We start from the raw sequence: 139,808 nt of genomic DNA, 5'->3' as shown, positions 1-139,808 counted from the left end.
AACATGTGTTTTGGTTGTGAAAAGGCATATATACGAACGTCAGATTCGATTGAGAAGAGAAGAACATTGAATTGAACGGGTGCCCAAGTTCAAATAAAGTTCGCTCATCCTAATCGATGATATCTCCATGCCCAAGCCCATAAATGGATGTTGGATCAAGATTTTACTCTAGGTCCAGCACCTGATCCGAAACAATAGTGGGTCAGAATCAGATTCTTTTAGCTAAAAGCACCAGAAGACTCAAGGTATATATCTCGTGTGTTCTGCATTGGGAATAATGCGGGTCTCAATCGAAACTTGGTTCAGTTCTGGATAGTACCCAATTTCTTAAACCATATCAGGTTTATTTATTAGGTTTTCATATGTTTGTTATGGATTATTTATTGGTTGTCTTTCTTTTAAACAACCTCACGTTCAGTACGGTTCCAAATGAAGTTTAGCAACCTGTTGACACCTTTACTTTGAATTTTGATATGGGTTGGATTAACTTCGATTTATGTTTTCCATATACAAAGTTGGCCTAATTATGGAAGTGATCCAACTCGAAGAAGCATTGGATTCATAGTTCGACCGCGAATTATATTTCTAATTGGATGTGACCATTCCATCCAATGGTGGATTATGGTCGCATAAACCAGAAAGAGCTACGGAAGTATTTAGTATTATAGTTCCAGATCTAATTCGATTTCACCCAAGTGAAAGGTTCATCAAACGGCTCCTCACGTTTCCTACGGATTGCCAGCATTCTGACATCGTCTGCACCAGCATCCAGCAACTTCATGACGTCTTATGCTCAAGCTTCCAGTTTGATTAGCTGCTTTGGCAGAGCTAAAACAAGACCCAACAACTCCATCAAGCACCATCTTGAATTTGCAATAATTCCATGTGATGATGGGCGTGAAGATGTCTGATCCATTGATTGCAGTCTACAGTCGCAGACCAATTCTGTTCACCTTCTTCTATTTGCTCACTGTAGAAGATCCTGAGACACATCGTAAGGAGAGCTTGATAAATGTGTTTAACAAAGTTATGGCACTCGTCTTCTTCTATTAAATGTTGAAATGCACCAAATTCGAATTTCAGGCTCTGGTGTAATGTCAAATTATTGATTTACACTGCTTGCTTTCTGCGTTCTTCAAAGGCTTTCTTGTTTCATTAATTGGAGGTGGTGAAGATGCGTGCAGCGGATGGGGGCGGGCGGTCAGAGTCTTATAAAAACTTGAGAAGTCGGCAATGGGAGAGAGAGTTTGCCATCTCCCCACAAGCAAATCTTGGTAGCTTTGCACGAGAGAGGTTCAGAACTATTTGTCATTATTACTATGTCCATACCTACCCATCTGCTGACAATAGAAGTTGATGGTAGGTCTCATATGCTCTTATCACAAGGATTAAAGAACTAGTTTCTAATTTTCACAATAAAGAGGTCGCAGTTTTGTCCCCAACCATTGTTAATGGAAGCTATAAACTCAGTCAAGTAGAGTGAAATGATATCAACAACCTCAATAGCGATGTCATTCAATCGCTGGCTGTTCTAAATTGTTCTTCAAATTTATGACCATTTTTTTTTTCGATGGAACCATATCATAATAATTTCACACTAGTATAATATCATGCTAGAATATTTGTGCTTAGTTTTTATTTAACCACATGCTTACCGTTTCAGAACAGCTTCACTGTCCGTTGCAATAATCATCCTGGTGCCTGCTTCGAACCAGTTTTTGTTACCAACAAAGGCATTTTATTGGCTTTCGTGATTGAAAACATCAAGAATGATAAGAACTCTATTGGGCTGACTTTTTCTTTGATGATATATTGATTTCCTCAGAGATATCACAGATAAATGAATCCGTCACTTTAATGAGGTCACCAATTAACCTATTTTGCAGGGATACGAGACCATATTAGAAGGATCTTTTAACACTTGGAATGAAGCAAAATGCATCCAAGTTGAGGAAGATCTGGTTGTAAGCAACCATTGCAAGAGCCGTTTTCTCGATCCTCTGTTTGCCATGAATAGCTACGATCTTAAAATCACCTGCTTTCACGTCCAACAACTCGATCACATTCAGCTACATGAGGTTGGATTGCTACGAGGCAATTTGGCAGAGCCGAGGAAGGATTCAATTCACCCTCCTTCCTGCAAGAATCCACCGAAGAGGAAGTTGTAAACATGTGAAAATCAGGATTATGTTTTCTCTTACAATTTTGAAGATTTGAGTGCTATCAAGAACACCCAGATGTGACTGTGAGGTCTAGAAGAACAGCATGATTTGCCCCCCTAGGATTTTGAGTCCCTCCGATCTTCCATGGGGTCAAAGGACCTGAGAAGGCAATAATACCAGGGAAAGACCAAATCGTTCTTTATTACGGGGCCTTAATTGAATTGTTATGTGCCATTTATTCATCCGGAATCACGGTCAAGCGTCTATCATAATGAAACGTGACTCACCTATTATAATGAATTACTGACAAGCGGTTACCATAATAAAAATCATAAAGCTTCATTCCTTTTGATGTCTGCTTCCTGTCCAAGCAAAGAATGATAAATGATGAATCCCTCCCTTGATCGCCAAAAACTGAGAAGATTTCTTGGAAGTACTTAAAACTGATAAGATTTCTTGGAAGTACTTTGGCACAAGACGAGTTTGTGCTTTGACACAGGATGGTGTTCGAACGTGTTAACAATAGGTTAGACCTTCATGACAGAAACCCCACGAACTTGATCTTTCTAAGCTTAAGAAAACAGCGGAGGTTCAATGAGAGGAAGATTAAAAGGAAAAGTTAAACTTTCCCCATCAGAATATTTCAATAGTAAATTAACATGGAGATCTAGGACGCTCATACCCGTCATCATCTAGCAAGAAACCAGAGGCGTTCCCTGCTTCTGTCAGAGCCTCCCTCCGTTCGTCGACTCTTTGGACTCCCAAATTCCAGCTCGAACCCGTGCATTCCCTTGTGAGTCTGCACGTCCCAAGGATGAACGTGGACAAAAGATGGGGATGATCAACCTTTTGGATCCGACGAAGTTGGTAGCTCGATGAAAAACAATCGAAATATACTTAAGAAGCTACCTTTACCATTAACGATAAGACCTGAATTACTTCAAAAAAAAAATCGAAAACTACAGCGTTTAAATTCATGACGCTGTAATTTCACTTGTCTCCTCTCTCTTTCTGTAGTGTCTCTTTAGTCATACTTTAAAAAAGGTAAAAAAAAAAAAAACGAAAAGAAATCAAGGTAGACCTACTTGCAAAAAATGTGAGTTGAGAAAAACGCTTGAACAATTTTTTTTAACTAAGTCAAAGAAAAGGTTTTAAATATATTTTATTGTTTTAATATTTATGAAGCATGCATTGGTGAAATATTTTACGAACCTAAGAAGTTAATGGTTATTTTTTAGATAGTAAGCTGCTTTCCTAAAAGCATTGCAAGTTGAGTATTTCTTATACATTGCTAAAAGAAAAACTTTTGCAACAAAATAAAAACAAGGAAGCTATTTTCAAGGGCGATTGATCGCTCCAAATTTGCAATCCATGGATCAGATAACGTAACATGTTTTTGTTGATGTGATCTAAGTTAAAATCCATAGTCATCAAACGAATGATTGTAGGTCAAACCAAAGTTCCACACTCAAGATTCTTATTTTATTATTTTTTATTGAGAAAATGTTGGATTTAAGATCGGAAGGGTAATAATCTGATTTTAATTTGGCAAACCATAAGGATCTTATATCAGGGGCAAACAAACACATTCCATATTCTTTTAAAAGGTCCAACACCAGGCATTTAAAAGCATTACTTAACGTTGATGGACCTTGACAACTCGAGCTTGAGACAGAGCCAGCAGCTGCCCTGGCCCGGCGAATTTCAATTGGAGAGCTGGGTCCGAGGCACTAAGTTCTCCCGTGGACCTGGACCCTCTTCATTTACTGCCCCTTAAATGGGACTCACATGCACATAAGCCTGTACTTTGTGGTTGAGTTGGTCTGTCGTTAGTCCAGGCTAACAACTAAGAAGTTCGAGTCACTATCAAATGTCAATCAAGCTGTTATTATTATTACGCCAAATCAATTCAGTCAACTAATAGCCAAGTATATCTTTATGCAAGGCACAGTTGAATGTTTAAAAATGTATTGCGGTTTTACAGGTGTGACTCCAAGCTGATTAAAAAATCAAGTGCACAAACTTGGGTTTCGGTTGTCCAAGGTAAAGCTTTTGCATTTTCTATCTAATTTGCTCAATTTTGGTTTCATGATGTTATAATCTACATCAACCTTTTGGATTATCTAGATCTGCAGTGAAGTAGTTAATATAGGGTGAGATGGAATGAACTTAAAAAATAATTTCAAGTTTATCTTGAAAATTATCGCGACGAAAATGCATGTTTCATCAACAAGATTAGAATCACTTTTTTTTCTTTTTTCTTTCCGGATGAGAGGATTGAATCACTTTGTTGGATGCAGAAACGGGGCTTGTCGACATACATTCGGCAAACCGCAAAGCCTCGCACTCCCAAAACTACCGATGTAGCTTAATTGAAAAATGAAGGATTTGTAGTCACATAGCAAATGAATACATATGTTCGAGGTGCCAAACGAAAGTCAGGAGGCCCTCCGTTCTAAATGAACTCATTGATCTGAAAAAAGAAAAAAGAAAGGCATTGACAGAAATTGGATAAAGGGAGAGAAAGAAAGAGAACATCTGCTAAACATTCGGCTCTTCTGCTAAAAATTTAACTTTCCCTTGCGTTTTTCCTCTTCTGGCGAACCAACCAGCCCCAAGTGATGCGTTTTCCCGAGGACCCACTTCTCGTCTTCCTTCCTGTGTTCAAGCCCAACGTTGAAGTCGGAGCTGGACACTGATACCTTCCTGTAGTTGCACCATATCCTAAGGATTGCATACAACAGAGCCAAACAAACAAGCATAGCAGTCAATGCAATGCCCACTGTGATCCCCAGAACAGCCGCCCTTGACATCCATCTCCTTCCGCCACCAACCGGCTCTGAGCATGATGACAGGGGTGGCCCACAGAGGTTCATGTTCCCCAAGAAAGAAGCTGATGGCAGCTTGGAAAGTCCTTGTGGTATCTCTCCATGGAGAAGATTATCTGACAAATTCAGATTGTTCAAGCTTGTGAGGCCCCCAAGTGCTTTGGGTATCTCTCCCTCTAGATGATTTCGAGAAAGATTCAGGCTCTCCAATTTCTTGAGGTTCCCCAAGGATGGTGGAATCACACCAGACAATGAGTTTTCACTCAGGTCTAGTGCTTCCTGAAGTTCTGTCAGTTCTCCTACCTCCTTTGGTATAGACCCGCTAAGAAAATTCTGTGAAATCCTCAGCTCATAGAGTTTCTTGCAGTTCCTGATAGTGGTGGGAATGGAACCAGAAAGATTGTTGTTTTGGAGGTTCAGGACGTTTAGCGAAGCCAGGTTTCCAATGGTTGATGGTATTTCTCCTGAAAAGCGGTTGTTGGAAAGAGAGAGTTTTATGAGATTGGAACAGTTTCCTATCTCTGGTCGTATGGTGCCGGAGAACTCATTGGAAGAAAGGTCAAGTTCCCCAAGAGAGTGTAGGCTTCCCAACCATGAAGGAATTTCACCCAGGAATCGGTTCTCGTTGAGGTCTAGAATGCTCAATTGCTTGCAGGTTGAGAGCTTGAGTCCTAGTTCACCACTCAGATTGTTCGATGAGAGATCTAAAAGGGTGAGCTGTGTCAGCTGAGAGATTTCATTTGGAATTTCACCAACCAACTGATTCATACCCAGCCGCAGGCGGACCAGATTACTGCAATTTCCAATTTGGGGAGAGATTTTACCTGTAAAACTGTTGTTGGTAAGGTCAAGTTTCTTTAGAGATTTGGAACTGCAAATTGGGTCAATGGTCCCTGTGAAATTGTTGTTTGAAAAATTGATGAATTCAAGCTTTTGCAAAGAGGACAGACTTTGAGGAATTGGGCCCTCCAGAGAATTGTTATAGAGCGTAAATATCTGTAATTCAGTCAGAAATCTGAATGTGGGAGGCAATTTTCCTGACAATCTGTTATCCGCCAAAGCTAAAGCTTGAAGCTTCCTGCATTGTCCCAAACTTGGAGGGATTGGACCTGACAGATCATTTTGTCTCAATTGCAGAAAAACAAGATTTTTGAGGTCACCAATTGTTGAGGGAATGGGACCGGAGAAATGATTCCCAAAGAAATCAATCCCCTCCAAGCTGGAACAGTTCGTTAGCTCCAGAGGGATTTCTTTCGACAGCTGGTTTTCGTAGAGAGTGAAGATCTTCAACTTCTGCAATTTCCCAATATCAGCAGGAATCTGCCCAGTGAGCACATTATGATGAAGGGATAAAGTTTCTAGGCTGCTCAAGTTGCCAATTTCTGGAGGTATAGTTCCAACCAAGCTGTTATTGTGGAGAAGCAGATCGGTAAGGTCTCCGACTTTGTCTACCCAGGACGGGATCTCCCCTGTTAAGCTGTTTCCAGAGAGATCAAGCACATGAAGAACAGAACATTCCAATAGGCAATGGGGTATTGAACCAGAAAGCTTGTTTCCACCAAGAAGGAGGTTCTGCAAAGATGTTTTACCGGTGCAAAAATCTTCAGGAAGACTACCAGTGAGGAAGTTATCGGATAAAGCCACAGCTTGCAAGTTTTGTAGCTTGCTAGCTACGACTGAGATTTCTCCTGTGAGATTATTCTTGGACAAGTCAAGGGTTCTTAAATGGCTAAGCTGATTCAGATGGGAGGGAATTTCACCACTGAGCCAATTGCCTTGCAAATTCAAATATTCAAGGCTCGAAAGATTCCCAAACTCCACTGGGACGGGACCAGTGAAATTATTGTTTGCTAAATTAAGAGTCTGCAATAGATGTAAATTACCTATTGCACGTGGAATTGCACCTTTGAGTCTGTTATCTGCTGCGGCAAGTATTTGAAGATGTGTGCAGCCCATGAGCTCTTCAGGGAGAGGTCCACTGAGGGAGTTCTTCTGTAAGTTTAGTAAGGTCAAAAGCTTCAAATTTCCAAGTTCCACTGGTATGCTTCCATCAAGGCTAGAAGAGCCAAGACCCAACGTCTGTAAGTTTGAGCAGTTTCCAAGTTGTGGTGGAATATGTCCAGAGATAAGGTTATCTCCAATCCGAAGAGTGGTTAGTTTTTGCAAGAGACCAAGTTCTGCAGGAATTCCACCAGAGAGACGATTTGTATATAGAAGCAACTCAGTGAGGTTTGAGAGGCTCCCAAGTTCTGCCGGAATTGGACCTGTAAGAGAATTTGATGACAAGTCGAGGCTGCGTAGAGATTTCAGATTCGCAAAAGCAGGTGAAATCATTCCGAGAAGGCCAGAGCCTGATAAGTTTAGGCCCACGATTTGTGATTTGTCAGGAGAGCACGTTATGCCATTCCAGCTGCAGACCTCTGTTTCAGATGACCAACTCACTATACTTCCTCTTGTATCATTCAGTTGATCTTTTATCTGAAGTAGCCAGTGAGAGTCTGCCGACAGATCACCATGCGAAGAAGTGGCCATGGCCGCGACCAGGACTAATAGGAAATGCATCCATAGGTACATGCCTCCGTTTCCCATTACAGAGCGGGGGAGAGCTCTTGCTGAGTAATCATCTTTACCTCTCTTCCTCCATGATGATGTCGATGGGAAGGACTGGCGTTCTCGGAACACCATTGTTTGTTCTCGGAACACCATTGTTTGCATGATGACAATGAGGTCAAACGAGGACTTGAGGATCAATAGACAACATGCTTGCCCTGGAGGAAATTGAAAGGGAAAAGCATAATGATAGAATGGTGAGAGCAGAGATGTTCACCTTGCAGTGCTAGCGCAGAAGGATTTCCAAGGAAAGTCGTAAAACTTGGACATGCCAATTTGCCTATGAGAATGGGAGTAAGATGAAGGCATACAAGATATTGTAACTAAAAGGCATAGTTATATCAATTTGTGGGCCTGCTCTTGTTGGGTTTCATAATTCAGAAAAGAACTGTTGTAATCCGAAAGACCAAAAAGTATGGTTTTATTCAAGAAGAGACAACCTATTTTAAAGGGAGAGCAAGGACAACCAATAGGACATCTCTCTCTCCCTCAAAAGTAAAGAAATAAACATGAAAACTCGTCTGAATAGAATAATCTCTAGACAATTGGATATGTATTAGCCGATCAAACTATTTGCACAAAAATTAAATAATATTTTAGCATGGAGAACATTGAAAAATTTTGACCTTTTGAAAGTCAATCAAGACGGTAGAAGGGTCAACGACTTGTTTTTTTATTATAGTCGAAGATTAGAGGGTTAGGGAGGCACAGTCACCAACATGAAGTTGTTGAAGACTTTGGGTATCCACTAGAGACACTCAACTAATTGGGACTATTATAAACCTAGTTTCTGCATCTCATGTCAAGGGAATCAACCCATTCGTAGCTTGCTATTTAACCCTTTTTCTACTCTCCTCTTCTTTAACATTTTGTAGTAACATTTACATTCACCTCATTTTCCTCTTTATTTTGCCGGTTTTCACAGCAATGGCGAACCCATTTTGCTGATGTCTCTATTCTGAAGGAAGAATCTACCACAACCTAAACCCACCTAACCTCAAAATAAATAACCAAGGCGATCAAAAGGCACCTAGTCCAACCTTGAAGACGTGCAGGTTTGAAGAAAGCTCTGATCACAAGAGAACAAGCTAAAATTGTTTTTTTTTAGAAAAGAAAAGCTCCCTGTCCCCGGGGTCGTTGGAGTGAAAGGAAGAGAAAATGACTCTATAAATGTAGAGTTCCTGTTGTCTATGACATGCCCAGGTGTGAGGATTCTGCTGCAGAAAAGCACAAAGACATACAGACAAATGTTCCAATTTTACTGTGAAGTTGAACTTAGCTGGAGACAAGCAATTGATATAGCCTTGGGTGTTACCCTGTACCTCATATTCTCTATTCCCACAAAAGATTTGGGCATATGCAAGAAACGAAAGTGGATTTCTCGCGTAAAATGAGAGAACCGGTTGTTCATCCACTTGGACGAGCAGTTGGACCATCCTATCAGTTTAATCAGTATTTATATGTTATACTTTATACTGTGGTTGCTGACTGCAGCTACCTTTTTCTAGGTTCCCCATGTGTGAGCCTGCTGTATATGTCTCCTTTGAGTTCATTTTTATGGGCCAGACTTAGTAAATGGCATAAACTTATATGTGATAAACCCACATTTTCCCAGTGGTGACATGACTGCAATATTTTCCAATCTTAGCAATAAACAGGCACAGACAGAAGTTACAGGCAATATTCCCTGGAATCTGCAAAAGTTTGTTACTTTTCTCAGGACGATTATGGGTCGAAACTCAAAGGGGTAGTCATCAACAAAGTCAAAACTGGTTGTACTTACAATGGCAGAGAAGCCGATTTAAGAGTTTTACCAACTGGAGAAATGTGAGGGATTAGTTGTGGAAAATTTTCCTGATTTACTTGGAAATAAAGAAATGCATCTGAAGATTCTGTAGTCTAGATTCATGTGGAATGGTCCTAGCGATGAGGTTTTAGGTTGGGCTTACCAAATGACTTTGACGGAACAAACCTAACACATACCCCAGTTGTGCCCATTAGTTTTGGGAGTAAATGCTAGGCAACATGAAAAGCAGGTTTCCTGTAATTTGGAGATGGAAAGATTAATTAGTTACCAAATAAAAAAGCATTGGTTACCAGGTATTTTCTACAGTATATCTCAATTTCTCTCGAGTTGAACAGAGTTACCGTAAGTTTCATTCAGGTCCGAGGCAGCCCTGGGCCTTGAGAGGCAAAAGCAAAAGGGGAGGGGCTTCGATCGGCCTTTTTGGGGTATCTCCTACCTACTGTACATCCCAATTTACTTTCTACCTGAAAGCAAGCCTTGGGTTGTAAATCAATAGGATACAATTTTTAGATTCTGGTCATTGTATCTGTACCCATTTCGGAAAAATCCGATTTCTGATGTATTTAAATCAGAGTATGAATTATTTGCATCATTAGACACCTCACTCGGTTCTCATCAGATTTGAATGTTAAAAAGAGCAATATACTGATCGACTGTAATTTTCATGGTTGGGCTACATAGCTCTATCTTTTGGGATGATCAGATGCTGCTTATGAAGAGGAAAACTTCAAGCTTTTTGGCCGCGTTGAGATCTGCTCACTTGGGAGTCGCATGTTCACATTTCACACTGTTTTGGTAGGCCAACTGTCGTCTACGTACCAAGATATAAAAAACATATAAAACAGAGTTACACAAGTCAAATCGATCTTTTAAATGGATTCGGTACGTTGACAATTAGTTGCACAACTGAAGGCTGTAAATGTCACGTACTGCAGAAAATTGTTCTCCATACATGAATGAATTCATTATTGTGGAAGTTCAATGAAAATGCAATAGCAGAACTGATTCCCCTTTTTTATATATAAGTTTTCTAATGTGATCTGACATTGTACGATTATATGTTCATTAGCATCTAAGACACCAAAACCTTAGCGGAAACCAGTTACTGCAACTGCTCACAATACCATCATCTATTGTGCATTTCTTAGTTCAACAACTCTCTTGCTAACACAGCTGAAATACAAGAAATATTAGATATATTCTTTGGGTGGTCTCTGAAGAACATCAAGAGTTCAGCAGAGAGTAGAGGAAGCAAGGCTTAGGACAAGTTCGAAAGGTAAAGTCCATGGGCAATAGATGGAGATTGAAATCACTTCACTAGTTAAAGTTTTAATCTTGATTTCAGAAATGGAAATTACCAGATCTCCCTCTAGCAGGACAGTTTCTCGATACCCAAATTGCCTTTCCTTCCAAGGGAGGTTTACCACGTTCTCATGAAATCGATGGGCCAACCAATGAAACACAGCAAAATGCTCAGCTGCCCACGGAAGGAGTTCATCTTTTTCACTTTCTGTCTCTTCCTTCTTAACTTTCTAAGTGGGTGGCGTCGCTGTTCATTGCCGGAACTTTTCTGCCATCGCTTTTTGGTACTTCTACAGAAAGGCAGAAACATTTATGAATCATGCAAAATGGCTACTAACCCCATGCACATGTTCAAGGACAAAAGGCTACCTGCTCAGCTATGACAGAAAGCGATGAGACGTAGGGAATCGTTCTTTCTAGTAGTTTAATGCTACGAAACGAGGGAGAAGGTGAATTATTGATGGCTTTATGAGAAAATAGTAGAATATAAACAGAGGCCTATTGGGGCCTTGAAAATCCAGGAGCATAATCTCGCATTGGAAATACGCGGTGCCTGATTTCTGTTCGGCTTTTATTTGGAGCGTCGGTCATTGATTGATTGGTTAGAAGTGTCTGGTCTAGAAAAAGGATGTCAGGTTTAGTATGCAACTGTTTGATTATTTCAAACTTTGGATGAACAGATTTGATTCATATATTTTTGTTGATGTGGTAAAAGATTTACACTAACTTCATTGTTTATCAGGCATAGTATTTAAAGCAGACCTAAGGTCTGCACTTGAGGTTCTCATTTTACTTCTGGATTGGTGAAAAATGATCTATGATCAGAAAATGGAAGGTGAGATATTAGAATATGGACTTCAAATCTTGAAATCTTAAATGATAGTGGATTAAAGGTAATCTAGAAGTGTGTCTCTTTACTTCAGATTTGAACCGTGACGGTTTGAATTCCCTTTGGCCTGCTTTGAATCCGTGGTTCATTCCACGGATTTGAGTCCTTTGTTGGTTTAGGGGCTTGACTCCAACCCGACACATTACAAAAAGCATAGACTACCTAAATTCAAACACTTTCCAAAAAAATGAAACCTACCTAATGATGTCAATGGATTGGATTATAATCAAAACTTTATTTGATTTATCGAATGTTTGCTTGTTTGGGTTCAAATTCAGATCTGAATACAGATGAAGAAAAGTTTACACCATATCCATATCCAAATTTTCAAATTCACAATCTGTATCCAATCCAAAATCTAACTATTATTTTCATGTCCAAATCCTTCTTTTAATACAATCAAATCCGGATTGTGTTACCATATGTTGAGAACAACTTTCAAGATGCATAGATATTGGATATATATCATTTATTTGAAACTGAATCCAAAACTCTTAGATATTTATTTAAAATAGAATTTGACTCTAAATCCAATTGGTTGTCATTTCTTAAACCCAAATCCAAACTGATTTCTTAACCACATGTTAAATTTTTCTCGATGTCCTATTTTTCTGAAGTAGATCCTGTTGGGTATATGATCTAAATCTGATTCATATGTCCAAAATCATAAGTTTCAGATCTTGAGACCTAAAATTCCTAGATCTAAAGTCACCTCTAAGTCAAAGATCGAAGGCATTTAAATAGGAGCTCTGTGCTGGAATAAGCATGGGGCTTTACTTTGGTCTACGTGCAGGTAAAATCTCCACGGTTGAGTAAGAATAAGACCTCGAATTTCGAATAAAAAATTTATTTAAATAACAAAATTTGACTTGCTCTTTTAAAGTTTTTTGCTGTTGAAAGATTGAAATGCTAGTATAAATGTCAGGTTCTCATATTTTAAATGCTGACTGTTGAAACTCCGAACATGTATATCATATTTAATTATATCTCTTTCCTTATCTTCCCCTTCATTAATAAATAAATATTTCAGTTTTTTATCATTTAAATTCATAAAGCAAACAAACCATAAATTGTTCGTTTTGAGTGCAAAGTTATTCGGATCGACGGAATACAGGCGAAAGGAGATCTGAGGACCTCTTTAAGATCGATCTTCTTCATTTTCCCTTCTTTTTTCAAACATTATTTTTAAGGAAAAATTTCCGGCACATATCAAAGCATTTAACAATAGTAGAAACATACTTCCAATGCAATCAATCCTGGGAAAAGGCCCCCGACCATTTTATTGAGATATTAACAAAAGATACAAAAAAAAACAAAAAAGTGAAAGGAATGTACACAAGAAAGAACCCCAAAAGCATCAAACAAAACTTGAGATGCGACTTCAGCCTACTTATGTTGTAGAAGCTTGGATGAAGCTGAGTTTGACCACGGATCGTCTGCCACATAGCTTTAACCCACTGCATTGTTGCTAGAAAGAACCTGCTGCCCTTCCTTGAAGTAGAAACATACTTAGCTTTCCGATATTATAGAAAGTGTACACCCAAGCTGTTTTAGCGTTGTTAATGGAAACATACATTAGAATATTTCCAAAAAATTAATGGTTAAAATTAGTAAAAAAAAAAATCTGTATTATTCCATTAACGTCATCCTCAAATTTCATTCATAAAGTTTCAATACTTGCGTATTTGCAAATCTTATTGCCCCCCAAATCAAGAAGATTAAATAGTGGCCAATGACATCCACGAGCAGTAAATCCTCTGGGGGGGTGTTTGACATGTTTATTTTGAGGGTGAAAATAATCACTTCATCAGCATAATTTGTCCTAAAAAAAACAAGTGAATCCCTCTATTTCTACCTAAGTGAGTAGGAGGTTGCTACTAAAACCCCTGCCTCCAAGGTCCTGGGATATGTCGGAACCTGGTTGTACGATACACGTTTAAATAGAATTTCGTGATCCTGCTGTTTGCAGTACAGTAAGTTTAAGTTGAACTGCTCGTTAACCTCATCTATCTTAAAGCTCGTTGGCCTTTTAATCTCTATAAGACGCGTCATATAGCTTCTTTGTTTTCGTAAAGCATGTAGGATCCACCTTTCGTGAATTGTGGTGGGCAGACGAAGGATATTGGCATGCCTCCGACTGATTCCTCTTTGTTTCATTCTCGCAATTATAACTTTCTTCCAAGCCCCAATTGATGAAAATTTTATAATTTTTCATTAAGTTTTCTGTCTGTAAGAACTCAACGAATATAAAATGTTCTAATATCTTGTGATCTTTCTGTGCCCAAGTGATAGATGGCAGTGTCATAACTATCTCTACCTATATCGTGGCTAATTAATTCTTTTACCAGTAAAATTTTGAGGGGAGTTGTTCTTATTCGCACCTCAATCTGATCTACACTCAATTCTGTGCTTCATTATATTTACATTTCAAAAGTACAGGGAGAGTATGGACGCTGGCATTCGGATTGGTCAAGAGGTGGTGACGAAAATCTGGAAAACCTTCTGAATGCAGAAACACAATCTCTAATCGAGCGAGATCTAGCAAGAAGATGCAGATAAATGATCTTAAGACTTAAATGGGCGTTTTCAGAAAGAAGTCCAATATTCTAAATATGTATAAATCATCTCTACGTCCTCCAATATATTCTAAAAAAAGTCCTGTAATATATACCTCGAAGAAGAGTCTCACTAATACCATACGTTTAAGGTTGGTTCTAGATGCTGTTCTTTACACAGAGTTAGCTCTCAGTTCACCAAAAAGGGGGAAGGAAATCGTGGCTTTCATGGACTAGATTTTGTAGTTCACAGATCACGTTCTGCTGTGTGCTTTTGTGGACATCCTCCTGCATACAGGTGTCTTTGAAACTGACCTTTGAGTATGAATTCACGAGTTCACATGGCTTGGTGTACCTTCGCATATGCTTGCATCTGCATGTGAGAGAATGACTTCCATTGCCAACTATGTGGAGTCCTGGCTTGGAGAGATTGATGGTGCCAACACACTAGGCTTGGATGAACTGGACAACAGTCTGGAAGCTTCACTTTCATTGAAACAGTCCATGGACAAAAGGTCCAGAAATGGAGGTTCAGATGGAACAACTGCCTCCTCAAACCTGTCCCTCAGCATTTCCACTACCCTCAGCATCGAAGGCCTTAAACTCGGAGTCGCTTGTGTGCAAAGAAGTCCAACCTGCACCACATGCAACATCTCCTCCACATCGTTCTTATCCACACATCCACTGAGTAATTCCTCAACAGTGTTTGCTTTGTAATGACTCCAAATCTACATGTAAGTAAAGGTGATCAGAACCACGAGAGATCCAGAGAATTTTCCATGCAATGCAAGCTAAGTAGAACATTCACATAACAGTGGATGACAAGATATTTGAAGGGCTGACAATTTTATGTAATAGATTGAACAACCAAAAGAAAATATTAAAGTTTTGTTTTTACAATGACGGAAACAAGAAAGAAGACAAAGCAGGACCAGCTGATTAATGATTGTTTCTCCAGTATTATCACACGACAGAATTGTCAAGCAGGCCGGTTAAAATGATTCATGCGTATCCACTCCACTAGGAAAAAGGAACTTAAAATACTATCCAATGTTTTTAACAATGGAAACAAGTAGGTCAAGTTGGAGGTGATTTCAGATGTTCCATAGATTTGTCTTCCTTTCAGGCTAATGTATATATGAGTAACCATGGAAATATATGAAACTTAGTTGCAGCGAAAATCATGTGAATGCATGTGTGTTCCAAACATGAGAGAATAGAATCATCTCTTACTATCAATACTGACAAAAACAAAGAATACAACTAATTAGAAATCAAGATGCATAGCAAAACTTGGAAGATTGTGGCAACTAAGCACACTTTGGTTTCTTTAGGTGACATCAGATAATTCAAAGAGTTTATATGTAAAAAAAGTTTTCAACGAAGCATGACAGTATTATCTTTGACAATATTATGCAACTATAGGATCTTCAAAATGTCTGCAAGGAATTAAAACTGTAGGTTTAAATAGATGAGAGCAGGTAAGCACCTTTGCCAAGAAGAACTGTCCACTTGATGACCCTGTTGAGTTGCCGCATTGCAGGCAAGTAACAATCTCAAGAACCAGCACACCGAAACTATATACATCAGCTTTCTCGGTCAACTGCCCATGCACGAGATATTCTGGAGCCATATAGCCTCTACAAGTAGGAATTCATTATATCAACATGGGAATACGAAAGTCATCTATGTGCAAAAGATATTCAAATCTTACAATGTGCCTGCAATTCCAGTGCTCAGGTGTGTTAGATCTTCTGCAAAAGGTCTTGCCAAACCAAAGTCTGTGATTTTTGGCTTGAACTTCTCATCTAAAAGAACATTGCTTGCTTTGATGTCTCTGTGGATGATTCGCACGTCAGACTCTTCATGTAGATAAGAAAGCCCTTCAGCTATCCCCTGGATAATTTCAAGTCTTTTGCGCCATTCTAATTTTTTCCCTTGGCATGGATCTGTCAACAGGTAGTCATTGTTTGATAATGTCAGAAGGCACAGATCACCTTAAACTCTAGATGGCTTATGATTTTGCAAGTATGATTGTACGGCAGTGCAACATACCAAGAAATATGATGAACATGAGAAGGCCAATATTGAAATGTGTCATCAAATTCAGTGGATAGATGCCCAAGTGCCAACATGATGATTTGAAATACTTCAGTAGTCCATCACATATATAATGAATTCAGGAAGTACAAAATATTAATGTTCCAGATCAAAGGCTATAAAGCTATTTTACCAAGTGAAGTTATTTTTAAGGTGACACTCGTGGCAACACCATGATACAGTTACCTTGCATGATAGACTTTCCCGTTCAGTGGAAAAGTTCAATGTGTCTGAGATCCTAGCTTGAATAGACTATACAGTTTTGAACGCTTTGTGAAATAGAAAGTTCAAGTTGAGAATTCAAATTCTCAACTTTACCATTCGATCCATCCTAAGAACTAGAGTAAAGCATCTTAAGACCAAACGTGGGTGATCAAATGAAGACAATGATCATTGAAACAGTCGAAGCTTCTCAGTCAAAAAGCCAGTGCTGCAAATATTTATTTCATATGCATATATCATTGAACAAAGTTACTTGCAGTGGCATTAGCGAGACCAGATTTTTCATATCTTACGTGTCACCAGAGCTTGTTTATTGTGCTTTCAATTCCATCTAAAAAGTATCCGAAGATCTTTCCATGAAGAGCAGGATGACTATGCATGAGAAAACTGTTTGATTGACAACTTGCTTCCCCCCTACTTTGTACCGTTCTCTTGTTTTTAAAGTCTTAGTTGCATGAAGTTAGCAATTATATCAACTACCCAGGTGATCAAATGAAGACAATGATCAAACAATGTACTTAAAGTTATTACTTCATGTACTGAAGTTGCTTTTATGGAATTGTCCACGACAAGCGTTGGTCAGTTAAAACAGTAAGTTTTAGCTTGAAGACAAAGCAACAAATGTAACACAATCTGAGTGCTTGCTAGGTTAACAAAATTACCGAAGATAAATAGATCCAAACTCTTGTTGCGGCAGTATTCATAAACTAGGAGACTTTCAGGCCCATCAAGACTGCAACCAAGTAACTTCACCAGATTTTTATGCCGAACTCTAGTAATCAGGTCCACTTCATTCAGGAACTGCTCAGCCCATTGTCGTGTGTTAATGAAGAGTCTTTTCACAGCAACTTCTCTTCCATCAGAAAGAACTCCCTGCGGCAGACACGCTTTTATGAAGAAAGAAGTAAACCACAACAAAAAGCTCAGCAAAGCTGGGTTACCCTGCAACCTTGTAAACAGTACCATAGCCACCCTGCCCAAGTTTATTTACTGAATCAAAGCCATTCGTTGCATTCCTCAGTTCATTATAGCTGTAATTCAGGTTAGATTGAGCAATAAGTGAAGACAATCTTGATCCATACAAACCTGCGGAAAAGGAAGCATCAATTAGAAGTTATTTTCTAAAAATTCATGTTAACATCCATGTTCTTACTTTTGAGAGTCTCATCACTGGATCGGCTGAATAAAGCTCTAAACTTCCAAATCAGAAAGCCAGCCATGATAAGTACCCCAGAAACAGCAGACCCAGATATGATCCAAAAAGCCTTACTATGCCCTGTTTAGATTAATAAAAAAGGAGAAAGCTAAATGATTTCTTACGAGTAAAGCTAGAGAATTAGCATGTGCTTAATCCCAAAACTAATTCAAAAGAAACAGAAGGAGAAACTCAGAAAAGAAAAATAATAAAAAGATCCATCTTCCCTTATCTTACCTGATGAATGAGAACTAGTCTGATTCTTATTCCAGAAACTCTGTATAGAGTATCTCATGTAACAACCAGCGTTCATTACTCGCCCTTCTACAGCTGGTGCGCAAGAAACTATAGAGGAAGCGGCATCATCAAGGCAAGATTTACAGAGCGTGCTGTTCAGATTCTGCCAGCATTGAGCCAAGGCATAAACGCTCATAGTAGAGTTGGTCGAAGAACCAATTGCAAATCCTTGGTTCCTCTGAGCTTCCAGACTTACATTTCCTGCGACCTCTCTCACCATCTCAACAAACCTTAATGGATTCGAACTGTTCCTACTCCAAAGACAGATACGTTTGTCCTTCGAATCCTTCTCCACATCAAAAAATGAGTAATTCTCATACCTTCCAAAACACCCATCGAGAAATAACCTTCCTCCTACCCTTGGATAACACGTGGGAAGCTGTGACCTTAACTCCGCGTAGCAGAGCTTGCAATCAACAGAGCTCAGATCCTTCATACACTGAGCTAACCCGTAAACTCTATTAGGACCCGACCCCACGATGGTAGTGCCATATCCCTTTTGATCAATCAACGAACTCAAGTTTGCCATGGCAGGAACAAAGTTACCAGTCAGAACAAAAGCATCGACAGCAAAATCAGGATCACAGGAGAGATATGCAACCTCTGTTCTGGGGTCTGCCATCATGGCAGACAGGAAACTTCCAACTTCGATACATAGAACTAATGTGAGCAAGAAATGTCGCCTACCCATCTTTCAGAACTCATAAAGTATCAACAAGAAGGTGCCAATTTCGCTGAAATCCATTGAAGGGCATGTGGGCTAAGTAAGAGAGATCTCACTTAAGGATTTTTGAGTTGGAAGATCTCGTTCCGCATGCATAGAATTTGCATCACAAAGTCGGAGGCCACCGACAACCACAAGGAGAAAGAAAATGGACGTCTTTGATGGAAAGGCCGAGAAGACCGTCGTTACGGAAGACGCTTCCGCCTTCTACTCAGGCTTTTCACGAGCTCTCTGAGACGGCACACTCGCATCTTGGGGAGACAGTTAAACGGCCCTTCGGCTGCCTACTTTATTGACCTGCCAAAAGTAGTTGACATTTATTTAACAATAATCACAAAATAGTTGAAAGCTGACCACGTACCCTTCAAGCTGATTTTGAAGTCGATGCAGCAGTTAATATTTACAAGCGACCTTCTTAATTATCTAAAACTTTCTCTCACTGTCAAACACATGAAAACTTCAGTCGAAAATATTTCCTCTCATATGTGCACTTCTGTCCTGACATGATGTTTTCGTTTCAATTTTTCAAATCCAAAAAATGTGATGTTGATATTCGAAAACCTAAAAGATGATACAGAATCTAATTCTTTTTTTGGGGTGCAAATGATATCTTATAGGTTGGTAAACCATTGATCCATATGTCATTATAAACTTTTTATTTGTACTTTAAGTTCAATTGTTTTTCTCAAGTTCATTATTAGGTTATTTAATACTGAGACTAAAACTATATGGATAGCTCATCAAAAGCATCTAATATTCAATTTTCCACACAATGTAAAACTGCCAATTTCGTTAAACCGAATAGTTTATGTCATTCAAGATAAAAGAAAGTAGAGAATGAATTTTAAAAACTTGAAGAGAAAGAACGCAAGGATATGAAGTATAAGCAATGGTACAAGGTAGACAAAGCTCAAACTTTAGAAGCAAATTAAGAGCCAATAGTGTATATATTGTCTCACCACTAAAAAAAAAAAAAAAAAAAATCTAGGGGCACCCTATGGCAAGGGCCAAAAAAACTTCTTACTTTTTATTGATAAATGTGAGTAATTTTTCTTATTCACATATTGGTGCCCTTTAAAAATCTAACATTTTATATCTAGGAAAGCATAGTTTTCTTGCTCTGCCCCTGCCCTATGGTTAATGTGTTTATGACACTGTTGTTTTGTTGTTAAGGCCAGTACGAAATCTCTCCTATTTATGCAAATTGCCGATATTGAAAGGCCTTCCATTTCTACACATGTTTGACTTGTTTGGCAAGCATTCAGAATTGTGGGTGGCCAACCACGACTATTTCTAAAGATGAAAGACAAGTTTTGCCTGATTACATGCATTGAAGACTCTATAGTCAATTCCCATGGTTCGCACTCTTTCAACATGAGGCTGATGCCCTTCATGTTTTTCAACACTTTCTTCGTTTTGTTGTATACAAAGTCCTTTTTTTCTGCATTAATTATTTTAGACTTGGAGACCATGACATAATAACCAAAGAAGACCAAGGCTTCCTTTTGTCACTGAGGTCTACGACTTCTTTGAGATAAGTGTCACATTATCATCGTTTGCAGTTCAGAAAAGTAATACCCATTGAAAACAAACTGACATCTTTTCTTTTGCGGGAAGAGGGGGTCTTTTGTAAATTTGTAATGTTGCTTAAGGGTATTTTCATCTTGACTTTTTTGCTCTCTCAACTTTGTCCCTACAAGGGGATTCCTTTCATTTCTTCTTTTTTTTGTTGGAGGTCGTTTTCATCTTTTAGCCATTTATTTACATAAATCATTGTGCCCATGGATTAAATCTGTTTTAGGCATTTAAAAACATGCACATCATGTCCAGATGTCACAATAATCTAAAATAGATTCATTGATGGAACACTCACACAATGTTCCTGGTGTCGAACGGCATTTCAGAGATAAAAATATTATATTTTTATTGCTAACAGGTCTACATCTTTTTTTTTTTTTTCTAATTAAGAGGTTATCATTTCTACTTTCAAGTTTTCAACATGAAAATTGTATTTTGGTCTTTATGAAAAACAACCTGATTACTTTAACTAATAACTAATTAAGGATATTAGGGAGCCGTCTGACCTATCTCCGTCTTTGAATGAATTGCCTCCTCCTATTTAATGTAGGGACCGATTCCAATGTTATAAAAAATCAGTCGATTTATGGCCGAATCGCTTTAATCGAGCGTGAACCGGGCGATTCATAGAAAATCACCCGATTTTGCCCTTTAAAAAATAAAATAAGACTGTGATTCTCTAGCCACCACATTGCGCATTTCCAATTCCTTTTCGGCCTTTAGCCCTTTCAATGGGAAATTGGGAATTCCCTACTCCACCGGCGGCGGAGGCATGTTCATGTAAATTGTCATATTTACATATTAATATATTGGTAGATTTTTATTTATTTATATATTGGTGTCTCTTAAATTTTTAAATTAATTTAAATTATTAAAGACCTCTAATAAAAAAAATTCTATCTCCGCCACTAATTGCTATAACTGTTGTCTATTGGCTCTCCTCCTTCATCGCCAGCATCCAATGCCTCCTCCACTTGTTAGAATGGTCCTCATTTGAGTTCACTGTCTCCTTTATGCCAAAAGGAATTCCACCACTCAACCAAGATTATTAATATGAGCAATGGCTTAGAAACTTGGGGTTCAGGTATTCATACTTGCCTGTTGTCATTTGATAATGTGCACATCAGGTGAGTGATGTTGATAGCATGCTGTTAGCATTATGGGTCGGCATAACTTAAGCAAACACAGACTAATTTTTTTTATGTTTTACATTTTTTGAATTTTTTCTTATTTTTGATTTTCTAATTTTTATGGTTTTTTTTAAATTTGTATTTGTTTTAAAATAAAAAACTCATTAAATTTCTATCTGCCCATTTACATATGATTCTGATACTAATTTGATTAGCCGGTTCTATCCCATGGAAATTTAATGTTTTTATTGATCAGGAAATTCTCTTGCTGCTCCAATCTTTTCTTTTTATTGTGGAACACCTAGTTTTTGTTTTGTCGTGTTTCTATTTCTTACTACACACGTAATTAAATTTTATCCTATTTAAAATTTTCATCAACGAAATTTAGTTGAAATGCTTAGAAATTTTTAAGGGGCTGCTTGAGAACAATAACATTATATTATTATCTTATGTACTTACCCAAAAATCGATTAGATTCATTTGACAGTTTAGAAAATGTTTCTGTCTCATTATTTGAAGCAAGCAAATGTATAAAATAGCAACACACTGTTACTGTTACTGCTTTCAAACAACCTTTAATGAAGGCTACCAGATGAAAATCAGGCTCTTATTACATTAATAAATTTGCTTCCCTTCATGAATTATGCAACAAATCCCTGTCAAATGCACCATTTACTCTTGTGAAGTGAGAGATGTCATAAAGAAAATTCAGAAGTTGTAAACTTAGTGCAGGAATTGAAGAAATGGAAAGAAAATCCATATTTCTAAAACCTCTTTGTGTTTGCTGGATTTGAGTTTATGTTTTAGGAAATAAATTTTAAACAAGCATTTTAAACATTTTTGAAAAAATTTGGCGAAGGTTCATCGCAAAAGCAACCTCGCAGGCGTGGTGTGATGTTTACTCAACTTATATCTTTTTCTTTTTTGTGAGACGATATAGTCCGAGAGAAATTTTTGAGCCTCTAACTACTATCGATGTCAATGTATTTGATTTCTATCTGACCAAATTGTTTCAAAAAAGAAAAATCAGTTATGGAAAAATTTTAATATCCCATAAAAAAGACAGATCGTATTCAGATTTTAAAGAATGTTCAGATATACACAAATATCCGATTGGATTCAGATATAGATTTTATTTTTAAACAAACATCATAGACCTAATGCTTTTACATTTTGAAAATCAGTCAAATTCCGTTCAAAATTTGAATTCAAGTTTGGATATGAACCTAAAATTTAGGTTCAAATGGTTTTTCTGAATTCGTATTCGAATCTAGATATAAATATCATTAAAAAATAAATATCATATGTTCTATTAGAATCCAATCCACTGACATCCGTAACTGTAACAGGAATGGTTTACAGCGGGGAAGTATCCTCTTAATGGTGGAAGGTGCGGATTTCAATCCGATTTCTTTTTCATATGAACAAGAATAAGAAAAATACCCATGCACATGCTCTCGACTAGTGCTTTCGTGAGAGACGAGATTTGGGATGTATTTAGGCGAAAATCCAGATCGACTGGGTCCACCAGACCTTTATACCAATCAAATGTCCTCTTAATTCTCCAGGAATGAAGCAAAGTTCATTTTGAACTGCTGTGATTGCACTTAAACATATAACAATTGCAACATTGTTTGAAAGCTCATATTTCCTTGCAGGCAGGCCAATTTAGTTTACTTGTGCTTGACATGTAACATGGCCACGTCATTACTATTGAACTGCCATATTTCGAAAACATAGTCACAAATAATGTCTCGGAGTTTTAAACGGTGAGGTTTTTTTGGAGTATAATATGGTGAACTTTAAAAAAACAAAAAGAAAACGAGAAAAGTATGGTAATTTTTTAAAAAATTAAAAAAACTAAAAATACAGAAAAAAATAAAATAAGTGAGAAACTAATAACAAAAACATCAAAAAATAAGTAGATTTGCAACAAATAAAAAATGAAAAATGAAAAAAAAAAACAGTGAAAAAAATGAAAAAAGTGAAAAAACACGTTAAAACACATTCTTTTAGTTTTCAATGTTTTTTTTAAAGAGCATTTTTTTAAAGTTTTAAACGGGCCATTTAATTTATCGTGTTTTTTTTTCAAAAACAACGCGTTTTCTGACTATGGTAAAAAATATGACGAGCATTTTGGAAAGTGAAACATATATCATAGGCGAGAGCAGAAATCTTGAAAATTGAGAACCTTTGGTGAGTGGTATCTCTCGACTTGGGTGCAGTTTCCTTGTGTATTAGGTAGAAGAAGACAATTGAACCAGGATGGTGTATTATTGCAATTTGAAGAACTTTATCTAATTACCTAAATGGGCCTAACATTCTTCCCGCAAAGTAGGAGGAAAAGAAGACAACTGCGAGTGAATTTTCCTCCAGGAATTGATTGAAGAAGTTATAAGGATGTCAACAAATCGGATTCTCATTTTGGAGTTTTACTCTCTCTCCTCTCTCGTGCTCTCCTCTCTCTCTCTCGCACTCCTCTACCCGAGGTGTGTTCCCCTTCCTCCCTTCGCACTCCCTTTCCCGCGTGGTGCTCTCTCCCTCTCGTCTCCCTCATGGTGATCGGCGTCGTCCTTGAAAGCGGCATCATCTTCTCCCAAACTTCCCAAGGCTTCATCCTCCTCTCGCCCCGGTTTCTACCTTCTTCCTTCCCCAACTCGGCCTACGGACTATGGCAAGGATTTCCCTCGGCGCTCCGGCGACTAGTGGCTTCTTGACCTCGCATCAACTTTCCCATGGAAAGGCAAAGAAGATACTGGTACCTTCATCTGAACCCCATGGGTGTCGAGAGGCCGGATCCTCACAGGGCAGCTTGGAGATCTTCGTTCCGGCGGATTTCTTCAAGATCGACGGTTACAAAAGGTTAGTCTTAGGATTCTTAAGTTTCTACGAGAGTTGTGTTGGGAAGGCTCTATTGGAGAGTTCATCCACCGCCTAGGTTCTTCCTTCGAAAATGATATATAAATTCACAATCCAGATCTAATCTGAATCTAACCTTTGTTTCTGCATCCAAATCTAAATCTGACTTTTAGATATATAACCGAATCTGAATCTGAACCACTTTATGATATGTTAAAAGCACTTTCAAATTCAGTCCCAATTCAAGTATAAGTCGGACTGGATATTTATTGGAACCCGAATCCAATAGGATGTCATTTGCTAAATTTGAATTTGATTCGGACAAGATACGATGTCATTTCTTAAATTTGATTTCAATCCAATTTCTTTATGAGATATTTTTTTCTTTTGTATCTGATTTTTTTTTAAGGAATTTTAGTTGGTTATGCAATCTCAATTCAATCCAAAGACAGCCCTAGGAAGTAGTCATGAAAAATAAAGGCTTAAACGTATCCGAAGACATCCTTTCTCTCAAACACGAGGGAAAAACTTTGGTGAGTTGAATCCCACCATTTTACCCACGGTGTAAAATTTGTCCCCTTTTAATCGCATTTAAGATTGCATCGGTTTCATGAAAAAAGTAAAAAGATGCCTTTGTCAAATTATTGAAAAATGGGTAGGACCGTAAGTAAAGACATAGCTCTTATGACGTTGTTGTTGCCCTGTGCACCAAATTCGGTGCTGCCTGAAGAAAAATAATAACAAAATGACAATATACACTGAAGACACTTATAAGGGCATGTTTGGTTGCAAATCCATACTTCGTGGTCCAAAAATTCACCTGTTCTACATGTTCAAAAGGATTTTTTTTTCTTAAAAAAAAAAAAGTTTGGCTATGGGAAGTCCAACTATATGCCATGTACAAAAGTATCTTTGGTATGTCAAAATGTTTGCAATCTTCTTGTGCAAAGCAAATTTCATTAGCAGGTGTTTGATGAGACCGGAATTCTAGAATTCCAAACTTAAAATTTTCATTTTCAATTAAATGGAATTATGTTATGAAACAAGAATTTTGATTCCAAAACTACAGGTTTGCTTTTGAATAAAAAAATTCCAGAATGGTTATTCTATCCTGGAGAGTGGAATTACGAATTCACAATTTAAGAATTTTTTCATCTTTTTTAGGTTGCATGTTATGATAGTTTTAATATATCAATTCTTAAATTTTAATTCTTGTTTTATCAAACACGTTGTTTTGAATTCTGAAATCAAAATTTCATATTACCAAACGCAAAGAGAAACTAGATCTGAAGTTTTCATCCCAATCCCAGTTTGAAGTGAAATTTTGTTTCTAGAATTTTAGTTATTGAATTTAAAATTCAAAGTCATCAAACGCTTCCTAAGCCACTGAATCATATTCATCTTGTGCAAAGACTTGTTCTTCAGCTTCATGTATATGTACAAGACCAAATTTGACAAAGGACAAGGCTTGCATATACATCGTTTGGATCTGAACATGTCGTGAACCGGCCACAATTGTTAAAAAATCCATACAAGAAATCGAAAAAAGTTGTATACAAAATAATTACAAATAACAAAATTCTTGAAATATCTTTAAAATGGTTATAAAGGTAGACTTGAATCGGCCACTGAAGCAAATCAATTTGCCATCTGATTCAAGCTCATTCTAATAACATCGGCAAAAACCATCAACATTGCAAAGAAGGTTTCATGGATGTTTCACTTCAAGCCCCAATGGAAAAGGTGTTGCTCGACGTAAGGGGTGGAGATCTTGGAGGACCTCTCAGTTAGCTGAACAACTTTCGCATTTTCTATCACTTACGGGCAAAGAAGGTTTCATGGATGTTTCACTTCAATCCCCAATGAAGGTGGCAGTGAAACCAACATGCAAAAATGAGTTGGTGATTCCAACTGAACTGGCGGAGCTGCATGCGGATTCAGTGAATCTGCAGATTCATTGATTCGGCAGAAACCCTTGGATGTGATTTTATTAACTATTTGTAGCGCTCACCAAAAGGCTGAAGATAACCAAACGTTATTTGTATTCTTCAAAAACCCCATTAAATATTTCTTGACCCGCCATTTGAACACAGGTTTCTACGATCGCTCACCCATGTTCCCTAATCGGAAAAAGAAGCTCCCAAAGATGATGAATGCTTGATTGGAATATTGAGATTTAAATCATTAATCCAGAAAGCTCCTCCAGATCAGGAAATTAAAGCTTTACATATTTTGTTAACATTAAATATTACTAAGTACAAAGTTTCGGGAATTCATATTTCAAGTACAACAAAATTTGAGAAAATGGTACCTTTTGTATGTTTTCGTCAGGAAAAAGAAAATTCAAAGCCTAGAAGAAGCACTTGTAGAACTCCTTGGGGATCACTAGCTTTTTTAATAAATCTGAAAAAACAATTGAACAGTATGATATAAGTAGGGAAAGTTTTTCAAAGAGCTTCTACAAATTCAAGGAAAATAAAAACATTTTTAACGTTTAGAAACACTCCAAAGTTTTGCTTCAAGAATGAAAAACACTCTAATTATAAAGACACAGGTTATCATGAACTTGAATTGATGAAAACGATTGTGCTACCATCAATGGAAACAAAATCTAAGCTCATTAATTCTCATGAAACCTCTTTTTATCTCTACAAATAATGCTAACTCTTTTCTTATTAAGTAAGAAAATTAGGCAAGAGAAACTTGAAAAGGCAAGCATATTTTGCATCACGTTCCTTTGGTGGGACAAAATCATATATATATATATATATTTTACTAATTTAACAAGAAAAAAAATATAAACAATGCTCAATGCTTGAGAGAATAATTACAAGAAGTTTTCAAAGCGCAGCCCACATTAATTTTTTGATAAAAAACAAAAGTACCCCTCATAAGGTGTCACTGTTCCCTCCACCGGCGAAAGAATTTTTTATCTTCAAAAGAAGCGTTTTTGCTATTTTATATCCCAAAGTGATATTTTCTACCAAAAGGTGGCTCTTAGAGAATTTATCTTCCAAGATCACTTATTTGTTATCTTTGAATCGATAATTTGACAATTAACTCGACAGGAATAAATTTATGGAAACCAAAATGAGCCACAGGAGAACGTCACCGCGCTTTTTAGGCATCACGAAGAAAGTTGGGTGTATTTTGATTAACGACAAACTTTTATCTCTGATCTTGAAATTTTTCCTATAAAATTAAGTGCGAACTAAGTGTAACGAACAATTGCATAAACATTGAACAGGTGTCGACTGATCTCGTTCAGGAATGACGTAGGTCCCGATACCTGCATCCTCAGATAATAGCCTTCCCTCGAGTACTCAGCAATCTCTTCTCCTCTGATGGAGGAGTACAAACTCCCTATGGTACAAGTACGAATACCCTGATAGACGGCATGGCCATCTTCTTCCATGATTGATATAGATAAAGAACCTTCCTGTTCTTCACGGAGCCAAGCAAGAAATTGAAACCATACCCACGTTGGCCGTTTCCCTCCTCTTCCCACTTTTGGAAACGTGATCCAAAAACGCTGATGATGATGGTCAGAACGACGACAAGGAATCGCTTCTCCATACAGCCCTGTTGCAGAAAATGTCTCGAGGGATGAAAAGGCTGCCTCCTGTAGGATGGATCAAAGCAGCACAAAAGTAAGCCATTATTACTTTGGCACCGATATACATTTTGGAAAGTGAAAAATAAGAAAGTAATTAAATAAGGAATGCCACGAAATTCTTGGAAAAACCACTGAGACTACTGCGCCTTTGAATTTATGTTTGTAAACCTCGATGAATACTTTTTATTGCTTTTATATTTTTTGTAATTGAATGGTTCATCCCAGAATTGTGACTATTGCTTTGGCACCCATATACAAATTTCATGATTTTGATGATAATGCTGGTTCCCAGCCAAGCGACCGCAATTATGACCCACTTTTTACATAATATTTTCTTATATAAACATAATTTTTTCTTTATTCAATTTATGCTTGCTAAAAGGAATAAAAGGAAGGTTCCACAGGACCTAATTTTCTTAGCCCTTGAGAAAGCATATGCTGTTGTTAATCTACTTTCATCAATATTCTAACAACTCAAACATAACCCCATACTATATACTCCACCGACCTTATTTTTTCCAAAAAACATTCTTTTTGCCTAATACAAGTTCATTATTCAATTTTCACTTAATACAAGCTGATCATTCAATTTTTCATTCTTGACCTGGATACCATTATTTTTTATATTTGTCGCCTAACTAAGTGCAAAAGCTTTTTTGTTTTGTTGTGAATATACTTTCATCATATACATATAACACCTTCAATCAGTCCAACTTTTAGATTCGGATAGGGCTAAACTGAATTTAGATTCAAAAAATACATGGGGTGATTAAAAAATATTTGTTTTTTCAATGTAAAATTTTTTTTCTTCATTGACCAGAGTGGGGCCATGGCCTAGGCGCCTCTCCCCCCATCCAAGTTGGAGCAAGTCTAAAAAAATGTCTGGTCTATGAGTAGAACCTTCTCAGAGTAATTAATTAAGTTAGAGCAACAACACACACAATAAAAAGAAAGCCAGCAAAACTAACATGGCTTGGAGGAGCTAGAAAGCACCTTAAAAACCCTTGTCATGAAGGCAGGACTAAGCTGGCTGAACCCCGATAGACCACCACATGGCCCTGGCAATTCTAACGACTCCAAGTTGTGGGCGATGCTCTCCAGGCCGCAAAAGTCCTGGAGCAATCTGCAGCAACCGAGTTTCAATGTCTTCAAGGACATCAAGTTTGAAAGGTCTGATGTAGTTCTCAAGTTGTTGCAGTATCGAGCATCGAGAACATGTAGAGAAGAGGGGAGCGGAGGAAGAGACTCAAGGTTCTTGCAAGACTTCAAATGAAGCTCTTGAAGTTGAGCGAGGTTTCTTATAGATGACGGCAAGCTGTAAATATTGGTGTAGCTCAAGTTCAAGGTTCTCATTGAACATCCACATGCGCTCCAGTCAGGTACATGCTTGAGTGCCGGACAGTTCAGCTCGAGGGACCTAAGATTTTCGAACATCCTTCCAGCCATGACAGGCATTGCTTCCAAGCTGTCAGATTCCAGTTCAAAGGAATTGAGCTTCAGCAATTGTCCAAGCCACTCGGGTAGAGCTCTGAGCTTGGGGCAACGTATGGACAATGCCTCCAGGTTTGTCAGTCGGCCAAGATAGGGAGGCAGCTCTTGGATCGAATGATCTTGAATTGTCAGTCGGCCACTATAAGAAGGCGGCTCTTTAATTGTCAACTCTTTTACCTTCTCAAAAGATGAGTTCGGTAATCCAGCGAGCCACTCGAAGCGTTCAGCGTATCCAATGTGCAGTTTTGAGTCGAGGTTCATTAGATTGAAAGTGTCGTGGTCAAAATGGTAACACAACCTCTCTGCAAAATGGTTTATGTACAACTCCTCTAGAGAGTCCAGCGTCCTCATAGAATCAGGTAGCTTTTCGAGGTCATAGTTTCCATTGAGAGAAAGGGTACGCAGGTTGCTTAGATCACCTATTGAGTCAGGTATTGCACGTACGCCTGTGTCCTCAGCCCAAAGCTTCCTCAGTGATTTCATGTCCCCCAACTTTTCAGGCACAGAAGAAAGCCTCCTACAACCGATAAGGATAAGGGTCTCAAGAGATATTAGCTTGCATATGCTGTCAGGCAGCCGTTGCAGAGTATGGCAATAACACACCTCCAAGTGTACCAAACTCTTCAGGCTTCCTATAGACCCATCAACTTCCTTTAGCATCTCGCAGTTTTTCAGCGTCAGCTTCCTCAAGCAAATCATTTTCATCTTGGAGAAATCTGGCGTCCTGGTCATCTCCAAAGATTCGAGATGAAGAACTTTCAATGAATCGAAGGCCTGTGGTGGAAAGGAAAAGTTATTAGTGACTTTGTGTTTTTCATCAAAGATGGCATGAACTATCATTGATAGAAAATAATAAGGAAACAACCAACCTTTCTGCTGGATGAGGTGATCTCCATCAGAATTCGATCCACATCATCCACATGGATGAGTTCAAGGATAGAGATGGCATTAAGGTTGGAGGCACCAGACAGCCATTTGGAGATGCGATGAAGGACAGAGATGGAGAATTTGCAATCCTTCAATCTCAACCATTTCAGTCTCTCAGGAAGACATAGAGATTGACCTTTGAATGCAAATCCATACAAATGGAGAAGCCTAAGATGAGAGAAACCAACAAAACCTTGAGTACTTAAAACTGCTGGTGTGTTCAGGATGCCTTTCGTGTAGCCCAGCCGTTTGGTCACAATGCCTTTGGTGTAGCCCAGTGCCACAATGCCTTCCGCCATCCTCGGCTTATCCTGAGGACAAAGCACCACAGAAAATAGAAACGAAGGAAATTGAAAAAAATGAAAAGACTCAAACAAACATTTACTTTGCAATCATTTCAAAAATATCCACTATTTTCTTTTGGCATACGTGTGCTGCGAATGTTCTTAGTCTACTTCACAGGCAGAGAAAGAGAGAGGTGAAGACCTTATACGCCAAGCTCTTCAGTAAGTCACCCAAGGTCCTTAGTCTACTCCGGTGCAAAGGTTCACCTTCTTGAGCTACTATGCCTCTTCCCATGTCACGTAAAAGATCATGCATCTCAAATTCATCACGCTTATTAACGTTAATGAGCGACCTTTCCTGAAGCTCAATGATTGCCGTTTCCGGATACAAGCCACAGTCTTCCCACATGTAACTTGCATATTCTTTCTTCTTGCCAATCAAGAAACATGAAATGTCAAGAAATATTTGTTTGGCATTTTCTTCAAGGCCATCATAACTTACCCTCAACCTCTCATCGATATTAGTGTTTTGAACTAATCTCAACTTCTGCAGAAGCTCTTTCCATTGTTTTATATTTCTTCCCCATAGGAGCGACCCAAAGACTGTCAGAGCTAAAGGCAGATCACCAGTCGCTTTAACAACTTCCTTTGATAACTCAACGTACTCACTTTCTGTGGGTCGGACGCCACGGAACGCGTATGAGTAGAACAGCTTGAATGAATTCTTCTTATTCAAGAGTTCAGGCCTGTAGATGTCTTCTTCTATTACGCCATGCTCAAGTAACACCCTGGAATTTCTTGACGTGATAATTATCCGACTTCCTGAACCAAACCAATATCTTTTTCCAGCCAATGCTTTGAGTTGTTCCTTGTCGTCGGCATCGTCCAAAATTATCAGAACTTTTTTGGAACTCAATCTTTCTTCGAACAAGCTTTTTCCGCGTTCGACGTCAGTTACGTGTGGACATTTCACCTTTAAGATGTCTTTGATTAGTTTCTGTTGTAAGGCTACACCGCCATTATGTTGTTTAAAGTTTTCCCTGACATTGGAAATGAAGCTACAGTCCTCAAAATCTGAGAGTAGCTTGTTATAAACAACAGTGGCAATAGTCGTCTTTCCGACGCCTCCCATCCCCACTATCCCAATCATCTTAACCTCCTTAGCTGTAAGATCTAACAGCCTGTACATTTTGCCAATATGAGAATCCATTCCAACTAGATGCTCGGTGATGGGCCGTGCATTTTTATTTAATGTGCGTGAAATTTGTTCCACAATGTTTTGTATAAGATGTGCCTCGTTCCTGCAATTTCACAATCATAGTTAAGCAACATAGTGTGTTCCTAAATTGGAACTGACAAGTACACACCAAGCCTTGAACGTTCTTTTTCACTTAAAAATAAGGATCTTGATCCGCCATAGTTCATTTTTAATAAGACTGCATAGTCACAAAAAAAGAGTTTTTTTTTTCAAAAAAAAAAAAAAGTAAAAGGAATGTGGTACATAAAATTGCCATTTAAAACATAAAAAAATGTAGTTTTCTGAAAAGAAAACGTTAAAATGAAGAAACGCAAAAAACACTTTTTTTTTGTTAACGTTTTTTTTTTGTTCACATTATTAATTTTTTCAGTTTTTCTATTGCCAAATAGTTTTTTTATTTTCTAATTTTTATTTGTTACAAATCTACTTATTTTTTTATATTCATGCTATTATTTTGTCACTTATTTTATTTTCCTCTCATTTTTAATTTTTAAAATTTTTAAAAGTTTTAACGTAATTTTAGATCTGAGCACCACTATGGCTTAATTGCTTAAAATATCATTTCATTCGTGCCTAAAGTAACTACTAGACCATGTAAAAAGACAGCTCAATAACAGCCTCTGCAATTAATTTGAGATAATGCCTTGAGGGTTTTGGCGTTACTTACTGTTACGCCTAATTCACACAAGAAGCATGAGATAGTGCTTGAGAGCAGACAAAAAATAGAGAGAAATTAACCACATACCCATTCGTATCATTCTGGAGACTGTAAGTGTAACCGCTGATGTATCCAATCTTTTCCAACGCATCCTTCCACTTTCTCAGATCCTCTTCCCCTACTCTCGCGCTACTCTCGTGCTTTTGAAACGCAGCTTCAAAAGGGCCACTGTGTTTTCGAACATCCCAAGGCTCGACATCAAAGAAGATGGGAATGATGAGCCTTCCACACTCCACCATCTTGGTGATCTCCCTCAAGCACCATCTCGAATCGGCGTACCCCTTGGACAGAACAGCCACAAAGATCTTCGATGCCTCTATGTAATTGAACAGCTCTTCGATCCTTTCGCCCTTTTCCAAGTCCTCACTGTCGATGAAAGTGAAGATTCCACGCTGACAAAGGGCGTTGTAGAGATGGCTGGTGAAGCCCTTCCGGGTGTCCTCCCCCCTAAAGCTTAAGAAGACATCGTATCTTGGTTTGTCGATTGTCTTCGGAGGAGATGAAAATGACGATGGCTCTGCCGCTTTTCCCTTCCTGCCGTTTACATCTCTCCTCTTTCCTTCATCGTCGAAGGGAGGTTCCATTCTCTTCTATGCCGGAAATGGTACGACTGATCGTTTGCATGAAGCCCACAGCAATTATGCATTGGTTCATTTTGTGCGCATATCGTTCCGATTTTAAATATTTTTTGGAGCATTTCGGCGAAGGTTCAACCTCGCAGGCTTGATGTGATGCTACAGTCAACTTTATGCTTTTGTATGTTTACCGTCATGGAAATCTCTCTCTCTCTCTCCTCCAATTTTGTCAGGCCGTGAGATGACAGCCCGAAATTGGAAATTAACTTTTGCGAGGAGACTGCAGGGCCACATTCGCCGGGAAATGGATTAAATTTATGGTCGAAACGGCGGGGGGAACCCGTCTATGGTGGCCAATCAAGTGGAGATAAGGCTTCCGTGGAGGGGAAGGGCACGTCGTCCTTTACCTGCAAATATTGAGGCCCATGGATTGAGATTACCTCCGCTCTTGTGACTTGTGAGTTTGATTTTTAACCTTCAACGACTACTGGAAGAGAAGAGGAAGAGGATATGCTTTCGTAAGCCTTGTATGCTGAAGACTCGAAAGCTCACTAGTGGGTCGAGGGGCACCTCTAGAACTTCTTTGAAACAAGCTTTTTAATAAATCTGATATAAATTGGGAATTTTTTTCAAAAAGCTTCTACGGATTCCAGGACAATAAAAACATTTCTGACTTTTAGAAACACACCCAAGTTTCAAGTTTTGCTTCAAGAATGAAAAACACCCTTATCAAAACATAGGTTATCATGAATTTGAGTAAATGAATACGACTATGCTACCGACAATGAAAACAAAAAACGAAGTTGGTAATGTGCATAATCGTATGCAATAAAATTATGCACAGAATTATATAATAAGCAGAATGCCCTACGAAAAGGGAGTCCCTTACCAAAAAAAAAAAATTGAAAGTTAAAGGTTAAAAGAATTATTTAAAAATTCACAAATTACCCCAACTCCCCACTTCTTTTTTTGCATCTGTTGCATGTGCTGCCTTGGTGTATGCAACTCCTTCTTGCCGACTATGGTGAAGACTACTTCATCGCCAATATAATTACGAAAAAAATGAATTCTGACTTCCTGGAATGTAATATATATATATACATATATATATATATATATATATACCATGAAAATGAATTCGACAAGCTGTGGACGATTGCAAATTTACTTGCGAAGAAAAGTAGTTGGTAGGTCGACCGGAGAAACTGACAGATTCCTGCACATATTAGAAGTCAAGATTGATGTGCTTGTGTCATTAGTGTTTAATTGTGAATCCATTTCTTTTCTTCATTTATGATTTCGTTGTGTTTCAACATGAGCATGGTAAGATGGAAGGAAATAGGCTCAAACCTGCTTGGCCCCATAAAAGAAAAGTCAGGCTTTGGCAGGGCGCTGCCCGCGTAAGGCCCAGCCCAAGAGTTTGCCTGACCTAAAAACATATTTTGTAGTATAGTGTAATATATAAATATTATTAATTATAATAAAATATATAACTATATATATGATCTCAAATAATGCATTCTTACTGATAGAATTTAGAAGTCTTGACGCATTCCCTTAAACAATCAGATAGCCTAAAAACTAGTTTTAGTCCAATTTTATTGCTAATGCGAAAGACATGTCGAGGCCACTGCTCAAGACATGTGATTAGTTTCCATTGGCTTTGATAATGAATTATTTCTTTAGCCATGTCTTGGCAAATATCGAACCTACCATACCCACTTTAAGAGTGTTGTTTTATATGTGGAATGCAAGACACTGCAGTGTAAACTGGGCTCGACCCAGGTGAGCATGGGTCCATGTCTGCACCCAGAATGATTAAAGCACTGCTGCATATATAGCCACAGCCATGTTGAGATAATCCAATCCACAAACCTGTTCCATGTGAGCGCCGGCCCTTGCTCAGTTGTATTCTTGTTACTCAAACTCCAGAGTCTTACCAGGACACTCAGACCTGGCAGTAGGTCTGCACATAAGTCAAGCCCAAGCTAAGTGCCATCATTTGCTAGTTTTTTTTTTTTTTAAATTAATACGAAATCAATTAGGTGAACACTTTTCTTATCAGTTTATATTTTACATTTTTTTTTTTAAGTTGGCATATCTAATTTTAAAATTTGTACCAAATATCAATATCAAAATAATTTTTTTTATGGGTTGTTGTTGACAATTGCCCAACCGGTGTAATGTAAAACACGACCACCAAATAAGTAGGGCAATGAAAGGAAATCGAAGTCATGGGACACTCTTTTATAATGCGACAACCTTGGAAGAATTTGCCTAGTCAAAGAACGAGTGCCACAGATTCAAGACAAAGAGAACATATATTCTTCCATAATTGTTCACTAGTTTCATCATTTGGAGAGTCTTTTTCTTTGCCTGATGTTTATTATCCGCGCTTTTGGAAAGCGCAAAAATACGAAAGTAATTAAATAAGGAGTGCCATGAAATTCTTCGAAAAATCACTGAGACTGCATCTTTGAATTTATGTTTGTAAGCCTGGATGTACACTTTTTATTGCTTTTATATTTTTTATACTTAGAATGGTTCTGCGCAGAATTGTGACTTTCGCTTTGTGAATTAACTCAACAGGGGTGCCAATGTAATGAATCTGCCGATTTAGCTAGATCGGTTGTCACTCAATAAAAAAAATATTAAAAATCATTTTTCGAAAATAAAAAAATATATAAAAAATCCTTAAATTATGTTTTGGAACTGTCAAAAGCTGGCACATATCACTCTTGAATCCCCAGAAATGTGAATGAGTTTGCCGTTGATTAAATTCTAATCAACCAAGTTTCGTGATTTTGATGATAATGCTGGTTCCCAGCTGAGCGACCTAAATTATGACATACTTTTTACATAATACTTTCTTATATAAACATAATTTTTTCTTTATTCAATTTATGCTTGCTAAAAGGAATATAATGTTCCACAGGACCTAATTTTCTGAGCCTTTGAGAAAGCATATGCTGTTGGAGGTACTTCTGCATGATCGGAATCGTTATATATACATATTTCTTCTTCTTGTCTATTTACTAAACCATATGCTCAACTTGCCTCATTTGAAAAAAAAAAAAAAATCATTCAATTTCCTCCTAATACGAGCTGATCATTCCAAAGTAGAGATCTGGATACCACTAGTTTTTATACTCTGTCACCAAACTGTAAAAGTTTTTATTTTGTTGTTAATATACTTTCATCAATATCCTAACAACTCAAACATAACCACATACTCTATACTCAACTGGCCTCAATTTTTCCAGAAAACATTCTTTTGCCTAATACAAGCTCATTATTCAATTTTCGCCAAATACAAGCTGATCATTCAATTTTTCTTCTTTTTTTTTTAAGTAGAGATCTGGATACCATTAGTTTTTATATTTGTCGCCTAACTGTAAAAGCTTTTTCAAACAGAACCTTCTCCCATTAATTAAGTCAGAGCAACAACACAAGCAATAAAAAGAAAGCCGGCAAAACTACCATGGCTTGGAGGAACTAGAACGCACCTTAAAGACCCTTGTCATGAAGGCTGAACCCGACACATGGACCTGGCAATTCTGATGTCTCCAAGTTGTGGGCGATGCTCTCCAGGCTGGAACTGAGTATCAATTCCCTCAAGGATTTCAAGTTTGAAATGTCCGATATCGTTCTCAAGTTGTTGCAGTCTCCAGCATCAAGAACATGTAGAGAAGAAGGGAGCGGAGGAAGAGACTGGAGGTTCTCGCAACCCGCCAAACGAAGCTCTTGAAGTTGAGCGAGGTTTCCTATAGACGACGGCAAGCTGTAAATATTGGTGTAGCTCAAGTTCAAGCTTCTCATTGAACATCCACTAGCAAGCATCGAGGATGTCAGAAAAAATAAAGCAGAATCAAACACAGTTTGGGTGAGCGACAGGTCTAAGTGACAACGCTTCCCCCTAAGATGTGTCATTGAGGTGGGCAGGAATGTGATGCTGTTGCAGCCTTTTAACGACAATTTCTAGTGGTGCGATCCAGTCAGGTACATGCTTGACCAAAGAACAAGGAGTACACCCAAAAAAAAAAAAAAAATGGAAGGAAGAAGGCGCACAGAAAACTCCAAAACAGATAAAATAATGGAAGAAAATACCCCACTAGCAGGAAGGTCGGAAGAAATATCCTGACGCACACCGTGCCTTTTAATCTATTAACAGCTCTGGTCTAATGAACTCTACAATGAAAAACCGACGAATTATTCAATGAAAAAAAACCTATATATAACTTTCGACTTGTAACAATAAAATAATTGAAGCGCATCATACATAACTACCTTAACTTCATAAGATGGCAATAAACATAATACAAAGTTGCAAAGTTCAAAGTTAATGAAATTGGACAACCAAAGTTTACAAGCTATATAAGGAAAAAAGAAAAAGAAAACTTACAAGTAAATATCCATGCCCTATAACACAAGTGTAATTTATAAAACTAAAATCCTAAAATAGAACCTAAAAATTTCTAATGTAACTAAAAAATGTAAATCTTCAAAGAAATCACAGTTTACCATTACTTGCCGCAAAACTCGTTTTTATTATAATTTTTAGAAGATTAATATATATAGATATACACATATATATAGTTATATACACGCACAAGTATTTGTGTGTGTAAAATAACATAAAACTATTCAAAGTATAATAATATACGAACTGTAGCTGCAACTGTAAGTGTGTATGCACACAACAAAATGATATGCAACAACAAAAATGTGAAAAAATTATAGGAAAACAAAATAAGATAAAGAAATTGTCTCAAAAGGAAATAAACATGAAAAGTATAGCAAAAGTTTGAGTTGTCAATAAAAAATTAAAGTCTTGGCTCAGAGACGACGACGGCCACCGCGCTACTTTTTTCTAGCAGAATGAAGAAAATAAAGTAAAAAAATGGAAGCCCAATTTAAATGGTGTTGGGTTTCTCCTCAGACTTCGGCGACAGCAGCCGTCTCATTGCTGAAAGGTGCCTATCGCAGGAGAAGGCTGCAGGAATTCAGAAGGAATGAGCAGGGTGATGTTGCAAAGAAGGAAGATAGGAGAGAGAAAAACAAAGGCGAAAATGAAAAATTAGCCCGTCCATGACAAATTTCATATAGGCTTCAAAAATTTTTAGGTCTTGCATGTTTTCACAATTTGATTTTCTTTCCATTCCATCAAACTAAAAAATAAACTTTTCAGGAAACATTTTTCAATCCCAACACACATCAAAATATGAATATACACAAACTTCCCCATTTCATTTTTCTCGGAAAGGGATTTCTTGAAATTTCTTTCCGTTCCCACCTTTCCAAACTATCAAAAGTTATTGAATTGGTTGTGTTTTACTGTAGCTCTGGAATATTAGTTCCATCGTACAGAAAAAAACTCATGGCCGAACGAACACGGAACTCATGATGCTCGGCTTCTGCTGAAGTCCAACCCTTCCCCTGCCTCCTGTGCTCTTGTTGCCACCGGTGATGAGAAGGGCGCCGACGCCATAACGCTAGCGGCGCGGCATGGCCACGTAAAGGTGGTGAAGCTGCTCATCTGATCATTAGCTGCCTCTTGATGAAATTTCGTATCAAACACACCGTGCTTCAGCAACATGAATTTCTAATTGTCTAACATAAATTTTCAACGGTCAACAACATTCATGGCATTTTAATGCCATCTCCTTCAAACAAAGAATTAAAGTTCCTGAAACAAAAGTTCTAGATATTCAAACACTATGGCAATATGGAAGGTGGAACTTTTGTTCCACCCCACAAAAGCCTGGTATTAAATGCATGGTCATTTTAATACAATGCAACCCCCAATAGATTTTGTTAGATTCATTGTGCATCAATAGACAGGTCTTTCATGCTATTAAATATCAATGACATCCTGTAAGTAAAGCACCGTCTTCCAAATCGGTGATTATGATAATTTTGAATGGCATTTGATGACAGTAAACGAAGGTAGCATTGCAATGACTGACGAAAAATATCGAACCACTCTCCCCATGCAAGCAACATTTACCCTTTCCTCGTAATGATAGCTTTTCTCTTTTTGGATTGGCTAGGAGGCGGTAATGAATACTTGGAACCTTCTCAATGCAGAAAAAACAATCTCTAATTCAGCGGTGAGCAGGAACATGTACATAAATCATCTTAATGGGTGTTCTGGCAAGTAGTCCAGTATAAGATACATGCAAATTATCTCTACGTTCCCCAAGATTATAAAAATTCATGTAATATGTATACCATCATGAAGACTGTCCCACGAATGCCATACATTTATTTAGAATATGTGTTACAGAATTTCCCGAGATCACAATCCAGTACGACCCAAAAGAATGTGAAGGCTGGTTTCCGTATGCTGTTCTGTGCAGAGAGTAAGTTTCTCAGTTCACTGCAAAGAGGGAAGGAAATTTTGCCTTCATTGACAAGATATTTTAGCTCACGAAGGTCACTTTCTGCTGTCTGCTTGCGTAGATCCCCCATCAAACAGGTGACTGAAACCGACTTTAGAATGTCTAGTCATGGGTTCACGTGGCTTTGTGTATCTTGGCACATGCTTGCATCTGCCTCAGAGAGTTTGACTTCCATTGTGAACTATGTGGAGTCAGTCTGGCTTCGAGAGATTGATGGTGTCAACACACTAGGCTTAGAAGAAACGGACAGCAGTCTGGAGGCTTCACTTTCATTGTTGCAGTCTGACAGAATATCCAGAAATGGAGGGTCAGATGGAACAACTTCCTCTTCTTCCCTGTCCCTCAGCATTTCCACTACCCTTGACATTGAAGGCCTTAAACTTGGAGTTGCCTGTGTGCACAAAAGTCCAACTTGCACCACATGCAACATCTCCTCCACATCCTTCTCATCCACACATTCGTCAAGAATTTCCTCAACAGTGTTTGCTTTGTAATGGCTCCATATCTACATACAAGTAAAGGCGATGAGAATCATGAGAGATCCAGAGAATTATCCAAGTGAGGCAAACTTGTAAATGACCAAATATAGCTTCTGTTACAGTAGAAAGTTTGCATAATAGTCATTGATGAAATATTTGAAGGGCTGACAATTTTGTGGGTTAGGTTGAATAACCAAAAGAAAATATTAAAGTTATTATTTTTCCAAAGATGGAAATAGGAAAATTTCACTGCAGGACCAGGTGAACATCAATTGCTTCACCAGTATTATCACACAACAGAATTGTCAAGCAGGACCCACTTAAAATAATTCATAGATGTCTTACCCCACTAGGAGAAGTAACCAACATGGAAAACTAATCAATGTTCAACAAGGAAAACAAGTAGGTCTAAGTGAAAGTGATTAGAGTTGCTTCGTAGACTTTTGTTTCTTTCATGCTAAGTATGTAGGAGTAACAATGTAAATATATGAAACCTTGCTGCAGTGAAAATCATGTGAATTCATGTGTGTTCCAAACACGAGAGAAGCATTCCTTACCATCAATGCTGACAAGAACAAAAAACACAACTAACTGGAAATGAAGATGCCTAGCAAAACTTGAAAGATTTTGGCAGTAAGCACCTGTTGGTTTCTTTAGGAGACATGACAGATAAGTCAAGTGCCTGTATGTAAAAATAGCTTTTCAATGGAGCATAACTGGATTATCTTTGACAGTAATATACACTTATAGGTTCTTCTATATGTGTAGCTTAAAATAGATGAGGAGAGAAAGCACCTTTGCCAACAAAAACTGTCCACTCGATGACCCTGTTGAGTTGCTGCATTGTCGACCAGTGACAATCTCAAGAACCAGCACACCGAAACTATATACATCAGCTTTCTCAGTCAACTGCCCATGGACGATATATTCTGGAGCCATGTAGCCTCTGCAAGTAGTATTCATTAAATCAAAATGGGAATATGGGAAAATGGGAGTCATCTATGTCAAAATGACATTCAAAGCTTACAATGTGCCTGCAATTCCAGTGCTGAGATGCGTCTGGTCTTCTGCAAAAGATCTTGCCAGACCAAAATCTGTAATTTTTGGCTTGAACTTCTCATCTAAAAGAACATTGCTTGCCTTGATGTCTCTGTGGATGATTCGCACGCAAGACTCTTTATGAAGATAAGAAAGCCCTTCAGCTATCCCCTGGATAATTTCAAGCCTTTTGCACCATCCTAACTTTTTCCGTAGGAATGGATCTGTAACAGATAGTCAAGAAGGTTAATGTTGTCTGATCATCTCAGAAGGCACATAGCTCGATACATTCCAGATGGATTACAATTTTTCAAGTATGAACGTACCAAGGTGCAGCATTCCAAGATATAATAGACACGGAAAGGCCAATAATGTAATGTGTCATTAAATGGACACCCAAGTGCCAACGTGATGATTTGAAATACTGTTATTAGTCCATCACATATTTAATGAATTCACGAAGTATCAAATACTAAACTTCCAGATGAAAAGCTGTAAAACTATGTTACCGAGTGAAGATGCAAAGGTTATTAATTTTCAAGTGCAAAATCAGGGCAAAACCATGATTGACTTTCCTTAGGTGATAGGCTTTCCTGTTCAATGGAAAATTTCAATGTCTGAGAACCTAGCGTGAGTAGAAGATACAGTTTCAAGGCTTTGTGAAGTAAGACTTTCCAGTTCAATGGAAAAGTTAAACATGTCCACGAACCTAGCCTTAACAGAACATAAAGGTTGAAGGCATGAAGTCACACAAATGTCCAAGCTGAATATTCAAAGTCTCAACTTACCTCACGAGCAATCCCATCAATTTGACCAAATGACTGTATGTCTAAATGTTGGACAGACAAGGTATGTTAATCAGCATATTGGCAGTCTAACAATCAAAGCTTGTTAGTGAAAAGGTTATTACTGAAAATATACATTTCATACGCATAATCTTTGAACCAAGTTACTTGCACTGGCAATTAGCGAGTTGAGGTTTTCTATCTTAGGTTTCACCAAGAACCTGTAAACTGTACTTTCCTTTCTATTAAAAAATTAGCCAATATCAATCCATGAAAAACAGAATGAGTGTGCTTGAATTTTCTTCACTAGAGAGAAATGTTTGATTTACAACTATCTTTGTAAATATCTCCTACTCTGTACCCTTTTCCTTTTCAAAGTTTCAAATGCATGCAGACTGCCAAGCTATCAGATAAAGACAATCACAGATAATTTACTTAAATTTCTTACTTTTCTTACAGGTGCTTATGTCTCGTAGAATGGTCCAGAACAAGCATTGATTAGTTAAACACAAGCTTCAGTTTCAAGAGAAAGCAACAAATGTAATACAATCAGAATGGCTATTAGATTAACAGCATTACCAAAGATGAAGAGATCTAAACTTTTATTCTGGCAGTACTCATAAACTAGCAGACTTTCAGGCCCATCCAGACTGCAACCAAGTAACTTCACCAGATTTTTATGCCGAGCTCTACTAATGAGATCCACTTCATTCAGAAATTGGTCAGCCCATTGTCGTGTGTTAATGAAGAGTCTTTTCACAGCAACTTCCCTTCCGTCAGAAAGAACTCCCTGTGGCAGACACATAACTTTATTAAGAAGAATGAAACCACATCAAAAGTTCCGGGCAAAATTGGGTTCCTCTGCAACCTTGTAAACAGTACCATAGCCACCCTGTCCAAGTCGATTTACTGAATTAAAGTCATTCGTTGCATTCCTCAGTTCGTCATAGCTGTAATTCAGCTTAGATTGAGCAATAACTGTAGACAATCCTGATCCAAACAAATCTGCAGAAAAAGAAGCCCAATGAGAAGTTATTCTTTCAAAATTCATGTTCAGTTAATATCCATGTTCTTACCTTTCAGAGTCCCACCATTAGATCGGCTGAATAAAGCTCTAAACTTCCAAATCAGAAGGCCAGCTACGATAAATACTCCGGAACCAGCAGACACCATTATTGTCCAAAAATTCTTATTAGGCCCTGGTTGTCGGAAATGAAGACACAATCCATGAAATGGTACTAAGTACTTGTAAGGGAAACCGGAATATTAATTGGGCAGACAAGCTGCCGGTGCTAACGGTGAAAGAACAGCTACTCAGGAATTAGTACAGAAAAAAGGAGAAAGCTAATTGTTTTGTTACGAGTAAAGTTGGGCAATAAGAATCTGCTTGATCCCAAAACTTACTCAAAAGAAACAGAAGCAACCGAAAAGGATAAAAACATCCATCTTCCATGATCTTACCTGATGAATGAGAACTAGTCTGATTCATATTCCAAAAACTGTTTATAGAGTATCTCATGTAACAACCAGCCTTCAATGCTCGACCTTCAACAGCTGGTGCGCAAGAAACTATAGAAGAAGCGGCATCATCAAGACAAGATTTACAAAGCGTGCTGTTCAGATTCTGCCAGCATTGAGCCAAGGCATAAACACTTACAGTTGAGTCGCTTGAAGAACCAACTGCAAATCCTTGGTTCCTCTGAGCTTCCAAACTTACATTCCGTGAGACCTCTCTTACTGTCTCAACAAACCTGAAGGCGTTTGAACTGTTCCTACTCCAAAGACAAACACTTTTGTCCTCTGAATCCTTCTCCACATCAAAGAATGAGTAATTATCGTACCTCGCAAAACACCCATCGAGAAATATCCTTCCCCCTATCCTTGGATAACACGTTGGAAGCAGTGACCTCATTTCTGAGAAGCAGAGCCTGCAATCAATAGAGCTCAGATCCTTCATACACTGGGCTAACCCGTAAACTGCATTAGGACCGGACCCCACCACTGTAGTGCCGTAACCCTTTCTATCAATCAACGAACTCAAGTTTGCCATGGCAGGAACAAAGTTGGAAGCCAGAACATCACCACTGACAGCTAAATCAGGATCACAGAAGAGACCTGCAACATCTGTCCTGGGGTCTGCCATCATGGCAGACAAGAAGCTTCCAACTTCGATGCATAGAATTAATTTAAGCAAGAATTGTCGCCTGCCCATCTTCCAGAACTCTTTACAGAATCAACAAGAAGATGCCAATCTCCCAGAAATTCATTGAAGGGCATGTCGAGTACGATATATCCCGCCTGAGGATATTTAAGCGGGAAGATCTCGTTCCGCTGCATAAAATTTGCATCACGAATACGGAGGCCACCAACACCCAAAAGGAGGAAGAACATGGACGCTTTTGGAGGAAAGGCTGCGAAAACCTTTCGGAAGAATGACGTATCCGGCTTCTCTTCCTCAGATATTCCAAGAAATTTCTTAGCCGAAACAGTGGCATCTTTGTCGCATTCCAAATTCCTGTGACATTAGAATGCCCAAATAACCAAGCGATCAAAAATTTTAGCACTGTTAAGACTGTTGTCAAAGGATCCGACATCTATACCAAGAATTATGCGGATCTAGGCCTGGATCTGACACTGAAACCTTGTACTGTTTTAAACCTAATCACAAGTTGCAACCAAATCCACATTTTATAAAGTGTTGCACTTCTTACCTTCATTGAGAGTTTAAGTGATTTTGAATGAGTCGGAAGAGTAGAAGCAAAGTTTCCACACATAACCTCATCCTTTAGTATTTACTTTCGGTTCTTTAGGATTACCGCTTTCCCGTTTGTTAAACTTCAGAGATTATAGGAAAAGGGATGTAACCAAAACACATGAAAAATCCAACTCAGATCTGATTTTTCATTTTTAGTTAAGGGGTTTGATAATCTCATATCAGAAATCCATGAATCTGATGTGGATCTGACATGATGATTCCATGTTTATGCTAAAGATCCACATTTAAGATTCTTATTTTTATTTCTTTACATTGAAAAAATATTGGATTTATAAGATGAAAAGGGGAGGGTGAGATTTTAAATCAGCGTTTTCAAATCCTGATAATTTCAAATCCTTTCCAAAATGCATCATATCAGTTATTATGGTGCATCAGATCCTAATTGTTCAACTCAATTTTGTTAAAATGAATCCATATACCAAAACTTATTGTTAAAAACTAGAAAATATGTAGAAATTATTTTAATATCCAAAAAAATTGAAGCTATTTAAAAAAAAAAACACTAACATTTAATTCTTTTGAATCGGCCGTCGAATCGATTCGACGTCAAGAGAATTAAACATTAGTTTGTGCGATAACGGTTGCATGAATACTAGCATTTTTAGTTCATTTAAAAGCAACCTTCTTGATTATGTAAAATCGACAGGCCATTTTTTCTTTTCTCAAAATGCCAATGATATTAAATTTTAATAGATCTTTCCAAAGTATTTCCTATCCCGTCAGTTTTCTTCCTAATCGATGTTTTTCATTTCGAATGTCTTTCAAGACCATCAAGTAGGAGAGAGCAACATAGGTCAGTTTATATATATATATAGATATATATAGATATACATATATATATATATATATATATATATATATATCCATTCTAACACTAGGGGATGTTAGAGGCGTTTGAGTGCATGAAATTATTTTAACAACAAAAAATTCCTCTTGCGAAGGGAAAGGAGAATTTTTCAAGAGAAGAAGTCAAGAATTTTTCAAATGAATCGGATCCGATCAATTTGGTCCAAGCAGGCACATTAGCAGGAAGAAGGGATGTAAAATGGGTCGGCTTACAATACCTTAGTGCAAATCCAATGAAATTCTGATTGGATTAATCCATTAATAAAGATCCGTCCTATTACATATAAATGTCAGATCTTCTGCTATTTGGATATGAATTTGGTTTGGAAAAAAAGGAGACTGAATCTGATTTCGAAACCTGAATTTGACCTCTTCAAAGTCCAACTAATTTGCAAACCTCGGGTTATCAGCCCAATCGGTCGTTGACCAGCAAAGCCTGCATGACTATTTTACAGTGTCCTTATGTCATCAAATCCAACGTTCCGGCATGTGCAGGTCAGCGATCTCCGGCATGTGCAGGTCAGCGATCTTGAATGGATATCATGTACTAAGTAGTACGGTGGCCCTACGTAGTTAGAAGGCAACATGCTCTGCACCTTCTCTTGCGCGCTGACGAAGGAGGGAAAGAGAGGCCGGCAACGTGAGGCTCACTACAGCAGCCAGCAGCTGATCAGCCGTCCTCGCCTTTAAAATGCTGCAGTCTCTTGTCATGGCGAGGTCACAGAAGCGGCAGATATGTGGCCAAGAAAGCTCACGCTTTGCCTTCTCTTCTCCTTCTTCCTTTTGGGTTCCCTCCTCCTCTATGTTCCCGCAGAGGCTAAGCATGACACCGTCGGAAAGCAGAGAGCCTTTCGCCGTCGGTCACGCTCTGACAATTCTTCCATGCCTTACTCGAGCCGCACCTTCGACGTTCGATCTTTCGGTGCTAGAGGAGATGGAATGACGGATGATTCAGAGGTGTTGAATCACATGCATCTGCCTCTAATTCTCGTCTTTCTTATTGTTTCTCACCTCTAATTAGTCCCCTGTTTCTGATTCTGATACAGTACTCTTTTGGTTTAAGATTGTTTAAATACCATCAATATTTGTTCTTAATTTACCAACCATCCTAGGCTCCTAGCTATATGACTAGAAATGAAAGATTACTTGACGTAACATCATATCATGTAGCCTGAATGACAGTGAAAGTGAAAAAATTTCAGGCGCTTCTGGCAGCATGGAAGGCAGCTTGCTCGGTTGAATCTGCCACCATTCTCATCCCATCAGAGTTCATGTTCCTCATCCGCCCACTGACTTTGCAAGGACCATGCAAGCCCAACCTTGTTCTTCAGGTCAGTAATTCGCCTGCTGCCCAATTGATTGCTTCTGCCACATTTCTTTCTTTCTTTCCTGCTTTCATTTCCCTGGAACGTATTCTGTTCATCAAGCAGATAGATGGTGTCGTATTGGGCCCATCGTCGTCGAGCGGTTGGCCCCGCTTTGCGCTTCAGCAATGGATTAATGTGAAGTGGGTCAAGGGTTTCACGATCAAAGGAGGTGGAATTGTTAATGGCCGAGGGTCAGCTTGGTGGAGAAGATCAGAAGGCGTAAAGCCGACGGTGAGTATTATGTTCACAAAGATGCAAATTGAACTCAGAATCAAGTTTATTTCTTGGTTCTAGTCATTCCAATTTCTGCTAATTATGATACGTGTTATCACAGGCCATCAGATTCTACGATAGCCACGATGTAGTGGTGCAAGACATTACCATTGAGAATAGTCCTCAATGCCACCTGAAATTCGACGGTTCCAGCGGCATCCTCGTGTCGAAGGTCAGGATCTCGTCGCCGGAGAACAGCCCCAACACCGACGGGATTCACCTCCAAAACACTAAGGACGTAGAAATCGAGGACTGCATTATTGCCTGTGGTATGGCCATCACACATCTACGCCTGAAGATTCTTGCTTTCGCCACTTGCCTTCATGAACTTTATTGAGTACGCTTGAACTCGTTAATTGCAGGCGACGATTGTATATCGATACAGACAGGGTGCTCCGATGTTCATATCCATGGCATCCGCTGTGGCCCCGGTCACGGCGTAAGGTATGTTAAACATATCGTGCCGGAGCTGTATGAATGTGGCTTGTGTGGGCAGTTGTCACACTTCCATAAAATCATGCATATAACCAGCTTGTCATCTAGTCTGCACTCAGTTCTAGCGAATGAATGCAGATCTGACCTTCAGCCAATAGTCACATTAATGTTGAAATGCTTGCTTTTACATGTATTCCCATTGATTTTAGGATCCATAACTTTGAGTTCAAATGTTTTTGTGATTGAGCAGTATAGGCTCTCTTGGATTTGGTGGCATCAATGCATGTGTGAGCAATATAACAGTTGAAGACAGCACCATCCATACAGCCACAAATGGAGCCAGGATCAAGACTTGGGCGGTATGGTACTCAAACTTTATGCATTACAAAACCCTGGTAAAGAAAGACTATTATATACTTACGCCTTCAAGCCGGATATATTTATGGCCAGTGTCCGTGATTACATTAATACCTTTGAAAATGATAATACAAATGAAGCCCTCCCTACAAAGAAAAAGAAAAAAAAAAGCAGGAAGCAGGAAGAAAAAACTTAGGCAAAATAGAGAAACAAATATTATATTTGTTAATTGTTAATGTGTAGCAGAGGCTTCGAGCTAGGCATCGACTCAGCCTGAACCTTCAGGAGGTGGAATTATTGGAAGGAGAGGTCATGTATTCTATCTCAAGTGAAAAATGGTCCGAACGGAATTTAATGATTAGAATTTAGTAATGTTGTCAATAGGTCAAATACATCTGACAGTTGATCTAAATGAAACCATCAACCTGGAAATGGTAAAGAACACTGGAATCCTTCACTAATTAGATTCGGACACAGCATGCAATTCAACAAACTAATTCTATATCTTACAATCGATGTCTGACTATATATCCGATAAAGATTTAATAAATAAATTAATGAAATTTGACTCCAAGTCCAGATTCACATTAATTCGGTTGTATAAAACGTGATTGAATTGAATTTGGTGAACGGAAAATTCCACAGGAATCGGAATTCTTTACACGCTCGCTAGCAGTATAGACAAGATGTATATATGGTTTTCCTTTTGTTTATTCGTCGTCTGTTCCAAATCTGCAGCAACTCCATGACCAACGTATCTAAATATTCTAAATCTTGGAAAATTTTATCAGTCTAGAGTTTCCACTCGTAAATTCCTTGCTAATATCAACAAGATTGCGGGGAACTAATTTTTCTCTTCACTTGTGGTTGTGGTCGCATATGGCAGCATGGAAGGGGCTCTTTAATGGGGGTGACGTTCAACCGGATCTCCATGTCCGACGTCGACATACCTATCGTGATCGACCAGTTCTACTGCGACAAGAATTCATGCTCGGAAAGTGGTGAGGGAGTGTCCGTCTCCAGCGTCACCTTCAGCGGCATCACCGGAACTTACGCGGTACAGCCCGTCTACCTAGCCTGCAGTCCCAGGCGGCCCTGCACGGACATCACCTTGTCCGGCATCGAGCTCTCGCCCTCGTCGGCGGGGTCCCGCGGCCAGCCACTAGTCTGCCGCAACGCTTACGGCGACTCCACGGGCAAGCTCTCCCCCGATGGCGTCGACGCCTGCCTCGGAAAGGGCAACCGCCAGTACACGGCCTCCGCCCTCTCCCACCACCGCAGTCAGTGCCCCACAATTTGAAACACCAAGTCTTCCAGTGTTCTAAGATGCGTGTATTTTAGAAGAACGAACAAGAAAAGATTGATGGGGAGGGAGAATCTTAGCCCGAAAGCCGGTTTAAGTTTCTAAGAGACGGTTCTAAAAGATTTCGTGTTCCCGTGCATAGAATTAGCTTAGCTATGCTGTTGGTTCGGTTTTGACATTGCAAATTACATGCTAGTATCTGAGCCATCCAATCTAAAAATCGAACGGCTCAATCAAATGTCATTTTGATAAATAATTACCAGAGACATGGTCCAGATCATATAATATATATATATATATATATATATATATATATATATATATATATATATGTTGAAAGGTGCTATCTTAATGGCATTATGGTATCAAGGAGTGTTGGTATGAGATTTAGGGATGTGGTTGTAGAGTATCTATCTCTCAAAGTGATGTATATGCTTTGTGCACGTATATGGTGCTGAATTTATTGGTCATGTATTCTTTCCATGTCTTGAAAGAATTAGAGCTGCAAGTGGAAATGGCGCACCACAAACACAATTAAAATGGAAGAATAAAATAAAGGTCAGGTTTATACAGGGACGAGAGAGAGAGAGAGATTGGCGACTACCAACAATTTCTTTAGATTATTTTGAAGTCAATTTTGGATAAAATAAAGGAAAATTTCCATCTCCATTAACTCATTAAGGGCTGTGAGTGTCCACCTGCTTGATCTTGTTGACTAGACTAAGAGTCCGCTTGCCGCTTGGGTTGCTTCCCAAGCTGATCCTAAAACTTTAGGATCTCAAGATCTGATTCTTGATTTATAATTGGGGATCAATAAATCAGTACATATAATGAAAATGCTAAAAAAATGGAGAATGAAAGAGAAAAAGAAACTAATGCATGTGTGTGCACCTTTTAGACGTTCAATTCTCTCTAGGAGATTAGATATCATATGATCATGAACCTGGATTTACTTTGTAATTAAGGAGGAAGATCCATTAGGGCCTTGCCTGTACACGAAGGTTTCTCATCGTTAAAAGAAAAATAGCACGAACTTGAGTTCAAACACATGATACCCAGATCAGGTTTCATTTCATGTCTCATATCTATCATTGCTGCATAATCTTCTGAAAATTGAAAATGGAGGTAAACTTAATTGTCATAGATCAGACAAATTTTGTATAGTTGCACTGCATTTACATAAAGAAATTAAAGTAGGTTTGGTTCGGTCTTATTCAGATCGATCTAGGCTAATATCCAGAAGATTTGTTCCAATTCAGCTTACAAACGTAATTAACTAGCCTCCAAAATGCAAAGAATGTTCTGCCCGCCGAGTTTATTTAATGTTGAAGCTTGGTACTTCTTATCTTATTAAAAAAATGAACATAATGTTGACTTGTTAATAATTAAAAACGATTCTTAGTCTAAGTTGGGCCAACCGATTTGCCTACCAAATTCGATTCAGAATCGATTTTTGAAATTATTGCTGCAAACATTTAGCAACTAATGTCAATTAACGTTCTTAGCAGTGCTCTTTGTATCGGATTCCGTCTCGTCTTAAATCCTCAAAGAGACATTGACCGATACACATGCCCGTATGTATCGGAATCTCAAATTTTGGTTAGGAGCTTCAAACTTCTCCAGTGGAAGCTGAAGAGGCCGGTATATGACATGCTTAGCACCTTCTACTGAGACTTGGAGAGGGCGGCGACGTGAGGCTCACTAACTAACTAACTACCATGAAGCAGAAAATGCTGCCTTTTAAGGTCTGTGCTTGGGGAGACCAAGCACAAGCAGATAGCGGATAGATTGATATGTCTCCGAGAAGCCACCGTCGTTGCCTTGGTCTGTCGTCTTTCTTGGCTTTCACAACCGTCCTCATCTGTGATCATGTCACAGAGGCCAGGCATTATTCCGCCGGTGCAGATCGAACTGCTCCTTCTTCCCGTCCCTCCCGTTCTTATGGCCCCCCTCAACCTTATGACTCCGCCCGCACTTTCGACGTTCGATCTTTCGGTGCCGCCGGCGATGGCATGAAGGATGATTCTGAGGTTCGTTTTCAGATGCATGGACTTTTCTTTTGCAAGACGCAGTTTTGCTGCCATATGTGTCTAAGACGCTAGAGGATCACTCCTTTTCATGAAATAATTGTTGTCATTTTCTCTTTTTTTTTTCTAATTGTTCTCGTTCCTTTTGAGGTATATGTATTTTGGTCCTCCCTTTAACCTTCTGAAGGTTTTTTATTCAGTTAAAAGAATTATGATCTACCAAAAGCACTTTGAGTTTTGAAAAAAGTTTGTTGAAATGAATTCAGCATTTCTTGGTTGTTTTTTCCTTTCTTTTTATAGGTCTTTCGTTCAAAAGAATATATGCTTGTTGAAAGTTAAGAGAGTTTAAGACGGCCTTTGTTGATTTTATATACCGTTTCTGAATAGTAGTGAAATGGCAATTTCAGGCACTTCTGACGGCATGGAAGGCTGCTTGCTCAGTTGAATCTGCCACCATTGAAATCCCATCAGATTTTATGTTCCTCATTGGACCAGTTACTCTGCCTGGCCCCTGCAAGCCTAACCTTGTTCTTCAGGTCACCACTATTATTGAATCCTCTCCTCTTTTAATTGATAGAAAACAGATTCCAATTCCAAAGAAAATCCAATTTGAAATTTTCCCCTCCTGAGGCATGCAGATCGATGGGGTTATACTGGGCCCTTCAGATTTAAGCGGCTGGCCTCGTTCTGGGCTTCTGCAATGGATCAACTTCGAAGGGCTCCAAGACTTCACCATCAGAGGAAGTGGAATTGTAAATGGCCGAGGATCGGCTTGGTGGAGACGCTCCACAGGCACAAAACCTACCGTGAGTGATTTTCTGTTTACTTTTGTGCCTTATTTTCTCTTACGGTCGTTTGGTAAGAAAGAGCATTTGTGTTCTTAAAGTTCTTATCTCAATAATTTATTCTAAGGCTGATAAGGTGTGATGTTTACGGCCGGTTTGGTTGGAGGGAATGGGAAGGAAAGGGAGGGATTGAGCAATCCCTCCTTTGTTTGGTTGGCTAATTAAAAAGGAGGGAAAGGGAAGGAAAGAGACAAAGTATGTTTGGCTGCGAGGGGAGGGAAAGGAAAGGGAGGAAAAGGAAAGGATAGATTAGTGTAAATCCAATCCCTCCCAAATCGAACGGATTGGGAGGGAAAGGAAAGGAAATGAAGATGAAAAGTTTTTTTTGCCCATAATACCCATCAGGACCCACGTCTAAAAAGAAAAACGGAAGAAGATTTTAGTCTTTTCTTTCCTTTCCTTTCCTTTCTATCCAAACAAGTTTTTTAATCACCTCTTTCCTTTCCTTTCTATTCCATTCTTTTCCCTTCCTTTCCTCTTCCCTTCCCTTTCCTTTCCCTTCCTTTCCGTCCCTTCCTTTCCCTCCAACCAAACAGGGCGTTAGTGTTTAATTACTAGATCTAAGATACCGTTTATAATTACATCATATTTTCTAAAACAAGGAAGAGAGTTCTAGGCTATACCTTTTATCAACATATTTCAATAGTCCAAGTTGGTTATAGGCACATGTCTGTGCACCCCTATCCTTTGAAAGTAGGTTAAAAAGGCACATGTCATGCTTCGGGGTTGTGCACACAATGCTAAACATCTCTCGAATAACACATTTTTTTCTTATCAAACACCCTCTAAAGCAATTAATCTCCTTTATTTTGCTTACATCTCAGATAAATCAAACGACCCAATTGCCATTGTCAAGAGAACTAAGTTTTTTGAATGTTTACTGGTAATTTTGAAAATCCTAACAATGAAAAAGGACCTTTATGAGTTTTTTTTTTATTCACAAGCAAGCTTAGGTTGGACCATTTCTCGATTTATGCATGTCATTGTTGCATGGGGCCATGCTAATGTTCTTTGTATCGTTTCCAATTTTAATAGATGTTTTCATCAGATTGGTAACTCTAAGTCCTTTAATATCTACCAGTCATGTCTCCCACTAACAAAGCCTGTTCCCCTTAATTAGGCGATTAGATTCTACGGGAGCCATAACATTATCGTGCAAGACATTACCCTTCAAAACAGCCCTCAATGCCACCTGAAATTCGACGGCTCCAGCGGCATCCTCGTGTCGAAGGTCAGGATCTCGTCGCCGGAAAACAGCCCCAACACCGACGGAATCCACCTCGAAAACACCAAGGACGTAGAAATCGAGGACTGCATCATTGCATGTGGTATGTGGTCGTCAAGACAAGCATATATATTGATGTATCTGAAGAACGATGTGTACGTATAATCTGCAACATTTAGATGAACTTACAAGGAAGGATTAATTCGTTGCAGGCGATGACTGCATATCGATACAGACGGGATGCAGTGACGTTCATATTCATGGCATCCGCTGTGGCCCTGGACACGGGATAAGGTATGTACTCGTTCCAGGCTAATTAACCTGGCTTGAACCAGCACAGTCTGCTGTAATTCATTCAACTTAACTTCACGATTGTGGGCGCAGTCAGATCTTGAGTAAAACTAAAAGTCGATCATACATGATGATAAAAAAAAACAAGAGGTTGAGGCTCTTTGCCCGATGGTGGGTGTCCCATGCTCTGACCAACAGCTCCAAATCACATTGTTTAAATGCGTTAATTATTTACATGCATCGACATTTTTGGATCAATAACTTGAATTCAAGTGTTTTCTGTGATTGAGCAGTATAGGGTCGCTCGGAATAGGTGGCACCGAAGCATGTGTGAACAACATAACCGTTGAAGACAGCAGCATCCACAGTGCCACAAACGGAGTCAGGATCAAAACCTGGGCGGTATGGATTTCAAGCTACACAAATCCTGGTTTTTCCCTTTTTCTTTTCCAATCCTTTTCATACACAGTAACATTTTGTAGGGTCGGATGGCCAGTTTCCACCCTGGCTTCATTTAAGCTTGAGAATTGAACAGGTAGCTGGTGATTCGAAAACCCATTCAGCTCGTACTATACTCATCTCAAGTCTATCTAACAAGTTAACGAGAGCCACTATTTGGCTCAAATTAACACACACACACACACATATATATATATATGTTTGTGTGTGTTTATATATCTTATAAACAAGTAGCTACCATACTCTTGTAAGCGATTGTGGATATATATATATATATATATATATATATATATATATATGTGTGTGTGTGTGTGTGTGTGTTTATATATCTTATAAACAAGTAGCTACCATACTCTTGTAAGCGATTGTGGAAGATTAAGTTGAAAATAAGAAAGCCAAGATTGTTTTTTAAGAAACTGAAATACCTTTCAAAAGAGGATAAAAGGAGAAAAAAAAAAGAAGCAAATCGCTGTCATACTGATTTCTAGTCAACAAGGATTGGTGCATGCTACCCTCGGTAGTCGGTTCGAATCAACAAATTTAGGTTCTCTTAAATGAGAATATTTACCTCCTTTGAGAGGTATTTCAGTCTTTTGAAAATAGCTTAACTTTCATAGTTTCAACTTAATTCTTATTGTTTGATTTACTCAGAATCAACATTTCAACTGATTCTCATTAAATCTGGAATATGAGGGTCTGATAATTGCCAATTTGCTGATATATATATATATATATATATATATATATATATATATATATATATATATATATATATATATATATCATCCATTACATGAAATTTAATTGATAGATGAGATCTTATGAATAAAAGATGAAAAAAGTATATATGGGTAAATAAATTTGTAAACGCCGAACTTGCACGCTCGTATCTCTTGCTTTTTCATTTTTTAATATTCATAAGATGGTGACAGTTCGAGCATACTACAAATTTGAAGACCCATACATCTTTCGCTCCTAACGTCGATCGTCCCACTATATATGAGAAATAATCGTATATATGATCCACAAAATTTAACGTTAATCCATACATATATACCGATTCTTAGACGATCGAATCGGGGGGCTGGCCGATTCATGTACCGATTCTTAGAAGACCGATAAAACGGAGGACGAGGCAGTGTTACGCGGTAGGCTCGCTCTCATTCTTTTCCTTTTTTTTACTGAGCTTCTTTGTCACGGCAGGGAGGAAGAGGCATGCTCAGGGGGGTGACCTTCTCCGGCATCTCCGTCTCCAACGTCGACAAACCCATCGTCATCGACCAGTTCTACTGCGACGGCCAGCACTGCCCGAGCTGGGGAGACGCCGTCTCCGTCTCGGCCGTCACCTTCAGCCGCATCACCGGCACCTACGCCGTGCAGCCCGTCTATCTCGCCTGCAGCCCCAAGCAGCCCTGCACCGACCTCACCTTCACCGGCATCCAGCTTTCCAGCGCCTCAGGTGGGTCCGGTCTCCAGCCACTCTGCAGCAATGCCTATGGCGATTCCACGGCCCCCATCTCTCCCCAGGCCATCGACTGCCTGCAGAAGGGCAACCGCCTGTACACGGCCTCCGCCCATTCCCAGCGCCCCTACACTTGCTCCCCTTAACACGACGAGATGGTCGATCGAATTTAACCTGCCTGCCTGGTGGCCGCCCACTGCTGTGAGTACCTGAAGTTGTCGCAGTCAGTACTGAAGCTTTAATGGCGGCTTCGCTGCCTGAAGGCTTAGAAACCTCTTGGTGTGTTTCAGAGAAGTGGTGTACAAAAAGTTTCTCAAGTTGTAGTTGTGGGGAGGTATCTATATACGTTGATAGTTGTGAAAAAGACTTATGGAAACTAGTAAAGTTCATTCTGCCATGGTAGTTGTGTGCCACAGACAAAGTCCCCTAAAAACAACGAGAAAAAGATCGTCTCCACCATATAGTAAAGGAAACATGCGTCATATTTTAACAAAATAAAAATGATGTAGTTAAAATTTTTAGAAAGCTCATATTTAGTTATTTGGGCACTCGAAAAAGTTTAAAAATTTAAGTCATATATATATATATATATATTTTTATCTTAGTTCCACACTTTGGAAAGTGAATCGTAATATATTTCTAAACAACTTCAGTTCTGTTTTGGATTAAAATACCGACAACCAGAGATGGCTCTGATCCCCGACTTATTCCCAGGCCTTCTTTTTCTTTTGCCTGCTTTCAGTAATAATCAAGCAACTTTTAGACAAAGCGGGAACAATTTGAGTATTCTGGCGCCTACATATAGGCGCCAACATGCGCAGCACCTTCTCTTTTAAAACCAGCAGAGAGACGCCACCGTGAGGCACACTAGCCACAAACCGACCAAGGCCATTAAAATTTCTCACTCTCTTTTGGACGGAAGAGTGGTGCAGAGATGTCCCCGAAAAATTCCGTCCTGTTCCTTCTATTCTTACTCTTCCACTCGACTCCCATCTTTCTCTGCGATCTCACAGAAGGTCGGCATGTTGGAAATGGAAGAAAGCACAACAATGATCATCATGGACATTGGGGAAGGAAGGGAAACAATGGCCGGCCGAAGGGTCCGAATCCCCCCGCTCACTCTCCTCCTCCGTCACATTCTGATGATAGACCTTACTCGAGTCGCGTTTTCGACATTTTATCATTTGGCGCCGCCGGTGATGGAGTTACTGACGATTCAAAGGTGTTCATGCACAGAAATCTTGGACCCACATGAATTGTTCTATCTGACGTTGACGTTGAAGATGATTCAGAATGGCCCATCGTAATTCTGTTTGCAATGGTTTTCCAGTTCTTTTTAGTTTTTACATAGCAAGTCCCAGACCGCCAATCTGATCATGAGTGTGTTCACTGGTCCTGTAGTTCAGCTTCTGAGAATCTGAAGCTCAACGAGCTTAATAAGTAGTCTCCTGAAAACGTGCATTGAATTTGGTCGCCATTAATGCTTCTGCTGTGTCTCTCTTTTTAGTCAGGTTCAGTTTTTCAGCTGCTTGAACAACAGATGCTTCGGTCATCATGTTTCAAGTTATAGTCTCATGTTTTTTCTTTGTTTCTTTTCCGTTCCAAGTCCTTTTCTAGTAGTAAAAAATCTGTATGGTAATTTTTGTGATGTTGGCAAAGTAAGGTAGAAGCCATTGCCTATAATAATAGCATCCTGTAGAACAGTGATGTCGCGCGTCGTGCGCTTCTGATTTTGGCATGAGAGATGGCTCAAATCTAGTCTTGGCAGTCTGTTTCGAAAGAGATTGAATCATTCTTTAAATGGAAAAATTTCAGGCACTTCTGCAAGCATGGGAGGCTGCATGTTCGGTGGGGTCTGCCACCATTGAAATCCCATCAGAATTCAAGTTCCTCATTCGCCCGGTTACTTTGAAGGGACCTTGCCGGCCTGACCTTGTTCTTAAGGTTAGCAGTGGCTACATTGATTTGTTACCTTCTCATTCTTTGATGTCGTTTTCTTTTTATCGAAGAATTTTAATGAACAATTTCTTTCCTTGCATCAGATAGATGGAGTCATCATGGGCCCATCAGACTTAAGCGACTGGCCTCACAAAGGGCTTCTCCAATGGATTAACTTGATGTGGGTCCATGATTTTACGATCAGAGGAAACGGAATTGTTGATGGCAGAGGATCCCATTGGTGGGAAGAACCAGAGAGTCTTTTCCAAGAGGTTGATTTCGATCTTTTCCACATTTAGTATTCATGGTTCATGTTCATCTAATATTAAGCTTAAAAAGCACTCTAACCACATTTTCTGTAAAATTTTCAGTCAACTTACAGAAAGTCCAAAATCATCCCAGACACGAAGCCCACGGTGAGTAATATTCCTGCTTTGACATGAGCATTGCCTTCAATGAAAGCGCTTCACAACCTTCATCTTTTGTCTCCTTCATACTCGATGTTCACAGTAACATAATTTCAAGCAAGACCAATGATGATTAACTTGGTTTTCTGAAAGTTCATCTGTAGACAAGAACAAACCTTCTTGGTTGTAGTCATGCCTTCTGTACTACCTACTAGCAAAGACACTTTATTCCAGCTCTGTTGTGGCTTTACACAAAGATAATATCTTAATGCAGGCCATCAGATTCTACGGGAGCCAGAACGTGACCGTGAGGGACATCAGTATTGTCAACAGCCCCCAGTGCCACCTGAAATTCGATGGTTCCGGTGGAATCCGTGTGTCAAACATAACAATCATGTCGCCGGGAAACAGTCCGAACACCGACGGGATACATCTCCAAAATACAAATAAAGTGGAAATCACGGATGCCACTATTGGCTGTGGTAGAAAAGCCTACCAACATCTCCATCTGAAAGCTGATTATCATTTTAACCTGCAAACTGTAAGCTGAACTTACAGAAGCTATAATCTGTGCAGGTGATGATTGTATATCAATACAGACAGGATGTTCAGAAGTTTACATTCATCGAGTCAACTGTGGCCCAGGACATGGCATAAGGTATGGCGAGCTGCACCAATTTTGTTGGTCAGCCATGACCAAGTTTTTAGGAACAGGGCTCTCATGTTGGTGCCTGGTCATATATAAGAAAGGCAAGACTCTGACTGTGCTTGGAATTTGTGTAATGAGCAGCCTAGGTAGCCTTGGAAGAGACAACAGCCTAGCGTGCGTGAACAACATAACAGCCAAAAATATAACCATCCAAGATGCCCTCTCTGGGGTCAGGATCAAGACATGGCAGGTAAGTCTCATAACTCAGGACAATTCTTCCTGTTTTTCTTGCTTAATGAATCTATCACATGTTCTACTTTCCAACTTCATCAAAGTTCTTAAATGCCCATCAAATGAGCGCCAACCCACAAGTTGAATCATCTTGGGAAAATCTCTCTCTCTCTCTCTCTCTCTCTCTCTCTCTCTCTCTCTCTAGCTTATGTCTTCCACTCAAATTTTCAGTGATTTTACTTCCTTCCTGCGTTCATCCCTTTCAGTTTCGGCAATAACTTGTCAAATATGAGCCAAAATTATCTCAAGAACATTCGTTATGCTAGACATGTGCATGACAAAGTATGTACCCTTTATGAGACCTTTTCCTGTTATTTGTCATGTATTCAGTGCCTAGCACCTTACTTTAAGATGAATAATGAACAAAAGTTACTTCCTACTTGGAGGATGTTCAACAAAAGCTGATAAAAAAAGATATTCTCATAAAAAGTAGACAGCAGTTTGGTAGATTACATTTGATATTGAGAGCATTAGTAGATGCAGATGTCACTATTTTAACATTTGAGATAAATGCCAAACAGAACAGATTGTTGCAGAAAGTTGGGATTTCGGACCTGAGCCCTGATATGTCTTTTTCTCATTACTTGGGGCCTGGGGGTTTTGGCAGGGCGGGAAGGGCTGGGTGAGAGGCGTGACGTTTTCCGACGTCTCCGTGTCCAACGTGGAAACGCCGATCGTGATCGACCAGTTTTACTGCGACCGGCGATCCTGCCGGAACTCCAGCGATGCGGTGGCCGTGTCCGACGTGACCTTCAATGGCGTGAGAGGCACCTACGCGCGGCAGCCCGTCTACCTCGCCTGCAGCGACGCTCGGCCGTGCGAAGGGGTGAGGCTGACGGACGTCGAGCTCTCGCCGGCGTCGGAGAGGCATCTCAGAGGACTCCTGCGGCAGCCCCTCTGCTGGAACGCCTACGGGGAGACGCGGGCACCTCTCCTCCCGCAGGGGATCGACTGCCTCCAGAAAGGCGGCGCCGCTGCCCTCCTCCTTTCCGGCGCGTCTGCCCAGGATTCTCATCCCTCCGATCAATGCTTACCCTGACACCGTGTTTCATAGCCATCGATGCCTGAGCATTTTCCGTGCTGTCGGTTTGTATAAAACTCAAAGGACGATTGCAGGTAAATAAGCGAAATGACCGCCTGAATTTGAGGAAAAGCTGCTGTAATTTTTGTACGTGGCAGTGAATTTTTATGTGCTCATCTTTGGTACTCTGTATTGGGTCAGGTCTCCTGGGTTGAGTGTTTTATCTGTCTCAATTTATTTTCCTTTTGTTGTTCACGGGAAAGAGGAAATAGGGCATGCCTCCCTTCTGTAAGCTTTTTATATGATGAAGGTGATGGATTTTCAGTTTTTTTTTTTCTCCTTAATTTGTTTTTCTCTTTCTAAATAGGTGAATTAAATGCAAGATTCCCTGCCGTTTTATTAGGAATTTCTTTTCATTTTTGGGTAGTGCTAAATGGTAACGTTAGAGTGCAAAAAAAATTGGGTGAAAGAATCATCTTTTTCTAAGCAAAGATGTAGCAGTGGTTTCATTTCAGTTCTGCTCCATTTCGCGATCCAAAGCATACCATGTTATATGAATTTAAGCATTAAAATTACTGCTTGATTTCAAGCTTGGGTGTCTGAAATTGAGGGCTCAGTCTATGAAATCCGGCGAAGTGCGAACATAGTGAGGCACGCGTCACAAATTTTATGGAAATCTTGCTTAAAAAACGACCAACGTTTCCTGGTTTTCTTTTTCTAGAAATCAGTACTGTAGCACTGTTGGTTTTAGTTTAACCTGTTTTAGCTGAGCCTAAATAAAACTTGCTTTGGTATTAGCAGCAGAAAGTTTCGAGTTCATGAAATTGGGATCCTGTACTGATTCTTGCTCTTATTTGTTGGAGTTGATGAGAATAGTCTCACTTCAGAATTCGTAGTTTGTAAGTATTCCAATTCATCTCGTGATCATACTTGTCAACAGTTGCTCCAATATGCCTTTCTGGCTCTTCTGTTTAGCCAGAAAAAAAAAACTTGTAATTCCTTACAATATTGCTGCAATTTATTACATTGCATTCCAGTATATGTTTTTTTTTTTTTGGAAATAAATACGTATGTTTGCATATTTAAGATGGAATGTTGATGATGGAGCAGACCTGTTGTGTCTTAAAAATATTTAACCCCTGATAACCTGATCTGCTCTTTCCGACATAATTTGTTGAGAGCATTTCATCACAGCTGCTTTCAATATCAAATGGCAAAAGCTTATATCCCAATTGAAAAAAAACAATGTCTGCATTCTTTCAGGAAATAGAGAGCAAAAAGGAAAAGTCCGCAGATTGGACCCACGTCAGGTGTCCTGGTGATCATGTATGACTTTAGATGAGCCAAAATCAGTATATGCATTTGCCTGCTCTTATAATCAATGAAATACAATTAACTTTACAGTTTCCTGGGGAAAAAATTATATACCGATTCCGAAGACGTCTCCCATCTGTAACGATTTCACTGTCTACACTTCTTCAAACAATCTGTTCATTGACAGCTTTGTTTATTCACCAAATTCCTGAAAAATAGTTTGAGCAAGTTCATTGGACCTGATGATGTTTTACGTTTAAGATAATAGGGCCACAGACGTTCAGAATATTCCTATGCTGCTCTGCTGCCTTGGTCTCAGTCCGATCTTGCAGCTTACTTCCCCCAAGGAAGTCAAAAACACAAGATGAATCTTTTTCGAATATGTAAAGATGCGCTTCCTGTGACAAAATTCGCAGTTCTGAATTTTCTTCTATCAAGAGTATCTTCTTTGGTCCTTCTGTTTGGTTGCCTACAGCTCAAATCTGAGATCCATCTAAAATTCCTCGTCTCATACCACTAAAACAAGACAAGGGCATGTCAATGCATCCACACAGATGCCCTTTTATCAACATCATTAAATATTGAAATTAATGACAATGGCTTTTTTTTTTTCTTTCATTACTATTTTAATGCGTTCCTTTCATAAGTATCCAGGTGTACCTCCTAATAATATATCATATTTGCATCTGTAGAGGCCAAGAAATTTTCATGCTAGCTGAGTTGAGGTAATCACGTTTGTTCAATTTGCTTAAAAAGATTTATGGAGGACGTGATCGTAGATCGCATCAACTTGGTTATTTCTGCAACTTCCTTGTGTCAAATCCATCTGCTCTTGTTCCTAGAAGTTCGTATATGGCAGTCGGGCTGACTGTTCTTTTCTGTCTGGGATTCTCTGTATTTTAAGAATGGAGTCAGAGTTCTTGCTAACATACTTATGTGCAGCTAATCTTGTTCCTGGAAGTTCTTACTGCCCATAACTTTTTTGGTTATCTTAATGGCACTAATGATTAGCTTGATACGGCAAACTTGGTCCAAAATGACACTATCTTGAGGACAGTGGTGACCATTTGATAAATGGCAAATATGACATGTCATGTCTTTAGAATGTTATTAGCAGCCTTGATCTGGTTCAAAACAACAAAATGTTCCTTTTTGTTAAAAAAAGGACTGAAAAAGTTGTTAAGATATTGTTATATTGCATTAGGAAACAAAACTCAAGCAAATAGACGAGATAATGAACCGCTTTTGGAGACTAATATGTGCTGGATCAGTGGCTATGTTCAGTGACAGATGAAAAGCAACAAATCCTACAAGTGTAGTTGTAGTCCACTTTAGGTCATTGCTTTAGCCAGTATTTCTTGATCCAAATGGTGCTGTTTTCCGTAAATTTCAGGAGGTATTTCTTCTCTGGTTTATGATTCTACTGCTTTTCTTGCAGGATCTTCACATTGTCTTTCTTTATCGTGACTGACAGAAGTGCTCATGTGAACTGTTGCTTTTGGCATTGTCATAAATAATGGCATTCGAAGAAGTTCATGCATAGAAAAACCCAAATTCTGGGAATGAATGAACGAGTAATATATTAAGAAGAATCACATGACTGCTACTAACCACATCAGCTGGAACAAGACAAAGAAATGACAACGAACAGCTTACAGATAAAGTTCTTCAGCATTAGTAAAATAATCAAGGAAAGAACTCGATCAGAAAAAAGAAGAAAAAAAAGCCACCAACTTCATGAATCCCTCCACTGGAACATTTAAAGATGTTATCAAAGTGCCAATCTGAATCTTATTTTAAACAAAAGTTCATTCATGATTAGATGTCAATAGTACGTTGAGTTGTAATTACTGTTGTCTAATTATTATTTTGGTACTGCTTATAATGGAAGACAGATTCAAGAATGGTAAAGTTCTCCATGGTGAGGAAAGCGCCGACGTATCTTCTGGTTGTTCCGATCTGTGGGAAAGCTAGAGAAACTTCGAGCCAGACAGGGAGAGGAAATGCTTTAAGACCTGAACCGTTAATGAGATGCCATTGATCCGATCTTTGCCCATGCAAGTGGCACCATCTCCCACAGAAACTGAGGGACCAACTACAAAAGGTGCTCACAGAATCATCATTTGCAGCAATGATGTGGGTAGTGGCCACAACAACAGATAGTGAAAGCGTTAGAGCATCTTCTTGTTATGATTTGGCAGGTTATATGATCCCTTATAATGAGGTCATTGAACAAATGACTGCAGGTGCTTCTATAGTCTTGCACATGTTCAATTGGAGTCGATTGTTTTCTCTTACGTGACACTGATTCAAAGACACGCATGCTTCCTCAAGGCTTACACTAAGGCACATGCCTACATGCACACACACACACACACAGAGGTTTCCCTTTCACAGAACAACAAAAGTTTCCACGTCTAAAATACTAAAATCAAAAAGGGAAAAGCAGAAGGCAGAATAGTTACCATGGTAAAGACTAAAGAGAAAGCAGAAATGCTAGGGAAAGTTACTTGTTGCACGCCTCATGGGTAGGAAACCGAACCGCATGCGAAAAGGAATCACAACTTAAAAACGAAAAGCAAAAGGGGGAAAGGAAAAGGCGATAAATCAATGACGCCCCACTTTCTTCTTCCCTTCATCCCTTATTTCTATGGAATTTTATTCATCCATGGCACTGGCAATAAGCTCATCCCCGGAAAAGCTTAACCTGTCAGCCATACAGGATTGCCAATTCTGAATTAGCCCAGTTTAGCCTTTTCCAATAGTTTATGTACAAAAGAAACAAAGATGTAGAAATGGTCAGTAGCCTTCTTTTTCTTTCTCTTTTCTTCCCACCAGGCCAACAACCAAGCGAAATCATTCTCTCGAAAGCTCACCCTGCAGTTTCCATCCCCACCACCACCACCAACTCAGCCTGTGCGAGATCTGGACCACTATATATATATATATATATATATATATATATATAGGCCGTCGGTGCAACTGTAAAGGTTACCTAAAGGGAAAAAAAATATTGATCATCATTCTAAGACATAAAACTGGTGGTGCAAAGCATACCTAAAATGGTGATGTGATGTCCACCACAGATAACCTTATTCTTGTATTGTAATAGACGTGGGAGCACGCTACTGACACTTTCTCGGAAATATTTCAAGCATCTTACGAAGTCATTAGCTTTTCACAATGTGCTTTTCATTTTCTCGAGAACTTATGTTTTATGTTTCTACCTGGAAGATATGAAGATTGTTGAAAATTGAAATATTATACATCGGAAACACTACATTTCGTCGTGATATTCATGTTAACTGCAGAAGAATCTACGCTGTTGTTCATGTTTTCGTGTGTGTTCATGAATTTCATGGCTTCTTATGTATCCAAGTTCCTAATGCAAATCTAAAATAATATCATTGGACTTCAGTAGTATAGACAAAGGAAGTCCAAAGAAAAAGGCATCCCCAAGTTTAACTTCACATCAAATTAATGACGTCTGGTTATCAAAATTCAAGACCCTTGAGTCATTAGGGCCCTTACCCTCCACGGCCTATATTCAGCTTGGAGACATTGACAAGCCATTGGCACCATTGCTTCAATTTCAAATACAAGTTGCTTAAGATTGATTGCTGAGCAACCAGATCTTCTTTTGTTAATCGACTAAAACAACTGAGATTCACATGAGTCAGAAACGATGAAGTATTCATTATCGAATTGATTAAGTTCCTTCCCTCCACGGTCCTGATGGTTCAGAAAAACAAACCTGGCCTGTGGAGACGCTCTGCATATGTGATCAAGATATGCCCACATTATGAAGTTTTAGACTGCTAAGCCACTTTTTGGACTAATTGGTTTCCAATCTCTAAAAAGATATACTTCCTCAAATGCCTGGAATAATTGGGACTCAATATGCAAATCTCACTCTTTCCCTAGTCTGTAGGGTCGTCGATGGATCATATTAGAGTAAGATATACAACCGAACTACAAAACCTCAAAAAGGTCGGATATGGAAAAATTTTAACATCTAATTTAAAAATCAAATTGAGTTCACAGATTTAGGAAATGACATTTGGTTGGGTTTCAATTCAAGTTTTAAATAAATATTCAATAGGGTTCGGATAGGGAATAATATCCAATATCCGTACATTCTGAAAGTAGGTCTGTAACATATTATAACGTGGTCTCAAATTGGATTGTGTATTTAAAAGTCAAATTCGGGTTCAGATGTGAACATCCAATAAATTGGATTTGGTGAAAGATACATCCGCTTCGAATTCAATCAGTTGAGGTCCCTAGTAGCCTCATATCCCAGCCAAGAATGAATGTAAATAACCTGATCTCTAATTTCAAGGAATTCAATTTTGGAAATTTAATAAGACCCTTTTTCTATAATCAATCTTTCAATTGCTAACCTTCATGGCATGAGCCATCCACAGCATGGTACATAATTGAGAATAACATGTGCCCAGCTGAATTGTCATCCTGTCATTACCAAAGCTGCAGTCTGGCCGTTTCTGCATGCTCAAGGTTCAATAGGGCCGCTCATTAATATGGAATTTCCTTGATGACTCGTTGAGATTGCTAACCATCTTAAGCAGGGAGATCAACTATGAAAAAATTCTAAATCTTAATCCCGTGATATATCAACCTCACTATGCAGAGGTGGAAACAACAGTACATAAATGCCAATTCCAGTAAAGATCTTGGCCTGCGTTCCATCCACCAAGGTCTGGATTGTCCTTGTACTATGAGATCTCATTCTCCCATTGGCATCTATGGAACTCCATCTCGTACATTAAGTTAGCAATCTGTAAGAGACAATTTCCAACAGGCAAGGGTCGTAGCAGCTTTATGTAGCCAAATATAGCACACGTTATTTCATAGTTTGGACATTGAAAAAGACCGACTTCAAGTCTTCAACCAGATCCAGGTCTAGTTCAGCCACATGCATGCTGGAATTTTACTCCAAAAGAACGAAAGAATACGAAAATGATAAAAAGAACAACCATGCTACAAGAGCAGATCAGCAACAAAAAGAAACTAGTCTTCAAAGTGTAACAAAACAGTCGCCAAGAGCCTAATAACATCCAAAGACAAGAGGGTCATAGTTCTACCTAACCTGCGCATAATTCTACTTCATGCACTCAACATAAAAGTGCTTAGATTTTCTTGAAGTAACAAGCTAAATAGCAACAGATGAAACTGATGATTGAACCTGTATATCAGCACCCAGACAGTCAAAACATTACAACCGGGCACAGCCATATGGATCGAGATTAGATGGTCAGGATCAGCCTAGACTTTCCTCATCTACATGAACCGCTACCTGGTGCAAGTGGAGCAAAACATTCCCCACGTAGGCACACAACAAGAATTCATGGAGATTGTAAGGTCACCTTGGGGTGAATACTTTGTAGACAGCAGCATTATGAACATTTTATCCAGAACACAATGAGGACACTGGAATAATCGCTTCTTAACATGGTACCAGGAAGTACCATATTGATAACCAGCATGGTTTTCACAAGACAGCAGGAAGAATGAAAACCATTTGTCTTTGTCATGGGGTACACGGTACCGCTGGAGCAATGCCACCTTACACAATGTAAAAAGATATATACCATGAGGCTACCTTCTGAACAATGACGTGAGATCCTAAATATCACAATGGAAGGAGATGGATGTAGCCAACAGAAAATAGCTTTTTTTGACAACACAACAAAGAGTGACTCGATTGCAAAGAACCTGCCAATAGCAGGAAGACATAGAAAATAGATGAATGAATAGGAGCATGCTTTGCCATGCCTTCATCTCAAGGACAGATTCAAGAACTACATAAGATGGTCGCAAGTTAATCCATGGGAAAAGGGTGCCTCACAGATGAAGTCAGCGGTCACAGTGCCTAAGTTTTGATTTCTAATGAGAGAATAACTTATACTTCTGATCAACCTTAAGCCCAAGTATTTTAACTGGACACACCTTCATATAATATGATAAAAATTGAATCAGATGATTATAACTTCGATGTACAAGGAAACAGTTGGCCCGAACTTTAATTAAGAAAAGCTTTCTTCTCTTTTCATGAACGACCATACCAGGTATCTGGCTTTTATCTTTACCAAAATAAACCATACGCCAAAGAGGTACAACAATGAAAGAAATCCATGACCTCATTGGTCGGAGGGAGGAATCCAAGAAGGAAAGACCCTCATCAGGAAAGTAGCCAGCGACCAAATACAAATGACTCCAAGAAACTGAAGGACGTTCAATAGGGTCCCCAGTGAGTTGTTTATGGCTAGAGTCTGTGGTGTTGCCTCTGCACCTCTAACTGAATAGGACAAAGCTGTCACTAGCTGTGCTGCCCTGTTCAGCTGATGAAGCCTGTAAACCTGCAAAACATCCAAAATCAACTTCCAAATCTCTTTAATAACAAAAAGTTCGGTTAAGGCGTTTGTTTGCCCAATAGCATCCTGATTTCTCTCTCTCTCTATACAAAAAAGCACTTTCAAATTCTTCAATGAATCTCGGTAGCCTTATATAGAAACCTGTTGGTCCTGTTCTGACGCCAAATTTAAGCAAATTAAGGTGAAGCCAGTATTTCAACAGAACTCTTACAAGGAGCAGAACAACCAAGCAAATCAAATTCTCCAATGTTCCTCAAACGACAATGCAATCCTCTTTCTCAAGGAATAGACTAAATCACAATGAATTCATCTTTATTCTTTACCTAATATTTGTAAGAGTCATTCTTACCTGAAAAATTACCGGCACAACAAGGAAAGCAGGAGACCTTCTGTGTTTGGAAAATTGCTCAAATGCAAACTGCACAACAAGTCCAACTAGATATGGAGCAAGAGTAGCTGAAGCAGCTGGTCCAGTCCAAGGCCAAACAAAGCCCATAGTTATTAAAGGTATTGTCAAGCTCAGTACCAGCGTCACAACAGAAGAAACACGAAGTCCATTTCTGGTTGTCAGCTGACTTTTGCCTTTAGCTATTGATAATGGACGTTTCCGTTGCATATACTCTATTAGTAGAATGAAGACAGCAACTCCAGCATAGAACAGAGCTTCTGTAAAGAATAAAATAAGAAAATCTGCAAATAACAAGCATAATTAGTCTCCAGATACATTATCGAGAATCCAAGATAATCATGCAGCTAAACTAAAATAGGGAACTCTAGCAAAAGGGCCAGCACTCAAATGGGTCCTTACAAGTTTTCACAAGACTTTAGTGGCCACATGTTATTGCCAACAATCTTAAACTAAGTCAAGATTTTATAGGCACATGAGAAGGGAAGGAAAGACACTCATAAGGCCACATTTACCCACATGGAGGGGCTTCATAAGTGTGCACAAGGTGCAGAAGTAGTCATGTGGAAAAGCATTACTTCTTAAGGCCATACTTTCATGGCGATGGGCTTCCTCTGTTTGCATGAGATGCAGCAGCCATTGTTTTGGTAAGGTCTTAGGCATTTGTATATGCCAAGATTTCTGGCATGTGGCAAGTTCGGTTCAGTGAACTACCAAGAAAGCAGTTACTGTTAACTGCTAAAGCTTACCAAATGAAATATCTTTATTGCCTGGCAATTCATTGTTACCTTCCCACCACCACTGTTTTTTACAGCTAATTAGCTACTAACTATTGTCTTAATCCAGAGTTGGAGAGTCAATAAAATATCCAAATCTTTAAAATAGATACCATCAGAAAATGAAGCAAAAAACGTGAAAGGACCTTCAGCTATTAGCACTAAAATGAGATTAAAGCCTGCATGGGTGGTCTATAGCAGAATAACATGATGTGACTGACAGGAGAAAGAGACATATATAATACCATGTATTTTCTCGGATCCACACAAAATTAGCTTTGAATTTCATGAATACCTGTCAAAAGAGAGTCCTCAAAAACAGTTGAAATTATTCTTCTCAGGTAAAGAGATGGAAGAACCAATGATGCAACAAGGACAGCTGGTCCGACAAACCAAAAGAAGGGTAAATTTTCCTTTCCAGGAGAAGATACTGTGGCTTCTTCCTTGCTTCCATAAGAAAAACCATGAAAGGAAATGAAGCCTGGCTTCCCTTCATGTCTCTTCTGGTGAGCAAATAACATAGTTTTTGTCTCAATATTTTCTTCAACATTCAGTTGGTCAACATCTAATTCTGCGGATGAGTGGATATCTTCTGGATTAGAAGCAAAACAAATTTGTCTCCTGAAAAGCCAATGTTTTCCATTGTATTTGTCATAGAGGAAAAGATGTGGCTTACCTGTTTGCATGAAATTACAAGGATTAAATTTTACCATACCAATGAAATCAAGGAAGATGCTATGAGACAAAAAACAGTACCATCAACTAAAGGAAGTAAAAGATTTAGTTTGATTATTACATTGGCAGTAAGGCAGTTGTTGGTGCACAAATCTCTGGCTCAAAATGGGAATCCAACCCAAACTTCGCTGCAGCTTATACAAAAGAATAAATAAGATAAAGATGATTGGAACAATGACATGATAACAGGTGTAAACCTTTTAGTAAGCTAGTTCAAATAAGAACAACAAACAAACAAACGAGAAAATTCTCTAGCGATCTTACAAATTCATAACATATACTAAAAACAATAAAACAGCAGAGGAAAAGTTTTTCTTTAAGACAACCATAACACAAAATCGTAGAGAAGAATATGGAGGCATAATCAGCAACAAGACAGTTATTGGCCTAAACATCCAGACTTATCAGGGGAAGATCCAGACATCAAAGTAAAATAGTAAAACCAATTGGACTAATGGAATGAAATATGGAAGAAGTCGAGGCATAGACATCATGCACGTGCAAGAAGATAGAGGAATAGAACATTCCAAGACCCACGCTCGACAGAATGCTCTGTCCAAGGCAAGAGACACTGAAACCAATCAAAACTTAGCACTTAGAGAGCAACGCGATAAACAAAACAGAAAAATCTCAGTAACATGAAAAGAAACTAAAGAAAGTACATTGTTCCTTAAAACAAACCAATGAGAAGCTTTCACAGAAAACTCACAAAACAAACAGGAGAAAATTAAAGAGAATCATACCCTGAAGTCTTTGCGATAGCAACGTGGGGAGCTAGAAGAGGAAGCCCAGGAGAAAGACGCGCCGACTGAAGCAGCCATTCGCATACGAAGGCGCCAAGAAGAAGGAAAATACTCAGTAATGAGTGCCAATTTGAGCTGGGCACCTAATGATGGAAGCCATGTAGAGGTAATTGCTTTACCTTCGTGAAGGAAAAAATGGGCAATTTGAAAATGGACGAGATTGCAAAGAAAAGAGAAAAGAAAGGAGAAGGTGCTGTTCTGGTAGTGGTGGACGTTCAACTGGGGAGGAGGAATCAGGTTCAGAGCTTCGCCTTCGACTAAGGAAAATGACTCGGAGGGAGACTGAAACCCCAAACTTCGCTGCCAACTACAGACAGCCCGACGTAGAGGACTCGGGTCGATACTATCGAGCTTACTTGAATCAGAGAACCGTCCGTAGAAGCCGAATTGTAGAAGTGGTTTTTGGATCGGGTCAGACGACCAACCAAAATACCTCGTTCAAAGCACCGGCCTCGACCAAATTCTATAGGTATTTCAGCTTAGATCTTCAAATGAAAACAAAATTAAGTTTAACGGTTAACAAATAACAAATCGAACTTTATAACAAAATAGAAGCAATTAAAAGATCTTAATAAGTAGAAAAATTCCCATAACCTTTTTTACAAAGTAATCTAGTGGGAGAATTGCGTGATGCTTTTACCAGCCACGAGTTTTAAATATCCAATCATCCGACAACATCATGCAACCTCTGATTTCAATTCATGGTCTTAGTTATATTTATAAAGGCTAAAAATAATTGGAATGAAGGAGGTGCCAATTTGGCAAGCTTTTTGGTCTTTCAAACTGAAGTGTTTAAATATTTGTTAAGTTTGATTGGATTTTCGTCAGGTTGGATTCATCTACGTTTGGAAGGCCTGAGATTTTCTTCCGATGAGTGGAAAAAAACCCCATGGCCAGTCTAAACTCTTTCTTCCTTTCCATCCAAAACCCAACTTCAAAGTAGTTTTTGCCACCGTTATATTTTATAGTTTAGAAAAATAGCACATCAGATCGTAACGGAGTTAAGAGATCACAGATATTTGAAACCAGACTGGGCCACACCACTTGCGCTGCGCCTCTAAGTGCACCTAAAACTCTTTTCAATACAACAATTTTGACAAGAAAAAAAAAAGCTCATTAGATCACAAAGAAACCATGGAAGGCTGAAAACAAGCAGCTTACCGCCCGAGTAGATCATCTTAGCGTGCTTTCCGAAAAAAGCAATTTCGCCAATTTATACACCCACAATAGAGACGGTTTAGTAGCTCTGTTAAAGAATTCACTTCAGCAGTTTATCTGAAAAGTTTGCGCTGGCTAGAAAGTCGTTCGGTAAAATAGGAGATGCAACAAAAGGAAAGCTATTCCATTTGGAGAGAGAGAGAGAGAGATGCCAACCTAGAAATGGTGGCGCTGCCGCTGCAACAGGGGCTGTGGTTAGTACAAAATTTCAGTATCCCCCCATCTTCTCGCCTTCCTTGTTGTGTTCTCCCTTTCTGTCGTACTCTCATCAATCTCTTTTTTTTATTCTTTTTTTCATTGCCATTCTTTGATTTCTTTTTCTGTTTTTTTGCCTCTCACCTTTTGGATGTTTGAAGCGAAGTCTCTCTGCCAAAGAGCATCTCGGAACGGCAAGAGCCTTCTGTCTACAGAAGCTTCCTGGCAGAGTCCGATTGGCATCCAGGAAGCCGGCCATGAATGTCAGATGTGGAGAGTCTTCAGGACATAGAAATGGTATAGGCGATAGTGATGGGATCATCATTGTAGACCATGGTTCCAGAAGCCAAGATTCCAATCTTATGCTCAGTAAGTTGCTTCCATTTTTTAACTCTTTTTTGTCTTCCTTTTTATTCTTCCCTGGTGTTAAGGGTTTGATGGAACTGTATATTCTCATTCTTGTTATGTCGTTTGTTCTAACTGCTGCTCTTAGGCTATTGATGCCGCGTCTTCTTAAGTGAGGAATTGTTGAAGTACTTGAGATTTTGGGCCTATTTCAGTTCTCTTAATAAGTGGCATAGACTGCCTATTGGTTCTGAAGAGTGTTCTCTTCTTTTTCTTTTTAAACTTTTAGATTCATTTGTGGCAATGTTTAAAGAGAAAACTGGATATGCTATCGTGGAGCCTGCTCACATGGTATGTTCATTTAGTTGAAATAGTAACTGAATTGTGTCTCTCGTTTTATTCTATCCTTTGAAAAAAGGTATGGTGTCAGAATTTGGTGCAATCCTCTAAGGTTTAGGAGCATTGAAATAAGAATCTAGTAGGTTCCATTTAGCTGACACTTCTTTTCATGTAGCTGGACTTCTCCAAGTTATCTTGTGTCTGTCTTTCCTGCTGCTTGTGAGAAATGATGCATTATTTGTGGACAGCAGGAACTGGCAAAGCCATCAATAGAGGATGCGTTCTATGTCTGTGTTCAACAAGGGGCAAAGCGGATCATTGTAAGCCCTTTCTTCCTCTCTCCAGGGCGGCACTGGAAGCAGGTAAGAGGCATGTTCTCGATTTTCCTGTGTTCTTTCTTGGCTTTTCCTCTGGTTTTCATGTGTTTTTCGCTTCAACTTGTGGTGTGGTGTTACTGTTCTTAGGACATACCCAACTTGGCTTCTGAAGCTGCAAAGAATCATCCTGGTATCTCTTTCATGGTAACAGCACCTCTTGGTCTACATGAGCTGCTGGTGGTGAGAAGCTGATCTCCTCCCATTTCCTAATCTCTCCTAGGTTGTTATGCTTTTGCTTGTGTTAGCTACATATGCTAAGTCAATTTTGAACGTGTACCACTGGTACTAAAATTTTTGTCTGACAATTTAATTTCAATCGATTTCTTAAACAACATGCCTTATCCATGTCCCTTTCAAACATCTACCACTGGTATCAAAATTTACACCGGATCTTTTGATTTCAATTGATTGTTTCAAATAATTTACCTGTAAATTCTGCGATAGAACAAGCTATTTCATTCTTTCCCTGTTCAGAAATAGTTGGGCACCCTATCTGTGTCCTGTTCGAACATCTACAACTGGTATTAAAATTTCTACCAGACGATTTGATTTCATTGGGTTTTAAAAAATATACGTATAAATTCTAGGCTAGGATGAGCTATTTGGATGTTTTCCTGCTCTTGGAAGCAGTTGGGCATCTTTCATTTGTCATATGCTTCTAGTACTGTGAAACCCGTTAGGCATTGTCCACTGCGGGCAAGATATGCACCATAGACTCATAGATAGGTTTCATTGTGATTTGCTTGAGTTTACTTGAAGGCTTGAAGCCCATTGGAGTTCAGCTTTTGTTCCATTGTGTGCTTTTAGTCATTTGTATAGGGGATACTGTATTCCTTTATGTAAGAATGAAGCAGCAGAGGGAAAAACCCAGTGCATTAATTTCCATTTGTTTGTGATGGTGATTGCGGGACGTGTTACTGCTTGTTCTCAATTCTTTAGTTGTTTGCAATCAGACTGATAAATCTTTAAGTAGAAAACATACATACACAAGTGGCTAACAGTTTAATCTATTTGCAGGACATCATGAATGACAGAATCAGATACTGTTTGAGTCATGTTGCTGGGTATGCAGATGAATGTGCATATTGTCGCGGCACAGGAAAATGCCGTGAAATTTCTATGTAAGCTTATACCTTATGTACTATTCTGTAATATGATCTCTTGGAAGCAACACAATAAGTTTGTGCTATAGGATGGTAGTCCTCTATGAGCTGATCTCTCTGAATATACTGTTTTCATTTATGAAAGAATCAAGTAGCAGAGGCAAAAAACCAGTGCAATAATTTCTATTTGTTTGTGATGGTGATTTTATAATGTGTTACTTCTTGTTCTCACTTCCTTAGTTTTGTAATTAAACAGATAAATCTTTAAGTAGCAAAAGCAACACATCCAGGTGGTTCACTTTTAAAGTTTAAACTACTGGCTGGACGTCATGAATGACATAATTTGCTATTGTTTGAGTCATGTTGCTGGGGATGCAGATTATGTGCAATTTGTTGTGGCATACAAAAAGGCCATGAAGTTCTGTGTAAGCTTATACTTTGCGTACTATTTTGTCTCATGATCTCTTCGAACAATTATAGTTACTGCCATACTTAAAGTGCTTTGATCTGGTAGTCTTCCATGAGTTAATCTCTCTGAATATATGTATATAGCTTGTAACTGTTCTCCAGTCTATACTCAAAAAAGCTAAAAAATAAGCAAAGTAGGAGATTGGGATGAGTGCATCAATTACTAGTGTGGTGATAGTGGGAAATCAAGCTAGTAGGCTAGAATTTACGTAATAAACAAGATGTCAAGTTCTCTAGGCCTTGTAAAGTTGTATTTAATCCTGAACCTAAATGGTCTACTTAGCCTGCCTCAGAGAGAGAGAGCGAAAACTGTTCATTGCAGGTAGAAAGTTTGAATGGAGGTAGTCCCTCATAGGGAGAAGTGCTGTCTAACCAACAGTTAACTGGACAATCAAGCCAACCATTACAACACTAATTGCGGGGAATTCAGTGTCATTGGTAAAGATGGTAGAATATGAAATCCTTGTGTTACACTTGTAAAAGGTTTTGTCCTAGAAATTATGTATGCAAACTGCTGTCTTTACTGTTCATTGCAGGTAGAAAGTTTGAATGGAGGTAGTCCCTCATTGGATCCTTTTGGGAAGGGAGAAGTCCTGTTGACCAACAGTTAAGGAGGGTAATGTTGCTTTATTCCCTGGAAAATCAATCCAACCATTACAACACTAACTGTGGGGAATTCAGTGTCATTGCTAAAGATGGTAGGATATGAAATTATTGTGTCACACTTGTAAAAGGTTTTGTCCTAGAATTTACGTATGGAAACTGCGGTCCTTTGTGAGGAAGCAAATATTTTTGTAAACCCATTACAACACTAATTGCGGGGATCAGCATTTCAGAAAGGACTGATTCAAAGGCATCATTTGCAAGCCTACCAACTTCTGATGCTTCATCTGCAGTTCAAAAACCCACCAGCCTTTCTTGCCGTGATTCATCATGGTGACCTGTTTCACCCACTGTTGATCAGTAGTAGTGAGTGGGATGTAGCATGCAAAACTAGAATATAGTAAACTAGAAGCACATGAGGTGATCAACAACACACATGCACACACATTCTATTGACACCAATAACCGAATATGTTGGCGTAGGTCCAATTTGATATTATAATTCTAGCAATTCTGAGGAGACAAGAAGATGAAGTTGTCACCATGTTTTTGTATATTGATGACTAATTTTTGTTATTTCTAGCGATTATAAATCAAAGGAGCTCCACCATTATGAATTTGCTGGAGAGTGCATCCACAAGATTCCAATTCGAGGAAATGTATTGTCAAAGCAAAGTAGTATTGAAACATATAAAATTGGCACATATTCGTTGACCTTATCTCAAGAGAGTATCTCAGAGCAGGCTTTCCCAACTTGCTGGTTTTTAGGTAATGAAGTTGGAATAATGAGATTGAAATACTTGTCCATCTGTTTAGGTATTTAATGGGTCTGACCCCAAAAAGGAATTCACTGATCTCCCAACTCTGTTCATAAAATTGCATTTTCAGAACGACCTGTGAAATCAAGTCTTTGTTTCTATCGGAGAAAAAAAAATGTCGAGATGTGCTGAGTCGCTGATGGACAAGGTGTGCCTTTGTGAGTTTGTATGAACAATGAAAGCCAGATAACTGCGTGGTGTATTTGTCAACAAAATAACAAAATTTTCTCCATTTTAAGTTCTTTTCAGGAGAAAAATAGGTGCAAGCATCTTCCACTGTCAAAGATTTCTCTGTCTACTTCTACGCCATAAGTTCTGCTGCTACAAATGCTAAATTTTCTACTTCTACCATGCTGAGAGGGTTCGTCATCACCTTCTCTACGACTCTCATCTTTCAAAACAAAAAGAACTGTGTCGTCATTCAAAAGCAAATCTTTCTTGGTAAATTTTATCTGTATGAAGAACCAACACATTAGTGCATTAGCAAAGGCATTGTCATCTTGATTTGAAAGATCATAGATGTTCAGTGCCCTTTCTGTGTTGTTAAAGGCTCGGTTTGGTTTGCACTAGTCTCCTTTAGGGATCGCTGATTGCTGGGCATGGTCGTAGGTGACCCACTATTTAAAAATACTAAGAATATTGTCTATAATACCTGGGCTTGCATAGGCATTCAATAGCCAAAACTTTAATTTTTTATTGACAACCCAGACTTTTGCAATATTTTTCTTCTTTAATTTTCTTTTGAGACAATTGTTTTCCTATAATTTTTTTCACATTTTTGTTGTTGCATATCATTTTGTTGTGTGCATACACAGTTGCAGTTGTAGTTCGTATATTATTATACTTTGAATAGTTTTATGTTATTTGAAGCTTTTCACTCAGACACACACACAAATACATGTGTGTGTATATAACTATATATATGTATATTTATATATTAATCTTCTTAAAATTATAAAAAAAAGGAGTTTTACGGCAAGTAATGCTAAACTATGATTTCTTTGAAGATTTACATTTTGTAATTACATTAGAAATTTTTTGTTCTATTTTGCGATTTTAGTTTTATAAATTACACTTGTGTTATAGGGTATGGATATTTATTTGTAAGTTTTTCTTTTTCCTTATATAGCTTGTAAACTTTGGTTGTCCAATTTCATTAACTTTGAACTTTGCAACATTCTATTATGCTTATTGCCATCTTATGAAATTAAGGTAGTTATGTATGATGCGTTTCAATTATTTTATTGTTATAAGTTGAAAGGTATATATAGGTTTTTTCCCATTGAATAATACTTTGGTTTTTCATTGTAGATTTCATTAGACCAGACCTGTTATAGATTTAAAAGGCACGGTCTGCGTCGGGATATATCCTCCGACCTTCTTGCTAGGGAGATAGTTTCTTCCATTATTTTATCTGTTCTGGAGTTGGCTGTGCGCCTTCTTCCTTCCTTTTTTTGTGTATTCCTTGTTCTTTGCTTTGCCGTTGCATGGATAGAGGTCTAACCTTCAGCAAGTGTGGTTTCTTTCCTTGCTAAGCACACTTAGTGCCTTAATTGTGTGGTTCCTCCACGGAGCTCGATTTGATCGTGCGTCGACCTTTAAATGTAAAAGATGATTTGCAGGGATAATCCTGCAATTAAGTACAAAGATGGTAGAGCAAAAGCAAGGTTGTTCACAAGAGAATCTCAGAGAAGTCTTGGAACTACAAGAAGTTTTCATTAATCTGAAATAAAAACTGAGTTCCATATGATCCATTTTTTCCTTATGTTCAATGTACTAATATATGGCTTAAGAAATAACTGAAGAAACATGCTCATGTTTTGAATGTTTTTCATTCATCCATTTGTATCTTCTGTGTCTCGGAGGGCTTGAGGCCTTTTAAAAATTGGCATGATTTATCAATTTACTGGCAGCTTAGGGCTTGTGGTTCAGTTAGGTATCCTCTTGTAAGTGTTCAGTAACAGAGTTTCATTTTTCTCTTCATCTTTTTGGTATTCTATTCTTGGATGAGCTTTCTCGGTTAGATCGTTGCAGTGGTGATATTGGCGAGCAAACGAAGAACAGAGCTTGAATGGGGCAGAACATCTTGGCCTCTGGAATATGAACTTAGTGCTGCAAGCCAAGTGGTCTACGTCTCTCTCTCTCTCTCTGGATTTGGTCGCATATTTCCGTTTGCTAGTGAACAACCAATAGTAGTGTTTCATAAATATCCATTATCCATTAAGGTGACTTCACTTAAAAATCTATGAAAAGTTGGTCAAGCCTTTAATCCAAAACCAAATGTTCAGAAGTTTCTCCATCTGTAGCTTCAGACCAGCATCCTTCCGTGCTTTGACTTGTGCTGGCGACTCTTCTTCCTCATTATTTTTCTCTGCAGAGTAGAGCTAGAAATAGTGAATAAGATGGACTCAAATAGCAGCACAACTTCAAGGTTGTTTCAACATAAGCAACCATGTGCGAAATCAGACACTTAAACAGAGACTTGGCCAGATTTCATCACTTAGTATATCTTTTTGTTAATATGTCGGTGAACTAAGCAATGGAGAGATTATCTTTCTACTCTTCTATGTTACTGTATTGGATGGTTGGTTTCTTTACCATACTGCTTTTGGTGATTTTGGTTGCAGAGCTTCTTGAAGGCTTCAGCAGCCATAAAAACATCTGCCGGCCTTTCCCACCCTCCGCCAAAGACACCATAGCCTGGCTTTGGCTGGGGTTTGATTAGGAATTCAAGAACAGGAAGGTCTTCTCTTTCAACCCAATGAATGCAATTGACAGGGCAAGACTCCACAGATACCTGCCCAGTATACGAATCAGCACTCAAATTATTACTCAAAGACCCAAAAAAAAAAAAAAGAGGAGGTTGGGTGGGGAGGGCGGGGAAGAAAGAAAAAAAGATGACATGCATGCAAATGCCAGATGCATGAATTCCAAACCTCGATCTTCTTATCGTCATCTCCAAATTGGTTTTTGACGCGTGCACATCCAAGAGCTTCATCCATCATGAATGTCTTACCGGCATGATGAACGCATTCTCTGCAACCTGATACCAGACCAACAGCTTCGTAGCTTCAGTTCAGAAAGTATTTGAGGCTTACACATATTCAATGTACACACGTTTGATTGATGTTATCTGAGAGAACACATCTGAAAAATGATGGTATATTACCTATACACGAATTTTCATCTACAAATAGAGCGTGAGGCCTCAGCGGTCCATTCCACGAGCTACTAGCAAACCCAGAAAAACTGGCGTCTGTTCCTGCTAAACCTTTTCCCGTAGAAGCATCGTATCTCCTCCTCAGATCATCCCTCATCAAAACACGATATGCTTCATTTAGGAGTAGGGTAAACTCGTGACCCTGACATGCCAATTTTTTTTAAGTACCAATAATCCAGTTTTGCATAATTGCAAATGATGAAAGGGCGAAAAAAAAAGGGAGTAGAAGATGGATCAGGTTGCTTCTCTAGCTTCACAACTAGAAAATAGAGTATTTAATCAGGGATTCACGCCTTCCATTGAAGATCACTGGTGCCCATCGGCAGGAGCTAGGGAAATTGAGGAAAGGAAAACAAAAGTTGTGTTACCTTTTGCCCAGCAATGTCTGGATGGTATTGCTTCTGGAGCTTCCTGTACGCCTCTTTGATTTGCGGAGGAGATGCGTCTACTGCTACGCCAAGTAGTCCGTAGTAGTCTTTTCTTGTTGATTCCCTTTCTCGATTTATGTTGCAGCACTTGATGTCTCTGCTTCTTCGCCTCCATCTGAACCATAATCTTTTGATTTATGCTATAGATAAGAAAACTCTGTGCATTAAGACTTTAACATGCAAACTTTTTGAGATCTACCGACCTTGCAGATGACTTTTAGCGTCACTAAACTACCAATGAACTTTCTTTATGACGAAAATCATGATTATGAGGAGGCTTATTTGAATATACCTGACCCTGGAGATCGGCAATTTGATGGAGTTTTTACTTGCTAAAACTTTTGGAAGGTGGAAAGGTTGAATAGGGGCAGTTAGGTTCTTCGCCATCCTCTCCCTTTAGCAGATTGCAGAGCAAAGCGTCTCCCACCTTTAAATATCTTCGCAGGATATTTGTGAATGAAGAAAGCGACCTTTAGAACTACAAGTGGAAAACGTTAGGAATATGCAAATAATTAGGATATGTTCGGATATTTTGGCTTCCTTTGCCGCACCGAATTCTCTCCGAACTTACTGTCAGAACTTAATTTTCCATGGAATGCAGATTGCATAAAACAGAATGACTTCACCGTTGGTGATAAGAATTTTGGACTGCTGTAGAATTTTGTTCTCTCGGTTGCTGACGATTGGTGGTAGCTGAAACTTCAAAATTAGCACCCTTCCACCGTTAAAGGAACAATTCCAATCTCTAAAACCTCCTATTATAGGTAGGGATGTCAATTGATCAGATTTAGATCGAATATATCCTTTAACCATATTCGCTTTTTCGGATATTTATATTTAGATCAAATATATATAAAGAAAAATGATATCTGAATCCAAATTTTACATTCATATCCAAACTCAAATTCAAATTTTGAACCGAATTTGACAGATTTTCAAAATGTAAGAGCATTACATATAGGATATTTGTTTAAAAATAAAATCTGTATCTGCATCTCATCAAATATTTATGTGTATCAGAATGTGATCAAATGTCATTCGTTAAAATCTCAATGTGATCTGTGAACGATATGCCAACAAGGGCTTTAAATGAGCCAATGCATAATTGCTGTGGGTTGCCCGATCAGTCATACATTTTCTAAATTGTCAGCGCGGAATCTCCACTTTCATTGACAATGAGAAATTGGAAAGGGATGAAAGGATTGAAGAGCTGTTCAATTACATAGAGGCATCAAAGATCTTTGTGCCTGTTCTGTCCAAAAGTTATGCAGATTCCAGATGGTGCTTGAGGAAGATCACCAAGATGGTGGAGTGTTGAAGGCTGATCCCTCTTCTTTGACGTCGATGCAACGGATGCTGTCGTGCTAGAACGGTAATAGTTTCAATGGAACTGATTCCTGAAATCATGTTTCCCATTTGGTTCCATAAATAAATAGAAACAACCCTTTGCATTTTTCTGGCTTAATAAAATCCGACATACGCAATAGGCTTACCTTCTCTGGAGGTAAGATTAGTTTGATTAACCGTAGAAAAACTTGTGCTTCTAACAACATGAGGAAGTTGGATGCGCCCTTTTATTAACGCCACGATTCTTTGAAAGGCTAAAAGAAAAATCCCATCGCACCCTTTGACTCTCCTACTTCCTCCTCCCGGTTGCTTACTCTTGCTGGCAGCTGAAAGCTTTAAAATCAGCATCTTCCACCGATAAAATTTAATTATGTCTTGTAAATCCTGCCGTTACAGGTCCAAATTTTTCTACCATCTGTACCTCCTTGAGAACAGGAAGGACTTCTCTGGCTTTGGCTGGGGTTTGATTAGGAAGTCAAGAACAGGAAGGTCTTCTCTGTCAACGCAATGAATGCAATTGACAGTTCAAGACTCCACAGATGCCCGTCCAGTATATGAAACAGCACTCAAACAATCCATTCATGTGAACATAACTAAGACCAAACCTCAGGCAAACGCCAGATGCCAGCATGATGAACGCATTCTCTGCAACTGATAGCAGTCTAGCGGACCAACAGCTTCGTAGCTTCAGTTCAGAAAGTATATGAGGTTTACACAGATACGATTTACACACGCTTGATTGATATTATCTCAGAGTCTACATCTGAAAAATGATGATATGTTACCTATACATGAATCTTCATCCACAAATAGAGACTGAGGACTTACCGCTCCATTCCACGAGCTACTGGCAAAGTTGCACACCCAGAAAAACTGGTGCCTGTTCCTGCTAAACCCTTTTCTGTAGAAGCGTCATATCTCCTCCTCAGATCATCCTTCATCAAAACACGATATGCTTCATTCAGGAGTAAAGTAAACTCGTGACCCTGACATTCTGCGGAATTGAAAATGATGAAAGGACGAACAGAAAGGAAGTAAAAAGATGGACCAGACTGCTGTTCTAGCTTCACAACTAGAAAATAGAATATTTAATAAAGGATTCACGCCTCCCATTGAAGATTATTGGTGCCATCGGCAGCAACTAGGGAAATTGAGGGAGAAAAGAAAAACTGTGTGACCTTTTGGCCAGCAATGTCAGGATGGTATTGTTTCTTGAGTTTCCTGTATTTGATTTGCAGAGGAGATGCGTCTATTGCTACGCCAAGTAGTCCGTAGCAGTCTTTTCTTGTTGATTCCCTTTTCTCGATTTATGTTGCAGCACTTGATCCCTCTGCTTCTTCGCCTCCATCTGAACCATAATCTTTTGATTTATGCTATAGATAAGAAAAACCCGGTGCATAATGACTTCAACATGCAAAATTTTTTAGAAGAAAGCCCTGTGAATCATGACTTCAACATGCAATTTTTTTGAGATCTACCAACTTTGCAGATGACCTTTTAGCATCACTAAACGGCCAACGAACTTCGGTTCTGAAGATAATTATGACTGAAAGGCTTGCTTGATATACCTGGCCCTAATATTCCGCAATTTTACTTACTAAAATTTTTGGAAGTTGAAAGGGTTGAATGGAGGCACTTAGGTTCTTGGCCATCCTCTCTCTTATTTGGGACGAGCGCAACAACAGAGTCTTTGGGACGAGCGCAACAACAGAGTCTTCAGGTGGTTCGTCTTGTGCAAGGGGATATCCAGTTTGTCATTCGGTTGAAGTGCTACTGTCCATCTGTGGCTGGGTGACTGTGCTATTTCGTCTTTCCTCTCACTTTTATTTTTCTGTGCATTATATTATATATTTCTTCTTCATGTTTTTGTTTTTGTGGTTTATTTTTTGCGGATTGTTTTTGTACCTAGGAGACCTCTTGTTCTCAAATTTTGTTATATATTTTCATTTTATCGGTTCTCTCTCTAACAAATTGCCTAGGGAATCATCTCCCACGTCTAAATAGCTTAGGAGGATATTTATGAAAGAAGAAAGCGACCTTTTAGAACAAGACGATGAGATAAGGAATATCCAAACAATTAGGATATTTTTGGATTTTTAGTTTTCTTTGCTGCAAAGAATTCTATCATAACTCAATTTTGCACGTATTTTAGAACGTCCGGAACAGAATTACATGTTGTAAATCCTGCCGTTACGGGTCCGAATTTTTCTACTATCTCCACCTGCTTGAGAATTCGTCATCTCCCTCATGGCTTGTGTGCCTCATGGACTACATGACCTCACAAAAGAAGAAGACATCATACCATGGCCGCAAGGTTGCTGCTATCTCTTGGGCCCTTCGCTGAAGCAGTATTACGTCGACGTCGGTTTGAAATGTTTTTAAACTCTAAAAACTTTTAAAATTCTTATTTTTATCCAACTAATATACTCATACGGGTTGATATCAGCCAATCGGTCATTCCTGTGGTCGTATGGATCCTAAAATGATACATTGCCTATCGTCACACCTCGTCAACAATTCCCGGCACCATCACATATAATCCGATAAAATAAAAACGAACAGGCAAGCACGCAACCTATGATATAGTTCTGGCACCTTGCGGAGAGAGCTGACAGCCAACGTGAAAGAAGAAAGTAAGCCCCTAGGCATCTTCAATAACAGGCAAGCACGCAACCTATGATATAGTTCTGGCACCTTGCGGAGAGAGCTGACAGCCAACGTGAAAGAAGAAAGTAAGCCCCTAGGCATCTTCAATAACAGGCAAGCACGCAACCTATGATATAGTTCTGGCACCTTGCGGAGAGAGCTGACAGCCAACGTGAAAGAAGAAAGTAAGCCCCTAGGCATCTTCAATGCTCTGATACCATAAGGATAGAGAAGAGAGATTTGAATGTGGTTTGGAAATAGTATCTATGCCCATAGTGTCAATCATCAAAATCTGGATGATTGATTTTCATTGTTCTTGCTAATTTTTTATTTATGTACATCTCATTTAGCTTACAGTTGTTTGAATTTGAATTAAGCGTCTTAGTTTGAGTTTTATCCACTCGCGCTGAGCTGTTAGGATCACTTTTTATTTTTCCTTCCTTTATTTTGTGTTTTGACTTGATCATCGTAATGCTAAGATCAAACGTGGCTGCAAGGTTGCTATCATGAAGTAGACCTCCCACCAACCTGTAATCTAATTATGGCACCTTGTTTAAGAGCCCCAAACCCAGAGAGCGGACCACCAACACGTTTTCCGGTAAGGAAGAACATGGAACTACCCTTCCATGCTGGAGAGATGAGAAGAGATGTAAACCATGGAAAAGAAGTGGAAGCGGCAGAGCCATCGTCATCTTCATCGCCTCCGCAGACAGGCAACAGACCAAGTTTTAATGTCTTCTTAAGCTTTAGAGGGGAAGACACCCGGAAGGGTTTCACCGGCCATCTCTACAATGCTCTGCGTCAGCATGGTATCTCCACTTTCATTGACAGTGAGGAATTGGAAAGGGGCGAAAGGATCGAAGATCTGTTCAGTTACATCGAGGGATCGCAGATCTTTGTGCCTGTTTTGTCCAAAGGGTACACCAATTCGAGGTGGTGCTTGAGGGAGATAACCAAGATGGTGGAGTGTGGAAGGCTGATCCTGCCCATCTTCTTCGACGTCGATCCTACCCACGTTCGAAACCAGAGTGGCCCTTTTGAAGCTGCGTTTCAACGGCATGCGGGTAACAACAGAGTAGGGGAAGAGGACCTGAGAAGGTGGAAGGATGCGTTGAGAGCAGTTGGAGAGATCCGTGGTCACTGTCTGCAGAATGACACGAATGGGTACGTGGTTCCTCTCTATTTTTGACTGCGTTGAAGCACTACCTCATGCTTCTTGTGTGAATTAGGCGTAACAGAGAGCGACGAGTAACGCCATAACCCTCAAGCCATTACCTCAAATTAGTTGCTAATACAGTTATTGAGGTGTCTTTTGCATTCAATTGTGTTTGCATCAACACGCCTCCTCTGTTCTCCTCTGTTTCGTAGCTCTAAATTTACACTTTTATTTCTTTAAGCAAATAAAAATACACAGGTGGATGTTGAGTTACTTCAATATGTTGGATTCTCTTTGGGGAGGTGAGAAGCAAAATTAATAGTATTGTATTAATCTGCTTATAGGAGATGATGAAGAAAAAGAAAATCTCTCATTGAGAACATGCGTCTATCTTTCATTGACATTTGAAATGAGAGAGTGGGAGGAAGTTACAACACTGCCTTTTACTAAAAATTAACCATGGCTGATCGAGATCCTCATTTTTAAAGAAGATATTTTTTTGGTTATGGTCGTTTGTGAGTAAAGCATGTATGATTGTCGATATCAAGTTAGGTACTAAACGTCCTAACCAAAATTTTTTCCTTCATGATTGTGTCTGATCACCACACGCATAGGAGCATCACTCTTTTATCTTATTTAGGTCGTTCATTTTAGGTTGCTTAACTATGATCAAGAAATTGCAGGAACGAGGCAAAACTTATATGGAACGTTGTGAAACAAATTTCACGCATATTAAATAAGACTGCACGGCCCATCACCGAGTACCTAGTTGGAATGGATTCTCATATTGACAAAATGTACAGACTGTTGGATCTTACAGATAACGAGGTTAAGATGATTGGGATAGTGGGCATGGGAGGCATCGGAAAGACGACTATTGCTAGTGTTGTTCATAACAGGCTACTTTCAGATTTTGAGGACAGTAGCTTCATTTCGGATGTCAGGGAAGGCTTTAAACAACACAATGGTGGTGTAACCTTACAGCGGAAACTAATCAAGCACATCTTAAAGGACGAACATTCAGACATATATAGCGTCAAACATGGAGCAAGCCTGATCAGAGCAAGATTATGCTTCAAAAGAGTTCTGGTAATTTTGGACGACACCGACCATATAGAACAACTGGAAGCATTGGCTGGAGAAAGAGATTGGTTTGGTCCAGGAAGTCGGATAATTATCACGTCCAGAGATTCAAGGTTGTTACTTAATCATGGCGTAAAAGAGAAACACATCTACAGGCCTGAACTCTTGGATGATGAGAATTCATTCAAGCTGTTCAACTCACACGCTTTCCGTGGCATCCGACCTACAAAAAGTGAGTATCATGAGTTATCAATGGAAGTTGTGAAAGTGACTGGTGGTCTGCCTTTAGCTCTGACAGTCTTTGGGTCGCTCCTACGAGGAAGAAATATAAAACAATGGAAAGAGACTCTGCAGAAGTTGTTACAGGTTCCAAACATGGATATCGATGGGAGGCTGAGGATAAGTTATGAAGGCCTTGAAGAAAATGTCAAACAAATATTTCTAGATATTTCATGCTTTTTCATTGGTGAGCAGAAAGAAGATGCAACTTACATGTGGGAAGATTGTGGCTTGCATCCACAAACAGCAATCACTGAGCTTCAGGAAAGGTCGATTATTAGAATCAATGAGGATGATGAGTTTGAGATGCATGATCTTGTACGTGACATGGGGAGACGCATAGCTCAACAAGGTGAACCTTGGCACCGGAGTAGACTACGAGACTCGGACGACTTATTGGATACCTTGGTTTATAAGGTCTCTCTCTCTCGTAATGAGGGGCAGTGAAATGGTCGCCCTTCATTGCTCTCTCTCTCTCAAGGTTATATCGAAGAATGTAGAAAATAATTACTTGGATTTCATTTACCTATTCAATTTAAACAAAAATGACATGCTAGACAGCGCTAGTTTGCCCTCTGCAGGCTGAGCCGATGGCCGAAGGCATCGTGATAATGGGCGACCAGGAAGGCCTCGTAGTCACACCAAGATGCGAATCAGAAGCACATTTAAGTACTGAAGATTTTGTTGATTTGTCCCGCCTAAGGTTTCTCCATTTGTCCCGGTTTACATTCAAAGGTGAATTTCTGCGTCTTCCTCGGAGACTGAAATGGTTGAGATTGCTCAATTGCGACTTTGTCAACAGACTGTCTGGTTCCTCCAACCTTAACGACATCTCTGTCCTTGAACTCATCCATGCGGACGTCGTGGCTCGAGTTCTGGTAGAGCAAAGCTCATCCGGCAGAAAGGTTGGTTGGTTGTTTGCTTGTTAATTTCCTTCAATAGTTGAAGCCATCTTCGATATTCAGAAACAAAATCACGAAAAAGAAAATTTTCTTTCCTCCTCAGGTCTTCAATTTGAAAGTTCTCCATCTCGAATCTTTCCTGATGACCAGGACGCCTGATTTCTCCAAAATGAAAATGATTTGCTTGAGGAAGCTGACGCTGCGAAACTGCAAGATGCTAACGGAAGTTGACGGGTCTATAAGAAGCCTGAAGAGCTTGGTATACTTGGACCTGCGACATTGCTCTACACTGCAACGGCTGCCTGACAGCATATGCACGCTAAACTCTCTTCAGACCCTTCTTCTTATCGGTTGCTTCAGCCTTTCTTCTTTGCCTGAAAAGTTGGGGAACATGCAATCACTGAGGGAGCTTTGGGCTGAATACACAGGCATACATGCACTACCTGACTCAATAGGCGATCTAAGCAACCTGCGTACCCTTTCTCTGAAGGGAAGCTATCTCCTCGAAAGGCTACCTGATTCCATGAGGACGCTGGAATCTCTAGAGGAGTTGTACATAGACCATTTTGCACAGTGTCTGGTAGACGATTCGACCCACCACACCTTGAATCTAATGAACCTTGGCTCAGTACTGGCCATTGCATCCGCTGCAAGTGCCGAGTGGCTCGCAGCATTACCGAGCTCATCCTGCGAGAAGGTAAAGAAGCTGAAACTTTCAGATGAGACGATCCAAGAGCTGCCTCCTTATCTTGGCCGATTGAAAAACCTCGAGGCATTGTCCATAGATTGCCATAACCTCAGAGCTCTGCCCGAGTGGCTTGGACAATTGCAGAAGCTCAATTCCTTTGAACTGGAATCGGACAGGATCATCTCGACTGGTGAGGGCTTGGCGCTAACGGCAACAATTGAGGAATTGTCCATAAGGTGCCCGAGCCTGGAAGCTCTGCCTGCTACGGCTGAAACCTTCGCAAACCTCAGGTCCCTTGAGCTGCACTGTCCAAAACTCAAACGTGTGTCCGACTGGATCGCATCACTAGGAAGTCTAGAGAAGTTGTCCGTTACCGGCCGCCGCAAGGACATCAAAATCCTGCGCACTTCACCAGCACATTTAGTTGGAAGGTCTCGTTACTTAGATCAGTATATCATCCCACCTACTTCTGTTTCTACTTTAGCTCTGTTGACATCCTCGATGGCAGCCCGTGGATGTTCAGTGAGAACCTTGAACTTGAGCTGCACGAAGATTAGTGGCTTGCCCTCATCCATGGGCAATCTCGCTCAACTTGAAAAGCTTCATTTGGAGGGTTGCGAGAACCTCCAGTCTCTTCCTCCGCTCCCCTCTTCTCTACATGTTCTTAATGCTCGGGACTGCAACAACTTGAGAACAATATCGGACGTTTCAACCTTGAAATCCTTGAGGAAATTGAAACTCAGCGGCTGCAGATTGCTCGGAGACTTTTGCGGCCTGGAGAGCATTGCCCACAACTTGGAGACATTAGAATTGCCAGGGCCATGTGGTGGTTTATCGAGGTTCAGCCAGCTTAGTCCTGTGTTCATGACAAGGGTTTTTAAGGTACGTTGTAGTTCCTCCAAGCCGTGTAAGTTTTGCTGGCTTTCTTTTTATTACTTGTGTTGTTGCTCTGACTTAATTACTCGGAGATTTTTTTTAGAGTAGCTACATCTTAGAAACATGACTGAAGGTGTTGCATGTATCTATCATTGACTATTTAGTAAAAAAAAAAAAAAAAAATTAGAAAATTATTTATACATGAGTATTTGTTTTCCAAAGGAATTAAGCATCGAGTCACCACTACTGACAACATGAACTACATTAACATATGTGGTTCTTTTTTGAGTAGTTAGAATACACTGATGAAAGTATATTAGCAGTAAAATAAAAAGCTTTTACAGTTAGTTAGGCGACAAGTATAAAACCTACTGGTATCCAGATCTGTACTTTTTTAAAAAAATGAAAAATTGAATGATCAGCTTGTATTAGGCAAAAGAATGTCTTTACGGAAAAAAATGAGGCCAGTTGAGTATATAGTATGTGGTTCTGTTTGATTTGTTAGATTAATATTGAGGAAAGTATATTATCAACAAAGCGCAGACGTTTACAGTTAGGTGACTAAGAATAAAAACAAGTGCTATCCAGATCTCAACTTTAAAAAAAAATGAAAAAAATAGAATGATTAGCTTGTTGCATTAGGGAGAATTTGATTCATTAACTTGTATTAGGTAAAAGAATGTCTTCTTTTTCTTAAAAAAAAGTTGAGGCCAGTCGAGTATGTGGACAACAAGGGACATGTATATATATCGATTCAGATTGTGCAGAAGGACCTCCAACAATATCTTCTTTTTCAAAGGCTGCGAAAATTAGGTCCCGTGGAACCTTATATTCCTTTTAGCAAACAGAAATTGAATACAGAAAAAATTATCCATTTAAAACATGTCTTATGGTTGCATAGGAACCAGTATTATCATCAGAATCACGCAACTTGGTTTATTAGAATTTAATCAATGGCAAACTAATTCAATTTTCTGGCGATTCAAGAGTGCTATGTTTCATCTTTTAACAGTTTGCAAACATAATTTAGGATTTTTGAATATTTTTTTAATATATATTTTCATTTTTCTAAAACAATTTTTTAATATTTTTGACTGAGTGACAACAGATGGAGCTAATTAAATCGGCAAATTCATTGCATTGGCAGCTAGCCTTGTCGATTTACTTCACAAACCGATTGTCACAATAGTGGGAAGAACCATTCAATTATAAAAAAGAAAAATAAAAGCAAGAAAAAGTATACGTCCAGATTTACAAACGCAAATTCAAAGACGCAGTCTCATCAGTGACTTTTTCAAGAATTTCATGGCATTCCTCTCCTCCTGCCATTTCTTGTGTAATTACTTTCATATTTTGCGCTCGGTGCCAAAGGTGAATATGGCAATTATGGCTTACTTCTTTCATCCTTCCTTGTCACGAGGGTCTGTGTTGCTTTGATGCTACAGGAGGCTGCCTTTTCATCCCTGAAGACATTCAGCAGTTCCGCAACAAATCTGCCTTTTCCTGTAGAACTCATTCGTGATCGTCCTGACCACTCTTTATTGTTCACATTTCCTGACCACTCTTTATGGTTCACGTTTCCAAAAGTGGGAAAAGGAGGGAAACGTCCAACACGGGTAGTGTGGAGTTCAGAGCTTGATTCAATGCCGGGTGAAGCAAGTTCTATATCTATATCAATCGTGGAAGAAGATGGCCGTGTCATCCATCAGTATACACAAAAATATGCTTGCGAGGGGGCTTGGTACCACGACATCGGAGGAGAAGCGATTGTTGGGTACTCAAAGGAAGGCTATTATCTGAGGATGCAGGTATCATCACCATCGTCAAACCTGAACGAGATCATGCTATCCCTGCACCGAGCTTCGCTGGATGTTCGCTACACTTAGATCGCAACGCATTGTGGAAATGGCACTGGTGGGTGCCGAACAGTGGATGTAAAAATGGCTTTCAAACACTTATTTTTTCAGAAACTAGAATTATTAAACAAACATGGTGTTTTGTTTCCAGAATTAAGAAACCAAAACCTGGAATCTTCATTTCATTCCAGTTTGAGAAGGAATTCTGATTCTGGAGTTTTCTTTCTTGTTTCAAAATTCCAAACCATCAAGCGCCCCCTCAAAGAACCTCTTGAGGACATCAGGAATCTCGAGGAGCTGAAGTACTTGGATAGATGTTATGATTTCAATATCTCTCCATATACTTTTTATCTTGCCTTTCTCAGCAAACCAGGTTGCAAATCATAGTTCGAAGGAGTCTCCTAAAAAGTTACATGCAAACTTAGGGGTAAATGATTAATCTGAGTTTCTGACATCATATGCAGTGCAGTGGAGAATTACCCCTTACATGAGACCCTAGTTTGGACTACTCAGTCAAAAAAGCCACCTCAATTGTGACTACCTGAATAAAATGCTTGATCAAAACAGAATTTATAAGCCTTGTGCATGAAAAACTTTAGACAGTTACAGATAGAATTTCCTTTTGATGCCATAAAGTACTTTATGCTTTGTTTGCAACATGATGTATCACTACATTTCAAATAGTCTCACCTTTGGAGAATTCAGGTCATTCTTCTTACAAATAAGACTTAAGGCTTGACTGGATATGCTCCCACAAGCGTTTCCTCAGCCCCCTGACAACATGCATAAATGGGAGCAAAACTTTTCAGTGTCAAGAAAGCAATGAACTTATTCATGTAGCAAACCCAGCACGAACATAAGTGAACATTAGAATTTGGACAGAGAAAATATCCATTACAAGGTCCATGCCTTGTATGGTTCGGTTTGTTATAGTACCAGTAAAAATAAACCATGAACCAATATATTAGTTTCACTACGAAAACTTGCTTTACTTGAACTCCATAAAATGATCATAAAAATTGACATTTCATCAATGTTGTAAAAAGCACATCACAAGTCATATCGGTCCAGCCAATAGATAAGTTATATAGTAAAGTATCGTAACGTATATATGTTGTTATCGCCCTAATTTTTTCTCAAAAGATTGTATTTTATTTTTATTTTTAGACCCTAAGCCAAATCCTAGACTCAAAACATAATCCTAGACTCAAAACAAGTTCCTAACTATTCGATAAAAGTAAATCTCTAAACCCATGTCCAAACCCAAACACAAAATTTCAGTCCAAAATCCAACTCTCGGAACCAAATAGATCCAAAATCCAAGCTTGAATCCAAATCGAGGATTTCAAACTCAAAATCCAAAGCCAAGATCAAAACGACTAAATTTAAATTTATGAGTGCCACGTGCGCGCGTGCACAAACCTTCTCATTGTTTTATATTTTGTTCTCATGCCAAAATGTGTTTTTAAGCCTAAATCGCACGTTAGAATGCATCGGCGACCAATTGAACCCAATCCAGATTTAAAACGAGTTTGGAGTCACTCGAAATGGAGTCGACCACCCATTTGTAGCAAAAACTAATTTTATACACCTTTTAAATAAATTTTAAAAAGGGGTTTTATGAAGTATAACTGCGGATCGCGCAATGTGTAGTCATAAGGAATATCATATGGTAACAGAGCATGATCTAAGACATCAAGAAACAAAATTTATAAGATGTTCCACATAATAACTCAGAAGTAAGTCATAAGATCTAACACTAACACATCAAAAAGACATGTTTTACATTCATTATACATCACATCACAAGACAAAATTGTTTAATGTTAATGCAAATAACAAATGAAAACAGGTTCATTCATAACCTTTATTGTCTCCATTCCTATTTTTTTCATAGACATATAAACCCTCTTTCTTTAAACAAGAATAAGTTAGTGATCTGCCTTCAAATCCATGATATCATGGCCAAACCAATTATTCCTTTTCAAAATTGCCACAACCTCCCCCTCCTTCAACCATTAGATGTTTTCAAAAATGAAGAGGGATGCCAGTTTTAAAAATTATTTTGAAAAAGAGAGGGGAGGGGGCGGCGGTTTTACCCCCTATTTTCCAAAATAGATATGTACCATACAATTCATGTGTATCATATGATACGTACCACACAAAAAATATACTACCTGAGGTGGTGTATCGCATAGTATAGTAATTTTAAAAAGCGATGGTACGTATCCTAAGATACAGTCCATATAGTAATTTTAAAAAGGATGGTACATATCGTAACATATGTACAGTGCATTTTACTGCCAAAAGACGCTAACGGTCCTTAGTTTTTAACATTCGTACCAGAGAAATCGACATTTCCATCAACAACTCGACTGCTGACTACTCTCTAAAATCTATTGACAATTATCATGTTCTTTAACAGATATAAGCTCGGTGCATGTGTTCTTTCTTCAGTAATAATAATTTGGAAGTATTTGCCCAATTCATCACATGCATCAACGACCAACAGATCACTGTGATGATTGCAACCCTTTTTATTGCCATCCAAACTTGCTTCCACTGTTCTGCAGCCTCATCACCAAGCCATGGGATGCCAGATTCTTTCAATTTTAGCTTCAATTCTTCAACCTGAAAAAAGGTTACATTCACATCTCAACATCCTTATTCCGGGCAACTCCGCATACTTAACATAAGTAAGAATCATTGGGGACAAAACAATATACATGAAAATTGAAGTAGAACAAAAGCCATCAAAGAATAATTTCAATAAACTTATAATCATGACAAGGTCAACTGAAATTTCAATCATTTTTTTTAGCCAGATTATATATTACCATATATTGAATGTAAACTGTGTCATTCCTGTATACAGCATGCGATTATCGAGGCGTGAAATGGAAGCACAGAGGTGATAGGTTACAATGCTATGAAGCAGGAAACACAATAGGCTTTTGAAGAGAATAGGAAAGCTATGTCGACACACAGACTCACCAAAACAGCAAATTGACAAGTGAACTCAACGTGGATGCTATTTTTGTCAAATTTCATGCACTTTAGGAGAAAAATGAAGAGTTTCCTTCTTTTTCGCTCGGTTTGATTGTATTTCTTATTCGTTGTTTTCTTTTGCAATAAAGCCAAACCATCAGCGGGTGTGTTTATTTCCATTCTAAGCACAGTTAATGCACTTAATGGCCTGGTTCCTCCACCAAGCTTGTAGAGCAAAAGCAAGCTTGTTCACAAGAGAATCTCAGAGAAGTCCTATAACTTGAAAAAAAATTTTGAAGTATCTGAAATGGAAAATGAGTTCCTTACGATCCAATTTTTCCTTATGCTCAAGGTCGTAAAGTAAGGCCTAGGAAATAGCTGAAGAAACATGCGATCATGCTTTGATTGTTTTACATTCATCCATTTGAATTTGCTGTGTCTCGGAGAAAGAAGGGTTAAGTCGAGAGCTTTTAAAATTGGCTTGCTTTATCAATCTACTGGAAGCATAGGGCTTGTGTCAGCGTGGTATCTCCACCTTCATTAACAATGAGGAATTGAAAAGGGGTGAAAGGATTGAAGAGCAGTTCAGTTACATAGAAGCATTGAAGATCTTTGTGCCCGTTCTGTCCAAAGGGTATGCAGATTCCAGATGGTGCATAAAAGGGTGGAGAAAAAAAAAAACTAGTTGTGTACCATGCTTTACTCTAATATGTAATTAAGGTGGTTCCAAAAGGGTTGTTTGGCAACATGGACATTTTGTTTGTATCTCATGAATTCCTTTTAAAGAACTGGGCAGATTCATAGAAAACTAGTTTCAGTAATTCAAGGCACACCCACAAAGTGTCCATTCAGCTAAACAACCCTAAAATATAGGTAGCTGGGTCTGGGTGCACATTCCATTCTGGACTTCTCTACAATGTCGCTTTCTATGATAATGTTTACTGCCAAACAACCCAAAATAGGTTCTACCCATTTGAATGACATTTCTATCATGTTATTAAAAGAACAATACTTCTGATCAAAAAATTGAAATCGAGTAACTAGTACCGGATGACCAAATCTAACACATGCATATATGCACGGGATTTGTATATCTCAAACAAGTTAGTTGGTGAGTAAACTACACAACTTTAAATAAGTCCTTATGCTTTTCATGTAAGCTGATCATGTAAACGTAATTTATACTAGTAATTTAATGGGTTGTAAAATGCAGCGAGTGATTTTTTCTTTTGCATGTTCTTTCTTTTTTATGCCTTTTTTTTTTTTTAGGCCATGGAGGCAAATGTTCCAATATTATGAACAAATCTTCCTTTCCTGAGATATGCTGCGATTTTTTGTGGGCCACTCAAAGCTGCGCATGTTGATCTTCCTTGTTTATGGTTTATATTTCCCTCGGAAAAAAATGCTACAATGTTATTCTGGAATAAAAAAAAATAGTTGTGTATCATATGTGTTTGGCAATATTGCAAGGACTACGCTCATCCATTTGGTGTTACATTTAGTCATATTCATATTTCAGTTGAAACCGTTGAAATTTGATCTAGAGTTGATTCAAATTTAGATTCAAAATTGCTCACTGCGACGTATTCCGAAGATTAATTTTGATTGCTGGACTTTTTTTTTTTCCCATGATGGCAGGTTCCGTCTTTTTTACCGTACTTTTCATATTCCAGATTTTGATGAAATCTGCTAACCTGATCCTAAGCTTGGTAGATTTTCCCATTTATTTGAGCTTTGTGATTCTGAACCTTCCTTTATCAAAAAGTATTACAAAAGTCAAACTAATAATTTAAAAAAAAATTGTGTAAAATCTAATTTCCAAAACGGAGGGGAGAGTGGGGCATGGTCCTTGCTGCCCCTCTCCTGCAAATAAGCATGGCTGCCGATGTGATGAATCAACTGAAGCGTTTTTTAATACGTTAAAAATGTTTTAATATTCATTGAAAATACAAATATATTAATTAAAAATACAAAAAAACTGACAAAAATTTGAAAAAATAATGAAAACTGTGGCCACCTTTAAATCAAATCACCCGATTCAAGGCACAATTCCAACGACATTGGCTACTTCTATTACTTTGACGATGCTAGCCAGCTTGTGACCGTGCTACTATCGCAAAACACAGTACTTGTCATCGACTCCACATGTGCAGTAGTACTTCCCTTCCCTAAGCAAATTTGTGTCAATACTACTCATGAAACACTCACAAAGTGCAAGTCCTGCTACTATAGACGACTCTTTAGAACTCGTTTGATACTGGAAAGCTGAAACCCACTTTACCTTGTAAAATTTGAATCTTGTTTCTTTTTTTCTTAGGCAAATCTATTTAAGTCATGAAGTGGGTAGTTGAACGTTCATGAAGTTATAAAAGTTTAGCGACTTTCCAACAACTTCACTTTCTATGCATCATTCAAAAAATATTCGTCCACCAATTCCGTGTTAGGCTCTACGCATTTGAATGGTATTTCTATTATGTTATTAATAGAAAAATACTTTTGATTAAAATTTTGAAAAAATTGAGTAACTAGTATTGGATGCCCAAATCTAAGGCAGGCACGCATATATACAGAGGACTTGTATATTTCAAGTAAGTTAGTTATAGAGTAAACTAGACAACTTCAAATAAGTACCTCTTACGCTTTTCATGTAATATAATCATGTAAATATAATTTTTATGAGGAATTTAATGGGATGAAAAATGCAGTGGAGTTAATTTTTTCTTTTGCTTGTTTCCTTCTTATTGATGCTTTTCTTTTTCTTTTTTTTTTCCCTGCCATGTAGGCAAATATTTCTATATTATGAACAAATCTTCTTTTGCTGTGATATGCCATGATTTTTAATCGGCCGCTCAAAGCTGTGCAAGTTGATCTTTCTTGTTTATGGTTTATATTTCTCCCAAAAATGGCAGTTGCCGATGTGCTTGAGAAGTAATGTGGCAGCCTTTATGTTGCCGATGTGCTTGAGAAGTAATGTGCTTGTGGTTCTTGTTTGTTTTTCCATTTCATTTTCTATGAGGGGTCTCAGAACTTGACATTAAGGCTTCTTCTTTTGTCATTCTATTTCTTGTTTCCATCGATTCTTATCATGCATTATGCAAGTCTAGAGATGCACAATTCCAATCTGTACTTTGGGTACCTAGTTTAAGAATAATGAATATTAAGTTGTATGATGGTTTTTAATCCGATTTCATTTAATCTAGAACAAACAAGCTTCCGGACATTTTGAACTGTGCTATCAGTAATACAAGTCAACTTTTGAAGGAGTAACTAAGAAGCACTCAAAGTTTGAATGCACTACATTTTTTGCATTTGATGGAGGAAGAGAAATCCAGACCATTTCCTCTCCTTTATAGCGTTTGACCTTGCATTTAAAACCCAACCTAAGAGAACTAGTACTTGACCGAATAAAATTAGGAGCTGAAGCCTTTTTTTTTTTTTGGGGTTAAACCATCAAATGTCAAGCGTGTTTTTTGAAGTTCATTTAAAAAAAACCCTGGCTCTTTATTCATAAAATATCGATTCGAATGCATAGCCATATCCATGACCTTAAACATCCAAGGTGGGTCGAGCCGATCTGAGCAGATATGAGACTGGCCTGATATCATTTAAAAGAAATTAATGCACCACTTCCACACAATTGGACATCAACAACTGATTGAAATAATTCACTATATAGTGCAAAGGTTAGATGTTAGTGGCTGCATTCTCGAGTCAAGTTGATAGTCAATTAATGCCAATAAGTCATTTCAAGGACTTTTATCAATCAATTTCTTGCTACATTAGCTCAATACATTTGAGTGCATTAATTAATACCTGTAAGTACAAGGTCCACACTCACGGCTATTGAAAAGCAAGGCCATATCCATTACCTTAGGCATCCAAGGTGGACCCAATGTCATTTAAAAGGAAAGCCCCACTTGCATACAAATTAATTTTTAGACATCAATGACACATTTAATAGAGAAAGAAATAATTCAATCTATATTTCAAAAGTAAGGTGGCAAATGCCCCATAATTTCTTTTAATACATTGTACATATCTACCACGAATGAAAGTAAGGTTTCGGGTCGGGTACGTGGAAATCCCACAACTACCCAACTCCATGATTGGTTTGTAAGAGAAATATTAGAATTCTAGCCAAGACACAGAGGGGAAATGGCTCATTGCCCACTCCTAGTTGAGGCAAGGATGTGAAAATTTGGGACTGACCCATTGGATCAAGCTTATTTTGATTTGAGTTAATCGAGTTTAGATTGAGAATTGTATTCGATTTTTTAAATTAAATATTACAAAATGGTGCATCGTAATTGAGAAAACAAATTACTACCCAACTTTTAAAAGTTGAAGAACTTGCATCAAACTTTGACAAATTTTCTCGACTCATATCGTAGCATCAAATTGCAGTTTTCCTACTAGGCGATACAGTATATGATTTATCATCATTCATGGACGACATCAAACCTCAATCCATTGGGGTTTGATGATACTAAGAACCTGGTATATCGATCTTTGGTTTCTCGTCTGGCAGATCCCAACTCGTCCCTTAATAATTATTGTTCTAACTCCATAGATATTATAAAGTGATCACAATCATTATAGCTAGTTCTCATTATAAATCCTGAAGAGGCTGTTTGGTACCAGTAACAATTTGTTACCGTTGTTTCAAAATTAAGGTAGTTTCATGGAACCTTATAGCATAGTGTTTCATGAATTTATCCAAAACTTTGGAACAGAATCAGTGGACAACTTGTTATGGATGCCAAACGACACTTAAAGTGTTTCAAACAGTCTTCAACACAAGACAAAAACTTTTTAAAATATGTCTATCCAAAAACTTAAAACGGTTTTTGCTGTTTTATTTACACAAGAAGCATGGGAAGGTGAGTTGGAAAAAATAAAAAAAATAAAGGCACAAGTATTATGGAAAAACTGAAATGGAGTTGTGATTAGATAATGATCAGAAGTGTGTATTTTTGGATACAGCATGTTTTTTTGTTGGAGCCAAAAGAAAGCCTTACCTTTGGGATGACTGTTCCCTTGATAGTGCAATTAGAGTTCTTGAGGAGAAAAATCTTATTTTGAATGAGGAATCGATTACTTCAATGACCAATAAGGAAATTTTGGCCTCTTCTAGCACCAACTTAGTTTTTGAGCCTTTGGGTGTGTCCGTTGTCCATGGCTCCATGCACTGTTAAAAAAAGTCTTTCACAATTGTCAATTCTATATGATTACTTGTATTCATATTTTAATTTTGAGAAACGGCCAATTCCTCCATGCCTTGATAGCTTGCACCCATGTATTTCATGTAATCCAAGGACTTATTTTGAGGAGCGTCTTCCCCTCACAAAGTCAAAAGTACGATTTTTGCTGTTTTTTTTTTTACAATTCTAAGTTTAAGTTTGTACGTCTGACGTATTCTTTTGACAAAAGTAAATTGATCTTAATATTGGGCAAAATATTGTGATTAATTTCACTTTGTTTATTTCACAGAAAAAATGAACAGTTGAAGGCATAGTTCTAAACATGAAAGAGGCTGCGAGCTGGAGTGGGTGACGTTTGGCTGCACGTCTTTTAAGAACCTTGCGATACTTGACTTGTCTTAAAGCAGCATTTATGAATTAACACCGAAAAATAAGGTAGTATTTTCGATAGAAACTGCTCAACCTTCATATTATCATCTTACTGAAATTAATGTCGCCAAAAGTTGGACATGTTGAAAGTTCTTGATCTCTCTAATTGTTATATAGAAGCTACACCGAATTTTGCTTGGACCCCGAATCTCGAAAAGTTATTCCTTGATGGCTGTGGAAAGCTTCGTGAGGTTCACGAATCAATTTGTTGCCTTGATAATTTGGCCACCTTAAGTATGAAAAATTGTGAATTTGTCGAGGAACTACTTGAATTTGTCAAGGAACTACCTGAGAAGCATAACCTTTCCAAACTTGAGGAACTCAATTTACAAGGTTGTCAACAACTTCAATCGCTTCCTCTGCTGCCGTTGTTTTTGAAGACATTAATTCGGCAAGGATGCAAGACGTTGAAACCTGTTCATGGGTTTCAAAATTTGGAGTCCATGGAACTGTTAGACATGAATGGATGTGAAAATATCAACTTTACATTGATGAGCAGCCTATTTAAGGTCTCTCTCTCGTACATTTTTAATAGATGCATTCATACTAATAAGAAATCATTGCAGGGAAAGACTTTCAAACATTTAGTGGAGTTAAGCGCTTTGGCAAGTAAAACCCTGTGTGAGGATGAAAAATTCTCTTTTGTAGTTCCACTTGGCTCACCAAGTAACCCATTGCATGTACAACACTTGCAATGTTATGGGGATGGCAGCAAATCTGGCAATCTAAGTAATATTGACATTAAGTTCTGCGCTAAAGATATGGAAGACAAACTGGTAATCTATGAGATCATATTTAGCCGTTTTCGTACATTGACAACGAAATTGATGGGCAATACGGTTGGTGCTATACTGTTTTTTTTTTTCGAGAATACAATGATACAAACTTTCTCCCCAAGCTCTATCGGCCTTGTTCAATATGTGTGTCTACGGCCGATAACTTTCCTCTAATAAGTATACATGTTCTGCTTACAAATGCTCACAGATGGAGCAAATTATTCTCCTTCCTCATCTCTTCCAGCCACTGAACTAACAAGGCCTTTGGAATCAAGAAGGCCTTCTTCAAACATGGCGGAGACCGGACTGTTTCAAAGAACTTCTAGTCCTGTACGAGAGCCACGGTTCGAGTATGATGTCTTCCTCAGCTACAGAGGAGAAGACACGCGCCATGGTTTCACGAAGCACATCTATGAGGAGCTTGTCCGCATGGGCGTCCGAACGTTCTTGGACAGTGTGGAACTGGAGGCGGGCGACAATATCGGAGATCGCATGTTCAACGCCATCAAAGGGTCGAAGATCTTCGTGGCCATTTTCTCTGTGCAGTATGCCCATTCGAGATGGTGCCTAAAGGAGCTAGCGGACATCGTCAAGTGCAATAGGCTGATCATTCCCGTCTTCGTCCACGTCAATCCAGTGGATGTGCAGAAACAGGAAGGAACCTTTGGCTCCCTGTTGCCTGGCTTTACGGATCGTTTGGGAGCAGAGAGAGTCAATGAGTGGAAGGAGGCTCTGAGGGTTGCAGGAAATGCCCCTGGTTTCACGCTCGATGATGACAGGTCTGAGGTTCTTCTCCATGTCTTTTACTGAACTGCTCAGAAGTTGAGACGGGTAGGGCAATTCTGAATATTAATTTGACAAAAAGTGGTGGTTTTCGAACAATGCATTCATCAACTTACCTGGATAAATTAGGATATTTTCTTCTCAGCTAGTCGATACTTGCTCATTGAATCTTTGCTGCTTTTCTCAGGTTTAGCAAGAAAAAGGATCCTGATAGTTCAGACATGTTTGGATTCACTCACTTGTCGAAACAAGTGAGACTATAAATATAGCAGGCTTCTGGGACAGCTATCCGCTTTCCCGCATTCCAGGGAGTCTCTGCTCTTTCTCCCTTTGAGCAAGTGCATTCTCCCTGACAATTTTTTGGGTGCTTGGAGCATCCATGTGTCCAACTCAGGAAGAAGTAGGAGAAACGCATTTATTTCACAAAGCATCATCTTTTCTTATTTTTTTTTTATCAGCAAAAGCAGATACACCCAAATTTATCGTCAAAGTTTTCTGCTATTTTTCTTTTAAAAGATTAGAGGGCGGTTTTCTGATCAGTTTTGGACTTGCTGGGTGCCAAATTGTTCAGTACCTTTCCGGGGCTAGATCCGGCCTGGTAATACCCAAATGAGGTCCTCTATAGCTCGCGCCCTGGCGCAGCTTCCAGGTGCTATAATCTGCCTGGTTCAAGCCCCGTTGAAGAATGAGAATACCAGCCTCTGTTAAAGAGCACAAGCCGTCATGACAAGCCAATCTTGCACACTGGTTAAGGAGCTTTCACGCTTGCTTGGTGATCGAGGAAGGATGATCTTCTTGACGGCCATGAATAGTACAGAGCATCAGGATCTAAGGCGAAAGTTATGCTAAAGTCGGTGGCTTGTCTGGTTGCATTATTGCTTCCAGAAAGATTCCTTCCTGGCTGGCTAAACTTGAATTCACTCTGTTCGGAGTCAATAAACCTTGAAAGTCATCAAGTCAGATGGAATAGGAAAGGAAACCATAGCACGAGGACTTGGACTGGGCCTGGAAAGCCACCACTTTAAATTGGATAACCTCTGCTGGCCATGGGCTTCAATTAAGAAAGCACAGGGCACAGTTGATTGACTGAATTTGATTACAGTAAACTGAAGCCTACATGGAGCAAATGAAGTTGATCTGATAGCATCATACCAAACTCTAAGTGCTTGGATCAAGCTTTTCATTTCTAAGTCATTGAAAGGGAATAAACTATTTCGTTTTTAAATCTTGCTTATACGATGCTTTATGATTTTGACATTAGCATAAAGTTGCACTATGTATTTCCATGACAATGAATGTCGCAGAGGTTATATATTCTTCTCGTCTGCTTAAACACATCCACCGCTCGAAGTGTGCAATATGTTTCGATTAACTGAACTGTTTAATATGGTAAACGGCTTCGTGATTTTATCTCATGGTGTCATACACCGAGATCATGATCCATGACTTGCATCACGAGATAATACCTGGATAGGATGAACATCAAGGCCATGGGTCTTCTCGCTGCCAAGCTCACAGTAATGTTAAGCATCATTTATTAGCCTCATGGTTGCAAAAAATATCGTAGATGAGAGCAGAAACCATGCGTACTGCCACATATTTACACGCTTTCTTCTCTTTTTTGTTGGCTATTGCAGGGAGGAGAAAGGACTGATTGAGAAAGTTATCAGAAGGATCATGGAAGAATTGAAGAATCCTCCCTTGGCGCTGCCAAAGCACCCCATTGGGATGGAACCCAAAGTGCAAGACGTGATGAAGCTGTTGGATGTGAATGCCAATGATGTCAGGATGGTAGCAATCCATGGAAAGCAGGGGATTGGAAAGACGACTCTTGCAAAGGCCATTTACAATCAAATATTTCTCAAGTTTGATGCTTTTTTCTTTTTTCCGGGTGTCGAAGAAGCTTCAAGAACAGATGGTCTTGCGTCTCTCCATAAGCAACTTACCTGCGGACTTCTGAAAGTGAAAGAAGAGCCATTGATGAGTGATGTTGACGAAGGGAAGAATGCGATCAAAGAAAAAGTCAGTAAAGGAAGTGTTTTCATCGTTCTGGACGATGTCAGTGACAAGAACCAGCTCGATGCACTGGTGGGTGACAAAAACTGGTTCCGTCCAGGTAGTAGGATCATTATCACCACCAAGGATGACTCTTTCCTGGATGCCGAGATGTACAAGAAATACTCACCAAAAGAATTGGATGATGAAGAAGCGCTTCAGTTGTTATGCTACTATGCTTTCGGGAAAGTGGCACCACCCGAGGAATACTTTCGGCTTTCAAAGCAGGCTGTTGCCCTCTGCCATGGACTTCCTAAAGCTCTGGAGAAGCTAGGATCTTTGCTTTCAGACAGAACAAGTGAGGAGGAATGGGATGATATGTTGAACAAACTCGAGCGGTCACCTCCAGATTCTATTCTGCATTTGGTATAGATATGCTGGCAGCTAATGAAATAATCCAATATGCATTCTGTTGTGTTGGGGATGGGAAATTAAAGTCTTTCTGCATCTTTTCTTGTAAAATTTATGTTCATTTCTTCATACCGTTGTGTTACGCCAAAGGATTTCATGTATAAGAACTATAAATTGAGATGGCCAATTACTTGACCTGTGGTTTCCATTTTGATGCTTCATGGTTGCATCTTAGCAATAGTCATTCTTCTAGCGATTCTTTGCCTGTCTTCCTAATATTACATGCTTGCCTTTGTTCATTTTCTTGTCACTCCATGATATAAATGTTACTGTAAAGCATCACGGGTAAATTATGAGGCTATTCTAGGGAAGACCACAACTTGAGAACGATCTCGGACGTTTCAAACTTGAAATCCTTGAGGAAATTGAAACTCAGTGGCTGCAGATTGCTCGGAGACTTTTGCGGCCTGGAGAGCATCGCCCACAACTTGGAGACGTTAGAATTGCCAAGGCCATGTGGTGGTTTATCAGGGTTCAGCCAGCTTAGTCCTGCCTTCGTGACAAGGGTTTTTAAGGTACGTTCTAGTTCCTCCAAGTCGTTAGTTTTGCCGGCTTTCTTTTTTTTGCTTGTGTTGTTGCTCTGACTTAATTACGCGGAGAAGGTTCTACTCATGGACCAGACATTTTTTTAGACTTGCTCCATCTTGGAAACATAGCCGAAGGACCGATTGAAGGTGTTATATGTATATGATCATTGATTATTTAGTTAAAAAAAAAAAAAAGAAGAAAAGCACTAGAAACTTATTTATATATCAGTATGTGTTTTTCAAAGTATTTACGCATCGAGTCACCATTACTGTTAAGTTACCTGATAACGTGAATTACATTAACATACATGGTTCTGTTTGAGTAGTTAGAATACTGATGAAAGTATATCAGCAACAAAACAAAAAAGCTTTTACAGCTTGTTAGGCGACAAATATAAAAACTAATGGTATCCAGATCTCGACTTAGAAAAGAAAGGAATGAAAAATTTAATGATCAGCTTGTATTGGGCGAAAATTGAATAATGAGCTTGTGTTAGGCAAAAGAATGTTTTTTGGTAAAAATGAGGCCAATTGAGTATATGGTATGTGGTCTGTTTGAGTTGTTAAAATATTGATGAAAGTATATTAACAATAAAATAAAAAGCTTTTGCAGTTTGGTGACTGAGTATAAGAACTTGTGGTATCCAGATCCCTACTTTGGAATAATCAGCTCGTATTAGGAGGAAATTGAACGATGAGCTTGTATTGGGCAAAAGAATGTTTGTTTTTTTGTTTGTTTTGTTTTCAAATGAGGCCAGTTGAGTATATAGTTTAGTAAATAGAAAAGGAGAAACATGTATATATAATGATTCCGATCATGCAGAAGTACCAACAACAGCATATGCTTTCTCAAGGGCTAAGAAAATTAGGTCCCGTGGAACCTTATATTCCTTTTTAGCAAGCACAAATTGAATAAATAAAAAAATATGTTTATATAAGAATGTATTATGTAAAAAGTATGTCATAATTTAGGTCTCTTAGCTGGGAACCGGCATTATCATCAGAAACACGAAAGTCCGTTTATTAGAATTTAATCAATGGCGAACCGATTCAAATTTCCGGCTATCCAAGAGTGCTATGTGCCAGCTTTTAACAGTTCCAAAACATAATTTAAGGATTTTTTAAATTATTTTTTATATGTTTTTTTCATTTTTCGAAAATATTTTTTAAATATTTTTTTATTGAATGACAGTCGATTGAGCTAAATCGGTGGATTCACTACACTGGCACCCCTGTCGATTTAATTCACAAAGGGATAGTCACAATACTAGGAAGAACCATTCAAGTATAAAAAATATAAAAGCGATAAAAAGTATACATTCGGGTTTACAAACATAAATTCAAAGACGCAGTCTCAGTGATTTTTCCAAGAATTCCGTGGCATTCCTTATTTAACTACTTTCTTATTTTTCGCTTTTCAAAATGTATATCGGTGCCAAAGTAATTATGGCTTACTTTTGTGCTGCTTTGATGCTACAGGGGTTAGCCTTTTCATCCCTTAAGACATTCTGCGTCGGCGTTCTTGGAAGAAGGCAGTATGGAGAAGCGATTCCTTGTGGTTCTGACCATCATCAGTCTTTTTCGATCACGTTTCCAAAACTGGGAAGAGGAGGGAAACGGCCGACTGTTCATTTCTTCTTCATGGCTTCTTGAAATACAGAAACTTTCTATATCTATATCAATCGTGGAAGAAGATGGCCATGGCGTCTATAAGTGTACCGCAGGGAATTTGTACCACTTCATCAGCAGAGAAGAGATGGATGTTGGTATCAGCATTTACGTCAAACCAGAACGAGATCAGGCTGGACAATGCTTTTGTAATTGTTCGATACACTTAGATCGCAAAGTACTGTAAAAATTGTTGGTGTATAGAACTTGATTTATATTTATATTCAATACTGCGGGTTTGCCCTAATCCTTATGTTGTGAGGGGACCATAGTTTTTTTTGTCTTCTCTGTAAGAGTGTCTATGTTCATCTAAGAGTTAATAGTGAAAGATCTGTGCGACCATGAACGTAGGATATTATTACTCCGAACCAAGTAAATCTTTGTCTTCTTCCTTGTTGTTTCTATCTTTTCTTGAGAGTGTAAGAGGAGAGTTTTGTATGTTGTTTCTAACAAAAATGAACGAAGGATGTAAAAGTTTCTCGTTTGGCCCAACTTTGTCAGGCACAAATTGGAAGTCGCTTGTGTGAATGCAGACTCGCACCCAAAAATATTCAACTTTGTTGTCCTTAATATTTCATGGTTATGAGTTAACACTCCCCTTAAAACTTTTATTAATTGACCGTTGCAAAATTTTTATAGGAAAAAAAAAAACAAAAACAGCAGATAAAGGTTTGTCGTTATTCAAAGTACACCCAACTTTCTTCATAAGTGAGCTTGGAAGAGAAATTCTCTAAGAGCCACTTGTTGGTAGAAAACATCAGTTTTTTATATAAAATAGCAAAAACGTTTCTTTGAAGACCAACAATATCTTTCGCCGGTCGAGGGAAGAGTGGCTCCTTATGATTGGTACTTTTGTTTTATGTCAAAATTTTTTATGTGGGCTTCTCTTTGAAATTTTCTTTTAATTATTCTTTCAAGCATTAAGCATTTTTTTATAATTTTTTCTTGTTAAATTAGTAAAACAAAAATATGATTTTGTCCCGGCAAGGGAACGTGATGAAAAATATGCTTGCCTTTTCAATACGATTAACTTTCTTTTGCCTAATTTTCTTATCACGTAATTGATACGGTATTAATTAAAAAAACTAGCTAGTTGGGATCTAGTTAAAAATGTGTTAGGGTATAACTAAAATTGTGTTAACATTATTTGTCGAGATGAAAAGAAGGTCCATGAGAATTAACTAACCTGGATTTTGTTTCCATTGCCGGTAGCATATTCGTTTTCATTAACTCAAGTTCATGATAACCTATGTTTTTATAATTAGTGTGTTTTTCGTTCAAATGGTGGGTCAAGAAATTTTTAATGGCATTACATCCAGGGGTTTTTGAAAATGCAAATAACGTTTAATTATCTTCATCTGTCTGATGAGCTCTAGGAATAACTAGGAAAGAGCATTTGTTTTTGCAAATTGTTAATTGTTTCTGGAGGCGTTCACAGAATCACATCCATGGGTCTTTGAAGAATATAAATAACGTTTGGTTATCTTTGGATTTGGTGAGCACTAGGAATAACCAGGGAAGAGCATTCGTCTTTGCAATATTGTTAATGGTTTTTTGCCGGTGTCAGTAAAATCAGCCTGAATCAGGTGGCAAACTGATTCGGTTCAGTAGCCGATTCAAGTTTTACCATTTTAAAGATATTTCAAGAATTTTTTTCTTTGTAATTATTTGTATAAGTCCCTTTTTTTTCTTGTATGGATTTTTTAACAATTTTGACCGGTTCATGACCTGTTCTGCTGAATCAATGAATAAGCAGATTCACTGAATCCGCATGCAGCTCTGCCAGTTGGGTTCACAAACTCATTGTTGCAGGTTGGTTTCATTGCCGCCTTCATTGGGGCTTGAAGTGCAATACCTTTTTTTGTAATACTATTTTTCGAATTTGTCTAAGAAAAGTAAGGGTTATATGTTACATACCTAGATATATAATCGAACAGTTTCTTTAAGTTTAAGACTTAAAAGATAATCTGGCTTCTTGGACAAGAACTAGTGCCATAGGCAGCTAAGTTTTTTTGTTTTCTTTTTTTCTTTCTTTTTTATGGAGATAGTTTGGGAGAAGATTCCTATTTTTAGAAGCAATAATCAATTCTTTTTGTCAAATTTTCAATGCGATCTTGTGCATATTGCTTTATGGTTCTCCGACTTGCAAGCAGCTTGCAGTAGTCGTTCCTCGTTGTTTCCCTTCTTGAATTATGCTACAGCATTCGGTGCCTCTACATCATGTCCCCCAACTAAACCACAATCTTTTGCTTTATACAAGAATATTTTATGCATTACAATTTTTCCATGCAAATTTTTGAGATCTACCTTACTCGAGTGTTGTCGAGTAAGGGGTGGATACGGCCACAGGGCAAGAGATGAAGAGCTTGTATTAGGCAAAAGAATTTTTTTTTTTTTTAAATGAGGCCAACTGTTTGAGTTGTTAGAATATTGATGAAAGTAAATTAACAACAAAAGAAAGTGCTTTTACAGTTAGGTGAATAAGTATTAAAAACTAGTGGTATCCAGATCTCTACTTAAAAAAAAAAATGAATGATCAGCTAGTGTTAGGGAGAAATTGAATGATGAGCTTGATTAGGCAAAAGAATGTCTTTTTTTTTTCAAATGAGGCCAGTTGACAATATAGTTTAGTAAATAGACAAGAAGAAACATGTATATATAAGAATCACGCAACTTGGTTGGTTAGGATTTAACAGTTTCCAAACATCATTTAAGATTTTTAAATTATTTTTTTAATATGTTTTCATTTTTTTAAAATAATTTTTGTTACATTTTTTACTGATTGACAACCGATTGAGCTAAATCGGCGGGTTCATTGCATTGGCACAGCCTGTTTTAATTCACATAGCGATTGCCACAACAATGCTGGGAACAACCATTCAATTAAAAAAATATATATAAATGCAAGAAAAAGTATGAGTCCAGATTTACAAACATAAATTCAAGTACGCAGTCTGAGTGATTTTTTTCAAGAATTTGGTGGCATTGCTCCTGCCATTTCTTATTTGATTACTTTCTTGTTTTTCGCTTCCCAAAATGTCTGTCGGTGCTCAAGGTGATATGGCAATAATGGCCTACTTCTGTGCTGCTTTGATGCTATAGGAGGCCGCCTTTTCATACCTGAAGACGTCCAGCGTTTTTGGAATAAAAGAAAGAGATTTCTGATTATCCAGACGATCAGCCTTTTTGGGTCACATTTTCAAGAGTGGGAAGAGGAGGGAAACGTCAAACAAGAGTAGCGTGGAGTCCACGGCTTGCCCTACTGTACCGTGAAGCACTTACTGTATGATTGTATCTATATCAATCATGGAAGGAGATGGCCATGTCGTTTATCAGTGCACACAAAAGTTAAGTATGGCTGCAGGTGGTATTGGTAGCACGGCATCGGAGAAGCGATTGTTGAGTAGACTCAAGGGAAGGCTATTATCTGAGGATGCGGGTATCAGGACCTACGTCAAACCTGAATGGGATCCGGCGACTCCTGTGCTATGCTTCTCACGATGTTCTATACAGTTAGATCGGAACGCATTGTGGAAATGACGACCGCAACTCTGCCGGATTTTATCCGCAAAATCTTTATTTAGTGAAAATTGGAATTTAAGAATATCCAGATCCAAAATATTCCTACACGGTGGATGCAAAAGCTGATCACCTCTTGGCATGCAAAATGCTCTTTCTCGTTTGGGCCAAAAAGGAGGAAGATCTCAACTTCGTCATGCAAAGGCACAGATTGCAAGTCGCTTGTGTGATGCTTGCTGCTCGTCGATGGAGGCCTGCTGGGGATGAACTAATGAAGTTCATGCACAGGAGTTTCAAACCCAAACCAATATGGGTAAGCCTTCCCTATCATCTGACGGTCGAGCTGTTGAATCAACGATTTTGAAGGTGCTTGCCTCTTGTTTAGATGGAGAATTGGTGGAAATCCACGTCTCTGTTTCTAGAATGGCTCTTGCCCCGTTTGAAGTTCTTCTGTCATTTAAACTGATTCTGGTTATTGATTTGGCGCTGATCTACCTTGAAGTTCTTCTGTCTGATTCTGGTTATTGATTTGGAGCTGATCTACCATTCTATGGAGATCTGTCTGAGTAGCAATAAGTTGAGAAAATAGGGAGCAGGTACTGGAGGGCGATGGCATCTGCTAAGGTTTTTGAAGCCCTAAACGAGGAAGGAGATGAAGACTACCTTTTTATGGAAAACAATAAAAATTGGTTGAGAAAGGTCCAAGGTTGAGGAAAATGGGGTTTGGAAACAGAGAGATGAGCGAGTTCAATCCTCAAGAGGATATAGCGACAGGTGATTCGAAGTCAAGGAAAGATCTTGTAAAGCACGCCAACGTTCTCCTGTGCTTCCATGAATTTATTCCGGTCAAGTTAATTGTTAAACTAAAAGGTTACAATCGGACGCCTAATATTTGAGCAAATAACAAATTAGCTATTTAAAGTTGGCAAATAAGTGTTCAGCTTGGAAGAGAGATTCTCGAAGAGCCACCTGTTGATGGAAAGTATTATTTCTTAATATAAAATAACAAAAATGCTTCTTTTGAAGACAAAAATATCTTTCATGGGTCAAAGGAAGAGCGGCTCCTTGTGAGGGGTACTTATGTTTTATATCAAAAATTAATGTCGGCTTCTCTTTGAAAATTTCTCTTAATCATTTTCTCAAGCACTAGCATTTTTAGTAAAACATTATGATTTTGTCCTTGAAAAGGAACATGAAAACCATACTTATTAATATGCTAACGTTTCACTTGCCTTACTTAATGACAAAAAGAGTTCACCTAATTGATTTGGTATTAATTAAAAAGCTAGCTACTTGGAATATAGTTGAAAATGTATTAGCCTTATTTGTAGAGAGAAAAAAAAGGTCCATGAGAACTAACGGACCTAAATTTTCTTTACATGGTGGGTAGCATAGTCGTTTTCATTAACTCAAGTTCATGATGACCTATGTTTTGATAAGGGCGTTTTTCATTCTTGAAGCGAAACTTGGGTGTGTTTCTAAAAGTTAGAAATGTTTTATTATCCTTAAATCTGTGGATGACTTGAAAAACTCTCAATTTATATCATCTTGTTCATTTGTTTGTAAGACTTATTAAAAAAACTAGTCCCCCAAGGATTTCTAGACGTGCCTGTTCGGATGCATTAGTGAGCTTTCTAAGTCTCTACAATATAAGGCTTTTCCTTGCTTATGGTTGATGAAAACATACAAAAGGTACCCTAGGTCATAAGGTTCGCATACCCACATCACTGTACCCATACTCACCGTGGATACTTGAACACACTTAGGTATACGTATTTTTAGCTCGAAACTGATCGAAACTACTTAATTTTAAATGATTTTTTTTTTTTTAATTCAGCTTTCATTGATTTTTAAAGTTACTGTTCATTAACATATAATGTTCTTTTAGATCACTTGTTTGATTTTATTTTGATTTTTTTGCTATTTTACACACACGCAACATAATATATATATATATACCCAAATTTTCCAAGGGTACCATAGTAACCATATGACTTGGAAGGTAACCTTTTCTCTAATGGAGGCAATATTTTTTATATCAGTTCACACCTGAATACCAACCCGTTAAGCAAACCAGAACCATGCTCTAGAATAAAGACCATTTTGAAGACTTGATTCAAAAATACCCTACCAAGTCACAATAAGTTCGTGGCAATACTTCAAGAAATTGCAAATATGTATATGTAAAGCAAGGAGTTATTGGCAAAAGTGAAGTGCACCTGTGATCCATGCTTCATTGCCTTTGGAATCAACATAACCTGACACTGAAGTACACCTATTCCTTATGGACTAGATTCGTGAATAAAGACAACCAAAACTCCTACTCTTAGGAACAAAGAATAGCATAGATGATAGGATGGGCATTGGAGCAACTTACGTATTTGCTGCCATTAATAGTCTTACTATGAACACCAAAAGAGTAGCATGAACGAAGGAACAGAAATGATAATATATAGATAAAATAATAACAAAAAGAAAAAACTGGTCACATTTGTGGCCTAGTTTGGACAACAAAAATTTTTCCATCCTTCACGACACCTTCGATATCTTGTGGGGTTCCATACAGCTCTTCAATTGCATTTCCAGCTCGTGCAATGGATGACAACATAGAGTTTTGGAAGTTGGTATCTGTTATTAACGGATCCAAAGTGTAGTCCAGAAAAACCTTCTCTTCTTTATCCATGGGTACACTGCCCATTTTCAGCAACAGATGCAGGATTGTCAACCATTATGTAGATGAAAAAAACAAGACAAGAGAAATAAACAGAAGTGCATCCCAGTAGGTCAGATCTGTAAGGTCAGCTGGATATAAGGTGATATTGACAGAGCAGAAAGGCAAGATAACAATAAAATTTAAAAAAAAAAGTTCCAGAACTCTCATTTCTTCCACTTACTTCATCACTCCTATGAATATTTGGAATTTGTTTTCTAATAACTTAGACCCAGGGATAGATCTCAAGGATGTAAACAAGCTTAAGGAATACATACATGCATACCTCCATATAAAATTAACTTCGACTGAAGTTGAGTGCTTACAGGTTGTCATAACTACTAAAATAGTATCAATCAATATGGAGAAAGAGTGGCTGAGATCTGCAATTATGACCTATTCACATCATCAACATGAACCACTGACCGAAATGTGGAGGGCCAAGTATGGTGTCATTGAGAACTTCAGGAAGATGCAGAAAGAGGTAAATGCAAGACACTGCTAACGAGCAATATGATCAATCCATCAATAAAACCTTTTTTACTTTATGCAGAAGATTTTGAATCAGAGTAACAAATTCTGCCTCAAAAAAAAATGAGGTTAAGTGTACACTTTAGTGAAGAAGCAACTGGAAAATTTAGTGGAAGGTAAAAAACGAGTTTCTAAGGCCAATGTAAGGCACAATCGACATGGTTGGTTCATGTGGTAGTGGTCGAGTAAGAAGGGCAGAAGACTATAGTATCCATCTTCAAACCACAAACTAGGCACCCTAGGCAAACCAAATGTCTGTCCTGGATTCAAATAAGACTTCCAGAAGTTTATTATTATTCCCATGAGACATGACATGGATCTCCATCTTCACTCATTACATTTGAAGTTGGCACATGTGGAGAGGTGACAAGAGAACCATGGAGCCAACCGAGATTAGCATATAACTGGGTCAGCATTCTAGTATTTCTCCATTCATAACTGAATCCCAGAAAAAACAGTTCAGAATTGTCTGACTCAGTTGTGTAATGACTCACCCAATCCTGCGTCTGACCAAGCAATATTAGTTTGTCTGCAAGTTGTACTGATCTTTTTAGTCTGTTCTTGACAAAAGCAGTGGATGATTAGCTTCTAAAGAAAGTTTTTATGACTAGGTCTTAGGAAATGAAGTTTCCTCTCCCTTACAACTCACCGTTCAATGACTTGGGATTTTCAGGGAATGATCCTTTCCCTGGTGCAGGACAAAAAAAAAGAGATCTAAAATCTTCAAATTTTGTCATATTTTGCTACAAATATAGTTCTTGTGGTTCTTATTCTACAGGCTTTCAGTTCTTTGCTACAAGCTGTAGTTGTTATTTATAGTAACGTTCAACTGATTCATTAGCTTGTGATAAAAAGGAAACTGTTAGACGGTTATGAACCAGACAAGTTATCAAGCCAACTTGCTGGCCTATGACTCAAAGATCAGTTTATCCAAGCTGGTTATCATCTGATTACACATTGTGAATTCCACAAGAATTGGTGAATCCGTAAACCCATGATTGCATCCATGCGACAGAGGTTCATGAGGTTTCAGAACTAGGATTTAATATTGGATCAAGCTTTTCATACATATAAATAGCATATTAAGTTACAAAAAATGATGTCAGAATAATGACATAACAACTTCCAATTTTGTCAAAAGATTGACAATTAATATGAAAGTTTAACTGAAAATAAATTAATCAACAAACAATAAGTGGCCTACTCCATAAAATTTCATCCACTTAAAAGAAAGGATAGAAAAGCTACTGCAATAGAGTTTAGATTTATTTAGCAGAAACATCATGAACACATTATGCAGAACAAGTGAATTCAGCAGACAAAGAAAGGCCTACTCTATGATATTGCTTTTTGAAAAGAGTAAGGATCAATCAGGTAGTTAAATCAACTTTTTAAGTTTCTTAAAAAAAAAACCGCATGAACACATCACACAGACCGAGTGCATTTAATGATTGTAACTGCATGAAGTGTATCATCAAAGCAACAAAGTTTTCTCTACCATAATAGATTACAACTAGCTAACCTGTCATAAAGGCCAGCACCAGCATAGCCCTCAAGATCTTCACCATTAGAATCAGAGCGGAAGATGATTGATTGCCTTATGAAGAGGCCAAAAGGTTTGCTAGGGTAACCAAGTATCTGAAGAAACAAATTCAACAGGAAGATTTAGTGGTCGAAAAGTTTCATGTTATTGGCATCAAAAATACCTTGGATACAATCGCGATTTGCACAAATATAAATCATCTCGATCATTCAAATTTGTCATGAATAAGCAGATAAGAGTATCCAAAATTTTGAAGTGCATGTAGCAGCATGCAGGCATAAATATCAAGTTCAGAAAATGTTCAAATTTGGCAGGTCATTGCTATTGAATTCCATAGCCTAATATACCAACAATTTAATTAAATTAATGCTCATTTTAGGGCCTAAAAAATTTCCATGGCCTTTAAACAAGAGGAGTTGATGGGGTGTGTGTGTGCGTGTGTGTGTATTTACATGCAGTGTTTGTCACCGAATGGGCTTAACTCATAACACCCTACGCTCTACTACTCTCCTGGCAAAGAGACATACGTTGCAAAAACATGAAAAGGTATGGGGAAAACAAGCAGGAAGTAGGGAACTCTGCCCTACTGCAAGCAGATAACATCATGCTGAAGTTAGGATAGTAATAAAAAATTGCAATAAAACCTAGATCCTGCATGGTTCTATAAAAGAACCCCATGAGGACATCAGGAATCTGGAGGAGCTTAAGTACTTTGATAGATATTATGATTTTAATGATCTCTCCGTATACTTTTACTCTTGCCCTCCCCAGCAAACCAGGTCCAATTTCATAGTTCTAAGGAACCTCCGAGGCGAAAAGTTACATGCAAACTTAGGGCATAAATGATTAATCTGAGTTCCTGATATCATAGGCTGAAGAATTACCCCATACATGAAACCCTAGTTTGGACTACAAAGTAAAAAGCAGCCACCTCAGTTGCAACTACCTCAATAAAAGGCTTGCCCAGAACAGAATTTGTAATCCTTGGGCATGGAAAATATTAGAAAGTTACAGATAGATGTTCCTTTTGATGTCATAAAGTACTTTATTCTTTGTTTGCAATATCATGTACCACGACCTTTCAAGCATGTGAAATCAACAAACAACAGCCTCACCTTCGGAGAATTCAGGTCATTCTTCTTACAGATAAAACTTAACGCCCGACCTGGATATGCTCCTACAAGTGTTTCCCCCAGTCCTCTCACAACCTGCATAATGGGAGCAAAATGTTCAGTATAAAGAAAGCAAAGAACCTATTCATTTAGCAAATCCAATATACCTCGGCATATATTTCTGATGGATCACTAGAAGAAGGGTTTGTAGTGTGGATAACAAATGCATAGTCAGCACTAATAATTTCCTGTACTAAGACAGCCATGCAGAGAGAGTCATGGTCCAATTTCACCTTCCTAGTGCTGAAATATGCTCTTTCATTCCATTTTGAAGCCCAAACCTAGAAAGCACATAGTTCATTTCTGTCAGGAAGTTATAAGAACAAAACAACAAGATGGTCCAATTAACAAATTGCAGCAAAGAACATAACTGGGCATCAGAATTTGGATAGTGGAATGCTGATAGTAAGTGTACAAGAAAATATCCATCACAAGGTCTATCCCTTGTATGGTTCATTTTGTTATAGTAACAGTAAAATTGGACCATGAACCAATATATTAGTTTCACTACGAAAACTTGATTTAATTGAACTTCATAAAGTGTTACATAAAAATTTACATTTTAGTGCCAAAAGAAGCTAAACGATCTTAAACCTTTAATATTCTTACCAGAGCAATCAACTTTTCATTGACAACTCGACTGCTGACTACTCCCTAAAATCTATTGATAATTATCCTGTTATTTAACAGGTATATGTTCAGTGCATGTATTCTTTCTTCAGTAATAATAATTTGAAAGTTTTTGCCAGCTCATCACATGCATCAATGCCAATAGATCATAGTGATGATTCTAACCCTTTTTATTGCCATCCAAGCTTGCTCCCACCGTTCTGCACCTTCATCACCAGGCCATGGCATGCCAGATTCTCTCAGTTTTAGCTTCAGTTCTTCAACCTGAAAAAGTTACATTCACATCTCAACATCTTTAAGCCATGCAACTCTGCATGATTAACTTAAGAATCATTGGGACAATACAGTATACATGCAAATCAAAGTAAAGCAAAAGCCATCAAAGAATAATTTCAATATACTTATAAGCACGACAAAGTCAAGTAAAATTTCAATCAAGTTTTTTTTAGCCGGTTTATATATTTCCAGATATTGAATGTAAATTGTGCTTTCCTTGTACAACCTATGATTACCAAGGTGTGAAATTGATAAAGGAAGGGGAAGCACAGAGGTGAGAGCCCACAATGCTATGAAGCAGGAAACACGATACGCTTTTCAAGATAATAGGAAAGTCAAAGAAAATGAAAAAAGAGTGACAAGCAGTGGTAGAAACAAGTGAGAACTAACAGCAAGATGAGCAGGAAATGAGCAAGTGAAACAGTCAAGATATCAAAGAATGAACATACCAATATAAAAAATCACAAAATTAAAAAGTTAGAATAAAAGAATGCGGAGCACAAGGAGAGTCGCCCCAATAAATATTGAATATTAAAAGTGAACTAGATGTGGATGATAGTTTTATCAAATTTCGTTCTCTTTAGAAGAAAAATGAAGATTTTGCTTGGGATTTCTGGGATTCCACTTTCTAAATGCAAGGTTCAAGTAAAATCAGTTGGTAACTATAATCACACAAACATTATAGAAAACAACAGGAGAACAGCACATGGAAGAAATAAGATAAAAATGAAATCGGCTAAGGAAAGAGAAAAAATCAACTGACAAGTGAGTTTTCTACTAATAAAATTTAACTTTCCCCAAGATATTCCCCAACCTAGGTAAGGCATGGACATTTTAGCAACTAAAATGTGCTTCCAAGAAGCTCACTTCTCACTTTAGGTAGAAGCAGCCAGCACAGTAACAAATATGGTTCTTGGATTTTTATGGAAGATGTTCTTCTAGGGCGTTAATCGGTTTAAAACTTTAAATGTCTTCCTCAGGAAACTCTCAGGAGTTTAAAAGATGAAAAAATATACAAAAGTAATATAAAACTTATGAAATTGTCAGTTTTCAAAAAGTTTTTGTAGCATTAGAATGGTTAAACTGTTAAAAACTTAAAAGTGAAAAAACATCTAAAAATATTTAAAAATAAATTTTTAAAAAATTAGGAGAACAATGCCAAATATCAAAATATTTCCATGAGAAATTGAAATTGACCATATTTTCAAAATATTACGACAAATACTTCTCCTTTTCCTCTTGATTGGCATTATCATGTTCTGGCATACGTTAAGATTCGGCTCCCCCTACCTCATTTCTCAAACATATCATTATTCTCCAGAAGGCCAAGGATGTCTTTTACATCCTGATACAGGAAAGCATCTTTCAGAAGATAAAGCAAGAAACTAAGAACCATGCCACAGGCTCCATACAGTAGGGCTCACAAGTTCACAAACGGATACTTCGCTTTCATTTAGAGAACAGCATATTAGAAATGACAATTTTTTGTGGAACTCACTTTTCCATGTATACCATTATTAACAACAATCCCAGTCATAAAGCTCACGTAATTGGACAAGTTTTGCTTCTTAAAACTAACATTTCTAGCATCCAGGAAAATATGCAGCAAAATGAAACTTACCAGTTCATTTGGTGCAACAAGCTGCAGAACAGTATCACGTATCTCGTGAAGGACATTGAATTCTCCCTCCTCTAGCTTTTTCTTCAAGCTAGACACTTTATCAGCTATTTCCTGTAATCACATATAAGGTCCACATAGTAGTCGTGAGTTTAAAAAAGAGAAAATAAAATAATTGCATTACTTTATTAGAAGATTATGAAAGTCTTAACAAATCTTGAGTTTGTATTCAAATGTTTAATCACAGTGCATGGAGATGAGAAATTCTCCAGTTAAGAGATGGTTAACCTTGTTTGCATCATATGATATGACTTTTTCAAAAACTCCAAACGGTAGTGCAACTGATGTAGGTATCCCAACCCAGGAAGGCACTTTATCCTTTAGGAAGCCAATGTTTCGTGATTTAGCTCCAACCTGTAAAAATGGAATTCGACATTGAATAGACAATACCAGTGGAGAGCTATTGAAAGTAGCCTAAATAGATCACACGTCAATTTTTTTTTAAAAGAAAGAGGGATTTGTACTTTAATTTAGTCCAACAATGTCTCACATGTCAAATTTATTCACGGAAAAGAAAAAAAATAATTATTTAACTCACCAGGTCGTTAGAAAATTCATGTGCACATATTGCATATTTGCCAGCAAATTGCTTTCTACTTATGGTTAAAGATGGTGCTGATCCTTCTTTTGATGTTATTTCATTATTGCTTGAAACTTCGCCGGCATCAATCATTCTGACAACCAAGACAATGAAGCATTAAAATATTAGTCTAATTTTTATGCTCTTTTGTATCATATGAGGCCAATTGAGCAGCACCCGGAACTTAAAGAAACTTGAGATGCGGGAAGGCAATAAGGGGTGCCTCATATATAAAAACAAATGTTTCAGTATTCATTGCATTCAATTTTCCAGGCAGAAATATACTCCACAAAATATTTAATCTGTAAACCAAGTCACCTATAAACAAGATCCGACGAGGTAGGCTTTAAGCTTAAAATTTTCCCTTCTTTTGATTGAAGGTCAGCAAGAATATTGTTGTCAAAGCATGTTGCAAAGCAAACCTACATGATAAACAGGTATCAGCTTGCACCTCCTTTGCATTCTCATAATGGGATAAACATGAAAAGAAAATGGAGGAACCACCTTGCTATTCCTTGCTCTAACCGAAACATGTGAAAGGACATCTGGCATATCAGGTGTCAATACAGCAACTGTACCGTCAGGAATTTCTTCCTCTCCCTTTACTCTCTTGGCGATTAAAATTGTCGGCTTTTCATACGATTTATTTTGTACAGAAAGCAACTCATCCACGACTGCAACAGATCCAGTAACTTCAACTGGACTAATGACTTGCCAACTGATCCAAGCACCGTTAACAGCATTGCAAGTAGTTAATGACCCTTGGGCAAGGTTCACCATTACAAAGAGAGAAAGAAGGAAAAAGAAAAAGCAGATTTGTAAATGCACCATAAGACAGCAAATATACTAAGAGACCTTTTCTCAGGGTGAAAGAAAATTAATAATTTTCAAAGTATATACCGACCTGCCTAGATTAGCCAGCCTGCGAAGAACAGGATCAATCCGGTTCAGAAGCATTGATAAAGAAGCAGCTGATCCAGCTCTAATGACTTCTTCAGTGAATATGCTCAACTGTATGAAGATTTATATGAATATAATTCTTATTGAAGATTTATATGAATATCATTCTCGATACACTTCACAGAAGGAATGTGTAATATGTGTGTGCATGCCCATATGTTGTATATGCATCATGCAGCAATATAACAGGTACTTACTGCCCATTGTTCAACTCCAAGCATTGAACCAAGATATTCAGCCGATGGTTGTAAGACATTCTGAAAGTGTTCGGCCTTGGTTGCCAAAGCAAGCCGTGTTCTATCAAGAACAGATTTTGCAAAAAGTGCCCAACAACCACTTTTAGACTTCAACATTTGGATAGCATGGTCCCATCCCTTCAAAAAGAGGAAAGAACTGTTAAATAATCCGAGAACTTGTAGGAGACAATGATAATAAATGAAACATTATTCATGATCATGCACCATCATCTGCTGAATAGTAGGGTAAGACAAGTTCATGCTAGCAAGTTGTACATGTCCATTCTTTCACCTTAGCAGGATACACATTTCCATCTTTTGAAAATCAAAAGAATTACTAGCACTGAAAAATTAAATTGATGAACCAATTCAGCATCACAAGTTCTCACTTTCATGTTCTATGAGTTTCACCAAGTCCATCCAATTCATATTACTGAATTAATAGGACATTGTAATGTCAGGAAAAAAAAAGAAGGAAAGATTAGTTCTTTTAAGTTTTTAACCATCACTAAGAGAGAAATTCTCAGTTGTACTCATCCTTAGATTAAGTTATCTGCATGCCAGAGCTGGGACATTGTTCACAGTGAAGAGAGAAAGAGAGAAGGACAGAGAGAAGAGAGAGCAAAGCAACACGAAAATGAGAAAGAAATCTGTGGAATTGGCTTGTATACCTGTTGATGAAAATTTTCATGTCAGCCCCAGATTTTTTCACAAATTTTCAGAATGGTTGACATCTTTTTAAAAAATTACTTTGACGTCCCACTATTTTTTACTGGGAATAATGTTAAACTGTTAATCCCTTATAAAACATTACAGGGATAACCCACAGATTTTTAAAAAGAAAATAAAAAACAATGCTTTAATTCCAATTTTTATCCCGTCCATGCCCATCAAACGCAGAAAGGGTTTCCAAGAAACCCAATTTCATTTATGCAAACACAAAATTATTTTGGTACCAGGCATCTAATTTCCCATTTTCCCAATTCCAGAATCAAGATTCTGGAATGCTAATTCCAGAATCCTGATTCCGGGGCCTCAAACACTACATCAGAGACAACTCAGTTACACTGTTTTGGAGGTGACATGAGCTTATTTCCTCATTTAGATCTACCCAGTAAGATGATAATCAATCTTTTGTGTTTATAGCCTGCAAAAAATACAAGATCTGAAGCAAGTCTTATGATATGAGAAGCATCTAAAACCAAAACCAATAAACTGCTAGTATTGCTTAGAAAAATTTCAGATCAAACACTGAAGCCGTGTGAGCAACAAGCATTCATTTCAATAGATATAGCCCCAGTTCTCATACGTGCTTGGATATCCTTTTAATTCTACAACTTAATGTTCATTGAGAAGTTATCTAGCAAGTACATCATTATATAAGGTTGAATGTATAATTTCTGTAAGTCCATACTTTTTCACTTATTATACAGTTAAGGGCTTCTTCCTTTGATTTGTTTGATCTGTCTTTTTTCCATTTTAATAGTTGAGGGCACCAAGATAGACTGGAAGAAACATCTATAGCTCGCTGAGTCACTGCAACTGCTTCTTTTTTTCTCAGGCACGAAGTCTATGATCATCCATAAAAGCATAGGACAGTACATTCCTTGCCAGCTCATTTTTCATTTAAGTAGTTGGAAAAGTGATGACCAGATTATTTACATGAGCACCATGTTTGCTTGGCCAAGGGCTACATGGTTGGGTGTTTAGTATGACCTTGTCTATTCCTCATTTAAACTTCCTATCTTGATCCCCACCAAAACCTATTACAAGGATAGACCATTCGCTTACATGTTAAGTCACATGGATAAAGCAGACAGGCTGCTCTACTAAAGTCAGGTAATTGTTACCACAGTATGCAGCTGCAGCATGCCCGTTAACATTTGATGGCTATATATACTAGACACTCTAATTCAAATACATGAATATATATAAAAACATACACACACATAGAGTGCTTCTTGATACTGGAAGCCCAGCGTCAGGAAGCCTGCCCATCGCAACCATCCTTTCAAAGACAGTGCTTCCTGATGATTAGACGGTTGCAATGTTTTCTTTCTTTCTTTTTTTTTCCCTGTCTGCATGGGGGCCTCGATGCCCTCTCTAAGAAAGAGGCATCCATGGATGAGGGAGGCTGACATCTCCCCCTGCGAGAGGAACTTCCTCCCCTCACCCCAAACTCCTCCCCCCCCACCACACCCTTTTTTTTTCCAAAAACCCCCCAACAAGCTTCTCCTCTAGCCAGCAGCCTGCAATGTGGCTGTAGCCCGTTGGTGAATGGATGGGGTTTTCCACTTGCCAAAAAGGGGGAGGAGTCGAGGAGAGAACAGGGGAGGCTGATGCCTCCCCCTTTCACAAGAGTGCTAATCGATCTCTCCTGCACAGAAAGGCAACCAGACAGTCGTGATGGGTAGGCTTACTGACAATGGTCAGGAAGCTCGCTCTCTTTCTCTATCTATCCGTCCAATATATATATATATACACACACACACACAAGCACAATGAGACAGCGTCTGTGTGTGTGTGTGCATGTGTTTGTGTGCTTCTGTGCCTGTCCTTTTTGGTCAAGGAAGCACACAGATACACCCTTGTCCCTTGTCACACAAGCACCTCCACAGTGCACTCATAACAAGGGTTATATAACAAAGAAGCACCACTTTACTTACATACTTGCTTAAAAATCATTCTGATTAGGTAATATTCTGTCATTTGAACTAGGCCACACAAATAAAAGAATTATTTACCAGGAAATAACTGTCACATCTACTTGAAAATAAATGAACAATTATAACAAAGCTAGTGTTCATGCAAGTCCTTGATTGACGCCATCATGCTTTTTAATTTTTATCTCTTGCAAATACAGTTTGGGCATGGGTTTGGATTGCCATGCAAAAAAGTCATGGTGATTTATTACAGCTGGCACCATTGCACATGCAGCAATTCTTTGAGTCATTATAGGCCCGAGAATTACAATAACATACCTTCAAACAGTAGACAATGTCTTCATTTTCATTTGATGAAAGCGCCAAATTCTCAAGAACTAAAGTGATGAAGTACATGACTTTCTGTGGAAAAGAGACCAGGTCAAGACAAAGAACTGTTTTAATGTTTCAAGCCAAAAAAATTGGAAAGATTAGTAGTAATTCACATTCCGGGTAACAGATAAAGTTACCTGTGGTTCAGCATGATCCAGCTCTTCATAGCCCCTCTCCACAGCTGTCCTCACTGTAGAATCAAGGGCAAGGTCCAAAAATATAAGATCTTTCAAGCGGTCACACGATCCAAGAAGCAGTGACCGAAGCTCTGCTCGAGCCTCCAGCAACCCCTGCAGTCATGTTATGCTCATTAAGCGGAAACAACACAATAAGCTAAACGAGAGGAGTAGATGTTGAGAATAATATAGCATTTTTTACCTCTAGGAGAGGTTCAACATTCTTATCTTCCACATGATCTAGAACAAATTGCAGCAACTCCTGCTCAGAATGAACCAAAAATGAAAATCAATGGGATTAACAATATACAACCATATCCAATATTCACAGTGAAATAAGATTCAAAAGTCTAAAAAGGAAAACCTACTGGAAACCCAGTTGGCAACCCTTGTACTGGATGAATGTTGACCCCAACCATAAAACCTTGGCCCTGCAGGATGGGGAAGGGGTCATCAAATATCAATAGCTCATTTAAACAGTTTGAGATCTGAGTATTATCTCAGATTATCAAAAAAGAAAAAGATTGAACATAAAATCTATGCCCTGCAGGATGGTAGATGGGCACAACAAATATCAATAAGTCATTTAAACAGTTTGAGATCTGAGGATATCAGACCACTGAAGAAAAAACTAAAGGTATCTTCAATCTGATGAGCCAATTTGAGATTCTGTGGTTTTCCTCAGATCTCACGAGCATTGTAACTACAACTATAAGTTGCATTTGAAGTAATTGTGTCATATATAGTCTCTCATATTACCTCAGTACTGTATCCCATGCAAGTGGCAATGGCAGACTCAAGATCTGCACCAGAATGAACAGCCTACATAGGCCAAAAAGCAATTAAGAATATAAGAGAGAATCTGAAAAGATGCTACAAGGAAATGAAACATTTGCTTTAAATGAAATCGTTGCACAATGCACAAATTATAGACTAATCACTCAGGTTTAAATACCGTAACACAAAATCCAACAAGGACATTCTGAACAGGAGAGATTCAAAAGCAAATTCACTGAATAGCCAACTTAAAGTCGCATCAGATGCAATGTCAAAACTAACATGCATTAACATCTCATTCACAAAAGCTTTTGCAGGGTTTGTAGTAGAAAAGTGTAGATTCTGATTTTTAAGCAGGTCATGCGAAAGCTGGAGGACCCTCAAACCTGTAATTGTTAGCCGCCGATGTAACCCGATAGCCAACAATTACAGGTCAAGGAATCACATTTGCAATCCTTCGGCCTGTACTTCCTGAACATGATAACATTGCCACAAAAATCATTTTTGGGATTTTGTCAGTGAGGTTTCCCTCAAGTACTAATCAAGAAGTTTGTTTTTTCTCAGAAAAGTCTTTGGGATTCAAAAAATCAAAGAACATAAAAAATAATAGAAAACATAGATAAAAAATCAAAATAGTTATAAAAAATTTAAAACAAACATCAAAACTTAAGATACATTAAAAACATTTTTTATGAAAAAAAACATGATAAAAATGCAATTTTCCATTTCGTAAATTCTTTCAAAATATTGTGATTTTTTCACTTTTTCATTTTTCTTTATTTTCACATGATTTTATGTTTCTTTGTAAAGAAATATTGATACTTGTGACAATGCACAATAGCAGATCTTTAACAATTCACATAATTTTGTGTTATTTCAAGAATAGACAACAAGTGATGAAGCACCATGAAAAATCAATCCACAAAAATGAAAATGATCTTTCAGGCTGACAGGTCATTGCATGTTTGCAACTACATAAGTTTCTGAAAGCAAGATAAACTGCAAACAGATTCTGTTACAGACCTTCAATGTCTTCATGTAGTTTCCTAAGTCCCGTAGCAGCCCTTCCTTCTGGTCCCTCCTGAATTGTGGTTCTGAATGAATTGCGCGGTCATAACTCAGAAGCCGCTCTTTTGTTATGCCATTAGAAATTAGGGTGTTCCAATAAACATTGACATCAAAATCGTTCCTTATGTAATCAATTAGTGCCTGAAAAACATGAAAAAAAATAAGGTTTGATACATTTCCTCCTAATCAACTCTGAAATCATATGGTATTCTGAATAATTACCTGACAGATAACAACGTCATCTGGACTTGTATTATTGTGTAGTTTTTGGTGCCATTCTTCCATCATTCCACCTTTGCAGTCATTGTTTCTCTATACAATTTGATTGTTACTATGCATAAGATCAAATGAAAATTATAGCAGTTACAACACAACAGCTGCAATACCTGGATCACCAAGATTTCATCTCGGATCCTCTGCCCCACATCCCCTTGACCTCCACGACCAACAGTAAACATTACCATTCGTACAATCTCCCTGTACTGTGGATAGGTTTGAAATATCTTCTGAAGAGAGTCAGTAAGACTATCTTGTGCACGGCTAATCTCTCTGTGGAAAGCAAAAGAAGCTGAAATGTTAACTCTATATGACAAGGTAGATCACCACAACTAATCAAACATAGCTTAAACTTACAGAAGAGCATATCCATGTAATTTATGTCTCATTTAACAAGTGTTGACAATTTAGCACAAGAAAACAAGATCAATCTCATGAAACTTATATATAAAGTTAAAGAAGAGCATATCCATGTAATTTATGTCTCACTTAACAAGTGTTGACAATTTAACACAAGGAAACAACATCAAATTAAATGCACTGAAGGTGAAGCTTTTGTAGGGTATCAAAGGAACATTTTAGTACCATTAAGATGAAATATCTGGGAATGAAGCTCGCATAAACAAGGCAAATTCGATATCATTTCACATCAAATTAAATGCACTGAAGGTGAAGCTTTTATAGGGTATCAAAGGAACATCTTAGTGCCATTAAGATGAAATATCTGGGAATGGAGTTCGCAGAAACAAGGCAAATTCGATATCATTTCACATCACACAACTCACAAAGTTTGGGCTGGCATAAGGCAAAACTAAATGAAAAAGTATTTCAACACTACCATAGGTTCTAAATTTCTAATAGGTACTGTCTAATTTTATAGATTATATTCATCAAGACTGCAAATTAGAAATGAAACCTGATAGGTAATATTTCAGAACTTCCCAAACAGGTTATGTGGGTTACAATCATCCTACTCTGTAAACATATAAGCACGCAAAAAGGAACACACTGGAATTAGATAGTTGGTAATCTCATACAAATTTAGGAAGATGTGTTTCCATTATGACAATAGAAAAGGCCTCAGTTAGCACTTAGTCATAGTAACCATGTCATGAATGAAATATAATATTCTCATATAGAGCAGGGAAATACTAAACTATACCGTGGTTTCACATTGTAATTTTTGTTCCAAGTCAGTTGTCTTGTCGCCATAAATCTCATCCATACAAGAATGCCAGCAAGCCCTAGTTCCCCTTCATCTTTGGCCCACTCCATCAAATCTGTTGCAATGTTAAACCTGTTACAGAAAAACAAACAAATTAGATACAAGTCATGCTGCCATTCTCTCTGGCAAAATCACAGCGTCAAGTAGTGAATACCGTAACCATGTAAGGTTGATATATACAAAGAACCATGATAAACAATATCTGGAAAAGAAACATGGACGGTTTCTAACACCAGATAGCCTCATTTTCTCTTGCTCATTCTTGTCGTGTTATTTGAATCTAACCTAAAGCCAAAGACCAAGCAAACATGTATAAACATCAAATTCAAAACATTTATTTGCACCATTAGAACAATGACGTTGAAAGATGATATCATAAAATATATAGTTCCCTGTTCCCATAAGCAGAAAGCCAATCAATTGGGAGACATGTCATGATGCTTGCAGAACATGTACCACCTACAAGCTTTGTAACACGGGTAGACTAGGAAGGCACTGCAACCCATTTCAACTTGGCCGGACACTGGCACAGGTCTGACATGGTCAACACCATGTAGGTGAAGCATACTTGTTAAGAAGGCTAGTTTGAAGCTTAAGACTCTATTCCTGTTAATGGTAATAGATCTGTTCAACTCAAAGTTTTTACCACTACTCTGAAGTAAAGAGGCATATACCTCTCCTTTAAAAAGTTTAACCAAAAAAATAGAAAAGTGATTATCGAATATATTATTTTCTATGTTTTCTTCCTTCAAATTGGTTTTCTTTTAAGTAAGCAATTGTTACTAAAGCATCCTCAAAATTAAAACAAAAAAAAATAGAAGTATCAGCATAGACAAATTTTAAATTAATCACATGGTTTAAGAAATCAAGCTTCACAAACTCACATAAACCAAGTCAAAGCCACAAATGCCATGATGTTTTTGAAAGATCACAGTACCAATGAACAAAATGAGAGAAACGAGAAAAACCCAAGTGAACGTGTTTTTTAAAAAAAAAGTAGAAAAATATATTTGTTGCACTTTTTTTCCATCTTTGTCCTTTTTCTTTGTTTCCTCTGTTTTAAGGTTAATCACATCTCATATTCACCTCGACAATTAAGTTAAATTATTTATCATCATTAACATCATTTTCATCACTTTATTTATGTCATTTTATTATTTTCTTATTTATTTTATTTTACCTAATTATTGGGATTTTTCCATCTTTCCTGAGAAAAACAACTTCTTGAAAAATACTTGAAAAAATCCTCGCCGTTAAAAGCCCAAGAATGATATTTGTGGCTGTGACTATAGACAAAATGAAAAGGAAATTAATAGGCATAGACCTTCCCTATTAAATTTAATTGTTAAAACAATATAATTTCTTAATAGTTGCATCATGACTATTAAATGGTACAGGAAAGGTAACCTTATTTACTTATGGAATGAGGAAATATACAATAAAATGAGAGCAAAAAAAATAAAAATCAACAAATACAACACAGTGGCGAATGAATATGTAGTGAGGTTCACTCTCAGCTCATATATCTTAATCCAGTCCTTACGTGGTTAATGTAATTAACTGATTACATGTCAAATTTCACAAAATATAGCCAGTATGTTGATATCCAATTGTTATGTTGATATGATAAAAGTCAATACAATTTAATATCTGCTAGTACTTAATAAGGAGTGAGAATTTAATGTCGTTGACATGATTGTTTGCATTTTTTCAGTTTTTATATGATCTACCTTTTATAGGTAAAGACTATTTTTCCAAATGTGTCAAATTTTTTAGTGCTTAAACATCATTTTTAAATATATTGAGGCTCATATATTGGAACTGCTCGAAGCTAATTGTTTATTGCTTATTTTCCTTTTTTCTCAGAAACACTTCATTATGCCCATCATCTAAAAAATTCTTGGCGATCTGCATAGGCATAACATCAGTCTCAACTATGCCTAGGTGGGGTGAAAATATCGCAATAGTATGGGTTTCTTTAATCTCAGGCAAATTTTGAATTTGAATTTGAGAATCTGAGAAAACCACCAAAATTAAATAAGAAATAATAATATATTAAACAATGAAAGACAGTTTCTATAACAGAATACATACATAACCAAAAAATCAGAAAAGAAAAAATAATATATTCAGATTTCAAACCATAAAAAAAATGACAAGAAAAAAGATGAAAAATCATGATATTAGTCATTCAAATATTTCCATATTGTTTTCCTAAAGCACATGAGGCTAACTTGTTATGTTATTTAGTGAAAGGATTCAATAAATTTGATGTTCTCAATAAACCAAAGTGTTTGTGACTCTTTTTTTTTTTCTTTATGCAAATGTGGAAGCTACATGCAAGGAGCTAACACGGTGACTTATGTGATGTATGCATGTGCAAGTCCATCTAACTAATAATGCATGAACTCCTGGTGCAAGAAATGAAAGATCTCATTATTCAAGGCTACAAAGAAACATAATGAAACAAGAGATGCATTTATGAAAAATAGTTAAACAGCCCATCAAGCTATCAGAAGAGGACATCTGAAATCAGGTAAGCATAGAAGAGATCAAAATGTGAAGGTTAGAACATAGCAGGCCATGTAACATATTAAATAGATATGCAAGATGAATTTCATATTGAGAAGTTGATTGGTTTTGAGAACATTTGATGGCATAATGCTGGGAAAGGGTGCCATAGAAACCTACTCTGAAGTAGATAAATGGAGCAGAAACAAATGATAAAATAGGTTCCCTTCGGCACTGTTATCTTAAAACTCTTCATCTGTTGTAGCCTGTAGGGCCGTAGGCTCATATTATTCTAGTGGTCAGTGGCTGAACATTCAAAACTTACATGAAACTATTACACACTACACGTTGGAAGCTCTATATACATCCCAAGTTGATTTTCTTTTGTTTTCACATTAAAGAACAGAATGCCATGTCTAGCTCAGGTCACATGGAAAAGTACAGTGAGGAAAGAGAGAATAATCGAAAACCACAAAACCAAGTAATTACAGGAACAACATTTTGGATACATCTCTCACCTGTGCATAAGAGATCTTTGAGCTTCACTCTCAAGCTCTGCAATTCTATTCAATAATGACTGTGCAGTTCCTTTGCCATCAATGTCCTAACATGGAAAGAAAAAAAGTCATGTCAGAAAACAGAAACAAAAGGACACAAACTTAAAAAACACTAGGCTACATCCTAGTATCTTGCACAGCATTGTTACCTTCTTAGCCTTCCTACTTTCAGCAGCAAATGGAACATAAAAATCTGAGTCATTGGTCTTTAACCATTTTTCACCAGAACGAAGTACGAAAGGCATTCCAACAAAGTCCCCATCCTCCATCTCTATCTCAATAGACTGCATTAAAAGGGGGGAAAAACCACCAACTTGATTATTATATGAAAGTATGACTATTGACTATTTTAACTAGAATATTTAGCATTCAGATTTGCCAAGAACAAAAGAAAATGTCCCACTTGAACACCAAAAGTATTAATCATTACAATTAATTTTGAAGGCACTGCTGAAATGGGTAAAGATTCAAAGGCACAGTACGTACATGAGAAAGGGTTTGACCAAGGTATGCATAATAGGAGCAAATGAAAACAACAACCTACTTTGCCCGTTGCCTCAGATCAAGCGTACACATGCAACAAAAGTAGGCATGCACTATTTTGTTGTAAACACCATACATGCAAAAGAATCAGTAATACAAGAACCAAATAAGCATCATACTTATGAACAATAATCAAACTGAAAACCACAGGCACTGTAGTCATTGCAGTCCGAAAAGATCAATAGTAAAATGCGTAAACCAGTTGTACCAGAAGTTTAGCATAAATAAACTTTTTACCTTTAAAGAAGGTTCACCTGAGAAGCCTTCTGAGAAATGAGTTTCGCAGGATCCATCTTGCAGTAAAGACTGTGGAGGCAAGTTACTTGCAGGAGGAACCTGTATTATACATGTATTGAGTAACTTTCAAATGTACAGGAACCAAAATGATTTCAAAGTGATTTTTTTAGCTGTGAAACATATTTAGACAAAGAACAAGTTTTTTACCTTCTAATAACAACAACTATGCTAACAAGTACTAGATGTTTTCAGAAAAAAATTTGGCTTACCATCCACTGGCCAGCACTTTTTGCTAATCCCCAGTGAAGAACAAGAGGCTCCTTCACATCTGTAGCCACATACACTTTCATCTTGTCATTGAGCTTGGTGACCAGGACCTTCAAAAGAGAAACACAATTTCAGAATGTCAATCACTGAGATAAACCATGAACGTGCTAGAACAGAACTCTTGTCCTAATACAAAAAGCTTCTAACCAGAAGTTCTCCATTTTCAATCTCATAAATTTTTTTGCTCAGTGTGTGACCAGCGTCTTGATCTTCCTTGGACTTTGAACAGAGCTCTAATAAACTTGGAGCTTTTGGTTCCACAACATGCTTTCTTGAAACAGCTTCAGAAGTAAACTTGTTAACCAAATTGAGGATATCTCTTTTTTTTCGAGTAATTCTTTCAATATAAAACCGTCCTTTGGTCTTCAACTGCTTGGAGACTTTGGTATCAATATCTCCTTTCATGATTTTCCTCCGTAATTCATCTAGAGACACTCCCTTGTCCAGCTCCCTTTGTAGCTCCTTTTTAGCTTCCTCAAACTCCATCTGCCAAACATGAATGCACCAAATCCATTTTAAAGTTAAAAACATCACAAGTTGTCATATTAAAATACCTACCAAAAGGAACTGAAGCATACAAGTTGCTTATCCTTGGAATAATGTGGTTTTCCTGCCTTCTCCCACCGTATATAGGCTTGTATCTGTATCAAATCATCAGGAATGGCACTTTTAGGAACTAGGGTGTCCTTAGATGTACTATCATTTCTTATGAGCTTGTTACGAAGGTCATCTATTGTGACTCCCTTGGCTACTTCATCCATTAACTCACGACGAGCTGCCTCATATTCCTCCTGAGATATGGAGAACATCAATACCATTATGGATATTGAAGGCATATTTCAGATTAAGGGTATTAATGCCTTGAAGATGAAAAGCTGTAAAAGAAATCACAGTGAGCAAATTCTGTAGAATATCTTTATGTATGTAATTTCTATAACAAGAAAAAATTCAAATGGAATGTCTTCTTTTATTTTCTTAAATAACTAACCATCCATGATCTCATAAGAACCTCTCCAGTAACTCCCTTAAGCTAAAAAATGCTTTAAGAATGACAGTCCACAAAAGGACAACATCAATCAAGAGATAAAGCATCCTTCAGCCAAGTGTCTCTCTGCTTTATACTTTATATTCATTTACAAAATTTTTCTCCTCTAAGAATGATCTTTTAATATGCCCTAAACAACTGGACATGAGATGGCATTCCTTACCTTCTCTTGCTCCGGAGCGTATGCTTGTTTTCCCTTCCTTTCCCACCTCAAGTAAGCCTGGATCTGCACAAGTTCCTCAGGAATTGAACTAAGATTTTTTGAGCTGCCACTTCTTGCCAATTGAACTCTAAAGTTTCCACCATCTTTCTTAAACCTAATGTCCAAAAAGCTTTCAGCTTTCATCAGAACAATTAGACATATTTGAAAATCACAATTGCATAAAAAACAAGGCAGCTTACCATTTATTTTGTGCCTCATCAACCAGAAGAAATTCAACAAATTCTATTTCAGGGTCATCAACTTCTAAACTCAAAAAGGAATCATCGCCAGACTGCACAGGGAAAAACAAACTGGATATCATGAGGATGCAAGAGGGATTTAAGCTAACATGTCACATGACCACCGAACGCATGCCTTTTTCAGAGGAGTTCTGAGTGCTCTGTGCTTGTAAACTTTGGTTCCATCGGGCCGACGTGGAGGGAGAGTCCAATTCCTGATATGCAAAGAAAAAAAGGCTGAGATCAAACATAACAGAAGCTGAATGAATGACAGAGTTGTCATCATCCATACTTATGCCCCTTACGGATGACACCCCAGTGAAGGAGTAAAGACAGGTTGCTGTTTGAAACTTGAATGTCTATACGAGAAGAAAGACCAGGAGAGGAATCTATGACTTCAATCTGCGAGGAACACACATAAAAGTTCAACTTACTACAGCATATTTTATTTCATTTTTATTTGCATAAAAAACTAGAGCATACCTGAAGCTCTGATCTCCCATCCAGATTGAACTTCACTCTTTGCTGATGCGAAACAATCATGAAATATCAGATTCTACATAGTTGAAATATCAGATTCTACATAGGATTTTCTGTATCTAGAAAACATTGCCTGGACAGCTTATAATCTAAATGATGCTCCTAGTGTACCTCATCCTATCAATATGGTACATCATACACCCCTATTCCCACCTATTACAGGCTCCAGCCTACAGGTTTAAGTTGCATCTTTTCAATCAAACTTCATAAATGTGCTCAGCATAATTTATTTGACAGGTCTTGTGTTTCAGATCATCTTTACATGCAAAGATATGTTGTCATTAAGAGACGGGAATTTTAGCATAATGTAGGTTACATCTAGTAAATTTATTTAACAGTATAACAAAATTTTGTAGATCATATCCACAAGATCTGATCAACACAAAAGGAAAAAGTCCACATGATGCAAACATGCAACTAGAGCAACCTATCATGATATATATGCACACACACACACACACACACAAAAGATCAAGAAGTTGTATACTAAAGTTTGTATATATTGGTCTTCCAATCTAATGCCATGGTCAAACATCTAGTGTTCAAACTTGTCTCTAGATCCATATTGCTAAATGCTAATAATCTATCATCTTATCGTTGACTCCATAGGTGTGCATTAGGTTCCAGAAACGCACAGTGCATAGTTGATAACAGATGCAAAGAAAAATACAATGCAAAAGCAAACTCAATTATAGAAAGAACAACTTTCAGTACATCAATCTTTTGAAATTCTTCACTAATTTTTAAAAGGCATGCAAGAAAAATCAAGAAAACATAAAATAAATAAATCACCTCAGATGCAGGATTTGTGGCCAAGACTGCACAAGGAACATGAGACACCAAACTACCCCGCCCTTGAGATGGGCTCAAACCCTTTGTCAAGTTAGTATTCTCCAGAAACTTGCAAGAAACCAGTGGCTTGCAGAGCTGATAAGTCACACGAGTAGTCGTAGGCTTTGCTGAGGATTGACATAATGAACTGCCTGGTGTCCTAGGATAACTTTTGATATGCTGCTCCTCATGTGTATGCAAACCATGAACCAGCGATTTTTGGAATAAGTTCTTCCCCAGACCGCTACTCATTCTTCAGACTGCAACCTCAATAGTAAGTCTGAAATACCAACAGATTCACAGAACTAGACAAACAGTAGACTTAACATTGAGAATATGAACCTTCAGGGAACTGGACATGCAGGTACAGAAGCTAGAAAATGCATAGCCGCTTAGTTTACCAAAAGAAGCTTGAAAATTTAAGCTTTATGTGAATCTTAATGTATAAGATCTTAAAAATAGACTAGGATTGAAGGAAAAACTAGATAAATAGACACCTTTGTAACCAAAAACTTGGTGAACGGATATTTTGTCATATATCATGCAGAAACCAAGTACAGATTTAAAATATATGAGGTGTGCTAATCCATGTGCATGCTTAAACATTTACACATGTACGCATGTGTGTGTTTGTTTCTGTTTGCTACCACATATATGTCTGCATGTCTTGAATAGAAAATTGAGCCACGCATATCCATGAATGAGTTAACGTGAGAAAATATACGACAACTTCCTGTTCTCCAGAAGCTACATTTTCAAATGTGCTGCTTGATGTCGCAATTAAGCATGATTGAACAACTTATCATGCAAAAGAGCAGTTCGGAACCCAATATGCCCAATCTCCTATCCCACTATTCAAGAACAATCAAGATTCAATAAATTTATATGTTAGAGTGATAGCCAGAAAAAAAATATATATGTGCGCCATCAAACAAGTTTATGCCACTTGCTGCAAGCTCATTTGCTAAATAGAGGCATCACAGCGTTCATGAATTACGTGATAAGAGCTCAGTACGGCAGCACATAACACATTAATCCCTACAAATTCTAAACGACATCACTGCGTGTATCAAAATTCATCAGGCCATGTGCTCACAACCAGTTAGCCATGAAAGAATTCCAATCCAGTAGCCCTTTAAACTATAAGAAGCAGAAGGGGACTTTGGAAGCATCACCCAAACCAAAAGTACTCCTAGTCCCGTGCTCGTTCTCCATGCCTTGTTGCATAGGCACAGGCGACCAGCCTTCATCTCCCATCACTACTTACCCCACCACCAACCAACATCATGTTCCATGCAAACCCTTTTTCGCCCCTTCCATTCCCTCCTGCCTCCCCACCCGATCGAGTTAAATATAAACAAGACGATCCTTGATTACAGGCATAATCATCTCAATTTCCAAGCAGCAGAGACGTGAAAAAAGATATTCAACCGATCACAATGAATCAGAACAATTTACAACAAAATTAAAACTCATCCGAAATTTGATCGACGTATCAAAGCACGCTCATCACGCGAAATTATTCAAAAATAACAAACTCAACCTGCATGTCTTTCTCTTCACAAAACTAATGCAAAAGAAACCCAACAAATGAAAAAACAAAGATCGAGCAATCAATAGACTGCGATATCTAATCATCCAAATGCGACACACTGTTCGCGTAAACGAAAATCTATACCTTCAATAAGCAAAACACAGGACGAATCCGAAACACGAAAACAGAGGAAGAGAGAATCCTCAAGGTGGAGACGAAGAGATTGTCGAGTTCTAATTATCGGATGGCAACTTACCGGTATTCGGACTGGCGAGCTCGAGATCAGAGGAGTAGTATTGGCGCGAGCACCAATGGCGGGTTCCTCTGGGTGATGGGGGGCAGTCGAAGTTTTTATCTGGACGAACACACCCGCCGCTCTATATGTACGCCTACGTGGCAAAATCTGCTTCGTCCACGCTTACCGCCTTCAAGATTTTTGGGGTTGTCACGTGCTGGGGACTCGAGAAAGCCGAACGGGCGAATTCCCCGTGATTCTGCAAAAGGTCCATTATTTTGTATTAATTACGGAAAGCGACCTACTATTTAAGAAAACAAAAGAAAAAAGCTTCTACTTTTTGTATTTTAAGTTCGCTCGTAAACTTTTCTTTTCCGATGCTCCCTAATTTATAAGGGTCCCCATTACACCGCTCATTGTGGCTAACTTTCTGCTTAAAATGTCTATCTGATCGACAAATTTATTATTATAAAACAAATAAATTCGGTTTTGAATTCTTAAATCTCCTCTCAAGTATATACTTTTTTTATGCATGTAACTGTCAAATACTATAATTTCGACGAATGTCACAACTAGTAGTGAACAACACTGCTGTCAATGTAGGCACCGATGTCATATTTATTTATTGATCATATGCATCGGTTGTGGACCTATTTTTTATTTTCAATCAAAAAAATATTAAAAATATTTCAAATTAGTTAGTAATTTAGGAAGATGTCATATTTAAATTAAAATATGAAACCCGACATATAACTAGTATAAAAAATACGTCAATAATAACCAAATTAACTGAATCCAGTTTTAGTCTTGTGTTTTATGTCTTTTCGAGTTTCGACAATGAATGTGAATAACAAGCAACCTATTTGCCTGCAATGTAATAACTGAAACTTGAGTCCTTCTTTTGAATATGCACCATAAGTAGGTCGGCTCCGTTGCTATTTCTCCACGATTTTTCGTTTTCGGGAACCACGTTTCTTTCCATTTTTTCCGACGAAATTGCCCTCCGATCAACGGTTTCTTCCATGCGGATTCGGGAGACTAGGAAGAGAAATACCGGCCTCACATGGAGGGCCTTTTTGTAATAAATTTCAAGATGAGGATGCCTGACGTGTAGAACCCAATCACTTGGACACTAGTCGCGGGGGGAAGATTTCGCGCTTAAAAAGTTACTGTTTTACCCTTCAATTTTTGTTCAATTACTGACAACACTTTTATGTGTATATTAAAAAAAACAGAAAAACTCAGTGCCGTGTTGGAGCAGCCTACATGCTATGGTTCCTAGTAAGGATCAAGGGCCTCGTATTATAAATTAAAAATAATTAAAGCAGTTAAGTGGAAGACTCTCCTTTTAAAAGGGTAAAAGTTGAATTTACAAAATTTTAAAATCACCAAAATACCCTTACGAGAAGTTCATGGTTTTCCCACGCTAGCAGCATTATTTATATATAATCTAAGTTGGACTTTAATACAAAGTACTTTAGCAGTGTTTTATGGCTAAAATCTCTATCATCATAAGATTCAAGTTTGTTTTTTATGCTTCAAGTAAATGTCTTCGTTGTGCTTGAGCCTTGGTATCTTGATTATTGGAAACAAAGACAGAGTTCTTACCAGCTCCGATCTCACCCATTGCACCAACATCTTCTTCAACAAGGGCAAAGTTAAAGTAATAATTTATATATAAAATTTTACTTGTTTTATATAAAAAAAATTAAAAATAATATTTTAATTTTAATCAAAATTTAAAAACTTTAATTCGACTCTTCTAAAAAAAATTATGGTTTCTCCTGCCGTGGTTGATGATGACTTTAATTCGATATTTGAACTTTTGTCAGATTAGCAAGGACAATTTCGTAACATTGTTCAACTTCCGTGCTTGTCAAGAATCAATGATTTTTAGATTGGTAAGAAAAGTCCCCATGTTGTTGTTGTCCATATGCGCATCATGTGGCCTCCAGTTTCTTCCTACCTTATTAATCTCACGCATTATATTCCAAACGACCTTCCGTGTGATCTTATGGCTCGTTTCGCCCATGAGAATATCACCCGTTTGGGCTTTTCCCTTCTCAGATATTTTTTTCTCTTCTTTTGTCTCTCTTACCTTTCCGCTTTTCAGACCTTTGAGATAACGGAAGCGTGAACACCATTGCTTCCAACGGAAGACGAATATCCAGAGATGCAAACAGGGAAAAGATATTTCATGGAAGAAGTTGCTTGGGCGTCGAGAAAAGGGATCTTCCGATGGGACGCTTTTTGGACCATAGAAGCAATTCTCATCTGGTAAGTTTCACCTTCACCTGCAACTCATGCCCGGAGGCCAGTGCCTTCAATGGGACGGATTCCTCCAAAGTCAGGTGGTCCAGACCCAGATTCTTCTAAAATGTTTTGATACCACATTTGGATCTGGATCTCCTTTGTTCGCATATCTATACACATACACATAAATTTGGATCTTGCTTCTTTCATCTAATTCTAGAAAATATCTGCTTTAAGATATTATGGTTATAACCATATTAGTATTATGTCTAGTTTTTGTTCTTTTATGCATCATTGCAAGTGCTTACTTAATATGATCTGCCAATATATTCCTTTGCTGTTTTCTCAAGACAAGGAAAACTATTTTCAGCACTAACAAATGCACCAGCTGCAAGCTTATAGTTGGTAAAGCCGTTAAGATTTCTCTCACTAGAGAGCATGCACTGAACTCCTCCTGCTTTTTTTGTGATGCCTGGTCAGAGTGGTTGGAGTAGGAGCCCGACAATCAAGGCCTGGCTCGACCTCATGTCAACTAAAAATTGAATAAATATGATAAAATAAAAAATAGATAAAACATATTAAATATAAAAGGTCAAGTTAAAGTTGATAATTATCGAGTAATTTTATTTAAATTATATTTATAAAAGCATTTAAGGTGGATCTAACCAAAAGAAGGAACCAAAATTCATTTGAATCGTGCTTCATAAACATGATAATGGCGGAGCATCTTCCCTTTTTTTGTGGATTCCAGTTTTTGCTGCATAAATTTTTGTCTCGGTATCAAACTCCAAATCTTTTTAACTTAGTGAAAAAAATAATTCAAACTGTGATGAATTGATTTAGGTACGGAGTCTTGCAATTTCAACTTATCGCATTAAGACCCTAAGATCTGGAAAAAAATAGGAAATAAAATTATTCTCGAGTCTTCTTTCGTATCCGGAGTGTTTGCCAATTAGTAACAGTATGTTACTATTTCATAAATCTGAACCTTTCTTAATCTTTAGGATAGATTCAAGAAATAATAATAAATTGTTTCATTTGCCGAATGACCCTTAATGGCCTTTCAAAATTTTGAAAACACAACCATTCTCATGTCGTTTTTGACCGTAAGAATGTCAATAGATTGGATTTGAATCAAATATATTTTTCAGATGTTCACATATCCATATTCATATTAAGATTCTGATACAAATAAAGAAAAGTCATAACCAAATTCAAATCCAAAATCTAATTTGACAATTTGAATCCCATTCAAATCCATTTTTTTACATTCATATCTGAATCAGAATCAGAATTTTGAAACGAATTTAGCTAATTTTGAAAATGTAAGAGCTTTAGATATAGGATATTTGTTTAAAAATAAATCTGATCTCAATCCGTAGCCAAATCCAATTAGCTATTTATGTATATCTGAATTCGAACTGATTTCTTAATTAGATATTTTTTTTTTCGTATCCGATTTTTTCAAAATGATTCGATCGGGTATCCTATCCAAATCAGATGTATTGACATTTTTATGAATGTACTTGGAGTGTTACAATTTAGTGTTATTGAGGCACATGAAACTGCAACCAAATATGAAAAATTGAACTTAGTTATCGTATTAACTATGTATACTGGTTAATTTAACCTCACCACCATGTACCTAGTTTTCTTTTGTAGAAAAAAATAAATAAATGAAACTATAAGATACTCAAGACCAGTGTCATTAAAATCGGTTCAGGATTCTGAATCAGCGAGGTTGCAGACTCGGTGATTCAAATGAATTGGCTATATATATATATATATATATATATATATATATATAACAATCAAGTTAATTTAATCATTCGCTATTTGTCTACCTAATTTTCGTAGCATATTACATATTTGAAAAAACAAACGGTTTGTTCTATGGGCACATTCTCCAAGCGGGGAAACTTTATGCATGATAAGAACTTGAATCAACCTTGAACGGCTTATTGGATTTTTTTAAAGCATTTGATGTTATGTGTGTTTGGTGGAATGAGATATTTGAGGATCTCCCAGACACCCCTCACTCTTCTACCTATATAACTTGATATTTGAGGTTTTTAATGCTCATTGTGGATCTGACATCCACACTTTTGTTTGTTTAATAAGTGGGTCCCACAAAGGGTCGATTTAGATAAACTCCAGGTACCTTGGAGGGGTCGTTTGTTAGCCGTGACACTTTATGAGTGCTTCATAAATTTTTACCAAAGATTGAGGGTGGTTCATAAAGTGGGTCGTTTGGCAGTAAAAATATTGTATGAGCATTATATGAATCTGTATCAAAGATTGATGCTGGTTCATGAAATAATGGTTTTAGTGTTCTATGAATCTGTCTCAATCTTTGGAGTAGATTCGTGAGACACTCACAAGGTGTCCATGCTACCAAACGACTTCATATGCGTACATTAAGGTAGTGTTTGGATGACACCCTAAAGTCAGATATTTATATTCTCAAACGACTTCATATTCTCTACTTCAATGAGAATGCTTTTAGTTACTTTTTGTAACTCTGTGTGCTATCATCTTGTTTTATCAATTTATATACGACCGTCTTTATATTATCAAGGAGAACACCTTCCATTTGAAATCTGTACATAGTTTTATTGCGTCAGACGAGCAAGTTGGGAAACCAGGCCTAATCATATTACTTTAATGCGAGGTCCGATACATAACAGGCCCAATACCCAGCCTGATCGTGCCCAGGCCCCGACCAATATATATGGCCGGCCCAACCCCATTCGGCTCAATTAATTTTATTTAATATTTAATATTTAATAATATATATTATTAAAAATATATTTTATATTAAAAAATTTATTTTGTATTTTAAAAATTATTTTTTATTATATTAATCGGTCGAACCCGAGCTTAGGTATCAGGTCAGGTATCTGGCTGGGCCCGAGATCAGGTTTCGAGCGTCGAACCAACCCGGGCCCGCCTCTTATCGGGTCGATCTGCCCGGATGCCCAGGCTGCAACAATCCATCTCTTTAGTAGCTTTCAACGTCCACATCCAATGGAAAGTTTGCTGAGATGTAGGGACCTGCCCTTTTATTAGGAAAAAAATAATAAATGAAGAGTCAAACTCAAATGATTGCAGATAGCACATAAAAGTCATATCATGTACTTGATGACCTCCATAATATAAAACACCATTTGTTAATGTTGGATGCATGTAACCCAAAAATTAGTTAGGCTTATTAGACATTTTAAAAAGTAATATATTAATCTACTCCATTTAAAGCAGATTCACGAGAGAGTAATACAACAAATCCTTGAAATGCACATATTTTCTAGGTGAAGAGGCTTTGGCATCCTTGATCTTAGATATGAAA

General features: G+C 38.1%; 13 protein-coding genes and 1 pseudogene across 23 annotated transcripts; 6 read left to right on the top strand and 8 right to left on the bottom strand.

Moving 5' to 3' along the window:
* Positions 1-4,505: 4,505 nt before the first annotated feature.
* Positions 4,506-7,922, bottom strand: LOC116263984 (LRR receptor-like serine/threonine-protein kinase GSO1). The gene has a single exon (XM_031643846.2). It carries the CDS (start codon positions 7,703-7,705, stop codon positions 4,724-4,726), a length of 2,982 nt encoding a protein of 993 aa, XP_031499706.1. The 5' UTR covers positions 7,706-7,922; the 3' UTR covers positions 4,506-4,723.
* A 6,318-nt stretch (positions 7,923-14,240) lies between these two features.
* On the bottom strand, positions 14,241-18,935 carry LOC116264607 (cysteine-rich receptor-like protein kinase 2). Its single transcript, XM_031644924.2, has 7 exons — positions 17,908-18,935; positions 17,629-17,751; positions 17,425-17,561; positions 17,138-17,348; positions 15,868-16,102; positions 15,643-15,793; positions 14,241-14,881 (listed from the first exon to the last, which is right to left on the bottom strand). The coding sequence occupies exons 1-7, from the start codon at positions 18,656-18,658 to the stop codon at positions 14,558-14,560; spliced, it is 1,932 nt and encodes a 643-aa protein (XP_031500784.1). The 5' UTR covers positions 18,659-18,935; the 3' UTR covers positions 14,241-14,557.
* Positions 18,936-27,405: 8,470 nt separating this feature from the next.
* Positions 27,406-37,033, bottom strand: LOC116264606 (disease resistance protein RUN1-like). The gene is made up of 6 exons (XM_031644922.2): positions 36,634-37,033; positions 32,580-33,534; positions 30,779-31,877; positions 30,235-30,603; positions 28,868-30,139; positions 27,406-27,880 (listed from the first exon to the last, which is right to left on the bottom strand). Exons 2-6 carry the CDS (start codon positions 33,134-33,136, stop codon positions 27,470-27,472), a joined length of 3,708 nt encoding a protein of 1,235 aa, XP_031500782.1. The 5' UTR covers positions 33,137-33,534; positions 36,634-37,033; the 3' UTR covers positions 27,406-27,469.
* Positions 37,034-39,209: 2,176 nt separating this feature from the next.
* Positions 39,210-44,284, bottom strand: LOC116264458 (cysteine-rich receptor-like protein kinase 2). Of its 2 annotated transcripts, XM_031644704.2 has the most exons (8): positions 43,488-43,616; positions 43,292-43,399; positions 42,907-43,029; positions 42,699-42,835; positions 42,410-42,620; positions 41,035-41,269; positions 40,803-40,953; positions 39,210-40,033 (listed from the first exon to the last, which is right to left on the bottom strand). In XM_031644704.2, exons 2-8 carry the CDS (start codon positions 43,347-43,349, stop codon positions 39,710-39,712), a joined length of 1,239 nt encoding a protein of 412 aa, XP_031500564.1. In that variant the 5' UTR covers positions 43,350-43,399; positions 43,488-43,616; the 3' UTR covers positions 39,210-39,709. The 2 variants fall into 2 exon arrangements, with proteins under 2 accessions (XP_031500564.1, XP_031500563.1); XM_031644703.2 differs by having other exon boundaries at positions 43,292-44,284.
* Positions 44,285-46,187: 1,903 nt separating this feature from the next.
* Positions 46,188-49,184, top strand: LOC116263542 (polygalacturonase At1g48100-like). The gene is made up of 7 exons (XM_031643281.1): positions 46,188-46,409; positions 46,655-46,783; positions 46,883-47,050; positions 47,154-47,361; positions 47,455-47,536; positions 47,778-47,886; positions 48,771-49,184. The coding sequence occupies exons 1-7, from the start codon at positions 46,188-46,190 to the stop codon at positions 49,182-49,184; spliced, it is 1,332 nt and encodes a 443-aa protein (XP_031499141.1).
* A 1,796-nt stretch (positions 49,185-50,980) lies between these two features.
* Positions 50,981-55,696, top strand: LOC116263541 (polygalacturonase At1g48100-like). Its single transcript, XM_031643280.2, has 7 exons — positions 50,981-51,217; positions 51,622-51,750; positions 51,853-52,020; positions 53,180-53,387; positions 53,497-53,578; positions 53,869-53,977; positions 55,238-55,696. The coding sequence occupies exons 1-7, from the start codon at positions 50,981-50,983 to the stop codon at positions 55,640-55,642; spliced, it is 1,338 nt and encodes a 445-aa protein (XP_031499140.1). The 3' UTR covers positions 55,643-55,696.
* Positions 53,008-53,116, bottom strand: LOC116265090 (U6 spliceosomal RNA; annotated as a pseudogene).
* A 644-nt stretch (positions 55,697-56,340) lies between the features above and the next one.
* LOC116263528 (polygalacturonase At1g48100-like) lies at positions 56,341-60,867 on the top strand. The gene is made up of 8 exons (XM_031643267.2): positions 56,341-56,718; positions 57,312-57,440; positions 57,539-57,706; positions 57,806-57,850; positions 58,116-58,323; positions 58,418-58,499; positions 58,632-58,740; positions 59,389-60,867. Exons 1-8 carry the CDS (start codon positions 56,431-56,433, stop codon positions 59,818-59,820), a joined length of 1,461 nt encoding a protein of 486 aa, XP_031499127.1. The 5' UTR covers positions 56,341-56,430; the 3' UTR covers positions 59,821-60,867.
* Positions 60,868-67,093: 6,226 nt separating this feature from the next.
* Positions 67,094-70,576, bottom strand: LOC116263724 (uncharacterized). 2 transcript variants are annotated; one of them, XM_031643467.2, is made up of 5 exons: positions 70,172-70,576; positions 69,490-69,562; positions 68,989-69,369; positions 67,861-68,201; positions 67,094-67,496 (listed from the first exon to the last, which is right to left on the bottom strand). In XM_031643467.2, the coding sequence occupies exons 1-5, from the start codon at positions 70,253-70,255 to the stop codon at positions 67,278-67,280; spliced, it is 1,098 nt and encodes a 365-aa protein (XP_031499327.1). In that variant the 5' UTR covers positions 70,256-70,576; the 3' UTR covers positions 67,094-67,277. The 2 variants fall into 2 exon arrangements, with proteins under 2 accessions (XP_031499327.1, XP_031499328.1); XM_031643468.2 differs by having other exon boundaries at positions 69,490-69,556; positions 70,172-70,574.
* A 784-nt stretch (positions 70,577-71,360) lies between these two features.
* Positions 71,361-78,457, top strand: LOC116264450 (sirohydrochlorin ferrochelatase, chloroplastic). 6 transcript variants are annotated; one of them, XR_004174843.2, is made up of 8 exons: positions 71,361-71,643; positions 71,811-72,013; positions 72,279-72,340; positions 72,577-72,690; positions 72,793-72,885; positions 73,723-73,826; positions 77,732-77,823; positions 78,325-78,457. XR_004174843.2 is itself a non-coding variant. In XM_031644679.2 (7 exons), exons 1-7 carry the CDS (start codon positions 71,552-71,554, stop codon positions 78,332-78,334), a joined length of 678 nt encoding a protein of 225 aa, XP_031500539.1. In that variant the 5' UTR covers positions 71,362-71,551; the 3' UTR covers positions 78,335-78,452. The 6 variants fall into 6 exon arrangements, 4 of the variants coding, with proteins under 4 accessions (XP_031500539.1, XP_049936373.1, XP_031500540.1 ...); XR_007574606.1 differs by having other exon boundaries at positions 71,371-71,643; positions 72,580-72,690; XM_031644679.2 differs by lacking the exon at positions 77,732-77,823 and having other exon boundaries at positions 71,362-71,643; positions 78,325-78,452.
* Positions 77,891-79,791, bottom strand: LOC116264451 (chaperone protein dnaJ C76, chloroplastic-like). 2 transcript variants are annotated; one of them, XM_031644683.2, is made up of 6 exons: positions 79,638-79,791; positions 79,286-79,460; positions 78,867-79,059; positions 78,634-78,740; positions 78,296-78,494; positions 77,891-78,068 (listed from the first exon to the last, which is right to left on the bottom strand). In XM_031644683.2, exons 1-6 carry the CDS (start codon positions 79,730-79,732, stop codon positions 77,941-77,943), a joined length of 897 nt encoding a protein of 298 aa, XP_031500543.1. In that variant the 5' UTR covers positions 79,733-79,791; the 3' UTR covers positions 77,891-77,940. The 2 variants fall into 2 exon arrangements, with proteins under 2 accessions (XP_031500543.1, XP_031500542.1); XM_031644682.2 differs by having other exon boundaries at positions 79,286-79,472; positions 79,638-79,752.
* A 3,979-nt stretch (positions 79,792-83,770) lies between these two features.
* LOC116264126 (disease resistance protein Roq1-like) lies at positions 83,771-90,400 on the top strand. 2 transcript variants are annotated; one of them, XM_031644141.2, is made up of 5 exons: positions 83,771-84,502; positions 85,298-86,273; positions 86,438-86,761; positions 86,862-88,328; positions 89,768-90,400. In XM_031644141.2, the coding sequence occupies exons 1-5, from the start codon at positions 83,880-83,882 to the stop codon at positions 90,206-90,208; spliced, it is 3,831 nt and encodes a 1,276-aa protein (XP_031500001.1). In that variant the 5' UTR covers positions 83,771-83,879; the 3' UTR covers positions 90,209-90,400. The 2 variants fall into 2 exon arrangements, with proteins under 2 accessions (XP_031500001.1, XP_031500000.1); XM_031644140.2 differs by having other exon boundaries at positions 85,178-86,273.
* Positions 90,401-99,782: 9,382 nt separating this feature from the next.
* Positions 99,783-102,990, top strand: LOC116264683 (disease resistance protein RUN1-like). Its single transcript, XM_031645028.2, has 2 exons — positions 99,783-100,351; positions 101,993-102,990. The coding sequence occupies exons 1-2, from the start codon at positions 99,864-99,866 to the stop codon at positions 102,780-102,782; spliced, it is 1,278 nt and encodes a 425-aa protein (XP_031500888.1). The 5' UTR covers positions 99,783-99,863; the 3' UTR covers positions 102,783-102,990.
* A 7,908-nt stretch (positions 102,991-110,898) lies between these two features.
* Positions 110,899-134,328, bottom strand: LOC116265043 (alpha-glucan water dikinase, chloroplastic). 2 transcript variants are annotated; one of them, XM_031645563.2, is made up of 34 exons: positions 134,231-134,328; positions 132,402-132,700; positions 131,553-131,594; positions 131,362-131,471; positions 131,206-131,284; positions 131,031-131,122; positions 130,792-130,945; positions 130,162-130,374; positions 129,731-130,069; positions 129,526-129,633; positions 129,257-129,355; positions 128,626-128,760; positions 128,438-128,523; positions 125,346-125,480; positions 124,294-124,456; positions 124,130-124,219; positions 123,863-124,048; positions 122,822-122,884; positions 122,431-122,493; positions 122,265-122,324; positions 122,024-122,176; positions 121,833-121,916; positions 118,813-118,989; positions 118,560-118,666; positions 118,160-118,373; positions 117,974-118,077; positions 117,614-117,749; positions 117,304-117,429; positions 117,019-117,129; positions 115,287-115,385; positions 114,599-114,772; positions 114,435-114,527; positions 113,299-113,414; positions 110,899-111,225 (listed from the first exon to the last, which is right to left on the bottom strand). In XM_031645563.2, exons 2-34 carry the CDS (start codon positions 132,690-132,692, stop codon positions 111,021-111,023), a joined length of 4,407 nt encoding a protein of 1,468 aa, XP_031501423.1. In that variant the 5' UTR covers positions 132,693-132,700; positions 134,231-134,328; the 3' UTR covers positions 110,899-111,020. The 2 variants fall into 2 exon arrangements, with proteins under 2 accessions (XP_031501423.1, XP_031501424.1); XM_031645564.2 differs by having other exon boundaries at positions 132,402-132,720; positions 134,231-134,316.
* Between the last annotated feature and the right edge of the window lie 5,480 nt (positions 134,329-139,808).

The sequence above is a fragment of the Nymphaea colorata genome, chromosome 11 (assembly GCF_008831285.2).
Source record: "Nymphaea colorata isolate Beijing-Zhang1983 chromosome 11, ASM883128v2, whole genome shotgun sequence".
Classification (NCBI taxonomy): domain Eukaryota; kingdom Viridiplantae; phylum Streptophyta; class Magnoliopsida; order Nymphaeales; family Nymphaeaceae; genus Nymphaea; species Nymphaea colorata.
The sequence above is the reverse complement of the archived record's forward strand: the minus strand, read 5'-3'. Positions and strand labels throughout refer to the sequence as shown.

Bases quoted from the DNA above. Each gene is read 5' to 3' on its own strand.
- LOC116263724 (XM_031643467.2), bottom strand. From the start codon at position 70,255: ATGCGAATGGCTGCTTCAGTCGGCGCGTCTTTCTCCTGGGCTTCCTCT. The intron at 69,563-70,171 runs GTATGATTCTCT...CTTTTGTATAAG, and splicing joins GCTATCGCAAAGACTTCAGG to CTGCAGCGAAGTTTGGGTTG. The intron at 67,497-67,860 runs GTAAGAATGACT...GATGTTTTGCAG, and splicing joins TTGTGCCGGTAATTTTTCAG to GTTTACAGGCTTCATCAGCT.
- LOC116264458 (XM_031644703.2), bottom strand. From the start codon at position 44,042: ATGGGCAGGCGACAATTCTTGCTTAAATTAATTCTATGCATCGAAGTT. The intron at 42,836-42,906 runs GTAAGAACATGG...CTTTTTCTGCAG, and splicing joins TAATGGTGGGACTCTGAAAG to ATTTGTTTGGATCAGGATTG. The intron at 41,270-42,409 runs GTAATGCTGTTA...TATCTGTTACAG, and splicing joins TTTAGATCTCTTCATCTTTG to ATCCATTCCTACGGAAAAAG.
- LOC116263528 (XM_031643267.2), top strand. From the start codon at position 56,431: ATGTCCCCGAAAAATTCCGTCCTGTTCCTTCTATTCTTACTCTTCCAC. The intron at 57,707-57,805 runs GTTGATTTCGAT...TAAAATTTTCAG, and splicing joins CAGAGAGTCTTTTCCAAGAG to TCAACTTACAGAAAGTCCAA. The intron at 58,500-58,631 runs GTATGGCGAGCT...TGTAATGAGCAG, and splicing joins GGCCCAGGACATGGCATAAG to CCTAGGTAGCCTTGGAAGAG.
- LOC116263541 (XM_031643280.2), top strand. From the start codon at position 50,981: ATGTCTCCGAGAAGCCACCGTCGTTGCCTTGGTCTGTCGTCTTTCTTG. The intron at 52,021-53,179 runs GTGAGTGATTTT...CCCCTTAATTAG, and splicing joins CCACAGGCACAAAACCTACC to GCGATTAGATTCTACGGGAG. The intron at 53,579-53,868 runs GTATGTACTCGT...GTGATTGAGCAG, and splicing joins GGCCCTGGACACGGGATAAG to TATAGGGTCGCTCGGAATAG.
- LOC116264126 (XM_031644140.2), top strand. From the start codon at position 83,880: ATGGCACCTTGTTTAAGAGCCCCAAACCCAGAGAGCGGACCACCAACA. The intron at 84,503-85,177 runs GTACGTGGTTCC...AAGAAATTGCAG, and splicing joins CTGCAGAATGACACGAATGG to GAACGAGGCAAAACTTATAT. The intron at 88,329-89,767 runs GTACGTTGTAGT...TTGATGCTACAG, and splicing joins TCATGACAAGGGTTTTTAAG to GAGGCTGCCTTTTCATCCCT.
- LOC116263984 (XM_031643846.2), bottom strand. From the start codon at position 7,705: ATGCAAACAATGGTGTTCCGAGAACAAACAATGGTGTTCCGAGAACGC.
- LOC116265043 (XM_031645563.2), bottom strand. From the start codon at position 132,692: ATGAGTAGCGGTCTGGGGAAGAACTTATTCCAAAAATCGCTGGTTCAT. The intron at 125,481-128,437 runs GTGAGAGATGTA...TTTCTGTAACAG, and splicing joins CAAAGATCTCTTATGCACAG to GTTTAACATTGCAACAGATT. The intron at 118,667-118,812 runs GTAAGTACCTGT...ATCTTCATACAG, and splicing joins TTGGAGTTGAACAATGGGCA to TTGAGCATATTCACTGAAGA.
- LOC116264451 (XM_031644682.2), bottom strand. From the start codon at position 79,732: ATGGCGAAGAACCTAACTGCCCCTATTCAACCTTTCCACCTTCCAAAA. The intron at 79,060-79,285 runs GTAACACAACTT...TTGGCATGTCAG, and splicing joins CAGACATTGCTGGGCAAAAG to GGTCACGAGTTTACCCTACT. The intron at 78,495-78,633 runs GTTTGGAATTCA...TATACTGGGCAG, and splicing joins ATGACGATAAGAAGATCGAG to GTATCTGTGGAGTCTTGCCC.
- LOC116263542 (XM_031643281.1), top strand. From the start codon at position 46,188: ATGTGGCCAAGAAAGCTCACGCTTTGCCTTCTCTTCTCCTTCTTCCTT. The intron at 47,051-47,153 runs GTGAGTATTATG...GTGTTATCACAG, and splicing joins CAGAAGGCGTAAAGCCGACG to GCCATCAGATTCTACGATAG. The intron at 47,362-47,454 runs GTATGGCCATCA...CGTTAATTGCAG, and splicing joins GGACTGCATTATTGCCTGTG to GCGACGATTGTATATCGATA.
- LOC116264607 (XM_031644924.2), bottom strand. From the start codon at position 18,658: ATGGGTAGGCGACATTTCTTGCTCACATTAGTTCTATGTATCGAAGTT. The intron at 17,562-17,628 runs GTAAGAACATGG...CCTTTTCCGCAG, and splicing joins CAGTGATGAGACTCTCAAAA to GTTTGTATGGATCAAGATTG. The intron at 16,103-17,137 runs GTAATTTTGTTA...ACCTGTTGACAG, and splicing joins TTTGGATCTATTTATCTTCG to ATCCATGCCAAGGGAAAAAA.
- LOC116264450 (XM_031644679.2), top strand. From the start codon at position 71,552: ATGCAACAAAAGGAAAGCTATTCCATTTGGAGAGAGAGAGAGAGAGAT. The intron at 72,014-72,278 runs GTAAGTTGCTTC...TTAAACTTTTAG, and splicing joins AGATTCCAATCTTATGCTCA to ATTCATTTGTGGCAATGTTT. The intron at 72,341-72,576 runs GTATGTTCATTT...ATTTGTGGACAG, and splicing joins TCGTGGAGCCTGCTCACATG to CAGGAACTGGCAAAGCCATC.
- LOC116264606 (XM_031644922.2), bottom strand. From the start codon at position 33,136: ATGGAACCTCCCTTCGACGATGAAGGAAAGAGGAGAGATGTAAACGGC. The intron at 30,604-30,778 runs GTCTTCACCTCT...CTTTGTCCTCAG, and splicing joins TGAAGAGCTTGGCGTATAAG to GATAAGCCGAGGATGGCGGA. The intron at 30,140-30,234 runs GTTGGTTGTTTC...TTTCCACCACAG, and splicing joins TCACCTCATCCAGCAGAAAG to GCCTTCGATTCATTGAAAGT.
- LOC116264683 (XM_031645028.2), top strand. From the start codon at position 99,864: ATGGCGGAGACCGGACTGTTTCAAAGAACTTCTAGTCCTGTACGAGAG. The intron at 100,352-101,992 runs GTCTGAGGTTCT...TGGCTATTGCAG, and splicing joins TTCACGCTCGATGATGACAG to GGAGGAGAAAGGACTGATTG.